Source organism: Heptranchias perlo, chromosome 25 (assembly GCF_035084215.1).
Source record: "Heptranchias perlo isolate sHepPer1 chromosome 25, sHepPer1.hap1, whole genome shotgun sequence".
NCBI classification, from domain to species: domain Eukaryota; kingdom Metazoa; phylum Chordata; class Chondrichthyes; order Hexanchiformes; family Hexanchidae; genus Heptranchias; species Heptranchias perlo.
The window spans coordinates 9,235,461-9,357,356 of NC_090349.1; the positions used below are offsets into that span (position 1 = coordinate 9,235,461).

The 121,896-nt window shown below is 43.9% G+C and overlaps 2 protein-coding genes and 1 long non-coding RNA gene across 5 annotated transcripts in view; 2 read left to right on the forward strand and 1 right to left on the reverse strand.

Moving 5' to 3' along the window:
• Positions 1 to 1,274, forward strand: part of LOC137342345 (immunoglobulin lambda-1 light chain-like) — a 9,046-nt gene extending 7,772 nt beyond the window's left edge. The window contains exon 3 of the mRNA XM_068006282.1: positions 927 to 1,274. Within this exon, the coding sequence (XP_067862383.1) occupies positions 927 to 1,255 (329 nt within the window). The 3' untranslated portion in view covers positions 1,256 to 1,274. The remainder of the gene's footprint in view (positions 1 to 926) is intronic.
• Positions 1,275 to 17,728: 16,454 nt separating this feature from the next.
• On the reverse strand, positions 17,729 to 121,452 carry hira (histone cell cycle regulator a). 3 transcript variants are annotated; one of them, XM_068005537.1, is made up of 25 exons: positions 121,301 to 121,452; positions 106,190 to 106,252; positions 105,438 to 105,548; positions 104,259 to 104,349; positions 103,690 to 103,784; positions 99,720 to 99,815; positions 99,265 to 99,425; positions 98,094 to 98,261; positions 90,083 to 90,196; positions 84,090 to 84,160; positions 82,047 to 82,152; positions 78,756 to 78,968; positions 69,471 to 69,556; positions 57,860 to 58,051; positions 45,832 to 46,002; positions 44,199 to 44,403; positions 40,658 to 40,756; positions 40,007 to 40,155; positions 35,330 to 35,491; positions 34,350 to 34,408; positions 29,265 to 29,370; positions 23,364 to 23,486; positions 22,183 to 22,346; positions 22,012 to 22,100; positions 17,729 to 18,604 (listed from the first exon to the last, which is right to left on the reverse strand). In XM_068005537.1, exons 1-25 carry the CDS (start codon positions 121,335 to 121,337, stop codon positions 18,488 to 18,490), a joined length of 3,048 nt encoding a protein of 1,015 aa, XP_067861638.1. In that variant the 5' UTR covers positions 121,338 to 121,452; the 3' UTR covers positions 17,729 to 18,487. The 3 variants fall into 3 exon arrangements, with proteins under 3 accessions (XP_067861638.1, XP_067861639.1, XP_067861640.1); XM_068005538.1 differs by lacking the exon at positions 57,860 to 58,051 and having other exon boundaries at positions 121,301 to 121,451; XM_068005539.1 differs by lacking the exons at positions 105,438 to 105,548; positions 106,190 to 106,252; positions 121,301 to 121,452 and adding an exon at positions 104,981 to 105,399.
• Positions 64,488 to 67,650, forward strand: LOC137342346 (uncharacterized). Its single transcript, XR_010967230.1, has 2 exons — positions 64,488 to 64,580; positions 67,235 to 67,650. It is a non-coding gene; the product is annotated as an uncharacterized lncRNA (long non-coding RNA).
• Positions 121,453 to 121,896: the final 444 nt, after the last annotated feature.

Below are 121,896 nucleotides of genomic sequence, written 5' to 3' on the forward strand. Positions count from 1 at the left end.
CCCAGTACTGGTGCCAATGCCCCTGGTTAAGATCTACCCCTGAGTCTTCCTGAGTTCCCTAATATATTAAATCCGTAAAATAATAATTAGTGAGGTTGACAAAGGAATGTGTGGGACACAGATAAAAAGGGGCATGAGGTAAAGACATACAGTATTATTAAGAAGATGGAAGATAGCTTGCATTAAGTGTTGGTGCGCCGGGGGGTCAGTGGTTGAATTTGGAACGCAAAATTACCCGGAATTTTGGGAAGATCCGAATAAATGTCAGCGAGTACCACAAACTGTAATATTTCACCGGAAGTTTGATCGTTATCCTTTATTATTTTGACTTCAGGTTGTCTTGTCATTTTATTGAGCTATTTTATAACCTGTGAACAGAGCTGGGAGTGTGCGTGCTGGAATATTTCATTTCCTTACAAACCCAGTAAGATTGTAAGTGAAACGTCGGGAGCGCAACTGCCGCGGGCAACAATGCTGGCAGAAGATGAGCGACACTTTCCCGTAGTGTGTTCTGTCTGTTCTCTTTCTTTGATAGCTTAATGTGTGTGTCCTCTACTTTTTATAGACACTAATTCATGAAATGCAATCAGTGCATCGAAACTGTAGTTTGGCATTTAATATACTTGGAGCGCCATTCTGTAAATATATCAGGGCACACAGAATATGTGACGGCCCTGATCCAAATAACCTCAGTTTTCAATTAGAATTATTATTCGAAATATTTAGCGGCATTAACTATTTTATTTATAAACACTTGGGGAGATTGCATAGAATTTGTGCTATCTTTCAGGGGTTTCCGCCGAAGTTACGGCCGACGAGCGGGAGAACACGCTGGGAAATTCAGCCGCAACTGCTTTGTTCCAGTATTGCAGTAACACCTGGTTTATTTATTTACTTATCTGCCTTTAAACTATTTCCCTTTCCAGCCCGAGAGACGTCCAGCCCTTCGGTATCCCTCCTCCCGCCGGCGTCCGATCAGATCTCTGCTGCAAAGGCGGCGACCCTGGTGTGTTTGGTGAATAATTTTTTCCCGGGTTCGGTGGAAGTATCGTGGAGCGTAGACGGCAAGATCACGGACACTGGTGTCCAGACGACTCAGGCCGTACGGGACACCGATCAGACGTACAGTCTGAGCAGTTATCTGACCCTGTCCGCCACCGACTGGAACTCACACCAAGTGTACACCTGCGGGGTTACACATGAGTCTCTCGGGTCTCAACTCAAGCAAAGTATCGAGAGATCAGCCTGCCAGTGAAAGAGAAAACCCGCCGTATTCGGTATAAAGTCTGTTATCGAACATGGAGCAGGGACTGTTAAAACGATTTCATTTTTTCCTTTGCTTGTAATCTTATATCCGATTTCTTAACTGTATCAGGAATGGATCCTGTATTATCGATTTAAAATATCGTTTATTACAATCATATTTCATTCGCAGAGGTGGTGAATCTGTCAGTGTCTTTTTTATCCAAAAAGTGGACAGTAATTTCTCTGAAACCAATGCCAGTGAATATTTTAGTTAAGCACTACTCATTTTTTGACATCAATTGGAAAAAGATAGCCATCACCCAGAACTTAAATTATTATTTAATTCAACCCAGAATCATTTTCCAGACCTACGTTTCAAATTAATTTATGAATTGTAAACATATAGGAGACATATATAACAGATATTCTTCGGTTTACATTAGTTAGGATAGAAATTCCGCGGGGTTCTCCCGATCTCACGCCTCAACTTTGACGGAAGATCGATGGAAACCGCAGTGAAACGGCTGCTTTGACGCCGCTTCTCCGAAGTTTCACCGATCTTCCATCGGAGAGCCCCCCCACCACCCCCGAAATTCCAAGCGGTTAATTACAAAATCCGCTCCATAACTAAACCAAATAAAGTGCGGAGGTGACTTCATGTTGATGCGGCTACATTTCACTAGTAATTTCACCTAACCATCTACAGAAGAAATTAGCGTTGAGGTTATCAATAATTCCGCCAATGTCAGACATTCATTCCTGTATCACCTTACCCCCAATATCTCAGCTCTTTTCAAACTCTCTAGTTATCTGTCACTGGTAGCCCGGAGCTCTTCCAATGCCTTCTTTCGTTTTTTACTCTATTACCCATTTCTTTCTTTACGTTTTCACTTTAAATACACCCGGCTCATTGAGTAGCTTATGTTGCTTTATGGTGCTACATGTATCAAGAGTGAACTGTTTCTAAGGCATCGATATTTAGAACAATTTGAAACCCATTTTCCGTGTTATATACTCGTCAGTAGTTGGGATATTCCATTCATCCCTGCAATGTTCAAACAGCTATATTAAAAATATATATCTTGAGAGTTTTTAAAGAAACAGAGAGGCTGTGTGTGTGTGTGCGCGCATATGTTTATATATGTGTGTGTGTGTGTGACCAGGCGAGGACAGGAATGTTGCAGAGCTGCTGACTGCACTAGGCCGCTGAAACAAGTAGAACCAAGCAAGGGCAGTCCTGTGGATGTGGACCATGGAGGAGAGATGGTGATGAAGGATTAAATGGTTGAACATGTGACGCACGGGGAGAGGTCCAGAAGAATAAGGGATAATGCCTCACAGTCGCGTCACAAGGATTTCATCGGTGACTTTGACCAGAAATTCCGCGGGGTTCTCCCGATCTCACGCCTCAAGCAAGACCATAGGGTTAAAACAGAGAATTATGGGCGATACTGATTGCAGAAAAAAAAAAGATATAAAAGGGTTACTGTATCCAGTCCTTTAAAATAGTCCCTTTAAACCCCGTTATGTAATTCACTAATATAAATAGATAATTGGAGAAACTGCACACTTGCATCTGGAAGTTCCTTCGGTATGAATAGATTTTAAACCGATCTCTTTTAGTCTGACTCCTGAGGTAAATTGTGTAATAAGAAACAGCGACTCTAAAAATGTTCCTTTCACCTCTCCCGAGCAACGAAACATCTCAGCAAAATAAGAACGAGAAAGCCATTTTGTTTCTTTACCCATTTCTGTTACTGTTTTAAGGCTTTCAGTGATTTACCAACTGTACCCGGGCGTGGATCTTTGTCCCTATGATCCAGAGGTTGTAACTCCTCTATACCTTCTCCTCGAAATGTGGTGAAGAGTTCACAACTACCTCACTTGCATTAATTAATATGAAGTAAAAATCAGCAGATACTAAAAGTACAACAAATATACCTTGTAAATTCAATAAGAAAGCGCCAAATGGGTCATTTAGCCTTAGAAAGAACCCCTCTGATTCAACCGAAGAGTCTCTGGGAATTGAACAAGATATTCTTATTGCTCAGGAAAACTCGAGGGGTAGAATTTCTGCGGTGAGTGCTCACTATCGTCCGCCTTAGCTTCGGCGGAAGATCGCGCAAACCCCAGGGAAATGACCGTTTAGACCGTTTCTGTAGGGTTTCCATAGAATTTACGGCGGGAGATCGGCGAATCCCCCGGAAATTCTATACCCTTAAGTTGTTCCGAAGTTCTCGCTTTTAACCTCTTATGTGGGAATACAACAAATATAGATGTATGCACGAAAAAGGAGGATACACGTGGGCGTGTCAAAAATAGTGCAAGTACGGTTAGATAATAAGGATTTTCACGAATAAGGACTTTATGCACAGATGAGATATTTATCTTTACCGCAGTTCAATCCACAGATTCTCCCCCTCCCTTGGCAAATACTTAAACTGCAAAAAAAACTTACTGGATACAATGGGGGTTAAATTGGTTAACCCCAGAAACTGGGCGCGATCCGCTATTAATCCGCACCTGGTGCAGGCAGGACAAAGCATTAGTCCTGCCTGAACACTTACCTCAGCCAAGCGTTAAAAACCTGCCTTGACACAAGGATTAAAGGACATCCGAACTCTCCACCAGCAGGGGGAGCTCGAATCTTTAAAGGCGGGCTGTCTCTCACACAGATTTCCCCCCTCCCCTGATAAATATATAAACCAGAAAAAAATAACTTACTAGATACATTAACTGCAAACTGGGAATGTTCATTAGTCAGTGGAAAGGGAGCTGAACGGTAGGAAGCCAGTGGCAGCATCAGAGAATGGAGAGATCTCGGCTCAAACCCAGCAAAGATAATACAGCTTAAAAAACAATCTTAGCAAAAGTCTAACGGACTTCCCTCAGCCAAGCCAATGTTTAGTCTTCCTGTTAAGATTAACTTTCTGCCGGGGTTCTCCCGATCGTGCGCCGAAACTTCAGCGTAAGAACGCCGGAAACCCCGGACAAACGCCCTAAACGACGGAAGATCAGGGAACCTCTGCGGAAATTGTTTTTCAACACTGATAGTACACTTGAGAAGCATACATTGCCTTCCTGCCCGGGGGCATGGAGCAGACTGGAACTATTGGTTGGCAAACGGTACATCGGGACAACATTGTATTGGATTGAGAGAGAAAGGAAACACGTGAAAAGGGGAAACGTGCAGTCATTTAGCCAGCTGCCGAAAGGGAGAGAAAAGCTAATGGATGGGATCAATCATCAGAAAAGAAACACAGCTACAGGAAAAAGGAAACGAGGCCCAGGAAGAAATAACATAAAATTAAAGAAGTTATATAATCTCAGTTAACGGCTCAGAATGCAAACTGGCACTTTATCACACCGACCAGTCAGGGCCAAAGCGAGATCCCTGCTGGGCTAAGGATTACTCAGGGACAATAACAGAAAACGCTGGAAACACTCGGACGGTTAGGCAGCATCTGTGGAGAGAGCATAAGTCGACGTTTCGGGTATAAACCCTTTCTCAGAACTAATGTAGGATGGGTATGCTGGGATTTATGGGGGTGGGGCAAACAGTAAGTTGGTGCTTGGGTGAGATCCCCTGTTTTAAGTGCTGTTCATCTGTAACATCTTCCGGTGCTGAGGAACTGGAAGATATAGGAATAGAACAAAGGGAAAGGGGGGGAAATGTGGCAACACACAGAGGAAAAGATATAGATTGACCTGCAATCGTACGTAGAGAACCAGAGATAGTTAAATGGTAGAAGTGATTTTCGCATGAAACAAGGGACATAATGAGAGAAATAAAATACACGACATATGGGAGACACAGAGAATGTGCGAGTAGCTAAAGGGGGATATACAGCTGAAAAGGGAAGCATGAAAAACTGGTAAAGTGAAGAAGGCTCCAATGGCCCAGGAGTCTGGAGAAAGGAAAAAGCACATCAACATCAAGAATGCAGATCAACCTGCCAGGGATCCCACCTATGCACCAAAAGCTGTTTCGCTCCGTCCCCAGAAATCCCAGCACACCCATCTTACATCAATTCTGAGATAGGATTTATACTCAAAATATTGACTTTTATTATCTCCACAGATAATAAAAGAAATTCCTGCCGAATATTTCCAGCCTTTTCTGCTTTTATTTCAGATTTCTAGCATGGGCTGTATTTTGCTTTTTTGTTCTCATTGGATGGAATTTCTGGTTGATGGTTGTCCAGTGACCCCTGCTGGAATGTGCATGTGAGTGCACCTCTGCCTTTCTGATTCAGTGACTCGGATAGAACTACAGCAGTTTACAGCATAGAAGGAAGACATTTGGCCCATTGTGTCTGTGGCAACTCTTCGCTAGAGAAATCCAAACCTAATCCCACATTACTGCTCTCTCCTTAAAGCCCTGTATTTTCCTCTGCTTCAAATATTTATCTACTCCTCCTCTAAAGAATAATGGTACCTGCCTCAGTCACTCCTGCAACAAAGCATTACATTCTCTAAGAAGTTGTGCCTAAAGAAATTGATAGATTTTTGTTAGGCAAGAGTATTAAGGGACATGGAACCAAGGTGGGCAAATAGAGTTAAGATACAGATTTACCATGATCAAATTGAATGGTAGAATAGGCTCGAGAGGCTGAATGGCCTACTCCCATTCCTATATTCCTATGTTCCTTCTAAACTCCCTCCTCATTGTCTTATTGACAATTTTAATTGATAGCCCCTCATCACTGACCCAAGAGGAAAAGGTCTTTCCCTAATCACTGTATCGAAACTCTTCATAAATTAAATAATAATCCTATTGCATCTCCTCTAATCCCAGTATGGCGCGCTTCTCTTAATAATTAACAGATAGACTTTAATGTAGCTACACATCGGATCATGGATTGAATACCAAATGAAGACACGTCCATAGGTGAAGGTGAAAAAGGATTTGGATGTGATTACTCCCCATTACAGAAACTAACTAATGTGAAATTGTTGCTAACCAGACTAATCACATACAGAAGCATTTGACTATAAATCAAAACAAGTTTTCATAATTTTGAAATCTTCCATTAGGTCACCTGGAAGTATCTTTTCCAATTTCCTGAATCTCTCAAAGTCAGTAATATTCTGTAATTCGATAATCATTGATGCTGCCTCATTTGGGATATTGTGTGCATGTTTGGGCACCCAGCGTCAAATGGTCTTTGAGATATAGGAGAGGGTCCATTGAAGAGCAACAAGGATGATACTAGAGTTTAGAGCTCTAATTTATGAAAAAAGACTCACAAAATTCAACTGAGGTAATTTAATGGAGTGTGAGAAATGGTGGTTCCTAAGCTGCAGAGGCCATAGGAATTTTACACCAAATATGGCACCCAAGAATAATGTGCCAGGTTGAAAATGTAAGGTGACGGGTATTTTGTAGTCTTACTTGATTTACTGTTATGGGGTAGGGAGATTAAATGGGTTGAGTAGCAGATTGCAGGGGATGTGTGGAAGGAACGAGCACAACGAGCTGAATATCCTTTTTTCTTTACATTGTTTCTTGTGCTTTTATGCATGTGAACAGCAGGTAAAGGAGGATTGGGCTCAGCTGCCATGGTCCTCACTGTTGAACGACTTCACATACATTGTCCAAATTTGCTGCCACCAGATGACCTTTAACCCTGTAGAAAGGAATGGAAGGGGCGGGGAGGAAAATTATTGAGAGGGAATAGCAAGTCATAAATATTTTAGTCTGAAAAAAAATCTGTATGCACATAAGTAAGAACATGAGGTACAGAAACAATTTAATTGTATCCGTACTTTTTCCTTGATGGGTTTACCCCAATGTGCGAATAAGTAAATATACAGGTGAAACAGAACAAATCTATAGGAAACACATGATGTACAGGATGAACTTGCTCTTGATATGAGTATTACAAATGTAGAGAAAGAACAAATTTGCATTGTTCACTTAACCTCCTTAAGTTAAATAGCTCTTCAGCACCAACTGTTCAGGCTCACATGGGTCAGGTATAAAGTTTCAAGTCTGTTTGAGGCTCTCAGCTCAGAGCCTACGATGTGCTTGTTACAAATTTTGAGTCTGCACGAGAGATTTTCCAAGTTCTGCATCAACAAACTCTTTCATAAGCAGATTCCTATGTCGCTCTTGATCAGGAGTTTATCAGAGTGGTGTGGGAAGGAGGGGTTCCATTTCATGGGACACTAGCACCAGGAAGGAGCTGTAATGATGGGACAGACTCCATCTGAACCAGAATGGGACCACACTCCTACCGGAAAGGATAAATAGGGCTGCGGATTAGACTTTAAACTAGAAAGACCTGGTGGAAATAACATAAACCTGAAGGTAAAAGAAATAGAAGATGAGAGTAAAGGTCAGACCAATATAAGGAATAAGGGTAACATAAATGGTCAGGGAACAGATTCAGTTATAGAACATAATAATAAAATGACTGTTAAAAACAAAGTGAGAGAACGATTAATAAAAACAAATTAAACTGCCTGTACAGCAATGTGCACAACATCCAAAACAAAGTGGGGGAACTGGAGGCAATAATTGATAGTGAGGAACCAGATGTATCGGGATAGCTGAAACATGACTACATAAAGAACAGGACTGACTGTTAAATATTGCAAGTTATAACATATTTAGAAAGGATAGAGAAGGAAGAAGGGTGTGGGGTAGCTGTACTAGTTAGAGATAACATAGTGGCAGCAAAAAAAAGGGACATAACTAACATTAACATAGATACAGAATCTACATCGATTGCGACAAAGGATAAGAAGGGATTTGTCACGCTAATATGGGTATTCCATAGACCACCTAATAGTGGAAGAGAAGTGGAGGAAGAAATATGTAAACAAATTTCTGAAATAAGTAAAAGACATAGAATAATAATCACGGGAGATTTCAACTACCCCCAAATAAACTGCCAAGAAGAGGTGGGGAAAGGGGAAAAGGGAATGGAGCTTTTACAGTGTGTACATGACCCCTTTCTTACCCAGTACATAAGAAGCCCAACAAGAGAGCAATCGCTGCTGGATCCAATAATGGGAAATGAACCAAAGCAGATAAGAGAAGTAAGTGTAGAGGAACATCTAGGCAATAGCGATCACAGCATAATAAGAATTAAGATAATGACTGAGAAAGACATAAGTAAGACAAACACCAAAGCAATAGATTGGAAAAATGCTCATTTGGAGGGGATAGGAATGGAACTAGGGAAGATAAACTGGAAGAAAATATTGACAAAGAAAGAGATGGAACAACAGTGGGAAATAGTTAAAAAGGTGATCGAGGGAGTGCAGGGGAAATCTATTCCACTAAAAAGCGTGAATAAACTAAGCAATAATGAAACACCATGGATGAGTAAAGAGATATGGGCAGATTCAAACTAAAGATAAAGGCATACACTAAGTACCTGGATAATAAAGGAGAGAATGACAAAAGGGAAGATGAAGAGGTTAAGAAAGGAGTCCAAAAAACAATTAGAAAGGCAAAGAAGAACTATGAAATTAAACATCAAGGAATATAAAAAGAAATAATAAAATATTCTACAGTCACATAAGTAACAAATAGAAAATCAGGATAAGGATAGAGCCATTAAGAGATGCACAAGATAAACTCACAGGTAATGACAGCGAAATGGCAGAAGTACTGAATAATTATTCTGCCTCAGTATTTACCAGGGAGACTAATAGGGTGGACGTGACATTAGAAGAAGAGATCAAAAAAGATACGAAGACATTTAAGATAGAAAGGGGGGAGATAATTGATAAGCTAGTCAAATGTAGAGAGGCTAAGACCCCTGGTCCGGATAGATTGCATCTGCGCATACCAAAAGAAGCAAGGGAAGAGATAGCAGAGGTACTATTATATATTTATAAAAATTCATTAGAAAAGGGAATCGTGCCAGAGGACTGACAGACAGCTAATGTTATTACACATTTAAAAATGGAGATAGAACAAGCCTAGGGAACTATAGACCAATTAGCTTAACATTGGTGATGGGAAAGACAATGGAATCTTTTCTCAAAGATGTAATAGAAAAACATCTAGAAACCGAAAATATGATAAGGAATAATCAGCACACATTTCAAAATGGAAGGTCATGCTTGACCAACTTTATTGAATTCTTTGAAGAAGTAACAGAAAGAATAGACGAGGTTAATGTAATAGATGTAATACATTTGAATTTTCAAAAGGCCTTCAATAAGGTATCGCATAGTAGACTCATGACAAAGGTCAGAGCATGTGGAGTCAGGGGACAAGTTTCAGAATTGATAGCAAGCTGGCTATCAACAGTAAACAGAGAGTAGGGTTAAAGGTATTTGCTCAGACTGACGGAAGGTGGGAAATGGTGTTCCACAGGGATTGGTGCTGGGACCACTGTTGTTCACCATTTACATAAACAATTTGGACTCAAGATTTTCAAAATTTGCAGATGACACCAAATTGGGAGGTATAGTTAATACTGTGGAACACTGCGACAAGAAGACGTTAATAAACTTGCAGAATGGGCATGTAATTGGCAAATGAATCTTAGTATAGATAGTTGTGAAGTGGTGCATTTAGGTAGGAGAAATAAGGAAGCCACGTAATCCTTGGAAAATAAGAGTCCAAATTAGGTAGAGGAGCAAAGAGATCTAGGGGTAAAGATACATAAATCATTAAATGTAGCAACACAGATTAACAAGTCCATGAAAAATGCAAACAAAGCACTTTGGTTAGTTTCTAGGGGGATAGAATTGAAAAGCAGAGAAGTTATGTTAAATTTGTATAGATTCTTGGTTAGACCGCACTTAGAGTACTGTGCACAGTTCTGGTCTCCATATTACAAAAAGGATATAAGGATTTAAGGATATACTGGAGAAGGTGCAAAAAAGATTTACAAGGATGATACCAGAACTGAGAGGTTATAATTATCAGGAAAGACTGAACGGGCTGGGCTCTTATTTCTAGAAAAGAGAAGGCTGAGGTGTAACCTAATGGAGGTCTTTAAAATTATGATGAGGTTTGACAGAGTAGGCGTAGAGAAAATATTTCTGCTTGGGGGGGGGGGCATCCAAAACTAGGGGTCATAAATATAAGATAGACACTAATAAATCCAATAAGTAATTCAGGAGAAGCTTCTTTACCCAGATAGTGGTTAGAATGTGGAACTTGCTACCACATGGAGTAGTTGAGGCAAAAAGCATAGGTTCATTTAAGGAGAAGCCAGGTAAGTACACGGAGAAAGGAATAGAAGGTTATGCTTACAGGTTGGGAGGAAGTAGTTGGGAGGAGGCTTGTATGGAGCATAAACACCAGTATAGACCAGTTGGGCCAAATGGCCTGTTTCTGTGCTGTAAATTCAATGTAATTCTATGTAATTTTAAGGCCCAATTTCTGGACCCACAATAACATGACCTGGGGGTGTAACAATCATACCACTTGTTACATGAATTGGATGCTGTAATCTCATGTGCCTCCTTCATTTTCCAATCTTCTGAATGCAGATCTGATGATCACTTTGCTAAAATGAGGCTGTTTATAAATCAACAAGTGGATTTATTTTATGAACAGGGATCATAATAGTTTAGGAGGCAGGAACAATGATAGGGAATAGAGACAGGACAATGATATTGATATATATTCTATAGTAAATCTTACCTCATTTCAACTTATTTTCATAACCCTCCTCGTAACATAGAAAATAACAAGTGGCCACACTGTCCTCGTTAGCAGGCTAAGTGCATTCTTCTGACCAAAGACTCTCCAAAACTGATCTGTCCTGAGCTTAAGGACAGCGTTTCTCTCTTTAGGTCTGGTTTCCTTGCCAGATTTTGCAGACTACCCTTGGCAATGTGTTTCTTCTTTTCTTAGTGGGACAGAGAAGCCAAAGGCTTGACCTCTGACCCTTTCTCAGGTCTCAGTGTCTGCAGATTGGTCACCTGTGCCACCAAACTGACTAAGCTACCAATCTCATAGGTGAAGGTTCCATGGTGCTATCCTCTGCTACCCTCAAATGAATGGACCTTCCTAACATATTTATTGGAATATTTTTAATGAACTTCCATAGCCTCAAACAATAGAGATAGATGCTATGTCTGAATTTGAACCTACACTTCCCAGAAGATGCATATTGTGGATTTAGCCTCTTGTGAGCTGATTTTAAACTTAGTATAATTTTAATATGAATGACACCAAAATCCTTTGGTGGACACATAGAAGTCCCAAATGTTGACAGTGCGCAACATAAAACTGGTTATAATTCAAGAAAACATTGGTATCAAATTGATAACTTCATCTAGAAATGTCACATGTACATTTCGTTAGCACTCCTTATGCACTGAGATATGTCATAAAGCAAATTACTGGATAAAGAATGAGGAGTGGAGGAACAAGGGGAAACAAAGGTTGGGAGAAAACACATGGTTGAACAGATGGATTTTTAGGAGACTTCTAAAAACAGGGATGGAGGTGGCAAAGTAGAGTCATTTAGGGAGGGAGCCTCGGAGGGCAGAGGCATGGTCGTTGAAACAGTAGCTGCAGATGTTGCTCCAGAAGGAGAAGGCAATGAGGATAAAATGCAGATTTGGAGAAGCAGAGGTTGCATATGGGGACATTCAGCTGGATGAGATCGCTAGGGTAGGATGGGTTTATGACTTGAATCAGCACACTTCAGTGCTGTGTACAGGGCAGAAGCCAGATTGGAGCATCCAGAAAACAGGATTCATCCCTAGAGACTGATGCTTGATGGCTTGGAAAGGCTTGTGTGCTTCTATGACCCTGGGAGCTATGCTGATTGAGGTATAACTCCTGGTAGGTCCATCCAAACCAGATCAAAAGGTGGGAGCCAGACTAAAGGTAATCCACCAGTCCTCCTGGTAGGGGGTTGTGATTTAGGCTAATGACCTGTCTATGTAAAATGGCCTTTTGTTATGGAAACAACCCAGAGATAAGACAAGATAGGCCTGGAAATATAAACATTGACTGTGGAGAACCACAATCTACTGGATATGAGGCAAGGTGATACTCCAATGGCAGTGTGTACTATCTAGAAGATGCGCTACAGCAACTCGCCAAGGCTTTTTCGACAGCACTTCCCAAATCCACGCCCTCTACCACCTAGAAGGACTAGGGCAGCAGGCGCATGGGAACACCACCACCTGCACGTTCCCCTCCAAGTCACACACCATCCTGACTTGGAAATATATCGTTGCTCCTTCATCGTCACTGGGTCAAAATCCTGGAACTCCCTAACAGCACTGTGGGAGTACCTTCACCACACGGACTGCAGTGGTTCAAGAAGGCGGCTCACCACCCACGTCTCAAGGGCAATTAGGGATGGGCAATAAATGCTGGCCTTGCCAGCAACACCCACATCCCATGAATGAATTAAAAAATTAGCCAATTATCTTGCTTTGGACAAACAGCAGTGGAAGAAATGGGTTGCCTCAAGTGCCATTAGGCACTGGAGATAAACTAACTAACAAAAAGTAGTGCTAGAGCTGGGGGTGAAGTTATGAGATAACAATGGAATTCAAGATTTGAGATGAGAAGGTTGGAAATAGAATGGTAGTTCAAGAGAATGGATTTTTTTTAAATGAAGGGACGATCCTAATTTAAGAGGTAGGAACAATGACAAGGAATAGAAACAGATCGATAATATTGATGAGCAGGGTTGAAGATGGATGTTGAGTTCAGGCTTTTTCCTAACACCTTTTTCCTCAGGTTTGCAGCCACATCACAGTTTCCATAAGCAGACTGAATCTCTCATGACCAAAATCTTTTGTTATTCATCAGTGTGTGTAGGTTAGTGTGTCCACGTTTAACAGTCAACCATGAATCAATAATTTTCTGGAGAATATATTTGATGCTCACCATGTTCTCCTGTCACCCCAGATGGTGAAAGATAATGTCATAAACCAATAAGATAGACCAATGTACAGGCTAAAGTTATTTGGTCAAGTTTATTCACAAGTAAAATAATTAGGGATCAAGTCCGTTTTTTTAAACCAATTTCTATCATAAATTCTCATTATTTTTGAGATCCGTGGCAAAAAATGATTCTCTTCTGATTTGGACCTTTAAAAACATGGATTATCCCCAGTCTCCACACTGAAATTCACACTAAAAATCGGGTGGCGAGACCCTTAGTGTTACATTAGTGACAATATCAAGCATGTCGCTTGATGTAGACATTCTATGCAACATGCACAATAACATCACTAATACAATGTACATGCATCTCAGGATCCAATTTTCAATGCCAAATTCTTTCAAAGGAGTCCCAGAGATTGAAGACTTAAGGTGAGTTCAGCAGTGAGAGTAGCCTATGTGGTTGGCAATAAGTTAAAAAGTGGTCAATATCATTAGCACAGTTGAATTTTCTAGTCTGCAACAGTGCAATTCTATAAGAGTTCAGCAGATTAGATATTAGCAAAATAGAAGCTCACATAGGGGATTATATCGGGGCTGGGAATACACAGACTACCTAATGCTGGAAAAAAATGTTCCCAACATTACTTTATTACTTCAAAGTCTGACTGTCCTTTTTTTCATTCCACAAAAATGCCCTTCATTTTTAAACTAGAAATCAATCCCATACTTGCCTGATTCTCTTCCTGCCCACCCTGCCATGTGAAGTTTTAAAGGTGGAGAAACATGGGAACTGTGCACTGAAAGTGAATCAAGAAACTAAGAAGAAATAGTGTACTTCCATTTTATCGATGTTGCAGATGATACCCCTTCTTTAAAAAAAACTGATTTCCTTTGAATTTACAGGTACCTGGGTTTTTGGGGTAGAATTATCTTTGTCTGATTTTCTTGAGTTTTTGATAAAAATAGAACCTAAATACAGTCTATAAACCTGGGTTTTTAAAAATGGACAATAAAGAATTAATTATTCTTATAAATAACATACAGAAGTAAAAAGGCAGTGAAATAGTAATGCAGCACAATATATTAATCGCAATATATTTAAAAGCAAGGATAGAAAGGGATCAAAAATCCTTACAGTTTCTGCTGGTAAATTACATGGGAAACAAATCCCTGCAGAACTCCTACTGGCAGGCACTAGCAGTGTAATGAGAGAACCAAAGACCCTGAGAAAGTCTGAGAGTTATAAGGCATTTTTTCCATTGAAGATTAAGTGTTGTCTTCTCAATAGTCAGGCAAACGGTTAACCATTCAGAACTTCGGTGGACAAGATAGAAGTGGTGAAAACTGCACCTTCTGGGTGACCTATAATCTGCTTGACCCTTAACAATGACTAAAAAACATAATTCCATTTGTCACACCACCAACATTTCAACAACTTGTATTTATATAGCACCTTTAACGTAGTAAAAACGTCCCAAGGCACTTCACAGGAGCGTTATCAAACAAAAATTGACACCAAGCCACATTAGTTGATATTAAGGCAGGTGATCAAAAACTTGGTCAAAGAGGTAGGTTTTAAATTTCAAATAAACATCCCAACTATCAATGAAACTAGTGAATCTCTCCATGGCACCAGCCCATTTCCTACCAACTGATCCATTACTTTCCATCTTGAATCTTATTGAGACAATCTCCAGTCTAATGCCAGTTATTTTAAAACCATTTAAAAATGATTCTGTTTCCATTGCAAGATGAAGTTGGAGGCGCGACTACAGGGGATCGAGGCTTCATAGATAAGGTGAGTGGGAGCTGGCACGGGTTAAGGGGGAAACGGTTTTGGAAACTTCGAAGTTTGGGAACTTGGTCAGCAAGAGAGTGGGGAAGGAAAGTTGTCAGAGGAGTAGGGATGTTGGAAGGTTGGGATAATTTGGGAGGGAGCTTTATTCTGCATTTAACCTGGCAGTATTTGATGAGGCTTTGTAGAGGAATCTATTCCCTTTTATACACGGAGAAACTGAATTCCTTCCCCAAGATGATTATTAGATACACACGGTTTCAAAAAAAGAGAAAAATTAGCACCATCTACTGGGAAAAAGTAAATTTGGAGATGCTGTGCATCTATCTAGTCAGCAGCTTGTATTTTACAGTACTTGAAACTACATATGCTATTGCCTTGACAGGATGAGGAACTGAAAGCCACATCTACTGACACACCAGATGGCCAAGCCAAGTAATGATAGCTTGGCTGTTGCTGCCCTCTGGTGGATGGGATGCCAGGATCCTGCACTCGCATCATTCAGTTCCAGTTTCAGTCTTATGCAATGAAGGTCAAAATAACACCCAGTATAAAATTTCAAATTAAACACTTCCTAAATGAGAAATATCTGAGAGTTTTTTTGGATTACTTAGGTCAGTTGGTGTACATAGTTTTGTAAATCAGCTATGGCGTTGTCGCTGCAATGTTGGAAATGTGAAGCCAGGAGTAAGAAATGGCCAATCCCCAGGGTGTTCAAGTGACAGGAATAGGAGTAGACCATTCAGCCTCTTGAGCCTGTTGTACCAAACCCTTTGGTAACTACAGTTTCAGACTGGCTGGTGATATTTCTTTCCATGTTGTAAAGGAAGGCCCTTTAAGAATTCCTTAATATTTCTGCAAGGATCATCAATACTATTGCCATCACAATCTATAACTTATTCAATATAAGTTCCCCAGCCAATTTCACTTCCTATTTATCGCAATCAACTCCACACTGTGCATACAAAGGGATGTGAACTGGAATATCTGACTGGTGTAAATATTATAATCTGAGGGAACCTTATTCTGGTCAAAGGAAATAGAAGGCAATGTATTTCACAGATAATTCACCTGCGTATAATCAGAGATCATCCAGAATAAAACAAACTGTTATGAAAGAAATTCAAAATGGATGATAGTTATATGAAGTCACACATAGGAGTCAAATTGTCACGTCATTAGTTTCGGATACAGGCACAGAATCTAGGCTCTCACTGACAATACTGAGGGAGTGCTCCACTGTCGGGAGGTGCCATCTTTCGGATGAGACGTTAAATCGACCAGATGGCATAAAAGATCCCATGGCACAATTTCGAAGAGCAGGAAGTTCTCCCGGTGTTATGGACATTATTTACCCCTCAACCAACATCATAAAACAGATTATCTAGTCATTATCACATTGTTGTGCGTGGGACCTTGCTGTGCACAAATTGGCTGCCGCATTTCCAATATTGCGAAGTGACTACACTTCAAAAAATACTTCATTGGCTGCAAAGCGCTTTGGGCCAACCTGAGGTATGAAAGGCACTATAGAAATACAAATTGTACTTTTTTTCCCTCTCCCTAAACCGCATGCACTGTCTCGTGCTGGAGTACGGTTCCACAGGTGCCAACAACTCTCCAGGGTGTCAACTCAGGTGCTTATTCCTCAAATCCATGAGCTTTTCCACTGTGGGTAGCATCACAGCTATGCCCAATTTTGTCCTGAAACATCAGCCATACACTAGAATGTTGCAGTGGTCACTGAAGAGCTATCAGAAGGAGGCACCCAGACGTTTCCCCTCCCCAATCCAGGGCAGCTGAGGCCAACTGCAACACACTCTGATCTGTGCTGGTTCAGGTCAGCATTCAAGTTTCAGATTTGGGACCTGCTTGTTCCATGTGGACCTGTATGCCTCAGTGTCACACCACGTGATGCATTTATCCACTGAGCCACCAGGGCAGTCCAAAACACTTTACTTTCAATCAGAACAATTTAAGAGTTTCTGCCTGCTTTATTTGGGTGTCTCTCTCCCCTGACTTTAATCCTCAGGAGGATTAGTTCCCTGCAGCACCAAGGTATCTGGATATGCATCTTATTCAGACAACATTTCAGCCCTAGAGAGAGAGAGGACTCTGACCTTTGGATTGCAACTCAGCTCTGAACCCTGCGCACAAGATAGCGAAGGAACCATGGCGACGCACTTACACTGCACTGCAAACAAAGCAAATCACTAGGGTTCATTCTGGTTAGGGAAGCCCGATTTACACCAGCTCTTCCAAGCCTGTTTCGGTTCCTCACCATGGTGCTTAATCAACAAATTTCATCTGCTTAAGAGTGAGCGTGGAGCCAAGCAGCTCAAGACTGCGTTTACGCTGTAGTAAGTGGTCTGCAGTTCAGATTTGAAACCACTGGCTCCTGAGGGTCTCGCTTTTGACTTCCCAGTGTGACAGGGGGGTCAGATGGCTACACTGCATCATCGAGGTCACAATCCCTGACTTGACTATGTTCAGGACACTGGGAAATCAAAAGTGAAACCTTCAGGCGCTAGTGGTTTCAAACCTGAGCTGCCGACCACTTACCACAGTGTAAATGCAGTCTTGAGCAGCTTGCGCTCCAAGCGAAGTGCAAATTGCTTCACTGTGGTTGTAAAGTTGGTGTGTAAACACATTCCTAATCACTATGCAATCCAGTTGCTGCAGTCTGCACCGTTGCCTAAACGCAGGACTCAGTGACACACAATCAGGCTTACGCTTGCTTCTATGTGGGAGGTACCTTCTCAGTGCCTTGCATGGGATGCTGCATTTCTGCTGGTAATGGCACATTTTACCTGCAAATCAGAGAGACTTGAATTCCAACAAGCAAAAAGCAGAGATGCAATATTCTATCTTTATTTTATTAAAAAAACCCGAAAAATTTGCCTGTATAAACAGTTAAAAGGGCGGATTAGGCTTCTGTACATCTCCACCATGTCCATGGTTGCTCATTAGAATTTCTTCTTTCCCATTCACACTTTTAACAATGACAGACAGTAAACAATGTGTAATTTAGTACATCAGGCAAACAGAAAACTACACCATGAAAAGTCTGAACTCAGTAGTTCATCCTCTAACCGAGAAGACTCGAAGCCTGTCAGCTTTCACATCTGTGTCGTCCCTCCCTCTCCGAGGGGAGGAACAGCCAGTAAACTGCTGTGTCGTACAGCATTGGACTTGGTAGCTTATAGTGGGCAAGGGATGCAAAGTCACTCTATCTGGCAAGTAAAGGGGCCAGTGTCCGTTACACGTTGGATAGAGTCGTTAATCTTGGTCGCTTGCAACCATTCTCTGGATGGAGCATTGCCCCCCGGTCACTGATGTCCTGCAGTACGGCCGAAAACCTTCTTTCGCGCGCACTGCACGGCCGCTTGTTGTCAAGCGTTGCATTCAGACTAGCGCGATCAGTGCCGCGGTTTCCATGAGCATGTCGTTGACTGGAGCGGTCCAGCTTGGTGTAACAGAAGTTACTCTTCTCCCAGGTTAAACCCCAAATCCTCAAAAGTCCGTTTCGCTCGAGCGGGGTCACCGGCTGGCCACAGCAAATCTCCCAGAGAACTATTACGGTCAGATCCTCATCAAAAACTGCTGGGGTAACGCTACTTGTCTCTCAGGAGATCCAGCTGGTCCTGATACTCTGTGAAGAGTCTCTGGAATCGAAGGTTCTGTCCAATCACAGGAAGCATCTCCTTTAGCAGCTCTCTCTTCTGCAGGCCCTGCATAAGGAACAGAAAGAACTTTCAGACAAAGGCTTAATAACTATAGCTGCATTGATTTTTGCATTGCAAGAGTGAAGGGGGGAGAAAATGAAAGCATATTCGGTGGCCAAACCAGTGCCACTACTCATGTAGAAGGCAGCAATCTGCATCCTTACCTTCACCAAGGTCTGCACTCTCATAACCACTGTCCCCTTCATCAAAATAACTTCACGATTCCCTTCCTCACTCAAATCCCTACATATCCTTTCTAATCTTAGCAATCTTTGGCCTTACCTGCCCACATACACCCTCCACTCCTCCGACACAGACAGGTTACTCCTCCCTCTCTCCACCTCACCATTAGAGGCCACATTTTCAGACACTACATCCCTCTCTTTCAGAACATTTGGTCTAGTTCCTTCTGCCTCCCCCACCTTTCAAAAATTCCTCCTGCAGCACCCAGTCCCTCACTCACAGTAACACTGCAAGCTGCAGCACCCAGTCCCTCACTCACAGTAACACTGCAAGCTGCAGCACCCAGTCCATCACTCACAGTAACAGTGCAGGCCGCAGCACCCAGTCCCTCACTCACAGTAACACTGCAAGCTGCAGCACCCAGTCCCTCACTCACAGTAACACTGCAAGCTGCAGCACCCAGTCCCTCACTCACAGTAACACTGCAAGCTGCAGCACCCAGTCCCTCACTCACAGTAACACTGCAAGCTGCAGCACCCAGTCCCTCACTCACAGTAACACTGCAAGCTGCAGCACCCAGTCCCTCACTCACAGTAACACTGCAAGCTGCAGCAACCAGTCCCTCACTCACAGTAACACTGCAAGCTGCAGCACCCAGTCCCTCACTCACAGTAACACTGCAAGCTGCAGCACTCAGTCCGTCACTCACAGTAACACTGCAAGCTGCAGCACCCAGTCCCTCGCTCACAGTAACGCTGCAAGCTGCAGCACCCAGTCCCTCACTCACAGTAACACTGCAAGCTGCAGCACCCAGTCCCTCACTCACAGTAACACTGCAAGCTGCAGCACCCAGTCCCTCACTCACAGTAACACTGCAAGCTGCAGCAACCAGTCCCTCACTCACAGTAACACTGCAAGCTGCAGCACCCAGTCCCTCACTCACAGTAACACTGCAAGCTGCAGCACTCAGTCCGTCACTCACAGTAACACTGCAAGCTGCAGCACCCAGTCCCTCACTCACAGTAACGCTGCAAGCTGCAGCACCCAGTCCCTCACTCACAGTAACATTGCAAGCTGCAGCACCCAGTCTGTCACTCACAGTAACAGTGCAGGCCGCAGCACCCAGTCCCTCACTCACAGTAACACTGCAAGCTGCAGCAACCAGTCCCTCACTCACAGTAACACTGCAAGCTGCAGCACCCAGTCCCTCACTCACAGTAACACTGCAAGCTGCAGCACCCAGTCCCTCACTCACAGTAACACTGCAAGCTGCAGCACTCAGTCCGTCACTCACAGTAACACTGCAAGCTGCAGCACCCAGTCCCTCACTCACAGTAACGCTGCAAGCTGCAGCACCCAGTCCCTCACTCACAGTAACATTGCAAGCTGCAGCACCCAGTCTGTCACTCACAGTAACAGTGCAGGCCGCAGCACCCAGTCCCTCACTCACAGTAACACTGCAAGCTGCAGCACCCAGTCCCTCACTCACAGTAACACTGCAAGCTGCAGCAACCAGTCCCTCACTCACAGTAACACTGCAAGCTGCAGCACCCAGTCCCTCACTCACAGTAACACTGCAAGCTGCAGCACTCAGTCCGTCACTCACAGTAACACTGCAAGCTGCAGCACCCAGTCCCTCACTCACAGTAACGCTGCAAGCTGCAGCACCCAGTCCCTCACTCACAGTAACACTGCAAGCTGCAGCACCCAGTCCCTCACTCACAGTAACACTGCAAGCTGCAGCACCCAGTCCCTCACTCACAGTAACACTGCAAGCTGCAGCACCCAGTCCCTCACTCACAGTAACACTGCAAGCTGCAGCACCCAGTCCCTCACTCACAGTAACACTGCAAGCTGCAGCACTCAGTCCGTCACTCACAGTAACACTGCAAGCTGCAGCACCCAGTCCCTCACTCACAGTAACGCTGCAAGCTGCAGCACCCAGTCCCTCACTCACAGTAACATTGCAAGCTGCAGCACCCAGTCTGTCACTCACAGTAACAGTGCAGGCCGCAGCACCCAGTCCCTCACTCACAGTAACACTGCAAGCTGCAGCACCCAGTCCCTCACTCACAGTAACATTGCAAGCTGCAGCACCCAGTCCATCACTCACAGTAACAGTGCAGGCCGCAGCACCCAGTCCCTCACTCACAGTAACACTGCAAGCTGCAGCACCCAGTCCCTCACTCACAGTAACAGTGCAGGCCGCAGCACCCAGTCCCTCACTCAGTGGTGCAGCAGAGCTGGTCGGCCAATCCTTCAGAAAGGATTAAGCCCTTCACCTACCTCTTCCCTTTTATTCAGTCACTAGGTAGCCCGTAGACAGCAAATATTGCTAAAATGAATGAGGATAAATGGAACAAATGAATTAATGGGCCAATGTTATGGAGAAACTGTTCCCTGGACGCCCTTGAAAGAGGATGAACTATGGTTTTGCTATGGTTAGAAACACACATTCCAACTGATGGCGGCTGTGCCAGTGTACAGCCGTGCCCTATTCAGAAAGGCACACATTAATAAACCCAGGCTTCCAGGTGAAAAGGCTCAGACAGGAACCTGTCCTTTTTTCTTTTCCCTCTCCCCGACTCGAAATTTTCTCCTCTACTAAAGACATCAACACATACTGGAGCATGGTCCCACGGACATCAGCAGGACTCCCAAGAGGCAATTCTTCACGTCTGAGTTTAGGCAGGGAGTTTCAACCATGGGGGTATCACAGACAAGCCCAATCTTGAGCTCATTGTTCTCAAATTTGAGCTCAATGCCCACACATTTTTCCAGCAGGGTTAATGGATAACCTGGAGGAGTAGGAAGCTCAAATGATTTTTCTCCTTCTTAGCCCAAAGTAATGGAGGTGACTCATATCCCCCAACACTACTCCGCTGAGATCAGCTAACTCCGTACAGATTAAGCATTGTGCATGGAAGTTTCCTGGTGTGTACAGTTCAGTATTACACTATGGTGCAGTTGCTCACTGAACAAGGCAAGATATAACCCACGATAGTGCACACCAGCATTCCTGAAAATATGCAGAATTATATAGAAATAATTGTACAGCTTGGAAGATACTGGTCACATTCTGGTTACGTATGGAGATAAACTGCAGCCATACTCCAGTGTTTTAATGCTGTTGTCGCGCACTGAAGATTTGTGTCTGAAGTGTTAACTTTTCTTTCTCTAAGCTAAGTTTGTTTTTACCCAGAGTTTCAGGTTTGTTTTGAAGCACTTACCAAGACAGTCGACTCCCACTGGCTACTGGAAGAGTTGTGCACAGGGCCCAGCAAATCTTTGCACAGCTCCCTTAACCGAGGCTCAAATCCTGCAATCAAAAGCAACAATCAAAGGGGTATCTGCGCATGAATCAAATCACTGATTCAAGGCGACATGAGTAACTCTCCTACCTTCGTTTACTAAATAGCGAGTGTAAATGAGAAGCCAGTGACGGTATTCCTGACTGGATTTTAGCGTCATTGCAGCCGCAACCTGATTCTCCAGATAAGCCAACGTCGTCCCTCGCTGTAAGAAGTGGGGCATTGAGGAGAGTCTGGCAGCCTGGCGTCCAGCACTAGAAAATGCAGAGAGATTAACTTTACATTACGTCAGCAGTGAAAGAACAGCCTAGGCACAAAGTGAGCTGCAGGCGTAGTAGTGACATCCTTTTACATAGAATTACATGGACTTTGCAGCACAGAAACAGGCCATTCGGCTCAATTGATCTATGCCGGTGTTTATGCTCCACATGAGCCTCCTCCCTCCCTACTTCATCTAACCTTATATTCCTTTCTCCCTCATGTACTTATTTAGCTTCCCCTTAAATCCCCTTAACTGGGGGCAGGAGGGGGGGCGGTGTGTCCGCTGTGCAGGGCAGGAAATGCACCAGACACTGCAACCATAACCAGTGAGAACAGGCCAAACACACTCACATGGCAAATACATGAGCTATAATATTTTGACTTGGAGTGGAAGAAAATAAAAGTACAGCACAACCTATGCAATATCCTTTTGTATCCAAGTGCACAGCTTGCTGAGCCACAAGGTCCCTTCAGGAAGCTGCTGTTAACGTTATAGTTTCAGGAATTGTATGCATGTGAGTACAATATAGAACAAACTGTGAACCGTTGCAATCTCAATGGAGTGAGCGATGGGGAATAAAAGTAATCACTCTTGCGGAAATATATCGAAATAACGTTTCTAAATCAACAACTTCTGAAAGAACGATCCCAACAAAGAGCAATGTGATAATGACCAAGTAATCTGTTTTTAATGATGTTGGTTGAGGGATAAATATTGGCCAGGACACCGGGGATAACTCCCCAGCTCTTCTTCAAAACTGTGCAGCGGGATCTTTTACACCCACCTAAGCGGGCAGACGGGGCCTCGGTTTAACGTCTCATCTGAAAGACGGCACCTCCAACAATGCAGCACTCCCTCAGTACTGCATAGAAGTCAGCCTATATTTTGTGCTCAAGTCTCTGGACTGGGACTTGAACTCATGACCTTCTGACTCAGGCGAGTGCTACCAACTGAGCCTCAGCTGCCATTTTATCCTACTCATGGATGGATCAGCAATGCTGGCACTTACTTTATCCCACCGCCCTGCACTGTAGCCAGGGGACCTGAGCACAACATGGCCTCCTGAGAAGTTAAGCAACTGCGGTAATCCGCACACTGAACCAGCGAATCCTGCTTATCCGAGATCAAATTCCTGAAAAACAAAGCAATCCACATGAGACAAAAGGCCTGGAGGATGGTGATCCAGGTGTGAGTTTACTGGACTGCCCGTATCATCTCTCATTTAATGTTGGATCATTAGAAGATCAATTCCCAAAGGATGTGGAAAGTAGCTCATAAGGGTCAGCAGCTTTCTTGGATGTTTCAGTCACACCAATAGGTCACTGGATAGGAGACTGCACTCCATCTGTATACTGTGGTCATATTCTTTTTCCAGTAATGGATAACTAGGCAGTAATGTTAACTTTGTCATCTCACTGGTACTTATTTTGGGTTGCAGTATATCAGAGTTCTACACTGGGTTGCACCATTACAGTGTACTTTCTGTGAACTTATCATAGAATACTTACTGCCATGGAGTAGAGTGTGACTGTTGCGAACTGAGTGTGGCTGCAATAGAGGAATTTTAATAATAATAATTTGTGACCTAAGCACTGTGCCCCGGTCTCCTCTTTTACGCTTTTTAAGCGTGGTAGTGACGTGCATCAGGGGTGGCACACACACACACACACACACACACACACACACACGGGCACCCCGATGGCTCTCGGCTGCTTTCAATGAGGTACCTGTTGCTGCCAGGAATATTTCTTACCATTGCGTCATTTGGACTATTACCATATAATGTATGTTCATCACAAACTGGAAACACCCACTAGTACACTTAGTTCTGTTCCGGGAATGCCTAACCCTAATCCCACCACATACACAGCCCCCCAACCCTCCCCAACCACCCCACACCCCCTACCCCCCACCCCCCACAAACCCCCATGCCCCCACCCCACGCGCCTTCCTCCCCAACCCGCACGCACCCACCCCCCCCAACCACACACACACACACACACTCACTCATGTGCAAGGCTAACGTGAAATGAACACCCAATTACATGAAAAGTAATCTGCTCCCTCAGCCCACACTGATCAGATCCGTCGGCAGGTCCCACTTCCAACTGGAATGATACGCGATTTCAAACCAGCAAACATTTTACAGCAGCAACAGATGCCTTCACTACTGGGTTGTTTTAACAGACACTCCCAGTCCTGTACTTTAACAAGCTGCAACAAACTTTGGAAAATCCCACTAGGGTTTCCTATTGTTGACACAGGTCACAGTAAGAAACCCAGCCAGTGCTGCCCCTTTAAATGTTATTAATTCTTTTCAGCTATCTGAAATAAAAAGGAGTATTTAATGGCAAACACACACTGTACAGAAGACAGACACAGTGTGCTCGTTCAGCCCTGACACAGTCAACTTTTTTGCTTATGATTATCCAATAGTGCTCAGGGCTCGACACCTTTGGAAGGGGTAATGGCGTGGATTTGCGTCTGTACACTATTGCATGTATGCCGGCGCACGGTATGCTGGTCTTTCCTGTGAGAGTATCCAGAGCGGGACGGCTACGCAGGAAGGACGGTTTGTTATCTTTACAAACAGCACCAGTACGCTGCCCGCAAAATAGTTTGTTTATACCAAGGGGAAGTCCCCAGTGCACAAAATATCCAAATCTGATTAAATAAACACTCCAATGCGCTATTTATGAACTGTCTGACTGCTAGGTATGGTCTATTCGAAAGTACAGGCAGTTTGGTTACACTCCCCCAGTTAGTCAAATCTGTTAATTGGTTTCAGTCAGATATTTTCAGATTTGCTTAGGTTCATTCATCATGAGATTCAAGGGGTGCAGATTAAAAAGATGTAAAAATAAAATCTCCTTAAAAAGCCTAAAGAGGACTTGTTCCAACCATTCTGACACCACTCGGGAAATGGGGTTGCGCCCTCGAGGCAGTGACACAATGGCCTTGTACACTGAGATCTGCAGCACAAACATTGAGCAAAGATGTATGGGCGGAAGGCAGCCCGTAGCCCGGGGAGGGGGAATTTCTTTCTTATGAGATGGTCGTGTGTATGAGTCACCGGACTGTCCATCATTCAAAATCCCATGTGCGCTCAGAGGAGCCACGTTGCACCGAATCTCTGAATCCAAATCAACGATCAAAAGGGAATTGGATATATACTTGGAAAGGAGAAGAAATTCCAGGGCCATGGAGAAAAAGCAGGGAAGTGGGACTAATTGAGCAGCTCTTCCAAAGAGCCGGCGCAAGCACGATGGGCCGAATGGCCTCCTTCTGTGCTCTAAGATTCAATGACATAAATTAGAAATCATACTGATCCCAACACCAAATCCCTGGGACGTCCCACTACACCCCTACCCCCTAAGTAACTCCTCTAACAAGTTATAATGCCACCCTCTCTGTTCACTAATTCATATCAATGGTTGCTGCATTCAGTATCCCACATTATAACATTACAGTCATCATTAAGCATACACAATGCAGTACTTTATAAACAAAGGAAGAATGATGGGATTCAGTTTACCAAAAATAAATTGCCAGTGCAGTGCGTTGAATGGCAGCCTTTTAAACTGTCCTCCCTAGTTACTAATCCCATGATCATTGAAATTACAGCAAGAAAGGAGGCCATTCAGCACATTTTGCCTGTACCAGTGGCAGCTGTCCCCAAAGCATGGTGGTAGCTAATCCCATTTCCTGCTCTTTCCCTCTACTCTAATATTTTTTGCTCCGAGTGTTATGTAATTCCCTCTTAAGTGCCAGGATTGATTTGGTTTCAATAGCTGCTTGTGATCATGATTCCATCTTCTAATCACCCTGTGTGTGAAAAACATTCTTCTAACCTCACCCTTCATGTTTTAGTAATGATCCTCAATTCATGCCTCTTTGCCACCAATTCATCATCATCCAGTGGAAATAATCTTTCACCATTTACCCTCTCAAACCATTTGAACCCTCATTATCCTTTTCTTCTCTGGTAAATACAGTCCTAACTTTTCAACTACCTTTGCTTAACTACATTCCCTCTAATCCCTGCTTTCTAGTAAATCCAAAACTGCATCTTCTTTCTAGAATGGGAGCACCCAATACTGGGTGAGACTTGGCAGTGGAGTCAGATTTATGCAATTCACTCAGCCTGATTGCCACAGTGTGTCTGGCACCACTTGTTGTTTCATTTTTGGCAAACTACTGAGCCCAGTAGTAAATGTTCCATTTGAAACTGCAGAACATGCTCGTATTTGTTGTGATATTGATTCATCCCTCACTATATTAATTTGTTACTGTGTTAAAACAGCTAATAGCTCTTTTACAGTGCATTAAGAAAGATGAGAGAGAGAAATCAGGAAATTATAGATCTGTTAATCTAACATCCGTTGTGAGTAAGTTAATGGAATCCATAATTAAGGACGGAGTGACTGAGAACATAGAGAAATTTGAGCTGATTAGAGAGAGCCAGCATGGATTTGTAAAGGGTCGGGCATGTCTAACGAACCTAATTTAATTTTTTGAGGAAGTAACTAAAGTAGTAGACAGGGGAATATCTATGAATGCAGTTTATATGGACTGCCAGAAGGTATTCAATAAGGTTCCACATAAGAGACTGTTAGTTAAAATTAAAGCTCATGGAATTGAGGGCAAATTATTGACCTGGTTAAGAGATTGGTTAGGCTGTAGAGACAGAGAGTAGGGATAATGGGTATGTACTCGAATTGGAAGGAAGTGACCAGTGGTGTCCCACAAGGATCCGTGCTGGGGCCTCGACTATTCACTATATTTATAAATGACTTAGATAACACAATATAGAGCCATATATCAAAGTTTGTCAATGACACAAAGATTAATGGCATAGTAAGTAGTGTAGAGGGGAGCCTAAAATTACAAAGAGACATTGATCGATTAAGTCAGTGGGCAAAACTGTAGCAGATGGATTGCAACACAGGTAAATGTGAGGTAATACATTTTGGACCAAAAAGGATAGATCAGAGTATTTTTTAAATGGTGAAAAGCTAGAAACAGTGGAGGTCCAAAGAGATTTAAAGATCCATGTACACAGATCACTAAAATGTAGTAGTCACGTAGAAAAAATGATCAAAAAGGCTAAAGGAATGTTAGCCTTTATAACTAGAGGGCTGGAATATAAAGGGGAGGGAGTTTTGCTACATCTATACAAAGCCCTGGTTAGACCATATCTGAAGTAATGTGTACAGTTCTGGGTACTGCACCTTAGAAAGGATATATTGGCCTTGGAAATAATGCAGTGCAGATTCACCAGAATGTTACCAGAGGTCCAAGGGTTATATTATGAGGAGAGATTACATAAACTAGGCTTGTATTCCCTTGAATATAGAAGGTTGATTGAGGCTTATAGGATTTTGAAAGGAATTGATAGGGTAGATAGAGAGAATCTTTTTCCGCTGGTGGGAGAGTCTAGGACAAGGGGACATAACCTTAAAATCGGAGCCAGGCCATTCAGGAGAGAAGTTAGGATACACTTCTTCACACAAAGGGTGGTAGCAATGTGGAAGTTTCTCCCACAAAAAGCAGTAGAGTCTAGCTCAATTATTGATTTTAAATCTGAGATCGATAGATTTTTGTTAGGCAAGGGTATTAAGGGATACAGAGCCAAGATGGGTGGATGGAGTTAGGATACAGATCAGCCATGATCTCATTGAATGGCAGAACAGGCTCAAGGGGCTGAATGGCCTACTCCTGTTCCTATTTAACGTAATAGGACATCCCAAAATGCTTCGCGGAGGTGACAACTGGATACTGTGCAGCGATGTGAGATAACTGAAGGCATGGTCAAAGAAGAGGCTTTGAAGGAGGGGAGAGACATAGCAAAGTGGAAGAGCATAGGTAGAGCTTTCCAGAGTGTGGAGCCGAGGCAACTGAAGGTACTGACGCCAAACATGAAATGGAGGGGGGCATGCAAAGAATGCTAGTGTCGGAAGAGTGGAGGGCACATGCTGACACATCAGAGTGGAGGAGCTTGCAAGGCGGGGTGTGGAAGGCTGTGGAGGGAATTGCAAATGACAACAAGGATTTCAAATTTGATGCGTTGGACTGGGTGCAAGTGGCAGGATTTTGGATGACTTGCTGTTTATGAAGGAGGAAAACTCAGGAATTCAGCGAGGACAGGAGTGAAGTAATAGAGCTTAGAGGTGACAACGGCACTAGTAAGGGTTTTGCGGGGGGTGGAAGGGAGGTAAGGGTGAAGGCAGGCGATGTTGTGAAAGTGTGAACAGGCCATTTGGATGGTGGACTGAATGTGGGTTCGTAGCTCAGCTCTCAAGGTCAAGCAGACATGGGGGTAGATGAACCATCAGGCTCAACTAAAGGTAGCAGGTAGGGAAGAGGGCTAGAATCGGGTCTAGGGCGAAAAATATTTGGTGGGATCCAAACAGGATGGCTTCGGTCTCCCGGACTTTCAGTTGTAGAAAGCTCTTCTCACCCACAATATGACGATGGATATAAGTCCGACAACCACAGTGATGGATGTGTAGTCAAGGACGGTGGCGGCAAGGTACAGCATTGTGAAAACTGGACCCAGTCCCACGAATGATGCTACAAATGGGCAGGATGAACAAACTTGGACACATCCACAGATTGTAGGAAGAGAAGTCATTGCAGGAGCTGTGCTGGCTACACTGGGACAGGTGACTGATGGTAAACGGCAAGAGTGACAACTACAACACAGCAGCACTGTATCTAACCCTCTCTTCCTTCCCTTCACTGACCCACAACAACCCTCATGCCACCCCATTCCAACTCGTGCCATGCACAATCCCCCTTAAACCAGGGGCACCTATTTGTTCCTCCAGTTTTTTTTAAATATGTAAACGTTGCCCATTAGCAAAGTGTCAGGCGAGGTTCACCCTTTGACCAAACTGCAATTCCTTACCATGTGCAGAGGGAGGTGTTGAAGCAGTATGACTTGCCATTGGACAGAGTGACAACAGGGACGCCGTGGTGTGTAAGCAGCGATTGCGTTATAGTGGTATCGTTACCTGTGAACAAAACGTAAGAGTATATCAAAGCTCAGCCACTGATTGCATCATATTACACAGCTTCCAAGGCCAGGGACCACACCACATTCTGTAATACAGCACCCAGGACCAGGAATTACACTGCAATCATCCTACAGCATCCAGGGCCGGGGATTACACTGCAATCATCCTACAGCACCCAAGGCTGGGGATTATATTACTTTCTGTAATACAGCACCCGTTTCCAGGGATTACAGTAAATTCTGTAATACAACAACCTTGGTCAGGGATGACATTGCATTCTGTAATATAGCACCATGTGCCAAGGATTACACAGCATCTAATAATATAGCATCCTGACAATGACGGGATCACATACCAATTCTAAATGGTATCTGGTATCTTTAGCCAGTGCACCACACTGTGTACAAAGGTTCAAATCCCCATACTACTGCCTTATGCCAGCTCCCCGCCGCAGCATATAGCAAGTGACTGTAATAAAGCTTCACTTTTACAGCTAGTGCTCAACTTGGAAGTGATCCCCATACCAGCTAAAGAAAGGGGTCACAGCAAGAACACTAAAACTAAATCAAAATCAAATCAAATGGATGGTTTTGTTTTGTGAAGATGACTGACAATTAAAAATAATTTGGAGTTGAAACAATTTGTATCTGGCAAAACACTGTGGCATTCAACTAGCTACTGGGCATTATCATAGAATCTTACAGCACAGAAAGAGGCCATTCAGCCCACCGTGCCTGTGCCGGCTCTTTGAAAGAGCTATCCAATTAATCCCATTCCCTACCCTTTCCCCATAGCCCTGTAAATTTCTTCTTTTCAAGTATTTATCCAATTCCCTTTTGAAAGTTACTATTGAAACTGTTTTCACCACTCTTTCAGGCAGTGCATTCCAGATCATCATAACTCACTGCGTAAAACATTTTCTCATCATCTCTCTGGTTCTTTTACCAATTATCTTAAATCTGTGTCCTCTGGTTACCAACCCTCTTGCCTGTGTAAATAGTTTCTCCTTATTTACTCTATCAAAACCCCTCATAACACCTTAACCTTCTCTGCTCTAAGGAGAACAATCCTGGCTTCTCTAGTCTCTCCACATAACAGAAGTCCCTCATCCCTGGTATCTTTCTGGTAAATCTCTACCCTCCCCAAGGCCTAGATATCCTTCCTAAAGTGTGGTACCCCAAATTGGACACTCTGTACCCAACAGCAGAGATTAACCCTTCCCATCTATAGTAACATACTGAGTAATCTGTACCCAGGGACAGATTAACCTTTTCACTGAAAATGTCAAGAGGTGGATGTATCAGTGGGCAACTTATCGCTTTCAAACAGAAAATAATTTCTAAAGTAACTAAAGTCGATTCTTGTCCCAAGACATAAATACAACACACAGACCCTCGAATTTATGGAAAGTTTCAGGGTCCAAGATTTTGCTCTCAAGACTACTGCACATACTAAAAACCAAAGTGGCTGTTGGGAAAGAGTGACCAGGGGTCTTCAGATGTGTGCCTGTGGCATTGTGTAGGGCATAAGGGTGCTAGACAAGAATGTTTGTGGAACTGCCCCTCTCCTATGAACATACAAGCTTTGTATTTCTCAGTAAACAAGAGTCAATAACTATTCCAAAATGAGCATTTCTTTTGTTAAGACAGTTAAAGAAAGAAATACTTGCATTTATATAGCACCTTTCACAACCTCAGGACGTCCCAATTAAGTACTTTAGAAGTGTAGTCACTGTTATAATGTAGGAAAAGCGGCAGCCAATTTGCACATAGCAATATCCCAAAAGCAACAATGAGATATATGACCAGATAACCTGTTATAGTGATGTTGGTTGAGGGATAAATATTGGCCAGGACACCAGGGAGAACTTTCCTGTTTTGTTGGATTTGTCCCACTATTGGAGTGTTCCAGCTCTCATTAGTTAGGGCTTGGGGTGTTGGGAGCCTCACTCAGACCCACCTCGTAGAAATGCCAGCTAACAATCTTTGGAAACACTAAGCGATACAGGGTGGAGGTGAAGCAGACGGCTTGGGCTGAAAACGTCAGAAATTCACAGGCCTGTTGATTAATCGTGACGCGGGGGGAAAAATGTTTGCTTTTTTCAAACTTAATTTGACTGCTCGGAAACAGATGCACAGGAAAAGACAATAAGGAACCAAGACTGCAGCGACAGAAAAAGGCACAATCATTTTATTTTTAAGTTGTCAAAGCCCCCAGCCGAGTTTCACCAGGTGCAACTGACAAACAGCCTAGGGACGGTTCGATAGTCCCATGATTGCATTTTATTAATTGTGTTAGAAATTTACAGGAAATCAAACAGTTTAAAAAATAACAAAAAGTAGATTTATGGTAAAAGCTGTATTTAGGCTATCTGTAGGTAAGGGACAAGGGACTGGAGATTTACTCAGGAGGTGACACACACTGTCCAATTCATCCTGATCATCGAGCACTCTGCCTTCACATCCTTTTGTTAGTCTGAACAGATATCCTCAAGGCAAGAGAGGAGATGACACAAAACTTGGAAGGATAGTAAGCAGTGAGGAGGATAGTGATAGACTTTAAGAGGGTATAGACAGGCTGGTGGCATGGGCAGACACGTAGCAGATGAAATTTAATGCAGAAAAATGCAAAGTGATATATTTCGGTAGGAAGAACGAGGAGAGGCAATATAAACTAGAGGGCACAACTCTAAAAGGGGAACAGGAACAGAGATCTGGGGGTATATGGGCACAAATCGTTGAAGGTGGCAGAGCAGGTTGAGAAAGCGGTTAAAAAAGCATACGGGATCCTGGGCTTTATAAATAGAGGCATAGAGTACAAAAGTAAGGAAGTCATGATGAACCTTTATAAAACACTGGTTCGGCCACAACTGGAGTATTGTGTCCAGTTCTGGGCACCGCACTTTAGGAAAGATGTGAAGGCCTTAGAGAGGGTGCAGAAAAGATTTACTAGAATGATTCCAGAGATGAAGGACTTCAGTTACGTGGATAGACTGGAGAAGCTGGGGTTGTTCTCCTCGGAACAGAGATGGTTGCGAGGACATTTGATAGAGGTATATTCAAAGTCATGAAGGGTCTTGAGTAGATAGAGAGAAACTGTTCCCATTGGCGGAAGAGTCAAGAACCAGAGGACATAGATTTAAGGTGATTGGCAAAAGAACCAAAGGCAACATGAGGAAAAACTTTTTTTTTTAACGCAGCGAGTGGTTAGGATCTGGAATGCACTGCCCGAGGTGGTGTTGCAGGCAGAATCAAACATGGCCTTCAAAAAGGGAACTGGATAAGTACTTGAAAGGAAAAAAATTGCAGGGCTACAGGGATAGGACGAGGGAGTGGAACTAGCTGGATTGCTCTGGAATAGAGCCGGCGCGGACTCGATGGGCCGAATGGCCTCCTTTCGTGCTGTAACCTATATGTGATTCTATGATCATCGATGCATATTCTATGTTTTGGACAATTCAATGCTGTACACTACTATCAACAGTATGACAAGTAGATAGTTTCTAGATATTCTCATAACAAGTGCCGTTCTCTACACAGGAGATCCAGTCCAGCAAAAGGGCAAATTATTCCTGACTGCTACTGTACAACTCATTTTCAGCACTGTGTCAACTCCCCTACATGTATAATACAGGAGTAAAAGGGAACAATTCACTTCTGTCTAATACTGTGAAGCTCACATGTGTCATAGCATTTGCTCCTGAACACAGAGTTACACCAGGGCAAAATTTGTTCCCTTCTGGTACTATGGGGCGCCATTATCTTAGTAATAGCTTCTGAACACACGTGCTATCACTGGTAGTTATGCTGTAGGAGATAAATTATTACTTGAAGAGCGGAACAAACTTTTTCTGCTGAATATTGCTATAGATTAACAGGGCTATAATTACACAGCTGATGATAAATGGGGGTGCCGCTTCCTGGTTTGGGTTACGGGTTGCAGTGTATGCACACTTCCTATGGCTGTACTGCATTTACTGCACCGTTGATATGGCCAGGACAGAAATGGTTGTGTCAAGGATTGTTTCAGCTCCATGAGGAGTTCAGGAGCAGATCCCTACAAACAACCACAAGAGTGATTTCACCCTGAACCCATTTCTCTGACTCTGATCTTTTAAGCAACTCCCCACTCTTTCTTCGCTCCACTGCTTTCAGCTGCCTGGGTCCTACACTCTAGAATTCTCTCACCCCTCCTCCTTTAAAGCCTCATCAAAACTCATCTCTTCAACCTTGTTTTTGGTTACCCCTCTTAAGTGCTCCCTTCCTGGCTCAGTGTCCAATTTCTTTATTGAGAAGTACAGTAGGAAATTCTTTACATTAAAGGATTAATAAAAATACATGTTTTTGTTGTTGCTGTTCTTGATAACTAGGTTTGCTTGTTGCCAATGAAGACGACAGCAAGTGTTGAAAATAGCCCAAACTGTAAGGGTACTAAAAGATGTAGAGACACATTCAGGGAACTGGGATTAAAAAGATAAACAGCAATGGCTAACAAAATAGCAGAGCTGGCTTGATGGACCAAATGGTCTATCCCTGTTCCTAAATAAAGCTGCAATTTTACAACATTAGTTAGAAGGGCTGTAAAATGAATATGGAACACACTAACATGACCGTCCAGCAGTCTCAGCTGGGTGCTGGAACCCTTTTGTCGAACTCTGCGCTACGCTGGACATGTGCTGCACCAGAACTAGGAACTCTTAATGATGTCCATTTGTTTGAATTGCATCAAGTGAACGAGATTCCCAGTCAGAGGCTGAATATTAAAATGAAACAAAACGGTTGCGAAAATGTGGAATACAGTGAATCAGATCTGATCAGATTACAAACTAAAAGCTTCAAGAGATTCTGTCACTCAAGAGGATCAGTTCACGGTGGGGGAAGAAACATGGGAGGAGTTTCCACTAAAACGTGACTATTTGTCTCATACCCCTGCCTTTACAGTTAGTGCACGAGTAAATAGAAATCAAAGCTCAGTACCTGATAATATAGTGATTAGAGACTCATCCTTGACCAACACAGTCTGCTTCTTTGCATCCCTGGAGAAACAAGAAAACATGAAATACATTTGAAGAAGTTCTCCTGTTTGAGCATGAAAATCTTGGCCCATTCAACATCAGCACAGTACAGCTTCAGTGAGTGTCAGTGACTCCCATCACCGAGCTTCAGGCCTACACCAGTCATGTGACATTGCTCCTTCATCAGCACAATTAGCTGGGAAGCCATGTTACCTGAAACATGATCTGATTCTCGCCTCTATACAGTAAAGTTCCACATATCACAATTGCTTAGTACAACAAATTCAACAAATGCAGGCCTCAATCTCAATTTATTCTCAAATGAGGTCTATTTAGATTCATGTCGAAGATTATTTTCCCTGGTCAAGAAGCACAGTTGAGTCCCTAGCAGAGAAGTCACCATCCAGTGCAGTACTAAGCTGTACAGGCCAGAAGGTCCCAGCTTCAATTTCTGATCTGTGCTAAGTTAGCTGATTTTAGCCAGAACAATGATCAGAGGGCCAATATTGGCCTCAGAGCAAAGTAACTGATTTTCTTTTTACAATCCCATGCCGGCAGATTATTCCAGACATTTATCACATTTTAAAATTCTATGGCAGTAGAATTAAATTTACTTTTATCACTTTACAGTAATGACCTCTAGTCCAATCATCCCGTCTTATTTTAAAGTAAATAATCTGGATACTTAATATTTCAACAAAATTTCCCGTCGATAGTGATTGAGTTTTTTTCTAAATAAATGTTTCCTCATAATTCATCCCCTTTACTCCTGGAAATATTTGAGTTGTTCTTCGCAGAGAGAGAGAGAGAGAGAGAGAGAGGAGAGGAGAGAGAGAGAGAATTAATACGATACACGTTCCTGGACCATGCTCCATCGCAATCCTGAATTCTACCTGTAATCTGTTTAGATAGCTGTTATTTTCCCTGATTGTAAGCACTTACCAGACAGAGAGTGTGGCAGTAGCCATCAGAGCCATCACAAAATGACTTGCACAATGCAGTGTGGAGATGGGCGACTGGAGGAGGATGGCAGGTAGCAGCCGTCGCCCGCTTGCCGAAAACACGGATACCGTCCGTTCCTCACAAGCAACACTGACAAGGTCACTGCAAAAAGAACATGGTTTGGATGAGTCCTGCTGAAACTTTGCATCGTTTAGTGACAACGGCTAGGTCAACACATCATGGTACCATAGGGAGAAACGCAGACCAGGTACCGAGGTGAGAAGAATAGTATGGTACAGAGAGGAGTTCCTCCCTTCAGATATAGGTGACACACAGCAAGAGATGTTCTACAACATTGCACAAGCTGATACAGCATTTTCTGATTATGGTCCTGTGAAAGATTGCCTCTGCTCCCGTCACTATCTAATATTGGGTTAGGGGGCCAGCTGTTTTCTGTTTCTAACAGATCACTGTCTCAAATCACAAGGCCAGAATTGAGACGCCATTTTGCCTTTGCTTCTGCCTGCAGGAGGTCATGTTGCTCCTTTTTACATGCCAGAGAGACTTGCATGCCAGTCAATACTCCCACAGAGAAGGTAGAACCCAATAAAATCAACATCACTTTGCCATTTCTTCTTTGTTGTATATTTGGTAGGTGGGTGGGCAGAATAAAGTGCATTGATTTGTGACAAAGATAATTCAGAGGGCATCAGAATTCCCAGCCACAACACTGACTTTGGTAAAACACCCACGCTGCCCCTAGATCAGCATTTCTGTAGGGGACCCAGTGCTTAGTGATGTTAAGGTATTTTAACATACAGCTGGAGGGGACTGGATGGCTGAATCAAAATACAATCCCTTCATCTCTGGACTATGGCTTCAAGTCCATCTTAGACACGGAATCTGAGACACCTCTCACAGCAATGAGACATATGACCAGGCAGCCTCCTCTTTCTGCCAACTACAAAGGTTCAAAGTAAAAATTAGTTTTTCCAAAGTCTCCACCCACTTCCAAAGTTGCCTCACATCTGCTGCCCAGAATTCACAATAATTCCTACCCTCAGTCAGAGAGACAACAACGGTTGGTGTGGGGAATGGCGGGGTAAAGGGCAGAGGGCAGAATAGAAGATTTACCCAACTTGTATAGTACATGTAAGGTGCAGAGTAAATCTCTTCCTACTCTGCCCTATCAACACCCCACGCCAATCAGTTTTAGAGTTGAGCTCTCTCTGCTGACACCGGATTGCAAAAGTGAAGGAGCGTCACACTGGACATCTCTCACTTTCATAAGCACAGAAAAAAGCAGAACATTTAATTTTATGAAGTACAGCTAGAAGGCTTCATTTTAATTGCGTGGTTTTTTTTAAAAACCCCTAAATTTCTCCCTGATTTTCTCCTCCTTAAGCTCAATTCCCTTAACGTGCCACCTCATGCTGGAGTACAGTTCCATGCACATCAGTAGTCTGCCAGTACCTAACCTAAATGCTCACTCTTCAGGGCAGTGTCAGTCGGGCTGGATTGTGGAAGTCACCACAGTCAAGGTGAAAAGTATTCTTGTGCACATATGAACGCATATACCCAGTCCCCCATGCTTGCTTGCAGGAACCCTTGTTGATTTTCATAGTACCTAGCACAGGGATGCTTAAGTCAGATGTTATGTCCTCAAGCTTTCCAGTCAGATGAGAGTTACACTCAGTAAAAGGAAGGAACTTGCATTTATATAGGGCCTTTCCTGACCTCAGGTCGTCCCAAAGCACTTTACAGCCAACTAAGTATTTTTGAAGTGCAGTCACTGCTGTAATGTAGGAAAACACGGCAACCAATTTGCGTACAGCAAGGTCCCACAAACAACAAGAGACATGACCAGATAACCTGTTTTTAGTGGTGGTGGTTGAGGGATAAATATTGGCCAGGACACCTAGGAGAACTCCCCTGCTCTTCCCCTGCCATGGGATCTTTAAAGTCCACCTGAGAGGGCAGACGGGGCCTCAATTTAACCACTACCAGATCGAGTGCATGGAAAAGAAAACTGTGACTGTTCACATTGTGGAGTTTTGCATCTTCATGCTCATTATTAATTTGAAGAAGTATTGTTTTCAGCAGCTAACATGATCACTGCATCTTAGCCTGCTATATTATAACAAATATGTAAAGCAAGGCTTTAACAAAGCACACACAGCATCAGGAATTTCAGTACACATACTATACTGTGCACGCATCCCTACCTCAATCACAATTTTTCTGTGTGGTATTGTGTTTATTTCTGCAATGGATACTTTTGTTTACTTTTAGTATGATGAGTTAAAAAAAATGAACACAAAAAAGGATTAAATTATCAGACAATTAAGCAACTCTAAATTCAGGGGTGTCTGTAGCTCTGAATACTGGAGTCACCTTCACAGAACCACATTGGTTATCAGTACGGCAAGTTGTTTATTATCACTCAAATGCACTCAGAAACTGGTATTTTTCACTGGCTTCAGGATTTTTCATGTAAAATTGTGACTCGGGCAGTAAATTGTGCTCCACTTGGCAAATGTAGAAAATCCCACGGTTTTCTGTGGGATGTTGCACGTCAACAAATTAGTTGTTCTAGTTATCAGTGTGGGTGAAGTGTGCTGTCCGTGACTCAGTCTCTTACTGTGCTGACGTGCACCGGGGGATAAGATTTACACCAACATCCTATTTTACCACTTGTAGAGTGTGTGTGTTCACCTCATTTGGATTTGCTGAACTTGGTTTACCAAATGCCTGTTTACATCTATCATTCAGGTCAGAGTTTTAGAAGGTTCTGTTGCCCCCCTCCCCCCACCCCAAAAATATTAAGTTTGGGCAGATTAATACAATGGAATGTTCATATACAATTCATCAAATGTGCACATATGATGCCATCAGAAAAACTACCCTGCAGTTTCTCAAAGAAAAGGACTGGGTTGGGTGCGGGGAGATTCACATTAACATTACCCCTTATATAACTTACACTGATTAAATAATCAGTAACTGGTGCATTTTTCAGCCCAGTGTAGAACACCAAGGTTGAAAGAAGACCAGGAAGTTGTGATTCAATATAATACACCTTTTGTATATATAGACTGCCACAGGAATGAAACGCCTGTTTAGCCTGTAGATTCCAAAACAATGATCGAGAGTGCAGCATTCCACATCAAAAATATTTACCCATGGATTTTCTGAAACATTCGAGCTGCTGAACAAGGTTTTCTTATTGGACCCCCCGAGAAACTCCATTCAGTGGATCAAGTTTTCTCTGAAATTCAACCTTGTGCAGCTCCAGGGCCAGTGTGAACCAGCAACATGTAAAGTGATCTCACATGTGCACCAATACATTTAGATTGCACCAATTTAACCATTTATCATAGAATCTTATAGCACAGAAGGAGACCATTCGGCCCATCCTGCCTGTGCCGGGTCAGTGTCTGGCAAAGGGGTCAGTTTGGGGACATTAAATTTTCTCTTTACTCCAAAGAAACCCCCCGCATCTTCCCTCCTTAAATGAGCCCTTTCCACCTCACAGAAAGTACTTCTAGCTGATTGATTTACACCTAGCACAGTAATAACTTATAGCTAGAGTTTTCAGCTTGTGCTGCAATCCGAAAGCTGCTGGTTTCAACTCCTCCTCGCCCCAGCTCCTGATCTGACACACAACTCTATTCAAATGATGTGTCTCATTCCGTGACTCGTGCTAAATATAGTCAGGGGTAAATGAGAAACAAAACCAGCTGCGTGTGATAATAAAATAGCTGTTCCAAATAAATGACTTTTTGTGACAGGATTGGTGCTTAAAGTTTTCTCTCGTTGCAGTTTTGTTTTCTCTCTTTCCCAGAGTCCCCCCATGTGTCGCAAAGCTTTCTCATCTAGTAGCAAGGTCAGGAGACCTTCACCACTCTACAGGGAAGCATTGCCTCAACTCAATGAAACCAGGAACTTGCCTTGTGGGAAATCATGGTCGCAAGACATCAGTCTACAACACACAGGACCCTCGGCTGCACTACATTCTGACTCTCAATGCTAATATTCATCAAAAGAGAGAATCAACCACTCTTTCTCTCTCTCAATATCCTCAAGGGGATCACGTGCTCTCCCGAAACACATTATTAAGTCCCAGCACCAGTCACACTGTACCTTTTAAAAACCTTCATAAAATTAAATTAGGAACAAGCTGTCAGTCACACTAATATAATACTAGTCATCCACATTCTTAAAATTTTAATCACCATATACTTGAACCAACATTGCATTATATTGTCAGCTTACATGAAAGTAACCCACAGAATGACCGTGAGAGAGGAAAGAGAGACACCTACATACATTGTTAGATCACTGAACCAAATCAATAATGATTGATAGCTTTGTGTATACAAACTTCACACAGACATACATGTAGTGTCCACTGGAGCCTATTACACTGCAAGTCATAACAGCATGGGTACAGATTGGATGTGCATCTATAACAAAACTAAGCACTCAACTATTTTAAGCAGAACCATTAATACACAACCGTTTCCCCTCCCAAGCGCCATAAAGAAGTATAATGATGAATGAACTAGATGGATGGCAGGATCAGTTGTACACTGTCAGCCTCTCCAAGAGCCAATACCCACCAGTTTCATAAACCAACCCTCACAATTATCATCAGTCTCTTTCAGAGCCCGTACTCACCAGCTTCCTGCAGCAGTGAGGATTCGACTGGTTAGTAGTGTGTCCCACTCTTTCCCTTCTCTCATGCACTTTAACCGGCTCAGTTTCCACCCTGTGACTGTAGGAACTTCATTTTCCACCTCTATGTACATAGCTGGCTCAGTGCTCACCTGAAATTGAGCAGGGAAATGAGACGAATTACAAACTCCACAAACAATCTCTCTCAGATCATTCACTTATACATCTTTAATCACTATTTCAACTTAACATCTCATCACCCATCTGACTTTTGTAATTACAGCGCACCTCGAGAACTATATATGGAGGAGTGTGTTACATGGAGTGTTATATTGTTTGTAGTGATATAAAGCACTTTTTATTACTTTAAGGCTTTACGCAATTTTCTTATAAATAAAAATGAGCCGACAACAAAGCAATGAAATAGATGCTGCCCTTCCACCTCTGGGTCTTGGGCCTGAGCCCAATCCAGGTAATGAGCAGAAAGTCGAGTCTCTCTGCCGGCAGCAGAGCTCCCAAAAGTAAGGTGAGTTTGGGCAGTATAATATTAGCTCCCAAGCCATGACATGCACAACATTCCCTGTAATTCAGCCCCAATTGTGCAATCTCATTCAGACCTCTCAATGTGGATTCACAGCCAATGCCGTCTCTTACCTGTATGTTAAATGCTTTCTTTGGTGTCGGCGTTGGGAGTTTAAATACTATCAGGGGAGCAGAGACACGCGACACCTCCTTTTCCGTTGATGGAGCAGCCTGAAAGGGAAGCAAAGTGTGATCCGTGCAAATCAACAATCTCCACGTCCTGGTTCATATCAGGAACATAAGTGAATTTTTGCGCCCATCGAGGAGAGGACGTCAGTGCTCGGGGACTGGAGCATTTTCGATTTTTGGCACCGATCATTCGCGGGTCAGCTACGAGTCTGCCAGATGCAGTGTATACCTCCCTTTACACTGCGCCAAACACGCCTTCGCATGAACTGCAGAACATTACACCCGTTGCGTACACCAGCCTCCCATGTGGTGCAAGTGAAAGTACCAATTCCGCACCAATATGTGCCGGATTGTACTATCGGTCCGCACTCACCAGGAACTGGGCTGGCACTGCACAAAACATTTCACAGGGCACTCATGTCTGAACAGCAGGCACTTTTATCCCATTAGTCTGAGCTGGAGTGAAATCCAAATTGCAGAGGTGAAAGATTTGTATGCCACCCTCCCTTCACCATCCAACCCCTGCTGCACATGAGAGATATATGGGATTCGATATCCATCACTTCACAAGGGTTTTTACTGATAAACTCCTTCAGGATTTACAGCAGCAGGGTTGCATTGCAGCAAACAGTTTAACATTTTTCAGGTTATTAGGTAACTCCAGAGACGGTCTATGGTTTACAGCATTCCTCTACTTCAGCTGCACTTCATTCAGTATCTGACATTCTCACCATATCCAGTGTGTAAATGGACACAGACCAAACCAGTTGAAAGATAACAACTGCATTGGCCTTACAATACCAGATGTGGATAATGTCTCAAAAGTCAGCTGTGGCATGTGAACAGTACATAAAGTATAAAAAAAATATAATACTTGGTGCTATATGACTTTGTTAATGTAGGGGCTGTTTCTCAACAGGGTCCTGGGCTTTATAAATAGAGGTATAGAGTGCAAAAGTATGGAAGTCACGATGAACCTTGATAAAACACTGGGTCTGCCACAACTAGAGTATTGTGTCCAGTTCTGGGCACTGCACTTTAGGAAAGATGTGAAGGCCTTAAAGAGGGTGCAGAAGAGATTTATTAGAATGATTCCAGGGATGAGGGGCTTTAGTTACGTGGTTAGACTAGAGAAGCTGGGGTTGTTCTCCTTGGAACAGAGAAGGTTGCGAGGAGATTTGATAGCGGTAAAACCATGAGGGGACTAGACAGAATAGATAGAGAGAAACTGTTCCCGTTGACGGAAGGGTCAAGACCCAGAGAACATAGATTTAAGGTGATGGCAAAAGAACCTAAGGTGACATGAGGAAAAACTTTTTTTAAAAAACACAGCAAGTGGTTAGGATCTGGAAAGCACTGCCTGAAGGGGTGGTGGAGGCAGATTCAATCATGGCCTTCAAAAGGGAACTGGATAAGTACATAAAAGGAAAAAAATTGCAGGGTTAAAGGGATGGGGTGGGGGAGGGGGACTAACTGGATTGCTCTTGCATAGAGCCAACGCGTACTCGATGGGCCGAATGGTTACAGCATGGAAAAAGGCCATTCTATGGTTCTATGTCTGCTCCTATATACGTACACTGTGAATTTAGCAAGCTGTTTGCACAGCATAGCTGAGGAGCTGATATCAGACCAGGACAAGCTGTGCTGAACTCAGGGGCATTTATCTGTCTAACATCTCAAGATGCTGTAAAGTCCCACAAAGTGAGATGTGGCACCACTGTGGAGGATACACAGACCAATGTCCGTTTTTATATCGTGTGTACCTCCCTTTCCTCTCCAAAGTTCTTGAATGTGTCGTCGCCTCCCAAATCCGTGCCCATCTTTCGCGCAACTCCATGTTTCAAGCCCTCCAATCAGGTTTTCGCCCCTGCCACAGTACTGAAACTGCCCTTATCAAAGCCACAAATGACATCCCATGTGACTATGGCCATGGTAAACTATCCCTCCTCATTCTTCTCTTTGACATGCTTGACCACACCATCCTCCTCCAACACCTTTTCCCCCATCGTCCAGATGGGGGACTGCGCTCGCCTGGTTCCATTCTTATCTATCCAGTCATAGCCAGAGAATCACCTGCAATGGCTTCTCTTCCCACTCCCGCACCGTTACCTCTGAAGTCCCCCAAGGATCTATCCTTGGCCCCCTCCTATTTCTCATCTACATGCTGCCCCTCAGCGACATCAGAAAACACGTCAGATTCCACACGTACGCTGACAACACCCAGCTCTCTCGTCCCCTCCACTGTCTCTCATTTGTCAGACTGCTTGTCCGACATGAGCAAAAACTTCCTCCAACTAAATATTGGGAAGACCGAAGACATTGTCTTTGGTCCCCGCCACAAACTCCATTCTCTAGCCACCGATTCCATCTCTCTTCCTGGCCACTGTCTCTAAGGCTGAACCAGACCGTTCGCAAACTTTGACCCCGAGATGAGCTTCCAACCACATATCCGCTCCATCACCAAGACCGCCTACTTCTACCTCTAACATCGACCATCTCTGCCCCAGCCTCAGCTCATCTGCTGCTGAAACCCTCATCTATGCCTTTGTTCCCTCTAGACTCAACTATTCCAATGCTCTTCTGGTCGACCTCCCATCTTCCACCCTCCGTAAACTTGAACTCATCCAAAACTCTGCTGCCCGTATCGTAACTCGCACCAAGTCCCGTTCACCCATCACCCCTGTACTTGCTGACCTACATTGGCGCCAGGTCCGGGAAAGCCGCGATTTTAAAATTCTCATCCTTGTTTTCAAATCCCTCCACGGCCTCGCCCTTCCCTATCTTTATAACATCCTCCAGTCCTACAACCCTCTTGCGCTCCTCTAATTCTGGCCTCTTGCGCATCCCCAATTTTAAATCGCTCCACTATTGGCGGCCGTGCCTTCAGCTGCCTAGGCCCTAAGCTCTGGAATTCCCTTCCTAAACCTCTCTACCTTTCTCTCCTCCTTTAAGACGCTCCTTAAAACCTACCTCTTTGACCAAGCTTTTAGTCACCTGTCCTAATATCTCATGTGGCGGGGTGTCAAATCTTGTTTGAAAATCGTTCCTGTGAAGCGCCTTGGGACATTTTACTACACTAAAGGCACTGTATAAATGCAAGTTGTTGGTGCACTGCATGTGCATTTAGAAAAGCACAGCGGATGTACATCACTAAAATTATCAATTACTCAGTCACTGCAACTTATCATCGGACGTGATACTCAAATTCTGAAGTGGAGAACCAGTACCAGCTCTAACCGCTTTCACAACAAATGTGGAACAGGGAAACTCCAATACAAAAAGAAGTGAAAGATCAGAGGATCTGAGATTCCAGGACATTCTCACACCTAACTGACAAGTACAGGGCATCACTGGCAGAGGCACACGAGCGGATTACTGGGGCTAGAGAGTGAGTGGTGTTGACACGCAGGCGCGCGCACACACACCACTTACCCACAGAGGGGAGCTATACTCAGTCTTCTGCAAGAGATTATCAGACCCATACCTGAGTTGCTACAGCTACAGGCGTTTGCTTTGTGTCTTTCCTTGGTCGACCTTTCTTTTTCTTTTCCACAACTTCTCCCTCGGTGTCGTTCTTGCGTTTGGACAGTGCCGAGATTTTAGAAGCTGGAATCTTCTCCTCACTGTCACTGCTGCTCTCCTGAACCTCTCTAGGCTTCAAGTCTTTGGAAAGTCCCTGCTCTTTACTCCTGGAACGAGAGAATCACAGCGAGTCTACCTCATCATTATTTCACAAACGGCAAACAACCCCCGAGAGCAAGATTTACTGTGATACAAACAGCGGAGTAATGGCAACTTCGCAGAAAAATCCATCACCCCCACCATGCCCGATATCAGCTACAACTCAGGCCAAAACAGCCAGCATTATACTAACCTGGTGCTGCACACATGAAGAGACAAATGTGAATGGAGCCATCAATCGGAGTATCTTCATTCCACTGGAATGCACAACGATTAATTGTATAGAAAGGACACACAATATCCTTTTAAAAAAGGACAGTCCACATGGCAGGGGCGGGGTGGAGAGAATTGATTGGAATATTTCTCCACTTCTTGCAATCAGCATCAAGTCCTCCCTCATTTAGATGCAGAGTAAAGGCAACAAGCACCCGTTTCCTACAACTCCTCTAATATTCACGGTCCTTGCTCCGAAACCACCTCACTCACTAACTTTTCCCCCCTCCTGAATTAGGGACTTAATTCTGTGGGAACTACATGCCTTGACCCTGTCTGCCAACTTAGCACCACCTACAGAGCTACTTCAGCTTTTACACGTTAGAATTACTGCAACAAACTCCAATACACTCCATCCACCAACACACCCCATTCACCCACCCGCCCCGTTCTTCATCAAGAATTTATTCTCGGTTTGTTTTGTTTCCGTGTTTTCTCACATTGCTTGCAGTGTTAGAATGCTTGCCGACCCATAGTGGTGGCCTGGGGACCCAAGAATATGTATACTCTCATTAACAAAGGGAGGGATCTTTTGCATTTCTATCCTACCCAACTTCTGCAGCCCTGAGTATGCACTTTCTGAACAATGTGCTTATGAAGAGCAAAGAGGAATTTGGGTGCTGCTCAGCGAGTAGAAATGGGTGAAAACAACCCTTAGCATTTTAAAATCCAGCCAGTGATCTCCATCCAAACCAATACAAATCTGAAGACAATAATTGGGGTGGGGGGGGGGGGGGGGGGGGGAGGAGAGAAGAGAAGCCTCCATCTTCAACTCTGCAGAACTGTAAAGGAATGTAAGTGTAGGTTATATCCAATTACCAGCGTGTCTCAGTCACCTTGCGTTAACACATATTAAGCCTCACCCTGACAAAACGCTCTCTGGATCTCCCTTGTGTGACATCACAAATGACCACTCATGACATCACAAGAGGGAAGAGTTCAACATAAAATGTCTGCTTCCTGGGGGAGCCTCCAACTGGCAATTCTTGAGAAATAATACATTTAGAGATATCTTCCCTTATAATAAAGATGTGATAAGTCAATATAACAGCCCACTTGAACCAATTTTTCATTAATTGGTACACTCTCCTCATTCCTCCCTAAGCCAATCAAAGCAGACCCAGCCAATGCCCACCTATGTTGCCCTGCCCTCCCATCCGTACCTGTCCAAGTCACTTTGCCTGGCAGCAGATGAGATGGGAGCGGTTCCTGGAGTTGATTTGGATCTTTCAGTGAACCTCGAGTCGAGAGCTTTCATTGGCTCAATCCGTGAAGGGGAGGTCAACAGTTGAGTGCTTGTGGGTACGACGGCAGATGTACTAGTGACGACAGACCTGAAAAACAAAGACAAGACTGTACTGTACATGTGCCTATCCCACCTACATTACACCCTATAATTACAGATACCTCTGACCATCTACACCACTCTCTACTACGTACAGGCACCTCTCCCCACCTACAGAGTAACATTAAGTATAAGCTAACAAGTATAATCAGCTCCAGCTGTATTAAGTGCTCAAAGTGGATACTCAGAGTGTAAAAGCCTTAGAGGGTACAAAATTCTTAACGTGCATCCAGGAGAGCTTTTTGAGCCAGCATGTAGAAAGTCCTACAAGAGAGGGGGCGGTACTGGACCTAATTCTAGGGAATGTGGCCGGCCAAGTGGAAGAAGTGCTAGTAGGTGAGCACTTTGGTGACAGTGACCATAATTTGGTGAGATTTAAGGTGGTCATGGAAAAGGACAGGGAGGGGCCGGAAATAAAGGTTCTAAATTGGGGGAAGGCCGATTTTAATAGGATAAGGCAGGATCTGGCCAAAATGGACTGGGATCAGCTGCTTGTAGGAAAATCCGCATCGGAGCAATGGGAGTCTTTCAGAAGGGAGATTGAGACCATACAATGGCAACATGTTCCCGTAAAGGTCAAGGGTGGTTCCAAGAACTCCAGGGAACCTTGGATGTCAGGGGATATACGAGAATGGATTAGGAAAAAAAGGAGGGCTTTTGGCAGATACAAAAGGCTAAAGACGGAGGAAGCCCTAGAGGAGTACAAAAAGTGCAGGGGGATACTTAAAAAAGAAATTAGGAGATCAAGGAGGGGCCATGAAATAACACTGGCGAGCAAAATAAAGGAAAATCCTAAGATGTTTTATAAGTATATTAAGGGTAAGAGGATGACTAGGGAAAAAATAGAGCCCATTAGGGACAAAAATGGCAATCTGTGTGTGGAGCCGGCAGATGTAGGAGGGGTTCTAAATAAATTTTTTGCATCTGTTTTCACTATGGAGAAGGACGATGTAGACATAGAAATACGGCAGGGGGACTGTGATATACTCGAACATATTAACATTGAGCGGGAGGAGGTATTGGCGGTTTTAGCAGGCCTAAAAATGGATAAATCCCCAGGCCCGGACGAAATGTATCCCAGGCGACTGTGTGAGGCAAAGGAGGAGATTGCGGGGGCTCTGACACATATATTCAGAACCTCTCTGGCCACAGGGGATGTGCCAGAGGACTGGAGAACCGCTAATGTAATACCATTATTCAAGAAGGGGAGTAGGGAAAAACCGGGGAACTACAGGCCAGTGAGCCTAACATCAGTGGTAGGATAATTATTGGAAAAAATTCTGAAGGACAAAATTAGTCTCCACTTGGAGAAGCAAGGATTAATCAGGGATAGTCAACATGGCTTTGTCAAGGGAAGATCATGTCTGACTAATTTGATTGAATTTTTTGAGGGGGTGACTAGGCGTGTGGATGAGGGTAACGCAGTGGATGTGGTATACATGGATTTCAGTAAGGCCTTCGATAAAGTCCCGCACAGGAGACTGGTCAAGAAGGTACGAGCCCATGGAATCCAGGGTGCCTTGGCACTTTGGATACAAAACTGGCTTAGTGCCAGAAGGCAGAGGGTGATGGTCGAAGGTTGTTTTTGTGACTGGAAGCCTGTGGCCAGTGGGGTACCACAGGGATCGGTGCTGGGTCCCTTGCTGTTTGTGGTCTACATTAATGACTTGGATATGAATGTAAAAGGTATGATCAGTAAGTTCGCTGATGATACAAAAATTGGTAGGGTGGTAAATAGCGAGGAGGATAGCCTCAGTCTGCAGGACGATATAGATGGGTTGGTCAGATGGGCGGAACAGTGGCAAATGGAATTTAACCCGGAAAAGTGCGAGGTGATGCACTTTGGAGGGACTAACAAGGCAAGGGAATACACAATGAATGGGAGGACCCTAGGCAAGACAGAGGGTCAGAGGGATCTTGGTGTGCAAGTTCACAGATCCCTGAAGGCGGCGGAACAGGTAGATAAGGTGGTAAAGAAGGCATATGGGATACTTGCCTTTATTAGCCGAGGCATAGAATATAAGAGCAAGGAGGTTATGATGGAGCTGTATAAAACACTGGTTAGGCCACAGCTGGAGTACTGTGTGCAGTTCTGGTCGCCACACTACAGGAAGGATGTGATCGCTTTGGAGAGGGTGCAGAGGAGATTCACCAGGATGTTACCAGGGCTGGAGCGCTTCAGCTATGAAGAGAGACTGGGAAGATTGGGTTTGTTTTCCTTGGAGCAGAGGAGGCTGAGGGGGGACATGATTGAGGTGTACAAAATTATGAGGGGCACAGATAGGATGGATACTAAGGAGCTTTTTCCCTTCGTTGAGGGTACTATAACAAGGGGACATAGATTCAAGGTAAAAGGCGGGAGGTTTAGAGGGGATTTGAGAAAGAACTTTTTCACCCAGTGGTTGGTTGGAGTCTGGAACTCACTGCCTGAAAGGGTTGTGGAGGCAGGAACCCTCACAACATTCAAGAAGCATTTGGATGAGCACTTGAAATGCCATAGCATACAAGGCTACGGACCAAATGCTGGAATATGGGATTAGAGTAGACAGGGCTGATGGCCGGCGCGGACACGATGGGCCGAAGGGCCTCTATCCGTGCTGTATAACTCTATGACTCTATGACTCTAATTACTGTGTTAAGTGTTTACAGTGTGGCGTGGTAAACACTCTTCACGTGAGAGTCCAGACAGCGAGTGCTAGCAAGTTGTTCAAACACGGAGGGCTGGGGAATCACCCAAGAGCTTAATCCTGTTCTCGCCCAGCATGCATACACAGGAGGGGGTCACTATATCGATCCAGAGCTGGCTCCAGGCCTGATCTTTCCATTCCCAGCCCAGGAATACGGAGGACAATTCATAACACTGAAGCAGATGAGCAAAGACATTCAGCTCATCCATCCACAAAAGACCCTATAGATCCCATTACATTTTTTTTTTAAATGATGCAGGGTTTCTGCCTCTATTATCACCCTTGTGCGACAAACCTCTGATATTCGCCCAAAATTTGCTGTTCCCTAGTTTGAACCTATGTCTCTTTGTTATTGTTTAATTTGAAGTAGTGTTTTAGATTTACCTTTTCGAGACCATTTAATCTCTTATATACTGTTAACAAAGTCACCTGGGTAACCTTTAATGCTCAAATACCCAGGTTTCTCCAGTCTCTCTTCTGATACTAGAGAACACAGTGCTAGGAACCCTTCTGTTCCCCGGCTGACGACAGTTAAGTCACAATGTGCACAATTCTGGGGCCTTCCAGTACTAAATCAGGTGGGGAACGTGCAAGTGGCCATGGTAGCACTCTAGCCTCTGAGTCAGAAGGTCATGGGTTCACTTCACAGACTTGAGCACATTATCCATGCTGACACTTCGGTGCGGTGCTGAGGGAGTGCTGCACTGTTGGAGGTGCCGTCTTTTGGACAAGACATTGAACCATCTGCCCTCTCAGGTGGATGTATAGGATCCTATGGCACTATTCAAAGAAAAGCAGGGGAGTTCTCTCTGCTGCCCTGGCCAATATTTATCCCTCAACCAACATCACTAAAAAACAGATTATCTGGTCATGTATCTCATTGCTGGTTGCCACATTTCCCTATATTACAACAGTGACTGCATGTCAAGAGTACTTCATTGACTTCATTGGGACATCCTGAAGTTGTAAAAAGCGTTATAAAAAAAAATTTGCATTTCTATATTTTGCAGAGGTTTTTAAACCATCATCTGATCACCTTTGTTCCTCAACGTACCTGATGCAGAGATATTAACAGGGCTTGGAGCCAAGATTCTGTTGATCCATTCAGAGTGGATATTAGAGGAGAAATTTAATGGGTTTGTGCTTCCAGCGCAGAATTTTACCATAAATTAAGATGGGAAATTGTGGATGGAGTCGGGGCATGACCTGATGTTCGCTCCCCGATGGGAAAGACTGCCCGGGCATAGCAAACTCATCAAATTATCCCTTAAATATTCAGAGATGAATGAAAATGAAGCTTTTCACAGCTCTTCTTATTGGCAAATGACAAAGATTCAGGGTACCATCTAAATGATTTCAGTTGCAAACCCACCTCAAAATACAGAGCCTTGGAATTGTTATGTACCTACAAGCACTACCGAATATGCAGAGAGAGATTTTCCTGGTCCCGTGATCCCCTCACCCAGGCACAGCACATCGACAGGGAGGGAGACCCCATTCCCACCTCAGGCATAGAGAGAGGAAGACCACCATTGCTACAGGGGAGCCCCCATCCACTCCAGGCACAGCATACATCATTCTCCTTACACGATTGTAATCAGAACAAGTGATGAGACACTTGACTGATACCCAGAAACCTGGGATCTGAGTGCACCATACGGGTACCCTGCACAAGGTAGATGCAGGACAAGTGGCTGGGCCACAGACATACCTAGGAATAACAAGTAGGTCTGCTAGCTGACATCTTTAGTCTAAAAGGAAAACTCAATCACATTTAACATGAATAATGGCAATGATTCCTGCTGTGCATTTCCAACACTTAGTTTATTTATGATTTCCAACAATCAGTTTTTTTTACTCCCAAATATACTGGAATTAGTGTTTACATTTTCAAAACATTTAAATCAGCTGTTTTACTGGAAAGATGTCAGTAAAAGAAAAGCTTTTGGGATAAAGGTCATGTTTACAGCACAGAAAGAGCCATTCAGCCCGTCAGGTCTGTGCCAGCTTTTGTTGAAGCTACATAAAACTCATCCCATGGCTCTCTCTTCTTCAGCTTCAAATTATTTCTCTACTCTTCCCTTAAAAGATACAATGGACTCTGCCTCAACTATTTCCAGTGGCAAAGCCCTAACTCTGCATAAATAAATTTCTCCTAACCTCTCTCTTCAGTGATCATTTTAAATTGATATCCCTCATCACTGAATTCCCAACCGGAGGAAATAGTCTTTCCCTCTTCACTATCAAAATCCATCATAATTTTAAGAACCTCTCGTCTATCTCCTCTTAGCCTTCTGTGCTCCACTAGAAATAGTCCCTGTATTGCAAGTCCCTGCTGATTAACTATAGTTTCCCATTCCAGATATCATCCTGGTTAACCTGTAAATTTAAGAACAGGAAGCAACAAATTGGATAATGAATAGGAAACCAAGCATAGTGATTAACAGTGAGATTTTCTGCCTATTTTCTCCCAGCCTTCCTCTTCTCAAGGCACCGACTCCTTGCTGGCGTTGTCTCCTGTTACCTCACTCAAGTGCTTCGCGCATGAACCTTAACATCGAGTGTTGGCAGGCTAGTAGCCCATGGAAGGCAAAATTCTGATTCTGCCTTCACCTGGGCTGCACAAACACGCACTTCCAGCAGGGGCCGCTCAGGAGCAATCAGAATGAGCTACCGATTTTCATCTCCCCAACGGAGGGCGCTGTCGGCCAATTCTACAATTCCATTAAGGGTTGAACCTTGTTTATGGCTGAGTTACTCACCATTGCAATCAGCTCAGGGAATTCAATGGTGATATTTCTAAATCAAACAGCTGTGGGGAACAGAGTAGCTCAGGTCCGAGGACCCCGCTATTGCCAACTTGTAGAAATAACCTTGACAGAACCATTAAGCAGGTAATACCAAGTTGTGTGGCAAAGCAGGGCGTTCAGAGAAACGGGATTAGAAATTCAAAGAAATGTACAGGGACACAGAAAATGGACTGATGAACCACATCAGGAACACTGGTTTACAGTGATTAAATTAGTCAAATTCAGGTTTTTTTTTTATTCGTTCACGGGATGTGGGCGTCACTGGCGAGGCCAGCATTTATTGCCCATCCCTAATTGCCCTCGAGAAGGTGGTGGTGAGCCGCCTTCTTGAACCGCTGCAGTCCGTGTGGTGACGGTTCTCCCACAGTGCTGTTAGGAAGGGAGTTCCAGGATTTTGACCCAGCGACAATGAAGGAACGGCGATATATTTCCAAGTTGGGATGGTGTGTGACTTGGAGGGGAACGTGCAGGTGGTGTTGTTCCCATGCGCCTGCTGCTCTTGTCCTTCTAGGTGGTAGAGGTCGCGGGCTTGGGAGGTGCTGTCGAAGAAGCCTTGGCGAGTTGCTGCAGTGCATCCTGTGGATGGTACACACTGCAGCCACAGTGCGCCGGTGGTGAAGGGAGTGAATGTTTAGGGTGGTGGATGGGGTGCCAATCAAGCGGGCTGCTTTATCTTGGATGGTGTTGAGCTTCTTGAGTGTTGTTGGAGCTGCACTCATCCAGGCAAGTGGAGAGTATTCCATCACACTCCTGACTTGTGCCTTGTAGATGGTGGAAAGGCTTTGGGGAGTCAGGAGGTGAGTCATTCGCCGCAGAATACCCAGCCTTGACCTGCTCTCGTAGCCACAGTATTTATTTGGCTGGTCCAGTTCAGTTTCTGGTCAATGGTGACCCCCAGGATGTTGATGGTGGGGGATTCGGCGATGGTAATGCCGTTGAATGTCAAGGGGAGGTGGTTAGACTCTCTCTTGTTGGAGATGGTCATTGCCTGGCACTTATCTGGCGCGAATGTTACTTGCCACTTATGAGCCCAAGCCTGGATGTTGTCCAGGTCTTGCTGCATGCGGGCTCGGACTAATTACATAGAATCCGGGATTTTTAACGCTGTTTTCAAAATCATGTCCGCAATTCACTAATTCCCACCGGCAGGACAGACCGACCAGAGGTGGCGGTACAGTGACATACAGTCAGGAGGGAGTGGCCCCAGAGTCCTCAACATTGACACTGGACCCCATGAAATCAAATGGCATCAGGTCAAACATGGGCAAGGAAACTCCTGCTGATTACCACCTATCGCCCTCCCTCAGCTGATGAATCAGTCCTCCTCCATGTTGAACACCACTTGGAGGAAGCACTGAGGGTAGCAAGGGCACAGAATGTACTCTGGGTGGGGAACTTCAATGTCCATCACCAAGAGCGACTCGGTAGCACCACTACTGACCAAGCTGGCCGAGTCCTGAAGGACATAGCTGCCAGACTGGGCCTGCGGCAGGTGGTGAGCAAACCAACATAAGGGAAAAACTTACTTGACTTCGTCCTCACCAATCTACCTGTCGCAAATGCATCTGTCCATGACAGTATTGGTAGGAGTGACCACCGCACAGTGCTCGTGGAGACTAAGTCCTGTCTTCGCACTGAGGACACCATCCAACGTGTTGTGTGGCACTACCACCGTGCTAAATGGGATAGATTCAGAACAGATCTCGCAGCTCAAAACTGGGCATCCATGAGATGCTGTGGGCCATCAGCAGCAGCAGAATTGTATTCCAGCACAATCTGTAACCTCATGGCCCGGCATATTCCTCACTCTACCATTACCAACAAGCCAGGGGATCAACCCTGGTTCAATGAGGAGTGTAGAAGAGCATGCCAGGAGCAGCACCAGGTGTACCGAAAAATGAGGTGCCAACCTGGTGAAGCTACAACTCAGGACTACATGCATGCTAAACAGCGAGGCAACATGCTATAGACAGAACTAAGCGATTCCACAACCAACGGATCAGATCAAAGCTCTGCAGTCCTGCCACATCCAGTCGTGAACAATTAAACAACTAACGGGAGGAGGGGGCTCTGCAAACATCCCCATCCTCAATGATGGCGGAATCCAGCGCGTGAGTGCAAAAGACAAGGCTGAAGCATTTGCAACCATCTTCAGCCAGAAGTGCCGAGTGGATGATCCATCTCAGCCTCCTCCCGATATCCCCACCATCACAGAAGCCAGTCTTCAGCCAATTCGATTCACTCCATGTGATATCAAGAAACGGCTGAGTGCACTTGATACAGCAAAGGCTATGGGCCCGACAACATCCCGGCTGTAGTGCTGAAGACTTGTGCTCCAGAACTAGCCGCGCCTCCAGCCAAGCTGTTCCAGTACAGCTACAACACTGGCATCGACACGACAATGTGGAAAATTGCACAGGTATGTCCTGTCTACAAAAAGCAGGACAAATCCAATCCGGCCAATTACCGCCCCATCTCAATCATCAGCAAAGTGATGGAAGGTGTCGTCGACAGTGCTATCAAGCGGCACTTACTCACCAATAACATGCTCACCGATGCTCAGTTTGGGTTCCGCCAGGACCACTCAGCTCCAGGCCTCATTACAGCCTTGGTCCAAACATGGACAAAAGAGCTGAATTCCAGAGGTGAGGTGAGAGTGACTGCCCTTGACATCAAGGCAGTAATTGACAGAGTGTGGCACCAAGGAGCCTTAGTAAAATTGAAGTCAATGGGAATCAGGGGATAAACTCTCCAGTGGCTGGAGTCATACCTAGCACAAAGGAAGACGGTAGCGGTTGTTGGAGGCCAATCATCTCAGCCCCAGGGCATTGCTGCAGGAGTTCCTCAGGGCAGTGTCTTCGGCCTAACCATCTTCAGCTGCTTCATCAATGACCTTCCCTCCATCATAAGGTCAGAATTGCACAGTGTTCAGTTCCATTCGCAACCCCTCAAATAATGAAGCAGTCCGAACCCGCATGCAGCAAGACCTGGACAACATCCAGGCTTGGGCTCATAAGTGGCAAGTAACATTCGCGCCAGACAAGTGCCAGGCAATGACCATCTCCAACAAGAGAGAGTCTAACCACTTCCCCTTGACATTCAACAGCATTACCATCGCCGAATCCCCAACCATCAACATCCTGGGGGTCACCATTGACCAGAAACTGAACTGGACCAGCCAAATAAATACTGTGGCTACAAGAGGCTGGGTATTCTGCAGCGAGTGACTCACCTCCTGACTCCCCAAAGCCTTTCCACCATCTACAAGGCACAAGTCAGGAGTGCGATGGAATACTCTCCACTTGCCTGGATGAGTGTAGCTCCAACAACATTCAAGAAGCTCAACACCATCCAGGACAAAGCAGCCCGCTTGATTGGCACCCCATCCACCATCCTAAACATTCACTCCCTTCACCACCGGCGCACTGTGGCTGCAGTGTGTACCATCCACAGGATGCACTGCAGCAACTCGCCAAGGCTTCTTCGACAGCATCTCCCAAACCCACGACCTCTACCACCTAGAAGGACAAGAGCAGCAAGCACATGGGAACACCACCACCTGCACGTTCCCCTCCAAGTCACACACCATCCCTACTTGGAAATATATCGCCGTTCCTTCATCGTCGCTGAGTCAAAATCCTGGAACTCCCTTCCTCGCAGCATTGTAGGAGAACCTTCACCACACGGACTGCAGCAGTTCAAGGCGGCGGCTCACCACCACCTTCTCAAGGGCAATTAGGGATGGGCAATAAATGCCGGCCTCGCCAGCGATGCCCACATCCCATGAATGAATAAAAAAAACTGCCCATTTTCCCATGAAAATCTCAAATTAGTATCCCTGACCATAATTGGTGCTTAATATTGAAGAACGCAGAGAATATATGTTGGTACAGTGAATAAATTTGAGCACAAAACGAAAGGTGTTCTGTTAAGTAGGAGAGTCAAGATAAACGTCTCGGTGTAATAGTTGATGAAACATTGAAAATTTCATTAGTGTGCGGCAGCAATCCCAAAGGTGCATAACTGGATACATGGGATACAAGGGTTACAAATACAAGTATTATGTACACTCTATAAAAGCAATAGGGAGACCAGATGTGGAGCAGTCCATCCAGCTGTGGTCACCTTACTATGAATAAATATCAAGCTCATGGGGAGGATACAGAAAAGGAAACAAAGATTTCACACCATCTGATCGATGAAGAGGTTTAGGAAACAAAAGCTATTCTCATTGAAAAAAATGAAAATTAAGCAGAGACATGACCCAAGTGTTTTTTTTAAATAATGAAGGGAAGAAATAACAGATGTAAAAAAATATGTTGTGTAAAACTAATGAAAATAAACTGAATAATAGGGCATGGGATTAAAAGCGGAATTAAAAAATGTCTTTATATTTAGAATAGTAATAATGAACTAGACTGCCACCTAGTGGAATATCAATTCATTTAAAAGTATTTGATTTGAATTTGATTCGGCAGAGCTGAGCGGTATGGTTTTGGGCTAGAAAAACATATCAGAAACATTCAGGTTGGGTCTTGGATGGCAGTTTCATATCAAGCAAATATCAGCACCATTGTCATTTGCTGAGAAAATTACAGCTTGAAAATGGATAGAGTAGTGAACAGAACAGGCAGACGACGAGCATCATCATTGTTTAACATACAAAATAAGAACCAGAGATGTCTCAGAGATCCCAAGGTTAGATCGACCAATCGCTAAGCATTTTGCTAAATATCAGAAAACCAGTATTGGTGTGCACAGTGCAGCTGACGTAATGGTTGCCTGCTTAGCTTATCGACCCCTCTCATTATCCCAGTAATGTTTCAATGGAAAATACCAAGAACACTAATCTACAACAGATCCACGACCGCATGACACACGGGGGGGTAGAGTTCCCGCTTTGGGCGCAATCATGAAATTGTGCCCAAAATGTGCTCGAAATTGCTCTTCAAATTACACTTCAAGTTTCCGCTAAAATTCATTTGCTTAATCACAAGCGTAAAATCTTCCATGAACCAACGTAATCGGTAGAATCTCGCAATTTTGACCTGGGGTGTGACCAGTTTTGTGGGTGGGGCCTGATTCGGTCGAATTGAACCTTGAACCAGGGTAAAAGTTCAAGGAAAACACGAGCGCAAGTGGTATTGGGCTTAACTCACTTAGGTTTAAAATTTTGTGCCGATTCGGCTGATTCTGCCTGGATTGCGCTAACATAACTCGACTCCAGGAATTCAACCATGTGCTGCAGCTTATTAAAGGCACCACATAGACACAGGAGAGCATGTCATAGACACAGGAGAGCATGTCATTTCTTAAGTACCTAAATAAATACTAAAATAAAGTTTCACCATAAGATTTAGGTCAGAGTAAGGTTACACTTCAGAAACAAAGCACTAGAATCCATTCCCGTTATTTTGTATGGAACACCATAGCTTGTGGGCTGAAGGTTAGCACAGCAGCAACAAAGTGAACAAGACTCAGTAACTCCTCGATTTCAGGACTTCAAAATACAGCTTCCTTTCCCATTACTACTTCTTCCTTTTGTTAATTTTTGTACTTATATTATTACTGGCCATTTCAGGGGCTCAGTGACAGCCCCAAGGACTCCCAGGTCAGGTATAGCATGGCCAGCCGAAGAGTGAAGATCCTTCTACACTGCTCCAACCTCGGAAAAGCGCCCCCTACCGCACCGGTGTGACACATCCAGTTGTCACCTTGAGGTTCAACAGAGACTGGCAATATTAGTAACAAAGTAGAGGTAGTTATTGCACTGTGATCCACTTATGATGGGGCCTGAACCCTTAAAGCCAGCACAGGGTGTTTTCCATTCCATCAGTCTGAACTGAATTCAAGCCTAGGTCCTAAACAGTGGCACCAAATGCACTTTCTCCTCCTCTTCAAGGCAAATGAACTAATCTTGTTTTGTTCAGTTCCAAACACTTTGCTGCTGCAGTACTGATTTCCTGCCAAAAGATGGCATTGTTGCTCTATTACAACCACCACAGTCCAACTGCACCTGCTGGGGAGCACGCTCCGTCCTTTTGAGTGGGGGAGGGGAAGAGTCATCTTTTGCTCCTCTATACTTTCTGCAGCACGTTCCATCTTCCAACAACTCTAGACAAGTTACCTTTTTGTTAAGCGCTAATCCAATAGCCAGGTTGGGATTAACTGGACGCCTCACTCTCTAAGATACAGCTCGCTACTTCTATTGGGTTTTTTATTGCATTTGAGCATATAGGGTAATTAAACAGAGCATTGTGCCCAATGACTAATATGAGTTGGGTTTGTATGCCCATGTATCTGTGTACCACTGTTCAAACCCAGTTGTACTCAGTATTGTGCACCTTACCCGTCTTTGTTGGGGGTGTCCTCAGCTGGCTTTGCAGTGGCTGGTGCAGGGTCCTGAGTTAGTTTAGCAGAGACGGACTTGGCAGCATTAGAGTCTGAGGAGGGCTGCGGCTGGCTGATCTGTGAAGGCAGCACTGACCCTGGAAGTGCCCCTGTGATGGGTACACTATTAAAAAAAGCGGTCGAAAAATCCCTAATAATAAAAAAAAACAAAAGGCAGTTCATGAGAGAAGCCATTTCATGGCATCGATATTTACTTACATGATGGTTTTTGGGTGATTAAATACTGCATTAAAATAACTCAAATGAAAACAATAATTTAGTTGAGTTCAATAATCCAAACCATCACTTCTATCATAGCTCAGAGTCTGGCACTGAACCATGCTTCATTTACAGATGCCAAATGCTGGAGCCTCCATTTGCTTCACCTTGAATTCAGCCGTTGTAGGGATGCGGCCTGCCCTTCGCTACAACACAGCTCTACAGAGCTGGACGCGTAGCGCATGACCGTGAGGCTGCAAGGACACTGGGGGTCCCACGTAGCCCCCGAACAGAAGTAGTGTACAGGAGGCTTCCGGCCTGGGGAGTTTTTAAAATCTCTCGGCACAAGGGTGACAAAGGCAGGAGCCAAATCGAAAGGGTCAAGTGGAAATTGCGAGATGAGAGTGTTGAAAAATTTCATAATGTATATTTATTTATTTCATACACAGACTATTTAACAGCAGTTGGCAGGGTTGAACAGGCTGCTGCTCCTGTTCTGTTTTCAGCTAATCCCTGGCTTTTCTGTGAGGCTCATCACCATTGGCATTTGTAACAAGGTAAAACCATCATCTGGATCCCTTTTCACCACTCTTCCCACCCCCGTCACCCCCCACCCACCCACTCGCAAGGAAGGGAGTCTCACAAACATTGCCAGCAGATGCCACTAGTAAGGTGAGTACGCGAGCGGCTTAATTGGCATCAGGAACCACTTGGGAGGGCTTTGAATCAAAGGCAGCACTGATGACAGTGGGGGCGGGGGGCCCAATTCCCTTACATTAACTTTTTGAACACTTCTGCAGAACCTTCAGCTCGGCAATGAAGTTGATCAGTTACATGTCACAAGCAGGATGTCCGACCTTTGGGATGAGTGGGCCAGATCCAGACATCACTACTATGGAATAGCCACACAGAGGCATAATTCCACTGGACCCAGCTTCAAGTCACTTTCTCAAGTATCAAAGCAAATGCTGTATGGGGCTGTAGTTAGGAGGGCATGAATTCCTGCACAAATTCAGTATGTGTGTAATCACAAATGCTGCAACCACAAAATTACCAACATGTTTCAATTTTTGTCATATTTATAAAATCAAGTCATTATTTTTCATTTTGAAACTTACAAACACAAAAAAAGTTATCTCTGCCGTACCTAGACATTTATACGGTCAATTATCTATGATACATTCTATGTTTTAATGTCCCCAAGATGAGTTTAAAATTGTATACACCATGTGTGTCTGGTACAGACAGACATTGAGCTGCAGCGAGATCACTGCCGCCACGGTCCAGATGCAGGCTGAGCTGCTCCAGTGTGAGCCACTCCTCAGGGACAGTCCCTTCCTAACAGACCTCAAAGATTATGAAAAAGATTGATGAGGCTGGTCCAGGCAAATTGTTCAACCTGGTGAAGGGTTTGAATACTGAGGGGCACAACTGGGAAGATAAGAGTAAAAAGGGAAGTCAGGGAGAATATTATTTTAATCACCAAGAGTAACAGACTCGTGGAACAAGTTACCAGGGATGAGGACAACACCAGTGGATTCAAGAGGCAACTGATTATATTTCTGGAGAGAGACTGAATTGAAGAATATGAGAATGCCTGTACTCGAGGCGAAGATCCATCAAAAAATAATTTAAAGTAATGTCATTCTCCTAGAAGTTTTTAGGAATGTTAATCCTTCGCCTGGGCTGGGAGTGATTGCCGCTGAGACCTTCAACCACCTAGGCCCCACGCTCTGGAATTACCTCCCTAAACTCCTCCGCCTCTCAACCTCGCTCTCCTATTTCAAGACCCTCCCTAAAAACCGCATCTTTGACTAAGCTTTTGGTTATCCCTCCTAATAACTCCTTTGGTTCGGCATCCATCTTTGTCCCATTATAGCTCTGAAGCCCCTTGGAATGTTTTTCTACCTTAAAGGCGCTGTATAAATGCAAGTTGTTGTGGTCGAGACTGGGTGCCCAAAATGGAAAAGTGTCCCATTTCCCAGCATTACATCCCTCAATACACTGATTAGCACAAAACTTTATGGCATAAATTTAAAAAACAAGTGAAAATGAATGAAAAGTATCCAGTAGTGCAACTGCCATCAACATAATCAGCAATTAGTACACCTCAAATAGATACTTTAATTTATGTAGCACTTCACCATGTTGAAACGTCTCAAAGCATTGCACAATGAATCAGTCTGAAGGGCTGCGACCATCATTTGGGTAAAGGCACAACAGCCATTCCACGCCAGTAACACGCCACAAACAGCAGTTAGACGGAATGACTCTATCTATTTTTCAACACTAGTGCCCCAAACGAATATTGGACAAATCTGCAGGACTCTCTGCTCTTCTTTAAGTAGTAACATGGGATCTTTAACATCCACCGAAAGAGGTGTAGAAAGGGCCTTTTTTTAACATCTCATCCAGAGGAGGGGTTACCTCTGACAGTGCAGCACTTCTTCGGTATTCCACTGGACTGTGTGCTCAAGTCTTAGTGTGGGCTTGGACCCACAACCTTCTGACCCAGAGATGAGAGTGCTTATCAGCCTAGCCAAACGGAGAAAAAACCTTTGTAACCAAAGAGTTAGCTTTAAATCTCATCTCACTACACGAATTTCAAAACATATGTATTTGAAGCCAGAAGCCGGGTGGGGGGGCGGGGGGGGGGCGGCAAAACTGTGGAGGAGCTCCAATGGAGAACAGAAACCACTTAGTGCCCCATCCTACAATGCAGTCACAGGCCCTGGACAATAGATTCTGAAGCAGAGGGGGCTACTCCTTCCCATTTCAACCCTTGCTCCCATTCCACACATCCTGCCCATTATCAACTATTCTTCTTGCACCAATAAACCCATGCCATGTTAATTCCCCACCACTCTCAAATCAATGGCTTTCCCCATTCCAGCAGGCAATGCTTCCCTTCTTGCATAGTGAACCCTCGGCAATCCATCATTTCCACAGTCATCTCATTTATCCTGCATCAACAGCTCACTAAACTTCAATCAAAATAGGGGCATTATTGCTCCACAAAGAACTGAGAGAAGTGCTATAGTGGAACTCAAATCTAAACAGCAGTTAAAGTGGGCACGCTGGTGTGGACTGGAGTCGGAAGCACAGAGCACATTGCAAGTCCAATTAACAGAGAGCAGTTTCTGAACAGTTCTGGAGAATTCAGAAGCAGCCTATTCACTAGCCACTCAAAAGAACGTCAACCTGCCTTCTAAATCTTAAAATTAGAGCTCGGCCTTTCAGGGAAAAAGGAACAGAAGTAGGCCATTCAGTTCCTCGAGCCTGTTCCGTCATTCAATGGGATCATGGCTGATCTGTATCCAAACTTCATCCACCCGCCTTGGCTCCATATCCCTTAATACCTTTGCCTAATAAAAATCTATCGATCTCAGATTTAAAATTATTAATTGAGCTAGAATCTACTGCTTTTTGTGGGAGAGAGTTCCACACTTCTACCACCCTTTGCTCGAAGAAGTGTTTCCTAACTTCTCTTCAGAATGGCCTGGCTCTGATTTTAAGGATATGGCCCCTTGTCCTAGACTCCCCCACCAGTGGAAAAAAGTTTCTCTCTATCTACCCTACAATTCCTTTCAAAATCCTAAAAATCTCAGTCAAATCACCCCTTAACCTTCTATATTCCAGAGAATACTAGACTAGTTTGTGTAAACTCGCCTCATAATCTAACCCTTGGAACCCTGTTAACATTCTGGTGAATCTGCACTGCAGTCCTTCCAAGGCCAATATATCCTTTCTAAGGTGTGGTGCCCAGAACTGTACACATTACTCCAGATGTGGTCTAACCAGGGCTTTGTATAGCTGTAACAAAACTTCCTCCCCTTTATATTCTAGCCCTCTAGTTTTTAAGGCTATAGTTATAAAGGGGCAATGTTAGGAAGCACTTCACACAAAGGGTAGTGGAAATCTGGAACTCTCTCCCTGAAAAAGCTGTTGAGGCTAGGAGTCAATTGAAAATTTCAAAACCAAGATTGATAAATTTTTGTTCGGCAAGGGTATTAAGGGTTATGGAACCAAGGCAGGTAAATTGAGTTAAGATACAGATCAGCCATGATCTAATTGAATGGCAGAACAGGATCGACGGGCTGAACGGCCTACTCCTGTTCCTAAATGGATCTCAAAAATTGTGACGCCCCACAAGTCAGTCCCAGCTAGTGTTGCTGAGGCAATTTACACCAGCACTACTTCATCACAACAACGCCCTCTATTTAAATATCAACTGGTTAGAAATGAGAATGGCACATTACACTAGAGCACTAACACAGAACAGATGGGAAGGTGATATTGTCTTCACTCTTTTGAGTTACCAATCTCAGGGGGAAAAGGGGAGTAGCTTTTCGCAGGCCCCTGTCACACCAGGTAGGTGAGCAGATCCCTGCTCTCAGAGGTATGGTTGGGTCCTGCGATTTGCCACGGCAACGTCCCCCTTCAGTTTCTCCCGCTGCTGAACACTGGAACTTTAGAACGTTCTGCCGATTAATATTAGAGAGGCAGCAAGAAAAGAAACAGATCCAAACCTGCAGGGAAATCATCCCCCGAAACTACCTGTGATATTAGTCATTTTCCTGGCAGCTGCCGAGTGACTTTTGGCAACTTTTGCCACAAAATCACGTGCCCCATGCAAGAGGTAAGTCAGGCAGGAGACCGAAAGGAGAGAAAGGAGGGTTAAAAAACTTTGAATGGCAAATCGCCGTGAACAAAAAGATGGTCCCATTGGGAATTACATATCCAGGGAGTAGCAGTGGACAGATAGAGGAGTGTCTACTTAGCACTAGCCATTTTGCCCTGGAGGAAACTTTAATCAGGCCCAGGTTTCAATGCTGTGGACATCCACATCAACAATACAGGACTCAAAAGGTTGTTTTTGCCAACATGTTTATAAAAAGGGAGTCGCATCAGAACCCCTTATAAAAATAAAGTTCCAATTCTGATTGATTTCAAGAGGGCCTGAAAGTTCCCGGTGGGGGGGGGGGGGGGGGGGGGGAGTTTCCCAATCTCCGACTGTAACTTCGATGCAACATTATGTAACCTGCAGCGACACAGCGCAAACAGCCGTTTCTTTAGGGTACCACCGGTCACCCACCAAAGTTACCGTGGTAACTGGTAGCAGCCCCGTGTAATTTGAGGACCAAGGGTTTTTAAAACAGTGAGTACTGATTACATCAATGGCAGATCTGGCTAGGAGGAATTATAAGGGGCATTGCATCTGGAAAGTGGGATTATCAGTGGAGATACCATCAGTAATAAGAAGTGCAGTTACTGAGCCTGACCATGCAACACAACTGGGTTATCAGTGGAGACGCAGTCATTCACAAAGGGTTCCGGTTGGGAGGAGTTATTGAGCGCTGTGAAGGAGCTCGATCAACACCAGTCCAGATGGTCAATAATCCCCTGGGTGCTTCTGCGGCACATCCAGTTGATCTGATGCTGTTAATACAATTACTCTCAATCTCTCACTCATTTTCATCTTTAATGGTGCCATCAACACCCGTAGACATTTCTTAAAAAGCTCCAACAGACTGAGACAATTAAAGTTAATCAGAATCCTTTCTACCCATCTGAGGGTGAAATCCCCTTTTCACACATGTGCTGAATGTAGCCCAGTGCTTTGCTGTTAGGACAGCAGTGTGTAAAATAATTTTCTTTTTTCTTAAAAAAAAGCCTGCTTCTGTGGCAGTTAGGAGATCAGTCATAAGTTAAATCACAAGAACGCATCGATGATTTAATGGGCCAGAAATTGCTCCCGAAATAACGGAGGAGCTCAACAGCACTCGGTTTTTAAAGGTGAATTGAAGGAGCAAGTTCCCACGTTTGCACATGCGCACTAAAATGCGGAAATCGTGAACTTGCTCCCATTGGTTCGCCGCCAATTTTACAGCTTCGAATTAAAAGGGACATCGCATGCTGCAATCAGAAAAATCATTGAAAAATCGCCAACTTGTTTATCTGCCCAGTTGGATAGTAACTAATTACGCCGCCAAACAGGTAGGCTTAAAAATACCAGGTCTAAACTAAGTTTTAAAAACACGGTTAGTCTTAATGACTGCCAAACAATTAAAAATTAAATTAAAAAAATGCGGCGTCTCCTATTACTCTTTATACTATTGGTTTTTGATTTTTTTTTTAATTAAAAATTTTTTTTTTTTCCTTCTGTCTCTTTAATTTAATTCAACTATTTCTTTGGCTTTTCATAAAAACAAAATTTGAAATTTTTATTTACAATGACATCCAGAATACTAACTTTAAATGAATGAAGTCTGCTCGCCTGCTTGAGCAGTGCAGCCTGAATCTGTGGGCGGGACTTCTCTTCCTGACAGATTTTGTGGGCGTGTCTTCTATTCTTTCAGACTGTTCCATACGCGTCAACTCATGCTGCTCAGAGGCTGAGTTGATAGCGCACAATGTTTTTAAAGATCAAAATCAAGCAATTCGACGCCGCAGAGCCCGCAGTAAGTATTTTTGTTAATTTAATTTGCAGGAGCTGCGGTGAGCGTTGCCTCGCCGCTCTGCACGATTTCTGGCCCAATACCTATTTAAGAGACTGTCACTTGAAACGTATGTCACTGTACGTTTAGAGTAACTGGGTTGAGGCAAAATCCTCATTCTGTAGGTGCGGCTAGAAACTGCATTATATGGAAAATCAGGTCCTCAGCTACATACGACTGCCATGACACTAGTTGAACTTTTAATTGCAAAACCATTGGCACTGACTCATCAGAAGCACTTCTTGATAAACACAGTAAGAGGAGCAGGCCATTCAGCCCATCGAGCCTGTTCCACCATTCAATTAGATCATGGCAGATCCATACCTCAACTCCATTTATCCACCTTAACTACGCAGACAGTCAGCACTCTATTGAATCTGGCTAATTGTCAGCTTGTTAACTTGGAGTCAGGTTATGGGAAACCAGCCCAATGCCTTTGAACCTACATTGAGGGACAACTGCATGTGTTTGTCTAGAACACATTTTTGCTTTTCTTTCTCTCAGTCCAGTGGAGAAAGGTGATGAAGGTCTCAAGACAAGTTTCTGAGGGAGGGGGATCTATTGCTTTTGAGTCCATTTGACAAGATAACTTGGCATTCAGAATTTACCGATTGTGAAGGATCAGTGGGATAGCCTTCCCCAGCTCAAGCCCCTGTACTTCCTGTAGTGTTGGTCTGCAGCTTGTGTGGAGATGGCACCGAGACTGATGGGCAAAACGCCACGTATAAGTTTTGTGTCGCATACGCTGGCTCGGGTTTTGTACTAAGGGTTGGCAAAGTCTTATGTTATTTGTTATTTTTACATTCAAGGAGGAGGAAGTTAAGAATTCAGTATCTCAGTGAAATCTGCTGTACTGACTCTATGCTACTGTTTAACCTTTATGTTTAACAAACTCAATTCATTTACAGTCCTTTCTACTTATGAAGAACTCATTTATGTCGACATATCAACACAAAAGGTGAGATCCCAGTACCTTCTCTGCACATCAATACCAAATACCTGCCAAATGTATCCATGCCGACATAAACTCTGGCACGCTTAATTTGGCAATTTAAGTCCCTAACAGTATAATTTGGATAAGGTACAAGCACTAATCTGAAAAGAACAAGTGTTGCGAATGAAAGAGTCTATTTTGACCATTTCTAAAACAAGAAAAATACATGTAAATAAATGGTACAGAAATTTATATACTATAATAATTATTTATGTAAGAGATAAAAAATGTTTTAATTTACAAAATGTCCAAACGTCGAACTTATATGTCTCTGTATGTCAATATTTAAAAGGTCTCCAACAGGTCGACATAAGTGAGTAGGACTGTATTATAGTTCTGATAGTGTGATTATTTTTCCACTACCCAAAGGCTGGGGAGATAGAAAAGGGCACGTGACAAATCAAAAGGACATAACGGTAACAACAGCTTCTGTTTGACCCCTGGGCAATGCTACATTACCAGAAATTGTGCATATACATCACATACTGGTTCGTAGGGAGCTTGCTTACAGCAACGTTCCTTAGTGCTGAGTGTGAAAGAAATATCTGAGCAAAACCTAAAACAAAACAGTGGTCTTATCTGAAATAATTTTAAACAAGTTAGAATTTTTGACCCGTGGATTTTGAGCAACATTATCTGTTGTCACTTCACATATCACTGTCCAGCCTCTCACTAAACCTGCGTTAATCAGACAAGCTGACAATCAATTCAAATACAGTAAGAATCTGTACACACCCACTCCAATATGTGGAACTACAGATAATTATACAAAGCTTGGAAATGGTGGTCCATGATTTTGTAAGACAGAATCTGACCCAAGCATAAAGCCTCATGTTTCTAAAAGCCTTTCTGTCTTACCATTTATTAAATGTAGAGTCCTGGTAATTGGAAAGAATCAGATTCTAGTTGTCACAACAGCACACGGACAAGGTTTTCAAATATCCATTGCCTATTACTAGGCACAAGAAACCATGGTATCCGCATACACTACAAAGCACTAAGGCTATTCACAGGATTGCTAGCTTATACAGGTGGTGCGGGTGTGACTCGCATCTTCAGTTTAGAGGTGGCTTTACACAATCACAGAAAGAAGGCAGGACCAGAGTCTCAGAACCAAGTGGCTCACTTACAAAATACTAACAGGGCTGCAGTGTTGCCACTCGCGTATATAGTTTTAAAAATGTTCTATTCAGTAGGACACAAGGCATTTGTCACTGCTTAGCCCAGAATATAAATGGGTGCGGGCAACTCGGAACAGCATCACTGGTACAGTGACACTGAGCACGCCCAGTGGGACCCCTGTCGTCACAAAATGGGGTGGGTAAGCTGCCCACCTTCTCCACACAATTCAACAGATATATCTACAACTACTGTTAGTGGATACAAAATACAGCCCGAAATCACACCACAATTAGCAAACTTTGTGGTGACACTGCAATCCCTTTTTCCACAAAACCACCTCAGGTGGTTTCTTGTACACCACAGCTGCTCTCTTTTATAGATACCCTTCATTGAATATTGCTGTCTATTCTGTTGTTTGTTTTCAATTAACTGCTTTTTAATGCACTGTTTTTCTGTTTTTTGTTCCTGTGTCTGAGACATTATTCGCCTCCTGTTCCTACAGGTAAGGGTAACAAGGGATCTGGAACAACGGAGTGTGAATGGAATTGAGGTACAGATCAGCCTTGATCTAACTGAATGGCGGAACAGCCTCGAGGGCCTGAATGGCCTCCTCCTGTTCAGATATATGCTCCCCGTGCAGTGGCTTCCAGCTGTTATCCTGCCGAACATGAGAAAGCAAATTACACGAGTGAGGTGCTGGCTTCTCGTCTAAAACACCAGTTTGACCCGTCTAGACATCAATGCCCTTGCTCCAGCACCAGTTCATCATCTCCGCTGCTGCAGCAATAAATCAATCAGTGAGACTTCCTGTCTGTGCTGCTGCAAGAATCTGCCAGCCTGGTAATTTGTGGAATTCATTCCTCTTGTTCTTTAAATGTGCTAATAAAAGGAAGTGGGGTTTACTTATTTTAACACCAACTGTACCATTATATTGTCTTTCTCATTGAGTCTGGTCCATTCGATCATGTAAAATACCACAAAAACAAGTCTCATTCCCCATCACTTTGCTCTCCTGCTGCATCACTCTTCAGGGGCTCTATCTTAGAGTGAGTGAAAGTGCTCTTCAACATTCAGCTTCATTGCAAAGTAAAGTTTTAATATAATTATTATCCATGGGTTTAGGTTAGAAATTAAATTAACCTGGAGTATCACCAGCACCGCACAAGACAGAGCCAAGGCCCCTATCCCCATCCGAGCATGTTGGCCCCAGCAACCTCCATTACACAGACCCCTCCCGTAGCCCCATTAACCCAGTTGTTATGCGATGTGACAGTTCTATCGCAGGCTTGTGTCCTTCACTAGGTATAAAGCTGACTGTTTGAGGATGGGAAGTATAGTGGCAGGACAGAATCAGAGGCCACGGTTTAACTCCCAATCTAAGCCCCAAAACAACAGAGAGGTGCATGGGGTGGCCACGCAATCTTCCTGGAAAGGTTGAGGGGAATGGTGCAGGCCTGGTCACCGTGCATTGCCCATCAGCCAACCAAAGAAGACATTGGCGGAGCAGGTCACTTTCTCTGCAGCAGAAACATGGCCCCTTGAGGTAGAACAAGGAGAAAACTTATGAATGTGCCCTTTATTGGGGAGTAAAACAGAACAAAAATTAAATATAGCTTCTTCAGTGGGCTGTTAAATAAAAGTCCATTTCATAATAAAAAGTAGGTGGTGGGGGGGTGGGGGGGGAGTTTCTCAAACTGCAAAATGTCCAAAAGTTCAGAGGGCAAACATAAGTCCTTCAGAAATATTGCAGTGACTGAAACAGTACCTCTGACACAGATTTTCTGTTCCTTCTGATATCCATAGTTCTTAAGGCTGGAGTTCACTCACTTATAAACCCCCAGCATGGAGTTCAGAACATTGCAGCCTGACTGTGAATCTAACCAGGTCACTGCCAGCGGCAAACACCTCACGTTCCCTCTCTTTGTCTAATCAGAAGCAGCTTCTCCAGCAATCAGAAGAACCTACTCAGCCATAACTGGCCTCTCAATGTGGCCCTGCAACCTCTCGTGGCCATGAGCCGCACTGCTGCCGCCACCTTACACTCCCCTCCCTGCAGTTGTGCAATCACTGGAGAATCAAATCAGTTCAAGCGGAGTCACAGGTTGAATGCTTTCTGTCATCAGTGTTCAATGACACGGTACCACAGCTCAGAAACATCCAGATAGAACAACTGCCAAATACTCTGACCTCCTCAGATAGAACATTAGTGCTTGTACATTCAGCGTAACAAAGCTGGTGCTAAGCAAGGCTCCCTCCATATCACAGCAATCTCAACACAATGGCCTGCTGACTTCCGCAGCCCAAACAACCTGCTGGGTTTTCAGCCTTCCAGTTTGCACAAGTGAAAGGAGGTTAATAAAACTACCCTGAGCTGGCCATAATACACATTAAAATGACAGCAAAGTAGATAGCTAGAGAGTTACAAATCTGTAATTCAATGACACCAAGCCCTTAGAATGCAGTTCCGTGAAAATCGTCTGAACAAAACAGACTTAAGTTACTGCCTTTCACTCACTCCCAGTTTTGTATTTAGTATGAAACACACATGAATGATATTTTCTTGATGCTGGCTGGCAGGGGATTGAGTGCCGAGCCAGCAATTTGCAAAGTTGACGCAGCGCGATGTAGGACTGAGGGCACACAATAGGATCTGTAGCTCACATTTGTTTCTTCACGGATTCCTAAGTGTGCAGCACACATTGCAAGGCTTTTCAAAGGGGATTGAAATGACCTCTTACCCCGTGTCTAACTGAGCAATGCAAAAGGGAGTGATTCTTCTCCGCCCGTCAGCTGTCCTAGTTTCAATCTGCTTCTTTAATAAATTCTATAAAGGGAGGAAAAAAAGAAAGAAATTTCAGACGCTATTATCCAGCACACCATTTGCTTCCCACTGAAGCTCCCAGTAACGTGGCCAAGGCTCTTAATTGGTTTTCTTAAGCCCCTCAGTTTATTCAGACTGCTCTTTTAATCTCACAGCCCACAGAAAACACAGCACTTTAGAGGAGTCTTCATTCAAAAGTAGACGAACCCTTCGAAACTAAATACCAAACGTGACAGGAGTAAAATACCTTTCAGAACGCTGCACTGGCTGCTACTAATGCCATGCGTGTAATTCTGGTGATGGCCGATCTTGCCATCTTTCAGGAGATGGTTGAAACACAACACCCCCTGGAAACAAGCTGCATCATATTACACAGGACAGCTTTACAGCAGTGGCCTGTACAACACAAACGCTGCGCTGCAGGGTGGCAAGTCACTCATCTAATAAGTGACAGTCAATCCATTAGGAAGATTCTTATTAAACTCCACAACCTGTTAATGATAGTACTTCATGTAATACTCTGATCCATTGTGCTGTACAATGGTGTGAGGTACCCTACCCATGTACAACACAGTTCAAAACAAAGCATCCTCTCACATCCCAGGCTAATTTCGTTAGTTACTGATGGCTGGTAATGAGAGCAGTTATATTCCATATTGGATGCAACCATACACAGAACATAGCAGGAGTCTGTTTGGGAACAGATAGGACCCCGTTGCTGTAAAGACCATTCAGAAACAACCCATCCACATCACTTCTGGAGAGTAATATCCATTTAGTAATATATATTTTGAGTGAGAGAGCGAGATCAGAGTATCACATGAGGTAATGTAACCAACAGTTTTTGTTTGTTCTTCGTATCTTGGAGGATAGTATTAAGTAGTGAAAGAATTTGCAGTCCTGATTAACACTCCTTCCATGGCCATAACCATCTTTATACTAGTTGATAGGGCGGTTAGCCCTATACGGCAGAGGGGTTTATGGGCTTGCACAACCCACACAATTGTGGGGGGGGGGGGGGGGGGGGGGGGGGCGCACCCATACCAACTAGATGCGAGGATACCACCGGATGTCAATCCAGAACAACTTCACAGACAGGCAGCTGCAAGTCACTCCAATGACTGACGTGATTGTCATCCTGAGGAGAGATGGGGCAATCAGATTTGGAACATCACCATCTGGGGCAACTAATCTGCAGCACAGGCGAAGACTTGTCTACCTGAAGTAAAGGAGTTCAAGTAATAGCCTTAGGGTGACAAATTCATCTTTATGTTTGAGACTCGGGTACTGGTTGAACTATAAAGTGAAAGCAATTACAGGATCAGCAGCCTAATAGAGAAAGGGAGACCACCTATCTTAGGAAAAGAATTTGAATTTACCTTGTGCCTTATCACATGCTCTGGGTGTTTCAAATCACTTCACAACCAATTAATGACCATTCAAATATAATGAATGACTGTTGCCAAAACTTAGATTACATTAGCCCAAATCATCAGTTAAGTTACAGGGCAAGGGAGTCAAAGAGAAGAGGGAACATGGCTTCAAGTTGGACAGTTTCTTGGCTGGGGCAGAGATCACATCATATAGAAGGTAAGTGGATTAACAGATAACATACTTATGGTCAATGTGATCTCCTGGACTGGGTTCAATCGTCTGAGGGGGACGGAGGGGAATTTTCCAGAATTTTTCCCCCCGTATTGACTCTGGATTTTTGTTCTTTTTTTTTACTTCTCCAAGATCATCACATGGCTACAGGTAGGGGGAGAGGTAGGATGTGTTTGGTCATGATGCTCCAGCCATCATAAGCGTGGGGCAGGTTTGATGGATCAGCCGGTCTTTTCCTGCCCGTCATTTTCATATGTTCGGAAAAGAACAGGCACTAATTGTCATTAAGATATTGTGCATGTAAACAGAGTCTCTCCAAGGTTATGTGGTTACAAACCATTGCAGCTGGCAACGGAAGATTGGAACTAAGTTAATCCTCAGTAATCAGACACCTGAGCTGCACATGTCCTCAGTACTCCAGAGAGGTACTGACTGCCATCCTGACACATTGATGGGACCTGGAGAGGGAGACTGGTTCTGGGAGGCTAGGATTCTTCCAACTCAATCCCAGATGACCCTGCAAGCCAATGCCTTAACAGGTAATGTGGTCCTAGCTGGACAAGCAACAGGAAGCCTACTGCTACAGTTTAACCAGCTCTGTGCTGGTTAAACTGCAGCAGTAGCCCCATGCAGACTTGTGGGTCCCTAAGCCTTGGCTCTTGGCACTCTGAGCTTAAGTCCTCTAGGCTGAAGTAAGTGGCATGTGTCCCTATAAGGAGAGAATTTACACTCTGTATAGGGAAAACAGAAACTTTCCCAAGTGCATTTCGCAGCAGCTTGGTTTGGAGATACTGGACATTGGTGATGGGCTTCTGCACAGTTAACCAAAACAAACTGTGCATATGAGACTTTCAACCCCCCACGGCTTTACCACTTCAGTTCTTATTCACCGTAAGGAGGAATGTAGACTATTTTCAGAAGCACCAGTTCCTACAAACATCACATGAAGTGGAGAGAATCTGGTGGGACCTTAAAGAATGAAATGCACAGACTTGGTAATCTGGGATCTATAATGCAAGCTCGTAGTTCATTTAGTCTTTTTAGAGACATTAGGTCTACTAATTGGGCTGTTTTTCCAATTGGAAAAAAAAACATATTTCAGAAGCAAAATTCGAACACAAGCTTATATAAGACATGATATAAATCCCATGGTAGGAATCTCCATAATCACTTTATAAAGGTGGAACTTAAATACCTTCTCTAATAGGTTTCCCTCTGATGGAATATGAAAAATATTGATCGGAGAGTACTGCTGAGAGTAGGTTTGGTGCCCCATTATGAGGTATTGGTGGTACTCCAGGGAATAACGAACATGACATCCGAGGACTGTATTAGGTTAGACATTGGCCTTTCACCTCCATGACCTGGGTCATATCCAGCCTAGACTGATGGGATGAAAGTGTCCTTAATCTGCTTACTGTAAAATGAGCTTGGGTTGTTTCAAATTTGTTCCAAGTGGACAGGGGCACACGGCACAAAGCTGATCACAATTTGGCATGAATTGGAAATCTCGCTCAGAGAGGCTATAGGATGGCTGGTTTGGGGTTACTCTTCGGTGGTTGTGAGTGGGGCTGATGTGCATTATTGAGCCGTAGAAGAAGATTTACTCTGTTATCTATATCTGTTCAAGAGTTAATGCTGACACCAAGTGCCTGAAATGTGAAATGTTCCATTCCCCAGCACAAGATTCACCAAATTTTCTTTAAGAACATGTGCAGTAAGGTGTGGGCTGATTCCAAGATGTGCTACTAAGCTTTCTTGATGGAGGGTTTCCTTGCTGTCATCATTGGGTCCATTATCGACAGACTATAAGGTGTGACAAAAATGAAGACTTTTTAATCTTTTACGGATCATTTAGTGGATTCTTTCTTCCTGGTCTCAGCAAATATAGGGTTAAAATGGGTTACAGCTAGCTGCTTCTGCCAGCTCGAGAGAATAAAAATCTGGTACGCCGAAGGCCTTTATACATGTGAACTGATTGCTACTGGGTGAGGATCCGTCTCAAATTATTCGAAGTATTTGGAATTGATCAATGGATCAACCCATTCCATTCAGTTACAAGCATCCTGTGGGGCGGTTTACAGCACTTGCTTGGTTGGCAGCTCTATTTGTGTGGGGAAATACCACTGTGTCAACGACGTGACCATCTGACCACCTAAATGTAGCTATGAGAAACAGAGTTTTAATGTTCTGGGACATATTCAAAGGAATTTGTAGCTCTAAGCGAGCAGTGCTGCACAAAGATCACAGTTAGTCTGAGGCCATCAGTGATTCGCTGGTAGCAGACAGCCACGTAAAAAGTGAAGAAAAAGTGTTTCAAGGGCTATTGCAGCAGCAGTAGTTTTGTTGTTCTGACATTGAAGAGATCGGTAAAATTGTAATTACTGTAAAGATGCTGTTTGTACTCATTAACCTAGTGTTCAATAAATTTGTCCACTGTTTTATAGCCAGATAAGAATATAAATAATTCTTCTACCGACCCAAGGCAAGATCATGTAATGACATGTGACATTCTCGTAAGCTGAATACAGTGATAGGGATCCTCCATTCAACCACTGGTCCTCAATACATTTAACTAGATAATTACCAGGTGAAGATTACCAATAGACTCAAGGCCTAATGATTATAGTTGCTCCCTCTCACCAGCCATTGCGTCACGGTAGGACTTGAGGAAGGATGGATATTTGATTGCATAGTTGGGAAAGATCACCTTCCTTTGGAGGACATCTCTGCAGTACTTTCGAAAGAGAAATATATCCTTCCATGAAATTATTCAGGCCTTGGGATCTTGATTGTTTCTAACAGGTTGTATCATAACTTCCACTTTTAAGAAGTAATTAATTGAATATGAAACCTCTAATATCACCTATGCTATTTTCTTACAGTTGATGTAAAACTGCTTATCTTTGAGAATCAATGGCTGCCAGCCAATCTCCCTCAGTATGGGGCTTTATGATTATCACGGCTTTATCTTTTTTGAGGAATAAAGTGTGTTGCCTAACTGTTCATCACCTACTCCAGTTAGAGAGCTCAGATCTTCCCTTGGTCCTGTAGCTGTTGAAGAGTTTCACTTTACGCTGCTTTGTGTTACAGTGAGCTTGAATTATTTGCTCATACAAACCGTGCCTTGGGTGACAAACTGCAGTCTTGTCCACACTCTCATCAATTATAATGGGGAAATAATCCCAATTATCACTTGCATTAGTATGTCATGGATCCCACCTGCAAATTCAGGAAGGGACAAGCAACAAGCATGTCAGGATTTCATTTAAACCTCCTGGAGCTATGCTCTATACAAATCAACTAGCAGGAGGCATGACATAGCTTAAGGTTCAAAGTGCCATCATCAAATAATGCCTCCAGCAAGCTGCCTCTCTCTTAGACCCTATTTGGCCCAAGACAAATAGCAGATTATGGCAAATCGAACAGGAAAACTTTGCATCACAGGGTTTGAATTAATTTTGTGCCACAAATTAAATAAAATTTAAAAAAAAATGTAGCAAAAGATCAGACTTTGAATGTGCAAATAGAACAGGCTATTAACACAAAGTGCTTTATAAGAGATTCTAAACATTCCACATATTCACAAGCATTCACTGCATTATGTTCAGGGAAGAGCGCCATATTAGTTAGGTTTAATTTTCCCAATGTATTTAAAGATAATGTTGCACCAAGATAGCCAGATTTTCCTAGCTAACTGAAGTTAACTATTGTGGCACTTAGACTAGCTTGCTGCCAAAGTCTTGCCATGTTCTGGAAGTACTATAGCAAAGATTCAAAATATGTCTCTCTCTCTACCCCCAACGTCTATCTCTGGGGACGCCAAGGATAAAAAATACTCAACTCACATTTATAACCTAAGAATGATTCGAACAGTTTTGCATTTGCACTCAAATATTAAAATGGCAGTATCGTGATTTCACACAATTTTGATGTCAAGTTGGGTTGGCGGAAAGCGGGGTGTCACCGAGCAGAGCTCAAACAAGATGTTTACTTAAAAAACACTTCCTAGGCACAGTCATTGTACGTATCAGCATGCACCTAAGGAGGCCCAAGTGAGCACCAGTTGCACTCATGTGAAATACTGGGAATATTTTGGCGAACCCCAAACAGTCGTTAATAAAAGGGTACGGTAGCATAGTGGTTATGTTACTGGGCTAGTAATCCAGAGGCCTGGACTAAAATCCAGAGTCAGGAGTTCAAATTCCGCCACGGCAGCTGGCAAATTTAAATTCAATTAATTAATTAAATAAAAATCTGGAATTAAAATACTAGTATCAGTAATGATGGCCATGAAACTACCGGATTGTCGTAAAAACCCATCTGGTTCACTAATGTCCTTTAGGGAAGGAAGCCTGCCGCCCTTACCCGGTCTGGCCTATATGTGACTCCAGACCCACAGCAATGTGGTTGATTCTTAATTGCCCTCTGAAATGGCCGAGCAAGCCACTCAGTTGTAAAATCTCGCTACGAAAAGTCATAATAAGAATAAAACCGGACGGACCACCCGGCATTGGACCACTAGGCACCGGACACGACAACGGCAAAACACCAAGCCCAGTCGACCCTGCAAGGTCCTCCTTACTAACATCTGGGGACTTGTGCCAAAATTGGGAGAGCTGTCCCACAGACTAGTCAAGCAACAGCCTGACATAGCCATACTCACAGAATCATATCTTTCAGCCAACGTCCCAGACTCTTCCATCAACATCCCTGGGTATGTCCTGTCCCACCGGCAGGACAGACCCACCAGAGGTGGCGGTACAGTGATATACAGTCAGGAGGGAGTGGCCCTGGGAGTCCTCAACATTGACTCTGGACCCCATGAAATCTCATGGCAACAGGTCAAACATGGGCAAGGAAACCTCCTGCTGATTACCACCTACCGTCCTCCCTCAGCTGATGAATCAGTCCTCCTCCATGTTGAACACCACTTGGAGGAAGCACTGAGGGTAGCAAGGGCACAGAATGTACTCTGGGTGGGGGACTTCAATGTCCATCACCAAGAGTGGCTCGGTAGCACCACTACTGACCGAGCTGGCCGAGTCCTGAAGGACATAGCTGCTAGACTGGGCCTGCGGCAGGTGGTGAGCGAACCAACACGAGGGAAAAACTTACTTGACCTCGTCCTCACCAATCTACCTGTCGCAAATGCATCTGTCCATGACAGTATTGGTAGGAGTGACCACCGCACAGTCCTCGTGGAGATGAAATCCCGTCTTCGCACTGAGGACACCATCCAACGTGTTGTGTGGCACTACCACCGTGCTAAATGGGATAGATTCAGAACAGATCTAGCAGCTCAAAACTGGGCATCCATGAGGCACTGTGGGGCAGCAGCAGAATTGTATTCCAGCACAATCTGTAACCTCATGGCCCGGCATATTCCTCACTCTACCATTACCAACAAGCCAGGGGATCAACCCTGGTTCAATGAGGAGTGTAGAAGAGCATGCCAGGAGCAGCACCAGGCGTACCTAAAAATGAGGTGCCAACCTGGTGAAGCTACAACTCAGGACTACATGCATGCTAAACAGCGGAAGCAACATGCTATAGACAGAGCTAAGCGATTCCACAACCAACGGATCAGATCAAAGCTCTGCAGTCCTGCCACATCCAGTCGTGAATGGTGGTGGACAATTAAACAACTAACGGGAGGAGGAGGCTCTGCAAACATCCCCATTCTCAATGATGGCGGAGTCCAGCACGTGAGTGCAAAAGACAAGGCTGAAGCGTTTGCAACCATCTTCAGCCAGAAGTGCCGAGTGGATAATCCATCTCAGCCTCCTCCCGATATCCCCACCATCACGGAAGCCAGTCTTCGGCCAATTCGATTCACTCCACGTGATATCAAGAAACAGCTGAGTGCACTGGATACAGCAAAGGCTATGGGCCCCGACAACATCCCAGCTGTTGTGCTGAAGACTTGTGCTCCAGAACTAGCTGCGCCTCCAGCCAAGCTTTTCCAGTACAGCTACAACACTGGCATCCACCCGACAATGTGGAAAATTGCCCAGGCATGTCCTGTCCACAAAAAGGAGGACAAATCCAATCCGGCCAATTACCGCCCCATCAGTCTACTCTCAATCATCAGCAAAGTGATGGAAGGTGTCGTCGACAGTGCTATCAAGCGGCACTTACTCACCAATAACCTGCTCACCGATGCTCAGTTTGGGTTCCGCCAGGACCACTCGGCTCCAGACCTCATTACAGCCTTGGTCCAAACATGGACAAAAGAGCTGAATTCCAGAGGTGAGGTGAGAGTGACTGCCCTTGACATCAAGGCAGCATTTGACCGAGTGTGGCACCAAGGAGCCCTAGTAAAATTGAAGTCAATGGGAATCAGGGGGAAAACTCTCCAGTGGCTGGAGTCATACCTAGCACAAGGGAAGATGGTAGTGGTTGTTGGAGGCCAAGCATCTCAGCCCCAGGGCATTGCTGCAGGAGTTCCTCAGGGCAGTGTCCTAGGCCCAACCATCTTCAGCTGCTTCATCAATGACCTTCCCTCCATCATAAGGTCAGAAATGGGGATGTTCGCTGATGACTGCACAGTGTTCAGTTCCATTCGCAACCCCTCAGATAATGAAGCAGTCCGAGCCCGCATGCAGCAAGACCTGGACAACATCCAGGCTTGGGCTGATAAGTGGCAAGTAACATTCGCGCCAGATAAGTGCCAGGCAATGACCATCTCCAACAAGAGAGAGTCTAACCACCTCCCCTTGACATTCAACGGCATTACCATCGCCGAATCCCCCACCATCAACATCCTGGGGGTCACCATTGACCAGAAACTTAACTGGACCAGCCATATAAATACTGTGGCTACGAGAGCAGGTCAGAGGCTGGGTATTCTGCGGCGAGTGACTCACCTCCTGACTCCCCAAAGCCTTTCCACCATCTACAAGGCACAAGTCAGGAGTGTGATGGAATACTCTCCACTTGCCTGGATGAGTGCAGCTCCAACAACACTCAAGAAGCTCGACACCATCCAAGATAAAGCAGCCCGCTTGATTGGCACCCCATCCACCATCCTAAACATTCACTCCCTTCACCACCGGCACACTGTGGCTGCAGTGTGCACCATCCACAGGATGCACTGCAGCAACTCGGCAAGGCTTCTTCGACAGCACCTCCCAAACCCGCGACCTCTACCACCTAGAAGGACAAGGGCAGCAGGCGCATGGGAACAACACCACCTGCACGTTCCCCTCCAAGTCACACACTATCCCGACTTGGAAATATATCGCCGTTCCTTCATTGTCGCTGGGTCAAAATCCTGGAACTCCCTTCCTAACAGCACTGTGGGAGAACCGTCACCACACGGACTGCAGCGGTTCAAGAAGGCGGCTCACCACCACCTTCTCAAGGGCAATTAGGGATGGGCAATAAATGCTGGCCTTGCCAGCGACGCCCACATCCCGTGAACGAATAAAAAAAAACACGCTGCTTGTAATGCGGGTCCTGTAACCCAAGAAGACTGACACACTCTCTGGTGTAGTTTCTGTAAACCAGCATTGCAACATTCAAACCTCCGACCCAACAGCATCAATTGTTTTTTTAAAATTGAATCCTCAAGTGGTAGCTTCTCATCCTTTACCTTTCGAATGTCTTCCAGGCTCTCTCCATTCACCATATTTGCCACTTTGGGCGCCATTAGCTCCCTGGAACCCAAAGCATTCTTCTGTTCCTGCAATGCTTTCTGCTGCTGTTGATACTTCAGCATTTCTGGATTCTCGATGATGGTGGTGGACAGTTGCTGTTCCGTCGTAATCGCCAGGCTTTTGCCGTAGGTTTTCTGATGAATCATGTTCTGCAAGACAGGTGAGAAATAACAGGAGATTTGTGTCACCAGCTAATAATTAAGACACAGCACAGTGAGGCTGGATGAAAAGTCATACTTTGCCTTTAAGGAGAATGTTTAATGTTCTAATAACCAGATTTGCCTCTGCTCCCAGTAAGTATGCTTTCTCTACAACATGTCGCAATCTCAATAAGGGTAGTGCATCGTCTGCATACATCAAGAGGAAATTTCTACATTTTATACAGAGTGTTTGGAGACTCTTGCAGCAAGAATGTCAAAGTACAAGCTAAATTTGTACTCCGACCCTTGAGTTGAAACAGATCAAATCCAAACAAATCTTGAAAGCCACACATTAAACCTTGATTCCCCCTGTCCAGGCTGAACTTAAGACTCAAGTACAGACTTACTGAGGTGAAAGGGCAGAATAACAAGACCGTGCTCTAAACAAGAATGAGACTGGGTTTGTTCACACCCTGTAGGAACTAAATAAACATGCAATTAACAAATTAACCAGTGCAATTTAGGCCAACAGTAGAGGACAGAAAAATTATACATCGTTAACATCAAATGAAAATTTTCAATTAAAAATGCCCACAGCACCTGTGGCAGTGACAACCAATATGTATATTTAACAACTACAGTAAAAAATGTGTTATGCCCACACCAAATAAAGTACAGGAGCACTGGGAGTGCAAGAGGCAGCTAACTTGGATCGAATACACAATGTAGCACAGAATGCACACATTATGTGTTTTAATGCTAAAATTGAACTTAAGTGGTTTGGATTAGTGATCACTACTACACAAATATCTAATTTGTATAAAAGCCTGTGAAACAGATTGACTGTGTTCCTGTACATGTTTATTTCCTTCCTCTCCTTGTTGAGCAAGACAGTGAAGGCTGTAGAATTTTTCTGGACTGCTGTTAATCGCTCTGAAATACTCTGGTGGAAAATGGTGTTGTTCTGCCCTCTGAGGATGGACTGCTTCACCAGCATGATTCCCGCACCTGGAGCCCCACCACTCAGTCACCAACCCAGCCTACTCCCTCTGGACTTCCAGTGAGCCACCATCATAAGAACATAAGAAATAGGAGTAGGCCATACGGCCCCTCGAGCCTGCTGCACCCATTCAATAAGGTCATGGCTGATCTTCCACCTCAACTCCACTTTCCCGCACAATCCCAATATTCCTCGATTCCCCTAGACCCCAAAAAACTATCTATCTCAGCCTTGATTATACACAACTCAGCATCCACAGCCCTTTGGGGTAGAGAATTTCAAAGATTCACAACCCTCTGAGTGAAGAAATTCCTCATCTCAGTCATAAGACACTTCACCGTGTCAGGGTACGAGCAACCAAGTGCAAGTTGTACACAGCCCGCCATCAACATCCTGGGGGTCACCACTGACCAGAAACTTAAATACTGTGACTACAAGAGCGGCCACATAAATACTGTGGGATTCATATCTTTTTCTTGTTCCGCGTTTCACTTTAAGGGTACGTCACCTCACAGCCCAACTGAAAAACCCCTTAAGCTTGTGGGATTTAAGTCACAGTTAGCCCTAGGACACAGATGCCACATTACCCACTTGGTAAAGAATATCATTTCTCTGTGCAATGTTACCAGACCAATCTACAAGCAACCTATGGATATGCATGCAATGAGCAATACAAAGCTCATAGTTGTAGTGTGCTCGCTGCTTCTGTAATTATTACATAGAGTTAACAGAACAGAAACAGGCCATTCAGCCCGATTGGTCTATGCCAGTGTTTTTTTTAAATTCATTCATGGGATGTGGGCATCGCTGGCAAGGCCAGCATTTATTGCCCATCCCTAATTGCCCTCGAGAAGGTGGTGGTGAGCCGCCTTCTTGAACCGCTGCCATCCATGTGGTGAAGGTACTCCCACAATGCTGGTAGGTAGGGAGTTCCAGGATTTTGACCCAGCAACGATGAAGGAATGGCGATATATTTCCAAGTCAGGATGGTGTGTGACTTGGAGGGGAATGTGCAGGTGGTGGTGTTGCCATGAGCTTGTCCTTCTAGGTGGTGGAGATCGCGGTTTTGGGAGGTGCTGTCGAAGAAGCCTTGGTGAGTAGCTGCAGTGCATCTTGTAGATGGTACACACTGCAGCCACTGTGCGCCAGTGAAGGGAGTAAATGTTTTAGGTGGTGGATGGGGTGCCAATCAAGTGGGCTGCTTTGTCCTGGATGGTGTTAAGCTTCTTGAGTGCTGTTGGAGCTGCACTCATCCAGGCAAGTGGAGAGTATGCCATCACACTCCTGACTTGTGCCTTGTAGATGGTGGAAAGGCTTTGGGGAGTCAGGAGGTGAATCACTCGTCACAGAATACCCAGCTGCTGACCTGCTCTTGTAGTCACAGTATTTATGTGGCTGGTCCAGTTAAGTTTCTGGTCAATGGTGAACCCCAGGATGTTGACGGTGGGGGTTTCGGCAATGGTAATGCCGTTGAATGTCAAGGGGTGGTGGTTAGACTCTCGCTTGTTGGAGATGATCAAGATGCCTGGCACTTGTCTGGCACGAATGTTACTTGCCGCTTATCAGCCCAAGCCTGGTTTTTGTCCAGGTCTTGCTGTATGCAGGCACGGACTGCTTCATTATCTAAGAGGTTACGAATGGAACTGAACACTGCAATCATCAGCGAACATCCCCGCTTCTGACCTTATGATGGAGGGAAGGTCATTGATGAAGCAGCTGAAGATAGCTGAGCCTAGGACACTGACCTGAGGAATTCCTGCAGCGATGTCTCCAGTTTATGCTCCATGCCAGCCTTCTCGCACCTTACTTCATCTAACCCTATCAACATATCCTTCTATTCCTTTCTCCCTTATGTACTTACCTAGCTTGCCCTTAAATGCATCCATGCTATTCGCCTCAACCACTCCATGTGGTAGCAAGTTCCACCTTCTAACCACTCTCTGGGTAAAGAAGTTTCTCCTGAATTCCTTATTGGATTTATCAGTGACTATCTTATATTTATGAACCCTAGTTTTGGACTCCAAAATTATAGGTACATCTTTCAATGCAACTGGAGAACCACCACACCAGCCACAATTCTGCATTACCTTCTCCTCCTCAGTTAGTAGATCACCCAGCTCTTCCTGTGAGAAATCCAGAAACGCCACCGTCCCATCCATGGAACACACCAGCAATCCCAACCCTGTCAATGTCCTGGTGCAGAGACCACAAAAACAAATATACATTTAACATCGCCATAGTCCACACTGCCACTCAACGTATTAACTGTCAGGTAGTGACCTCAATCAATATAAAATATCCCAACATAGATACCCTTCCAAATCATCCAGCTTCAAATTTAGGAAAGTTTAATTAATATTTTCAAAGGAGGATGTACGTCCCAATTTCAGTTATTGAGTACAATTACCATGAAGTACAATTTGGGATGCGTACAGAAGCAGTGCTGGGGCAAGAGGAGTTGGTGAGGGAGAGTATGTATTTCAGCACAGAATGGGGTTAGTTGAAGATGGTACATGTCACAGCACAGAAAAAGAGTGGATCTGGAGCTGTCAAGAAGAGCACTCATTCCAGAGATTGACAGGTATGTGGTCTCCAAGGAGAGAGGGAGGGACAGGATCAACTAGGAAAAGTACCTTGTCCAGAGAAAAGGGGCAAAAAAAGAGCAGGTGATGAAGGGACTGTGTCACAATAGAGAGTAACAAGAAAGTGGTCAGGAAGAACATGCATTCTCTGGACAAAGGCATCATTGGCAAGGCATTTATTGCCCATCCCCAGTTGCCCTGAGAAGGTGGTGGTGGGCCTCTTGAACTGCTAGCAGTTTGACACGTCCAAGTGCAGTTAAGAGTCAACCACATTGGTGTGAGACTGGAGTCACATATAGGCCAGACCAGGTAAGGACAGCAGGTTTCCTTCCCTAAAGGACATCAGTGAACCATTTGGGTTTTTATGACAATCCGACAGCTTCATCATCACTTTTACAGATACAGGCTTTTTATTTCCAGATATTTTAATTCAAATTCTCAAACTACAGTGGTGGGATTTGAACTCATTCTCTGGATTGTTAGTCCAGGCCTCTGGATTACTAGCACCTTCAGCACTGAGAGGGTGGAATGGAATGTGTCAGGCAGAAAGGGGTCAGCCATCAATTGGGGGAAGCACCTGGGCCAGCAAAAAAAAGGGGAAAAAGAGCTGGGTGAGGGAGAGTATACAACACAACACAGAGAGAGTGGCAAGTTGTTCATGGAGTGCCTCCAAACAGTCTGGACACTCTGCATCAGACATGTACCCAAGTTTCTACTGTGCCACTCCACATCAAAAAAACTAACTAGCTCGCCTCACTCTCTCATCAAACAAATACTCTTCCTTCCTCAGGAAGGACATTTTTGAAAATGATGCCATTTTCTTCCCCACCCTCACCATCCCCTACCAGCTAGGAAAGAGCAGGGCACTCCATTTGGTCCCTGGCATATGGATAATTAAAGTAGTGCAGTTGAAAGATGGAGCTTAGTGCGGTGGGTGGGTTAAAATTGCATCACATACGAGATCCCTTCTGAAAGGGTTTATATTTTTAAAAATGGAAGTCACAACAAATTCGCAATCTATCAAATTAAACCTTCTACACCAAGCTAGTCTCATATCATTGAGAAGACATGGGCTCAGAACCAGTTTCTAATTTATGCCACATTGATCCTGTAACATGCTGGCCACTGCTCTTCATACATCCCATTCGAACACGAAACAGCAATTAAATCTGCTTTGCATAACAAAAACACAAGTGATCTGTTCTACAATATAACTTCTAAATCTTGCAGCATGGCTTTTCACATAACTCTCGACATCATTTCAATTGGATTGAATCTCCACTGTAATTACAATATTACGTAGAATTATGCAGAATTTACAGCACATAAACAGGCCATTCGGCTCAACTAGTCTGTACGGTGTCAATGCTCCACATGAGCCTCCTCCCACCCCACTTCATCTAACCCTATCGGCATGACCTTCTATTCCTTTCTCCCTCATGTACTTATCTAGCTTCCCCTTAAATGCATTCAATTATCTCTTTCACTCTGATATAGCAAATACTGTGTGTAATGAAACATTACAGAGCAATCCAGCAAAGCCCTTACCAGGAGATGTCCATGATTGATTTGTCAAATAATTCATGAATCACCACTAGTGGGCGCTTCAGGCACGTCAGCTGTGGAAACAGAAAGCTACGATGAAATCGAACAGTATAAAGCCTCAAGCTTCTGGCTGACTGCCAGGAGATGCTTCTTTGAATTACATAAACCATTTAAGATTATAGGATAGCACAGCAAAGCCAAACCAATTGAGCTGTTGCCCAACCACAAATGCTTGAGCTTTTATGTCAAAAAAGCAACAATTTCCATTGTTAGGAGCTCCATAAAAGAGGCATGGCCAGTTGGGGGATAGCAAGCTTTTTTAAAAAAAAGTTAAATGGGGGGCAATTAGACAAAATTAGCTACAATCGCTAATGGGAAAACATTCAAGAGGATTCAAAGGGACACTATTACTGAGCACTGTGGCAATAAAGGGTAGCAAGCAGGATCATATTTTATATATACACATGTGCAGCAAGTTATCCACTGGAATTCTTTGAAGAGATAATTAAATTAGATTACTGCTATCCAGTAATCTAATTTACTTAGATTTTTCAGAAGGCATTTGATAAAGTCCCATACATGAGGCTTTTAAGAACATAAGAAATAGGAGCAGGCGCAGGCCATCTGGCCCCTTGAGCCTGCTCCGCCATTCAACAAGATCATAGCTGATCTACTACCTCAACGCCATTTTCCTGCACCATCTCCACATCCCTTGATGCCTTTAATATCTAGAAATCTATTATCTCTTTTGAATGTACTCAATGGCTGAGCATCCTCTGGGATAGAGAATTCCAAAGATTCACCACCCTCTGAGTGAAGAAATTTCTCCTCATCTCAGTCCTAAATGGTCTACCCCTTATTCTGAGACTGTGACCCCTGGTTCTAGACTCCCCAGCCAGGGGAAACATCCTCCTTGCATCCACCCTGTCGAGCCCTGTAAGAATTTTGTATGTTTCAATGAGATCACCTCTCATTCTTCTAACTCTAGAGAATACAGGCCTAGTCGACTCAATCTCTCCTCATACGACAATCCCGCCATCCCAAGGCTCAGTCTAGTGAACCTTCATTGTACTCCCTCTATGGCAAGTATATCTTTTCTTATGTAAGACGACCAAAATTGTACACAATACTCCAGGTGCGGTCTTACCAAGGCCCTATATAATTGCAGTAAGACATCTTCACTACTGTACTCAAATCCTCTTGAAATAAATATACCATTTGCTTTCCTAATTGCTTGCTGCACCTGCATGTTAGCTTTCAGTGACTCATGTACAAGGACACCAAGGTCCCTTCGAACATCAACATTTCCCAATCTCTCACCATTTTAAAAAATACTCTATTTCTGTTTTTCCTACCAAAGTGGATAACTTCACATTTTTCCACATTATATTCCATCTGCCATGTTCTAGCCCACTCACTTAGCCTGTCTATATCCTCTTGAAGCCTTTTTGTATCCTCCTCACAACTCACATTCCCACCCAGTTTTGTGTCATCAGCAAACTTGGAAATATTACATTTGATCCCCTCAACCAAATCATGGATACAGATTGTGAATAGCTGGGGCCCAAGCACCAATCCCAGCAGTACCCCACTAGTCACAGTCTGCCAACCTGAAAAAGACCCATTTATTCCTAGTCTCTGTTTTCTGTCTGTTAAGCAATTCTCAATCCATGCCAGTATATTACCCCCAATTCCACGTGCTCTAACTTTGTTCAACAACCACCTTTGTGGGACCTGATCGAAAGCCTTCTGAAAATCCAAATCCACCACATCCACTGGTTCTCGCTATCTATTCTACTAGTTACATCCTCAAAGAACTACATTAGGTTTGTCAAACATGATTTCCCTTTCATAAATCCATGTTTACTCTGCCAAATCCTATTATTATTTTCTAAGTGTCCTGTTATCACATCCTTTATAATGGATTCTAGCATTTTCCCTACAACTGATGTCAGGCTAACAGGTCTGTAGTTCCCTGTTTTCTCTCTCCCTCCTTTCTTAAATAGTGGGGTTACATTTGCTACCAATCCAGTCTGCAGGAACCGTGGCAGAATCTATAGAATTTTGGAAGATGACAACCAATGCATCCACTATCTCTATAGTCACCTCTTTCAAAACCCTGGGATGTAGATCATCAGGTCCTTGGGATTTATCGACTTTTAGTCCCATTAATTTCTCTAGTACTATATTTTTTTACTAATACTAATTTCCTTCAGTTCCTCATTCTCACCAGAACCTTGGTTCTCTAGTATTTGAGAGGTTTTTTTGTGTCTAATTCCGTGATGACAGACACAAACTATTTGTTTAATTTCTCTGCCATTTCCTTATTCCCCATTATAAATTCTCCCGTCTCTGTCTGTAAGGGACCCACATTTGCCTTCGCCAGTCTTTTCCTTTTTACATACCTATAGAAGCTTTTACAGTCCGTTTTTATGTTTCTTGCTAGTTTACTCTCATATTCTATTTTCCCTTTATCAATTTCTTGGTCCTCCTTTGATGAATTCTAAAATGCTCAGGCTTACTGCTTTTTCTGGCAACTTTATATGCCTCTTTGATTTAACACTATCTTTAATTTCTCATTAGTCATGGTTGGACCACTTTTCCTGTTGGGTTTTTGTGCCTTAAAGTAATACATATTTGTTGCAAATTATGTATTAATTCTTTAAATGCTAGCCATTGCCTGTCTACCGTCATACCTTTTAATGTAGTTCTCCATTCAACCACAGCCAACTTGCACCTCATAACTGCGTAGTTTCCTTTGTTTAGATTTAAGACCCTAGCTTCAGATTGAACTACATCACTTTCAAACTTAACGAACAATTCTATCATATTATGGTCACTCTTCCCTAAGGGCTCCTTTACAACAAGATTATTAATTAACCTTTTCGCATTGCACAATACTAGATCTAAAATAGCCTGTTCCCTAGTTGGTTCCTCAACATACTGATCTAGAAAACCATCTCGTATACATTCCAGGAATTTGTCGTCCACAGTATTAGTGCCAATTTGGTTTGCCCAATCTACGTGTAGATTAAAGTCTCCCATGATTACTGTATTACCCTCGTTACATGCACTTCTAATTGCCTGCTTTATACCGTGCCCTACATTACCACTGCTGTTTGGTGGCTTATAAGCAACAATGTTTTCTGCCCCCTACCGTTCCTTAGCTCCACCCAAACTGATACGACATCTTGATCTTCTGAGCCAAGATCCTTTCTCACTATTGTACTGATCTCATCCTTTATTAACAGCGCCACCCCACCTCCTTTTCCTTTTTGCCTGTCCTTCCTAATTGTCGAATATCCTTGAATATTCAGTTCCAGCCTTGGTCACCCTGCAGCCACATCTCTGTAATGGCTATTAGATCATACCCATTTACTTCTATTTGTGCCGTCAATTCATCTACCTTGTTGCAAATGCTGCGTGCGTTCAGATAAGGTGCCTTTAATTTTGCCTTTTTAACATTTTTTCCTATTTTGACCTTATTTGCTGCTGGCCTTTGTTTCCGCTGTCTTCCAATTTCACTTACTACTTTTCTACCTTCCACTTCCAGCTTTGTTACTCTCCCTTCTGAATCTCCTCTCAGGTTCCCATCCCCTGCCAAGTTAGTTTAAACCCTCCCTAACAGCATTGGCAAACCTCCACGCAAGGATATTGGTCCCGGCCCTGTTGAGGTGCAACCCGTCCAGCTTGTACAGGTCCCACCTCCCCCAGAACCGGTCCCAATGCACCAGGAATCTAAAGCCCTCCCTCCTGCACCATCTCTCCAGCCACGCATTCATCTGCTCTATCCTCCTATCTCTAGGCTCACTAGCACGAGGCACTGGGAGTAATCCGGAGATTACTACCCTTGAGATCCTGCTTGATAATCTCTTTCTTAACGCCTTAAATTCTGCCTGCAGGAACTCATCCCTCTTTCTACCTATGTCGTTGGTACCGATATGGACCACGACCTCTGGCTGTTCACCCTCCCCCCTCAGAATGTTATGCAGCTGCTCAGTGACATCTATGACCCTGGCACCAGTGAGGCAACAGACCATCCTGGAATCACGTCTGCGGCCATAAGATCATTTAGGTTCATATGACTAATGGCAAATTAGCTTGCTGGATTAAAAAAAATCTGATTTGGCAATGGAAAGCCAAAGGGATATTAAAGTGGAAACAGTTGTCTCAGGGGAAGGTGACTAGTGGAGATCTACAGGATCTTGTTATGGACAAACAAACTTGTATTATAAAATAGTATACGGTAGATTTATAGCTCACATTGAAAATTATTTCTACAACATGCAGTTTATTTGAATAACATAAACTAAAATTTGTCTGATTGCACTCCTGTGAAGAGCCTAGTGTTAAAGGTGCTATATTAATGCAAGTAGTTGTTGTAATGCAAGTAGTTGTTGTAATGCGATTCTTGTATGTTGGAGATTCTATCTAAACAAACTTCAATCCAAGTTCAATAATCAATGCTGTCTCTCTATACAGTACTTGAAACTGAAGTTCACTTTGTGTGTTACTTTTCTCAGGGAACTCTTAAATTTTCTGATATTGGCAATCCTGGCAGTTGCTAGCCCATTTAGTTCCCTGTGAAGGGTTCCATGATTCAGAAGAACAGAAAATATCAGAAAGTGTTGGAATTAAACCAGACAACATTTATATAGCAACATTAACATAGAAAAACATCCCAAGGCACTTCAGAGGGGTGTAATCAGACAAAAACTGACAGAGGCAAAGAAGGAAGTATTAGGAGGGGTGAGTAAAAGCTTGATCAAAGATTTAGGATTTTTTTTTATATTCATGCAGGGAAGGTGGGCATCGCTGGCAAGGCCAGCGTTTACTGCCCATCCCTAATTACCCTAGAGAAGGTGGTGGTAAGCCACCTTCTTGAACAGAGTGGCTTGCTCGGCCATTTCAGAGGGCAGTTAAGAATCAACCAGATTGCTGTGGGTTTAGAGTCACATAGGCCAGACCAGGTAAAGACAGCAGGTTTCCTTCCCTAAAGGATATTAGTGAACCAGATGGGTCTTTAATGACAATCCGATAGTTTCATGGTCACCGTTACTGATACTAACACTAACTTTTTATTCCAGGTTTTAAGGAGGGTCTTAAAGTGGGAGAAAGAGCTGAAGAGCCAGAGAGGTTTAAGGAGGGAATTCCAGAGTTTAGGGCGTAGACAGCTGAAAGCACAGGAGCCAAAGGTGGGGCGAAGGAAATGGGGGAGGCCAGAGTTGGAGGAACACAGAGTTCTTGGAACGTTGTAGGGCTGGAGAAGGTTACAGAGATAGGGAGGATCGAGGCCATGAAGAGACTCGAACACTGAGGCATTGGGGGACCAGGATTCAATGTAAGTCAGCGAGCACAAAGGTAATGAGTGAGCTAGACTTGATGCAGGTTAGGAAATCGGCAGCAGAGTTTTGGATGAGCTGAAGTTTATGGAGGGTGGAGAATGAGACGCCGGCCAGGAGGGCATTGGAATAGTCGAGTCTGGAGGTGACAAAGGCATTGATGAGGGTTTTGGCAGCAGATGAGCTGAGGTCGGGGCTGTGACGGGCGATGTTATGGAGGAAATAGGCAGTCTTTGTGATGGAGAGGATATGGGGCCGGACACTCAGCTCAGGGTCAAATAGGACGCCAAGGCTGCGAACAATCTGGTTCAGCCTGAGACAGTTGTCAGCAAGGGTATGGAGTTTGTGGTGGGGACCGAAGACTAAGTTTAACTGGAGGAAATTTCAGCTCATCCAGGGCTGGATGTTGGATGAGCAGGCTGACAACATAGAGACAGTGGAGGGGTCTAAAGAGGTGGTGGAAGGTAGAAGCTGGATTTCATCAGCAGATGGATCTTGGATTGTCTAAGCTCCAGCTGCACCATTTTCACAACTGGTCTATGAAGTCACTACCAGAGTGAGGAAAAGTGCACACAGTCGCAATGCAAAACGAATATATTTCATCATTCTTGAAACATCATTCCAGAAAGCAGGCATCCAGGACTCAGAACTTACCCAAACGGAGAGGGACCGGTCCTTACTCCCCACCGCGCAACAACAATAAGGACAGCTCGGCTTATTGGAGCTTCCATTCCGTGGCTTCTTCTTGAAGATTTTGGGGTTAAATTTCTGCAGATGGGAATAGAAGAGGAAAGCTATCAGTATCAGATCAACAAGAGGCAGCTGCACATCCAAAGGATTAGGAAGCTGCTAATTCCTCACATGATCTTCAGAGATCAGGTGACAATATTTCTGATCAGCACCGTCCCCAGACACACAACAGCCTTTGGGGCACACCTCAGCTGCCAGTGCACTTCACTGCTGTGGTAACTATGTGAAAGGATTACCAGCAGTGTTTATAATTCATGCAGTGGTACAATTACAAACAAGCAGGGAACCTTGAGCAGTGAGGAGAGTCTCTACAGCTTAATGATCTTTCACCAGTTATTCATGTTCAAGAATATATTATGCTTGACAACACATGAAACTATAACTGACCACAAATGTTTATTAAAATGTTACCATAACTGCAATAACCAAATTGTAATAAATAAGAGTTGGACAGGCTGAGTTTACTCCCAGATGACCCTCTTCCCATTTACAGTTAGAGGCAGCCTGTCTGTCCAGTAGTTAACAAAGAATTATTCCCTGCACTCATCTCATTGTTTGTAGTGAACAGCCAAATCCCAGCTTGTCATTTGTGGTGAGTCACTGAAGAACCAGTTCCCAGCGACTCTGCCATCAGGACCCACCTTGCACATCTGCAAGAATGGCTGAGGCAGGAATCTCTCCGCACAGAGCTAATTAAAATTAATACCTTTTTTTTATTCATTCATGGGATGTGGGTGTCGCTGGCAAGGCCAGCAATTATTGCCCATCCTTAATCGCCCTCGAGAAGGTGGTGGTGAGCCACCTTCTTGAACCGCTGCAGTCCGTTTGGTGAAGGTTCTCCCACAGTGCTACAAGGGAATGCACTCCTAACAACAATTAGATAAATACTCCATCATTCCAATGAGGGCAATGTTAATCCTTCACCTGAATGCAATATGAGCAAGAAGGAAAACAGTGTGCAGAACATTATTGCAGCACCACTGAAAGAAACCAAAACTATGCGGTGTGCAGCATTGGAAAACAATTACATCGTCTCTCAGCACACTACTACCATCTCTTCATTATGCCCTTCTGCATTCTTCTTGCCTGAACGTAAAGACGTCGTGATATATAAGACAGACTTCTCCCTATCCCTCCCCCACAGTGCCCAGAGCCAAGTCACATTGCTTTTCAATTCAGTTATGTGGAGTTCAATAGTCAAGCTAACACTATTTAATTGAAACGGCCAGGGAAAGTAACATCGTTACCTGGTATTTGAATGGCAATGGGGCAGTTCCAACAACTGAACCTTGGATATCAAATCAGAGACTTTGGTAAAAATGGTGCGCAATTGTGCAACCACACGACACCCCTACCTTCCTTCTTTCACACAAATATTTAATTAAATGGACTTCGATCATTGTTTTTTTTTTAATCATTCGTTCATGGGATGTGGGTGTCACTGGCAAGGCCAGCATTTATTGCCCATCCCTAATTGCCCTTGAGAAGGTGGTGGTGAGCCGCCTTCTTGAACCGCTGCAGTCCGTGTGGTGAAGGTTCTCCCACAGTGCTGCTGGGAAGGGAGTTCCAGGATTTTGACCCAGCCACGATGAAGGAACGGCAATATATTTCCAAGTCGGGATGGTGTGAGACTTGGAGGGGAACATGCGGGTGGTGTTGTTCCCATGTGCCTGCTGCCCTTGTTCTTCTAGGTGGTAGAGGTCGTGGGTTTGGGAGGTGCTGTCGAAGAAACCTTGGCGAGTTGCTGCAGTGCATCCTGTAGCTGGTACACTCTGCAGCCACGTTACGCCAGTGGTGAAGGGAGTGAATGTTTAGGGTGGTGGATGGGGTGCCAATCAAGCGGGCTGCTTTGTCCTGGATGGTGTCGAGCTTCTTGAGTGTTGTTGGAGCTGCACTCATCCAGGCAACTGGAGAGTATTCCATCACACTCCTGACTTGTGCCTTGTCGATGGTGGAAAGGCTTTGGGGAGTCAGGAGGTGAGTCACTCGCCGCAGAATACCCAGCCTCTGACCTGCTCTTGTAGCCACAGTATTTATGTGGCTGGTCCAGTTTAGTTTCTGGTCAATGGTGGGGGATTCAGCGATGGTAATGCTGTTGAATGTCAAGGGGTGGTGGTCATTGCCTTGCACTTGTCTGGCGCGTATGTTACTTGCCACTTATCAGCCCAAGCCTGTCTGCTGGAGAAAATGGTTTATTACAACTGCTGGAAACAGGTTGTTTAGGGACCAACTATAAATAAGGCATAAATGGAATGGTTAATCAAGGTATAGGTGGAATGGTTAAACACGGTATAGATGGAGTTAGGTCACAGATCAGCCATGAACTCATTGAATGGCAGAATAGGCGTGAGCAGCTAAATGGCCTACAACTGTTCCTATGTTCCTAGATGGAATGGTTAAACAAGGTGTAAATGGAATAGATAAACAATCTCTTTTGGGGACAGATTGTTTGTCCAGTGACCAAGTGGGAGAGAGTGACAAAGTTAATAAACTGGAAAACATGCCATCTTATAGCACCCTGTAAATAAGAGGAGTCACACAAAAGGGACAATCAAATTCAGAATTAGTCAGTCTCGGCTAACAGTAATGATACAGGGCTCTATTCACCGGCCCAACTTCAGCACCATTTAAAAACATCCCAGATAAAATGGAGGGCTCTTACTGTTGATCTCACTGCTATTATAACCGCCTGGCATTCATGAACACAAAGTCAGGGCCATATTTACCCTGGAAGAGATGGCAGCTGGAAAGTATGGTGAATGCCCTCTAAAATAAAACATATCTCAACAATACAGTCTCTGAATCTTCTTTACAGGTTAAGGAGATGTTATTAAATTATTACATGATCTGCTCAGCTAAGAGAGAATCCACCAGCAAGTCAGAGCTTCCGAACCTCTGCACCAATCACTCGTTAATGATTACTTTAGTCGTTGTGTAGTACTCAGTCCTGTAACAGGAATGTGTTGGAGAATAACTCGAGAGTTCCCAGCACATTGTGCTGTTAAGACCAAGCAGGATGCATTGGAAAACAAAGTGTAAAATTAAATCAATCCAAAGGTTTGTATCAATCAGAGCTATTGAAAGTTATGTAAATTGGCTGGGGGGGGCGGCAGGGGTAGAATACTGGAGATGTTGGTTTGGACTCAGGGTCTGCTCTCGTCCAGAGAGGATTACAATAACTGTATAGGAAATGAATTCGGACAGATTCCATCTTGCCTTGAGAATGCCAACAGACTACCGTTGTTCAAATGGCCTCGTCCCTCCCTAGCTCTCCTCCAGCCCTAGAACCCTCAGAGATTTCTGTGTTCCTCCACTTCCTTCGTCTCACCAATGGCGGTCATGCTTTCAGCTTTCTTGACCCTGAACTCTGGAATTCCCTCCATAAACCTCTCCTCCTTTAAGATGCTCCTTCAAACCTACCTCCACGACCAAGCTTTTGGTCTTTCTAATGTCTCCTTCTTTGGTCCAGTGTCAATATTTGTCTAATTCTGCTCCCATAAAGCACCAGGGGATATTTTACTATGTTAAAGGCATTATATAAATGCATGTTGTTGTTGTAGTTATTGATGTGTCGAAGTCAGACCAATTTGCCCCAACCATCAGTGAGTAAATGCATCACAGGATGTGGCACTGAGCCATACACATCAGGAAGGTACCAAGTTCACTCCCTGGCCTGCGCTGATAGCTGATCTCAGCTAAGGCTGACACCGGGGTCAATTGAATGCTGGGGGTGGGATGAAGAAATTCTGCTACAATGGAAGGCCAAAGGCTCAACAGTTGGGAGTTTGATGGCAATATGGGGTATGTGGGTAGTGAGGGATACAAGGCAGTGCTCAGAGATGGCCATGTCCATGATTGAGACAATGGGAGTAAAGAGGCCATGTGAGATGGCATGGTCGAGGAGGTGGCCGTGAATAAGGGAGGGAGGGAGAGGTCGAGGAAAGACAGTGAAATCAGAAGAGAAAGCGCAAGATGATTTGAGGTGGAGATTGACATTACCGAAGATGAGGGGTTGCTCAGTGCAGAGGTTGAGGGAGGAAGCAAGAGAGGATATCTCAATGAGAAACTAGGAGTAGAGCTTGGGGATCAATAGAAAATGAAGATTTTAAAAGAGAGGTAGAATAAGATGAGATGCTTGAAGGAGAAGATACCAGAGAAGTAGGGGGCTGGGGTGGGGGGGGGGGGGTGGGAGGTGGAGTGGAGAGACGAAGGTGTAATTTGGTGATAAGGGCCACACCACCACCGAGGTGGTTTGGGCACCGCAGATGGTGGAAAGTGTAGCCCGGGGGGAGGGTGGGGGGCAGAGACTTCAGTGAGGGGCAAGGCATCGCCACCCCCACCCATAAGCAGTCAAAAGCATGATGACAATGCAATCATCCACAATAGGGTCATGGATGGCAAAGGGCCAATTATAGCCTACTAATATTCACTGGTCCAGGCTAACACCTGAAGAGTACCACCAGGCGAACTTCACCCACAAAACCATAAACAAGCACAGAGGTTTACAAACCGGGGTCCCAGAACCCAGAGATCTTTGAGGGCATCGGATTTTTCATTTTTGTTGTTCTCGAGGGCAATTAGGGATGGGCAATAAATGCTGGCCTTGCCAGCGACACCCACATCCCGTGAACGAATTAAAAAAAAAAAAAAATTATTGATTTGCTGATTATTTCCAATCACTGTATCCAAATAATACATATATTCTGCAATGACAGCACTGTTATCCTTTGGGTATCCTCCATAGATATGGGGGTGGTACCAGAGGACTGGAGAATTGCAAATGTTACAACCTTGTTCAAAAAAGGGTGCAAGGATAAACCTGGCAACGACAGGCCAGTCAGTTTAACCTCAGTAGTGGGGAAGCTTTTAGGAACAATAATTCAGGACAAAATTAAAAGTCACTTGGACAAGTGTGGAATAATAAAGGAAAGCCAGCATGGATTTGTTAAAGGCAAATCGTGATTAACTAACTTGATTGAGTTTTTTGATGAGGTAACAGAGAGGACTGCTGAGGGCAATGCAGTTGATGTGTATATGGACTTTGAAAAGGTGTTTGATAAAGTGCCGCATAATAGGCTTGTCAGCAAAATTGAAGCCCATGGAATAAAAGGGGTACTGGCAGCATGGATACGAAATTGGCTAAGGATAGGAGCAGAGAGTATTGGTGAACTGTTGTTTTTCAGACTGGAGGAAGATATACAGTGAGGTCGGTACTAGGACCACTGCTTTTTTTGGATATTATTGATGACGTGGACTTGGGTGTACAGGCACAATTACAAAATTTGCAGATGACAAAATTTGGAAGTGTAATCAACAGTGAGGAGGATAGTAATAGACTTCAAGAGGATATAGGCAGGATAGTGGAATGGGCAGACACATGGCAGATGAAATTTAACCCAGGGAAGTACAAAGTGATATATTTTGGAAGGAAGAATGAGGAGAGGCAATATAAACTAAATGGTACAATTCTAAAGGGGGTGCAGGAACAGAGAGACCTGGAGGAATATGTGCAAAATCTTTGAAGGTGGCAGGACAGGTTGAAAAAGCGATTAAAAAAGCACACGGGATCCTGGGCTTTATAAATAGAGGTATAGAGTACAAAAGCAAAGAAGTTATGTTGAACCTTTATAAAACACTGGTTTGGCCACAACTGGAGTATTGTGTCCAATTCTGGGCACCGCACTTTGTGAAGGATATGAACTCCTTAAAGAGGGTGCAGAAAAGATTGACTGGAATGGTTCCAGAGATGAGGGACTTCAGTTACGTGGATAGACTGGAGAAGCTAGTGTTGTTCTCCTTAGAGCAGAAAAGGTTAAGAAGAGATTTGATAGAAGTGTTCAAAATCACAAAGGGTTTAGATAAAGTAAATAAAGAGAAACTGTTACCATTGGCGGATGCGTCGAGAACCAGAGTACACAGATTTAAGGTGATTGGCAGAAGAACCAAAGGCAACACGAGGAAAAACTTTTTTATGCAGCGAGTAGTTTTGACCTGGAATGCACTGCCTGAAAGGGTGGTGGAAGCAAATTCAATTGTGGCTTTCAAAAAGGAATTGGATAAATACTTGAAGGGAAAAAATTTGTAGGGCTTCAGGGAAAGAGCAGGGGAATGGGACGAACTGGATTGCTCTTACAAAAGCCTGCATGGGCTCGATGGGCCGAATGGCCTCCTTCTGTGCTGTAAGCATCTGAGATTCTGTGTAGTTGACACTGTCTTTTAGAAGGTAGGACAGGGATCTCCAGGAATGTGTCAATATTTGCAATGTCCATAATGGCAAGTTTGAAAACCATTGCCCTAGCATGAGCGAGCAATTCCAGGGAGCGAGGACTCGGCTTAATAAATCAGAGGAAGATTTACAGGAGCCAAAAAGTAAGTCATAACTCCTGAATCCAGTTTTTGATAGATACACAAAGAGGAGCACAAAACTACACTCATACAAAACAAAAACATAAGAAATAGGAGCGGGAGTAGGCAATACGGCCCCTCGAGCCTGCTCCGCCATTCAATAAGATCATGGCTGATTTACTACCTCAACTCCACTTTCCCGCCCTATCCCCATATCCCTTGATTCTCAGTGTCCAAAAATCCGTCGATCTCAGTCTTGAATATACTCAACGATTGAGCATCACAGTCCTCTGGGTCGAAAATTCCAAAGATTCACAACCCTCTAAGTGAAGAAATTTCTCATCTCAGTCCTAAATGGCCGACCCTGTATTTTGAGACTATGACCCCTGGTTCTGGACTCTCCAACCAGGGGAAAACTGCCTCTCAGCATCTACCCTGTCAAGCCCTCGAAGAATCTTTTACATTTCAATGAGATCACCTCTTATTCTTCTAAACTCGAGAATATAGGCCCATTCTACACAATCTCTCCTCATAGGACAACCCTCTCATCCCAGGAATCAATCTGGTGAACCTTTGTTGCAGCCCCTCTAAGGCAAGTATATCCTTCATTAGGTAAGGAGACCAAAACTGTACACAGGTGTGGTCTCACCAGAGCCCTACAAAATTGCAGCAAGACTTCCTTACTCTTGTACTCCAACCCCCTTGCAATAAAGGCTAGCATAACATTTGCCACCTTAATTGCTTGCTGTACCTGCATGTTGTAAACAATTTTACAACACCAAGTTATAGTCCAGCAATTTTATTTTAAATTCACAAGCTTTCGGAGATTTCCTCCTTCCTCAGGCAAATGTTTAGGTTATCTCCACATCATACCTGCATGTTAACTTTCTGTGATTTGTGTCCAAGGATACCCAAATCCCTCTAAACAACATCTTAGTCTCTCACCTTTTAAAAAATATTCTGCTTTTCTATTCTTCCTACCAAAGTGGATAATTTGACATTTCCCCACATTTTACTCCATCTGCCACCTTCTTTCCCACTCACTTAACCTGTCTAGATTCCTTTGCAGCTTCTTTACGTCCTCCTCACAGCTTACTTTCCCACCTAGCATTGTATGGTCAGCAAACTTGGATACATTACACTCTGTCCCCTCGTCTAAGTCTTTGGTATATATTGTAAACAGCTGAGGCCCAAGCACTGATCCCTGTGGCACCCCACTAATTACAACCTGCCAACCCAAATATGACCCGTTTATTCCTACTCTGTTTTCTGTCCATTAACCAATCCTAAATCCATGCTAATATATTACCCCCAATCCCATGAGCCCTAATCTTGTGTAACAACCTTTTGTGTGGCACCTTATCGAATGCCTTTTGAAAATGCATCTTTCATGCTGTTTTCTCCCTACCAGCTGAAAAATATATTTATATGTATCCTACAATTTCATTCTTCCTCCCATTCTTTTCTCTCCCCTCCCCAAAACAGAATGCATATTTATATACAGTGCACACTTATAAATTACACTCTTCCAAACTGTTTCCTGCAGGGTTCAAAAGGTCAGAACTCTTACCACCACAGTCACTGCTTTCCGATGGCCAACGAAATCCATGTTTGTTTTCCAGCCATCCCGCTCAATGATCTGCGCTGTGGGGCCCGAGTTGTTCATTGCGTGAGCAGATACAAGGTAATGGCCATCCGGGGACCAGCTTAACCGCAGCACGTGCGTCGTGCCTGCACACTGCAGAGAGATGAAACAGTCACATGGACCGTGACCCTGCGTAGCCACAAAAACCATGCTAACACGAGCCAATCTGCACCAATTACCATGGCAATAATGGAACAATCACAAGTCTCGTCATCAACCTAACTCCACTGAAATACTAACACATCAGGTTATCTTGTAATTCCTTCAAGAGAGCATTAACTGGTTTGGTATTTGACCAACACATTTCCAAATATGAATTGACTTCTAATGGCAACCTGAAAGAAGTCTTTGCTAATAATTCATTCAAAAATTCCTGAAGAATAACAGGGGGCAATTTTCGGGTGACCAATTCCATCAGGCGCCTCAGCCAACCACCCACCCGATGGGATCAGTCCAAGGCTCAAACAATGCTGATAGTCAGGTATCATTTCCATACCACTGCAAGCTGTTTGCGCAATTTGAGCAGCTCGCTGATCAGAGAGGGATAAAATCCAGGGCTCGAATATGCAGCCCAGCTGGTGCAGGTAGGCGAAGTGGGAGGCGATCACAAGGGAGGGCCACAAAGGGCCGATTTTTGAAGGACTACAAGGAGCAGTGATCTACGCCTGACTCAAAAAAATCACTTTTAAAACCTGAAACATGTTTGATTTTGAGCGGCCTGCCGTGATCCCTTTAAGGACCACTGGTTCAGCTGCTCAATGCCATTGTACCAATGGGCAGAGCATGTGTTAGGCTAATACTGAAATAAGATTCCAGCCTGTTTCTGGTGTGGGGGCCCTGGCCATCTATTTTAAGGCCTAATCGAAAATAGAGTCTCGGGACACCAATTGGCAAGCAAATTTTTTTTTTAAATTTCATCTGCTGACCGCCCCGATGTTCAGCATGAATGGGACGATAGGGGGAGGGAAAGAGGGCAGAAGAGATGCTGGTGGCATGATGGCTGCCCATAGTTTGCTACTTCTAACAAGTGACAAAAAGCAACAAAGAACTGCACAGCCCCAGGACAATGATTCAGACATTTGTTGAAAACACGTACTTCATCGAAGGGTTTAGTGATGTTGGTCTCCAGCTGCCAATCCATGGTTCTCCACACTTTTAAGCTCCGGTCATCAGCTTGTGATGCAATGTATTTCCCAACAGGATCCCAGGTGAGGCCCTTCACCAGGCCAGAGTGACCCCGTAACGTTGCAATGATCTCTGCAAGGAAGGGAGTTGTTTAGTCGTCTTTGAAGCTTACAACTTTCCAAATGAATGAGATCCTGTGCTGTATGCGTAACCTATGTGACCAACAGTAAATTTTATACATAACGTTCAATCATGACTGCGATGGATTCACAGGAAACAAGTCCTGCATGGGTTTGAGACAAAGAATGTCTTTGCTGAAACTAATTGTTCAATGCTGCTTCATGAGGGAGTTCTGTTCACTCTAGTTCCAGTCCTGCTGCCCTTAATGAACCTGTTCGTCAATTCAAAGCCAACTTCCAAACTTACCTGGGAACTTCAGAGCATTCCAGATAACAACGGTGTTATCTATACTGCAGGAGGAGAGCCAGGCGTCGTGGGGTGACCAGGCCAGGTCCATCACATCTAGAACATAGACACAATCCTCAGTCAGTGTGCTGTACATCAGGACTGCTATGTGTGACATACAAGGTGCAGCCAAGAAAGGGATCCTCAGTCAATAAAATGTGCTATTACCATTTTAAAGCAATATATACACATTAGTGAATTTTTATGCTCATCAAGCTGAAGGATGCCAACACTGGGGAACGAAGGTTTTTGTACTCTGTGCATCCAAGATCACCTTGAAGCGCTCCCAAATCAAATGACCAAGATGCACAGCGTGAAGCTCCCTATAATTTTCCATGTTACAAGAGGTAGCCATGCTGCAGCTAGAGAGGAACCGTGAGGCAGAGGAGGCGACATAGGTGTATATCCTTTGTGGGGGGGATGCGCGAAGTGGAGGACTCCGGTAGAGGCCAGAGGCCTTGCGGGAAACTGCTGGGTATTTGACGTGCTCCAATAGGCACACAGTGCTGGATACCTTGTTACAGACAAAAATGGCCACAAAAAGGTGGGAAATCAAAGGAGACACCACAACATGAAGCAGCAAATGGTTACCTGCTGAGAATGGGAGGTGGAAAAGAAATGAGCTCCAAGTGTAGTTGTATATCTTTATATATCAATCATTAGAGGAACACATAGCTTTTTGTCCCAAATTGCAGGTCAAAGTGGAAGTGGTGGAGATGATTTTGGAAAGAGTGAGTGGCCTGAGGTCATGCTTTTCATTGGAACCAATGACATAGGGAAGAACAGTGGTGGAGGTGCTGCAAAAGGAGTTTGAATTAGGTATTAGTTTAAAAAGCAGGACCTCCAGGGTATTGATCTCAGGATTTATCCCAATGTCAGGCACTAGGGCAAGACAATGCTTGTCTTGATAGATGGTTATAGAGGGAGGGTTTCAGATGTTTAGGGCATGGAGGCGAGTTATGGGCCGGGGACAACTCAACAGGTGGGATGGGATTCATCCAAACCGAAACAGCACCAATGTCCTCACACAGAGGGAATTTACTATTTAGCAGGGTAGGGCAAATCTTAAGAGCATATGCTTGACCACTTCCCATAAGTATAGTGAAAGGGCAAAGCAGTCTAAAACTGTACGCTCAGGTGGGGTATAGCGTGAAGTACCGAGGGAAGTTAGGAGAGAGGTTAAGGAGAAGGAAAGAAGAAAAAAAAGTTATTGAGGGCTACAAGTGTGTCAGCATGGCAATACTTTATTTCTATTGCTTTGCACATTCGAATAGAAGAGCGGGAAACGAGAGGCACTAGAATGGGTATGATGCTGTAGCCTGGACAGAACTTGGCTTCAAACAGGGTAAGAGTGGGATGTACCTGGTTACGGAAATTTTGGGAGAGATAAAAGGAGGGGGAAAAAAAAGATATGGGGTGGTCTTGATAATTAAAGGCAAGGGGTGGATGGGGAGAATTTCCACTGTGGTTCTCCCATTGTAACTTTGCCTGAAAATCGGCAGAAACCCTGGAGAAGCAGCATTAACGGGAATTTTTGGCCATTTGCACCGTTTTACCGGGGGTTCTGCCGATCACCCAACAGAGGACAACTGTGGAAATTCCAGGCAACGATTTCAGCAATGGACAGGAAAGTGCTAAATTGATGAGGGTAATAAGACAGAGGCTGCCTATCGTGAGTTAAGAACTAAACAACCTGTTATTAGACTGGGAGTGCATTAAAGACTGAATAACTGAGGAAAAGATTTGTTGGCAATTGAGAGAGGTTTGCAGTAGTAACTGTTGTGATGGTGGGATAAGCAGGGCAAGAAAGGGATCCGAAGATAGAGCAGCACTTGGGAAATAGCGACCATAGCTAGTTAGGTTGACATTGAAAACACGCGAAGAGTCTAAGATAAAAGGTGCTGGACTAGAAATGAGCTAATTTCAGTGCGATGAAAGGGAACATAGCACAGATTAATTGGTTGGAAAAATTAGCAAATCGAACACAAAGACCAACAATGGGAGCAATTTAAATACGATAGATCAGGTACAAATTAAATATATTCCAACTAGGATAAAGGAAGTACATCAAAGGGAGGGATTCCATGGATAGAGAGATTATATTAGAAAACAATATTTTTTTTTAAAAAGGCACAATATAGATGATATAACACAGAATAAAACAATGAGAATTGTAATAGGTATGGAAAGAAAGCAAAAGGAAATTAGGAAGGCTAAGAAAAGTATGAAAGGAAACTGACAGTCAATATAAAAGGAAAATGTAAAGAGCTTTTAAAAGCACATAAGAAGTAAAAAGATAGTCAAAGAAGGAATGGGATCACTTACAGACATAGGGAGCCAACTTGTATTTGAGGGTGACTTGGAAATGCTTACTAAATATGTTGGATCAGTTTTTAGAGGAAGGTGAAAGTGAGATTGTAGAAGAATGAGTAGGATGTGAAAGAGTCATGAATGAAGATAAATATTCAAAAGGACATTGTATTAAAAAAGTTAACAGGACTAAAAATAGAAAAGTCACAAGGCCCATTTGGAAAACGGGTTAAAGGGGATGCAAAGGCCATCAAAATTACTAAAAGCTTTGAAATGGTAAATAATGATGAGATTGCCTCCATTAGTTGGCAAATTGATAACAAGGGGGCATAGATTAAGGATCACTGAAACAAAAAGGGGAAGTTGGAAGAATTTTTTTCATACCCAGGCCTATTAGAATATAGAACACTTTACCACAAATTGCTCATTAGGCAGAGACTATAACAGCGTTTAAAAGGAAATTAGATAAGTATTTGAAAAGAATATAAAGGAGATACAGGAAAAGGGCATGGAAATGTGATTAGAGTAGATAGCTCCAGTCGAAGAGCAAACACCAGCATAAGTACAATGGGCCGAAGGATCATTTTTTGTCCAATGTAAATCCTATAATTCGACTTTGCCCATTATTGTGCCTTATCCCCGAACTTTTAAAAAAACTCAACAATGTAATTTTTTCCATATCTCACACCAACCAAGTGACTGTGCTGTAATGTTTGCAGTTTCTTTTTGCGGGGCCTGAACTCGCTAGGAGTCAGACAGCTCAAAGTCTTGCAGCTCCCAGTCACTGTTCAGGTCATTTGCATGCTCTTCTTACAGCTGCCTCTGGCTAAGTGTCACACCAGTTAATAAGACTGACAAATTTTATTAAAGGTAAGTCTCAGAGAGTCTATAATCTCACCAGTCTGGACCAGATGCAAATAAAGTATACTGCACGCAATACTGTTCTGCAACAGTTGGCTTCTAAAAGATAAGCAAGAGTAAACAATGATGTCCTGCTTTCTGATTCCCTCTGTGGAGAAATGCCTGTTTTTGTTCAACATCTCCCCTGACAGCAGAGCGACAGCAGGTAAAGCCGGGAACAAACTCTTACCTCACCCCATGTCAAATTTATTTTTCTCTTCACTCACCAATTTTCTCCACTGACTTATTGCTGGGACAGAGTTGGACAGGCACGGGTTGTTTTCCAGTACCTTGCCCAAGTGGTCATTATTTAAGAGTCTAGACAGTGAGTATCAATGGACCACTTAATCACAGTGAGCTGCCACCTTCAAGCCCGAACCTGGCCTCAGCCAATATCCACACACATGCACCTCCAGCGGGGGTCTCTGGATTGAGATCAGGTATGCAAACGCTGGATGATTATCCCTCCCATAACCAAGGAGGCCAAAGCCAAATGTCCTGCCTGTACCACCAAGTTAGATCAGCTAACTTGGCACAGATTGAGGATCGATGCTGGGAACCTTTCCAGTTTACATAATTCAGGTACTCACTAAATAAATTCACTGAAGATCGAGGAAACCAGTCGCATTTCATTTCATTATGCAAAAACTGTTCCAAAAATAAACTGCCTTTCACTGCCCCATCTCATGAAAACAAATAGAACATGACCTTCAACTCATACCTCCTGTATGACTTCTGAGGATAGAAACGCATCTCCACTGTTCCACATTAGCTAGCTTGCTACTGGAGCCAAAAACATTGCTCGGTCCAATATACCTATAAAAAGCAATCACACAGTTACCACACATCACGTCACCTTGAAATTCTGTACGCCCTCAATTTTAGGATCTTAAAACAAGCATGGACATATCAGTTTATTGCATATGCTCCAGACTGACAGTTGCCCACCCGTATCTCACAGTACGAGTATGTCTTGGCAGCTTCGAATGGTTTATATGTTGCCTATATTGATTTAGCTATTGACTGCTTACAAAGCATAACAGTATAATGTGGATGTACTGGAGATACCCATTATATAAAGCATTATACCATAATGTGAATCCATTAGATCTCCCTGCATGTACAGCACGACAATGTAATTTGGATCCACTGGTTACCTGTATAAACCAGCACTCACCTTCACATCATTCCTGGACACAGTTACGTTTTTAAAACTCAACCAAGGAAAGCCATTGATTGGGTGTACATGCTCGCGAAGCTTGCAGTCATCCGGCCGTCAGAGATACTTACGCAACTCTCTTCCACAGCATGATCAGCTTGTCATCTCCACCCGACGCCAGGTACAATCCGTTATTAGACCAGCGCACACAATTCACACAGGCTGCAAGGAAACAGAGACAAACATTAGCAATTATCTGTTTATCTGCAAGAATACAGAGGATCTAAAACAAAGTTTAATTAAATAAAAAACATAAGGAGATCTCCCTCTAACGGCTCAGCAGGTTTGCCCAGTGAGTGGCTCAGCCAAGTAGGCTAAGAAACTCCCAAGTTTGATCTCAAGTCTGTGCTAAGTTGTACATGGCAGAAGAGGCCCTCCAGTTGAGCCTCTGCGCCCAAGTTAGGAAGAGAAAAATGGGCAAGGGCAACCATTTCCAGTCACTATACAGGGACCCAGGCTGGAAGCGTGCAGGTGCGAGCATCAGGCAAGGACATGATACAGCTTGGCCGTGACGTCCTACCCCCACAGTCAAATAGCCTGCTGACACAGATAAATAACGTGTCATTTGGGCGAGGTACCAGAGGCTGGCCAGCACTTAGGGAACCATACTCCAGTACCAAATCAGTGCTCTTTGGAGAGGGTGGGAGAAAATTGGTGCAAAAGTGAGAGATTGTGAAATAAAATCTAAAAAGGCTTTCACTATCAATGAATGACATTAAAGGTGTTAATTCATCTGAATTAATACATAAACCTGATATTATAAACAGGAGATGTCATAGTATGTATTTCTTACCTATGGTCTTGGTAGATGAAACTAAATGGTTGTGGAAATAGCAGTCTCAGAGAAAAGGCGGTCATACTTTTTTTTTAAAAAAGGGTGGGGGGAAGAGGGTTAATAACATTTCTAATAACTTTGCTTTGCTAAAAAGATACCAACATTGAAAGAAGATGAATGGAAATGGTGGGTGATGCACCTAATTAGTAACTCTGGCTGTATGGGATGACTATTCTCCTCCCCTTAAAAAGGCAGTGATAGAGGATAAATAGGGGGACTTTTGCACTCAATAGCTCACAAAGATAGCCTTTACACAGAGACAGAACAAACCAGAACTTTACAGAACCCTCCTAATGGAATACAGTTTCTAAGGACTGTATCAGTAAATAGTGAGAGTGAAAGATCACTGAAATATTGGGCAATAAGCTCTTGAGTGACACATAAAAGGTGCTTTCTGTGTATATTTCGCATGTACCCAGGTGGTTATCCATTTGGCAAAGCATTTTGGGGATAGTCTCGTTCTTCTCGTCCTCCTCTCGTACAACTGGTGGCATGTTCCATATGACAACCTTTCCTGAATCCTCCCCTGTAGGCGGAAATTAAACAGTAAGCCTTTTTTATTTGTTTTTAAAAATATACAATTTTAAAAAAGCAACTCTAGTAACAGTTTGTAGATCGGTTCTGTTCAGGGATGGCCTGGGTATGAGTGGGTGGAGGAAATCTCTGGCCAGCACATCTCCAAGGCAAAACGTTCACACTGAATTAATCCCCTTGAAGGGCAGCCAAGGAAACTGAGCCCTGAGCTACTCAGTGGGCAACACAGCAAGGATGCAGCAGGAATTGATCTCTCTGGACAGGGCAGAGGTGGCACAGTGAGAACCAACTTCGCATTGAAGGCTGGCTGTTCAAACCCCCAGAGCAAGTGGGCACTTTAGTAAGTCTCTGACGTAACTCTATGTATACGACAAAGGCTATTATTTCCACAGCAGGGCAGCATACAGCTGGCACAGTAATGCAGAGGACCAGTGAATCCATAGCATGCAATCCTTCATATAAAAGATCTGAATACGACAAACTATCCTGCTGTCCAGGTTAACAGGTGCACAAGCCAAAAATCACACTGCAAGGCAGATTATGAAAGGGGACAGCAGCCTTCAGGACAATTGAGATTTCTGGACGTTACCATCTCTAAGCTAAATGGTAGGCGGCCTGCAGCCTGGATCTTACCTTGTCCACCTGTTGCAAACTTGGTTCCATCGGGATGAATGTCCACAGAAAATATTGGCTTACCTGGAAAGAAGTGATTAGATTTATTGAACAGAAGCAATGCACGTTCGGACTCAAAAGCCAATCCTGCTTCACAATGAAGTGAAAGACAATATTTGGCCCCGGAAATACGTCATTTGGACTTTCTTCATTAGAAGCCCTGATGATTCCCATTTCACCAGGTAAAATCTTCCAAAAAATGTTTAGAGAAAAAGAATTTCTGATTCCCCAACAGCCCTTGTTTATTTTGCCAATTTTCACCAAGAAACGTGCACTTTTTTAAATCCGTTTCATGTGTTTTTCAATCTCTGCTTTTCTGTTTTTTTCTAAAAAAGTCTTCCAGCATCTACTTAGATCTTGGTTTTAATAGTAACCTTCCATTTCAACATAATTTGCACTCTCTTTTACAACTTTAAAAGAATTCCATTTCCAATTCATGGTTTATTTCCCATTATTTTTTCCTTTTCCGTTTTGATGGCTTAAAACCAGCTGCCCTGAAGTTTGATGCATTCAATACGTTGTCTTTCACCGAACCGTGTCCCAGCTTCATTATGGTCTATATTGCACAGTCTCATGGTCACTGGTAATACTGAGTTAAGTACAGCGCTAATAATGCTATCAAGCGGCACTTATTCACCAATAACCTGCTCACCGATGCTTAGTTTGGGTTCCATCAGGACCACTCAGCTCCAGGCCTCATTACAGCCTTGGTCCAAATATGGACAAAAGAGCTGAACTCCAGAGGTGAGATGAGAGTGACTGCCCTTGTCATCAAGGCAGCATTTGACCGAGTGTGGCATCAAGGAGCCCTAGTAAAATTAAAGTCAATGGGAATCAGGGGGAAAACTCTCCATTGGCCGGAGTCATACCTAGCACAAAGGAAGATGGCAGTGGTTGTTGGAGGCCAATCATCTCAGCCCCAGGATATCACTGCAAGAGTTCCTCAGGGCAGAGTCCTAAGCCCAACCATCTTCAGCTGCTTCATCAATGACCTTCCCGCCATCATAAGGTCAGAAGTGGGAATATTTGCTAATGATAGCACAGTGTTCAGCTCCATTTGCAACCCCTCAGATAATGAAGCAGTCCATGCCTGCATGCAGCAAGACCTGGACAACATTTAGGCTAATTAAGTGGCAAATAACATTCACACCACACAAGTGCCAGGCAATGAGCATCTCCAACAAGAGATAGTCTAACCACCTCCCAGTGACATTCAACGGCATTACCATCGCCGAATCCCCCATCAACAACATCCTAGAGGTCAACACTGACCAGAAACGTAACTGGACCAGCCATATAAATACTACAGCTAAAAGAGCAGGTCAGCAGCTGGGTATTCTGCGGCCAGTGACTCACCTCCTGACTCCCCAAAACCTTTTCACCATCTACAAGGCACAAGTCAGGAGTGTGATGGAATACTCTCCACTTGCCTGGATAAGTGCAACTCCAACAACACTTAAAAAGCTCGACACCATCCAGGACAAAGCAGCCCGCTTGACTGGCACCCCATCCACCACCTTAAACATTCGCTCCCTCCACCACCGGCGCACCGTGGCTGCAGTGTGTACCATCTACAAGATGCATTGCAGCAACTCGCGAAGGCTTCTTTGGCAGCACCACCCAAACCCACGACCTCCACCACCTAGAAGGACAACGGCAGCGGGCGCATGGGAACACCACCACCTGCAGGTTCCCCTCCAAGTCACACATCATCCCGACTTGGAAATATATCGCCTTTCCTTCATCGTCGCTGAGTCAAAATCCTGGAACTTCCTACCCAACAGCACTGTGGGAGAACTATCACTACATGGGCTGCAGCAGTTCAAAAGCGCAGCTCACCACACCTTCTCAAGGGCAATCAGGGATGGACAATCAATGCTCACCTTACCAGCAATGTCAACATCCCATGAATGAATTAAAAAAAACAGCCTCTTTCCCAGCCCTGTTTAATATCCAGGGTGAAAAACCAGAGTTGCACAAGTTCTATGAGCTGAAGATAATTTCCCAGATCTTATTTGAATTCAGGGTAATTAAAATTCTCCAGATTGATCACTCTGCCTTTCTCTAATGCATTATCGATCTGTTCAAATGATTCCCCATCAATTCACTGCTCTTGCCCGGTATAGTATGTTTAACCAAAAGACTTCACCACACACAGTATTAAGAGATTTTCAAAAAGCTGTGAATGCTGGAAATCTGAAATAAAAACAGAAAATGCTGGAAACACACAGCGGGCTAATTAGGTTACTGATTCAGGTGGACAGCTTACATCCAAACAAGTGAAGGGTCCCTGCCAAAAATATTAAATTGTCTCTCCCTTTTCACATGCTGACCTTCATTTATTAGTGAATGACAGGTTCTGGCCAAAAAAAAGTCCTGTCACTGCAAATACATTCAAGACAGTGACCCAAGCCAGTTTAAAACCTTACAACACTAGGATTTCAGTAAAGTGCCATCTTGGGTGTGTCAAATGTTTATACAACATACACTTAAAATGTGAAAACACCCAACAGTACAATTATACTCTTTCTTCTTCCAAACCTGTGATACAACTAGTGAGAGCATTTTTAATGGTATGGCACTCGGGTGAAGTACTGGTAGAATCATAGAAAGATTACAGCACGGAAAGAGGCAATTCCACCCATCGAGTCCGTGCCGGCTCTATGCAAGAGCAATCCAGCTAGTCCCACTCCCCCGCCCTATCCACGTAGCACTGCAAATTTTTTCCTTTCAAGTACTTATCCAGTTCCCTTTTGAAGGCCATGATTGAATCTGCCTCCACCACCCCCTCTGGCAGTGCATTCCAGATCTTAACCACTCGCTGAGTAAAGAAGTTTTTCCTTATGTCACCTTTGATTCTTTTGCCAATCACCTTATATCTATGTCCTCTAGTTCTTGACCCTTCTGCCAATGGGAACACTTTCTCTCTATCTACTCTATCTAGACCCTTCATGATTTTGAATACCCCGATCAAATCTCCTGTCTTGGTAGTTACAGGTCTGTCACTAGTGTAGGTAGTAATGAGTACTGGGGTGACAAAAAGAGCATCTCACAAGAAGGAAATCAAACATTGAAGCGTGTTGGCATAAGTGTAAATTTTTAATATAGTTTTTTGGTGTTAACACACTGAATAAGTGACCACAGCTTGATCTTTCTCCTTCTCAAACTTAACGTCAAACTCTATCACATAATGGTCACTATTGCAAGATACTCACTCACTGTCAGATTATTAATTCATTCTGGCTCGTTACTCATTACTAGTATGGCCTGTTCCTTTGTCAGTTCTAAAACATATTGCTTCAGAAAACTGTCCTCAATACACTATAAATTCATTGACTTTATGACTTCGAGGCAAGAGCAAGCTCAGAGTACAAAAAGAGTCATAAAAGAAAAATGAAAAAAAATCAAAGTTCAGATAATATAGGAATTAATATACATGAAATAAATAAAGCAAAAGTGTTGAAAAATAACAAAAAGTGTGATAACTTAGGAACTGTGAGAGGAACATCATCGGCACGTATGGGCAGAGTGGGGACTATTGACCAAATCAGAGTTCTCTACACAAATGCACGCAGCATAAGGAATGAAACAAACAAATTAGAAGTTCAAAGGGTACAATGTAATAACCATTGCAGAGACCTGGCTACAAGCTGGGCAAGAATGGGAGCTTAATGTTCTTTAGAAAAGACTGGGAAATAGGGAAAGGAGGAGGAGTAACAATATTGCTAAAAGACAATATTTCAGCAGTTGAAGGAAAGATGATCAGTAAGGGTGAGCAGACAGTGGAAACACTCTGGGTAGAATTAAGAAACAGCAATGGATACAAGACTCTGGTGGAAATTGTCTACAGATCTCCTGACAGCAGTGACGCAGTAGTGGGATACATAAATATGGAGATCAGAGAAGTATGTAGCAAAGGCAAAGTGGCTATAATGGGAGATTTTAACTTTCACATAGATTGGGAGTATTCAAATAAGTAGGCGCAGAAATTACAAAAGTGTTAGTTATAATCTTTCAATTCAGGAATTGTGCTGTTAGACTGGAAAATTGCTAATGTCACTCCATTATTTAAGAAAGGTGGGAGAGAGGAACCAGGTAACTACAGGCCTGTTAGTTCAACATCAGTTGTGGGGAAACTACTAGAATCTGTCAGAGTGACTGAGCACTTCAACAAATATGAGCTGATCAGAGAGAGCCAGCATGGCTTTGTTAAAGGTAAGTCACGACTGACTAATCTTTTGAGAAGGTCACTAATAAGTAGACAAGGGAGTGTCCATGGATGTTATCTCTCTGGACTTCCTGAAGGCATTCAATATAGTTCCACACAAAAGATTACTAGCAAAAATGAGAGCACACAGAATAGGAGGTAACCTTTTGACTTGTATTGGAAATTGGTTGGGAGGTAAGAGACAGTGAGTGGGGATAAAGGATATGTACTCAGATTGGCAGGATGTGACAAGTGGTGTTCCCCAGGGATCTGTCCTGGAGCCTCAACTTTTCTTTCTTCATCCAAGTCATTAATAGAGAGTTGTATATCCAAGTTTGCAGATGACACTAAATCAGGAGCAACAGTAATTAATGCAGATGGGAGCAGGAAGTCGCAAAGGGGCAAGGACAGATTAAGTGAGCGGGCAAAACTATGGCAGATGGAATTCAATGTGGGCAAACGTGAGGTCATCCACTTTGGATCTAAAGAAGATAAATCGGTGTATTTTCTAAATGGTGAGAAACTAGGAACTGCAGAGGAGCAAAGAGATTTGGGAGTCCAAGCACAAAATCATTTAAAGCTAGCAGACAGATAGAAAAAGCAATCAAAGACTAATAGAACGTTGGCCTTTATCTCAAGGGGGTTGGAATACAAAAGGAAGAAAGTAATGCATCAGTTGTACAGAGCCATGGTCAGGCCCCATCTGGAGTATCCGTTCAGATTTGGGCACCATACCTCAGGAAAGATATATTGGAGGGGGTACAGCACAGATTCACCAGAATGATACCGGGGCTTAGAGGGTTAAATTGTGAGGACGGGTTGCATGAACTTGCTTGTATTCCCTTGAGTTTAGGAGATTGAGAGGTCGTCTGAGGTGTTTAAAACGTTAAACAGATTCCTCTGGTGGGGGAAATCAAGAATCTTAAAATTAGAGCTAGACCATTTAGGAAGGAAATCAGGAAGCACTTTTTCAAACAAAGGGTAGTAGAAATCTAGAATTCTGTCAGCACAGTGTTGTCTTTGAGCCACGTGGCCATTAGCCACATTTAAACCAGTATGCAGCACTGGCTAAAGAGCTGGAGGAAGTGATGCTAAATTGACATTCGATTTGATCATTCCTAATATTCGTGTCTGAACTCTGCCCTTTCCTATCTGTATTTAGGGATGCATTTTTGTTTGCTCATCGGGAAGAGGGATGTTGGCACAGAGGAATGGGACTTTTTCCCCTAATTTGAGGCAGCCAAAGGGGTAGCAATTTCAAGCAGTACGCACTTTTGCATGATCAGTACTGCTCCTCCCGATCCTTTTCTTCCAGAATACATTTGCAGCCACCCTACAATAAACTGTTCCAGCACACCTGTTATGCTCCATCTGTACTTTCCCCGACAGCTATAGAATATTTAAACCACAATGCAAATCCACGGCTTTAGAATGTTAACAAATATTAAAAGTATCATTGCCTTAAAGGGGAGGTGGTGTTAATGGGGACACTGCTCCATACGGAGCCTTTCTTCCTGGGTGCTGCAGTGAATTTACTAAATAACACAAACGGATTCCCAAGAATGGATTCGATATTCTGGAATAAATCTAGAAATTGCTAGAAACACATAGCAGGTCAGCGACTCTAAGGAGAAAAGACAGGTTATGATATTTCGGGTGTGTAACCTTCATCAGAACAGGCTTTTCGCCTTATGGATACTGACAGACCTGCTGTGTATTTCCGGCATTTTCTGTTTTTAGTTTCAAATCTCCGGCATTTGCAACTGAGAATGATACAGCACAGGAGGCCATTCAGCCCATCGTGCCTGTGCCGGCTCTTTGAAAGAGTTATCCAATTAGTCCCACACCCCTGCTCTTTCCCCATTGCCCTGCAAATTTTTCCTTTTTTTTTTGAGGTACACATCCAATTCCGTTTTGAAAGTTACTATTGAATCTGCTTCCACCACCCTGTCAGGAAGTGAATTCCAGATCATAACTCGCTGCGTAAAAAAACTGTCTAATCATCTCCATCCCTTCCCTTTTTATTTTAGGGATTCTGGATCTTTCTAACAGCAGGTATAATCAAACTGCACAGCATGTGAGCCTGGCAGCTCTGAAGCAGCCCCAACATGAACACAAAAACATAACATAAGAAATAAGAGCAGGAGTAGGCCATACAGCCCCTCAAGTCTGCTCCGCCATTCAAGACCATGGTTGATCTTCTACCTCAACTCCACTTTCCCGGCCTATCCCCATAATCCCTGGATTCCCTTATTGTCCAAAAATCTATCGATCTCAGTCTTGAATATTCTGAACAACAGCTTCCACAGCTCTCGGTTAAAGAATTCCAAAGATTTACAACCCTCAGTGAAGACATTTTTCCTCGGTCCTAAACAGCCGATCCCATATCTTGAGACTATGACCCGTAGTTCTAGACTCTCTAGCCAGGGGAAACAGCCTCTCAGTACCTATCCTGTCAAGTCCTCTAAGAATCTTATATGTTTCAATGATTCTCATTCTAAACTCCTGAGAACGTAGGCCATTCTTCTCAATCTCTCCTCATAGAACAATCCCTTCATTCCAGTAATCAATCTAGTGAACCTTCATCGTACCCCTTCTAAGACACGTATATCCTTCCTTGGATAAGGAGACCAAAACTGTACACAGTACTCCAGGTGTGGTCTCACCAGAGCCTGTATAATTGCAGCAAGATCGCCTTACTGTAATACTCCAACCCCGTTGCAATAAAGGCTATCATACCATTTGCTTTGCTAATTGCTTGCTGTACCTGTATGTTAACTTTTTGTAATTTGTGTACAAGGACACCCAAATCCCTCTGAATACCAACATTTCTTGGCCTCTCACCTTTTAAAAAATATTCTGCTTTTCTTCCTACCAAAAAGTGGGTAATTTCATATTTCCCCACATTATACTCCATCTGCCACCTTCTCGCCCACTCACTTAACCTGTCTATAACCCTTTGCAGCCTCTTTACATCCTCCTCACAGCTTACTTTCCCACCTAGCTTTGTATCAAGTTTGTAGCAAACTTGGAAACATTACACTTGGTCCCCTCATTGAAGTCATTGATGTATATTGTAAATAGCTGAGGCCCAAGCACTGATCCTTGCAGCATCCCACTAGTTACAACGTGCCAATCCAAAAATGATCCGTTTATTCCTACTCTGTTTTCTGTCTGTTCACCAATCCTCAATCCATGCTAATATATTACTCCCAATTCCACTAGCCCTAATCTTGTGTAACAACCTCATGTGGCATCTTATCAAATGCCTTTTGAAAATCCAAATATACTACATCCACTGATTCCCCCTTATTTATCCTGCTAGTTACACCCTCAAAAAATTCTAGCTCTTTACAGCCAATGAAGTACTTTTGAAGTGCAGTCACTGTTGTAATGTAGGAAACGCAACAGCCAATTTGCACACAGCAAGGTCTCACAAGCAGCAATGTGATAATTACTAGATAATCTGTTTTAGTGATTTCGGTTGAGGAATAAATATTGGCCATGATGCCGGGGAGAACTACACTGCTCTTCAAGTAGTGCCATGGGATTTTTTACATCCACCCGAAAGGGCAGACGTAGCCTAGGTTTAAAATCTCATCCAAAAGACAGCTCCATTCAGCAGCACTATCATCCCACCCAAGTTCCTCACCGAGATATCTTCACTGCTTTCCTCCCACAGTCTCTGCATCTAACAACTTCTCATCCTGGGTGATTTCAACCTCCATCTCAACTCATCATGCCAACTCTCCTGAGTTCACTGCCCTCCTATTCTCCCTTAATCTCTCCCTCCATATAAACTCCCCGCCAGCCCTTCTATCTTGCCATCTCACATGACCTCTCTACTCCCATCATGTCAATTACGGATAAGGCCATCTCTGATCACACCCTTGTATCCCCGTCCACCTCCACCTCCAACCCCACTTCCTTCTACGTTTGTCCCTGGAAAAAACTCTTCCTCCAAGTCACTTACAACTGCACTTTCAAATTCCCAACTGTCCAGCCTTTGGCCCTCCATTCACCATGACATTTGTGGAGCTACCAATCTGCTCAATCACATCCTCAACTCCACCTTTGATGCCCTTGTCCCCATTAAAACCGTTACCCTCTCTCACCCTGGTCGTTCCCCCTGGTACGGCCCTCATCTCCGCTCCCTTACATTCAAAGGATGCAGACTTGAACGTTTATGGCAGACAACTGGGTTAGCCATTCATCGCAAGATCGGTCTAGACCACATAAAGCACTATCGGGTCCTGCTCTCCTCTTCCAAAACTGCTCACTATTCCAGGATTCCAGAATATTCCAGGATTATCCTGGAATGCAAAGTTAACCCCCGGCTTCTCTTCTCCACTACAAACCGTCATCTTAAACCCCTCTTCCCTGCCCTCTCCACCCTCACCTTGAACAAGTGCGAGGAGCTCATAGACTACTTTGCCCCTAAGATTGAGACCATCTGTTCAGCTGCCTGCTGCATCCCTCCCTTCCCATGGCTTACCAAGCCAAACTTCCCCTACGGTTCCCCACTGCCCAAGCCCTGAACTTGCATCTTTTTCTAGTTTCTCTCCTATCTCCCCTCATGCCTTCTCTGAGTTCATCATGACTGTGAGACCCAATTCCTGCTCCCTCGACCCTATTCCCACCAAACTGGTGATCACCCAACTTCCCCTCCTAGCCGCCTGTTAGCTGATATTGTTAATGGTTCCCTCTCCTCAGGTACTGTCCCCCTCCCCTTCGAACCTGCCATCATCACACTCTTCCTCAAAAAACCCCTTAACCCATCGGTCCTTGCAAACTACAACCCCATCTCCAACTTCCTGTCCCTCTCCAAAGTCCTTGAATATGTTGTCGCCTTCCAAATCAGTGCCCATCTTTCCCGCAACTCCAGGTTTGAATCCCTCCAGTCAAGTTTCTGCCCCTGCCACAACACTGAAATGGCCCTTATCAAAGTCACAAATGACTGTGACCGTGGTAAACCGTCTCTCCTCATTCTAGAAGAATGAGGAGAGAGAAGAGGAGAGAATGTATTCCCTGGAATTTAGAAGATTATGGAGTGATTTGATTGAAGCTTTCAAGATATTAAGGGGAATTGATAGGGTAGATAGAGAGAAACTATTTCCGCTGGGTTGGGGAGTCTAGGACTAGGAGATATAGCCAAAAAATTAGAGCCAGGACTTCAGGAGTGAAGTTAGGAAACATTTCCACACACAAAGGGTGGTAGAAGTTTGGAACTCTGTTCCGCAAACAGCAATTGATGCTAGCTCAATTAATTTTAAATCTGAGATTGATAGATTTTTGTTAACTAAAAGGTATTAAGGGATATGGGTATATGGCGTCAGCTCATTAAAAGCAGAACAAGCTCGAGGGGCTAAATGGCCTCTTCTTGTCCCTGTGTTCCTATGTTCTCAACCTGTCTGCAGCCTTTGATACGGTTGACCACACCATCCTCCTCCAACACCTCTCCCTCGTCATCCAGCTGGGTGGGACTGCACTCGCCTGGTTCCATTCTTATCTATTCAGTCATGGCCAGGGAATCATCTGCAATGACTTCTCTTCTCGCTCAGTTACCTCGAGTCCCCCGAAGGATCTATCCTTCGCCCCTCCTATTCTAATCTACATGCTGCCCCTCAGCAATATCATCCGAAAACACGTCAGATTCCACATGAATGCTGACGACACCCAGCTCTACCTCACCACCACCTCTCTCGTCCCCTCCACTGTCTCTCATTTGTTACACTGCTTGTCCGACATGAGCAAAAATTTCCTCCAACTAAATATTGGGAAGACCGAAGCCATTGTCTTTGGTCCCTGCCACCGACTCCATCTCTCTCCCTGGCCACTTTCTAAGGCTGAACCAGACCGTTCGCAACCTTTGACCCTGAGATGAGCTTCTGCTCCGTAACTTTTGGAGTCCCCCAAGGATCTATCTTTGGCTCCCTCCTATTTTTCATCTACATGCTGCCCCTCAACAACATTATCAGAAAATACATCAGGTTCCACATGTACACTGACGAGACCCATCTCTACCCCTCCACTGTCGCCCATTTGTCACACTGCTTGTCCGACATCCAAAACTGGATGAGCAAAAATTTTCTCCAACTAAATATTTGGAAGACCGAAGCCATTGTCTTCGATCCCCGCCACAAACTCCATCCCTCTCCCTGGACACTGTCCAAGGCTGAACCAGACCGCTCGCGACCTTGACGTCCTATTTGACCTTGAAATGAGCTCACGACCACATGTCCGCTCCATCACCAAGATCGCCTACTTCCACCTCCGTAACTGCCTCAGCTCATCAGCTGCTGAAACCCTCACCCATGCCTTTGTTACCACTAGACTTGGCTATTCCAATGCTCTCCTGGCTGGCCTCCCATCTTCCACCCTTCATAAACTTGAGCTCATCCAAAACTCTGCTGCCCATATCCTAACTCGCACCAAGTCCTGTTCACCCCTCACCCCAGTGCTTGCTGACCTACATTGGCTCCCGGTCCGGCAGCGCCTCGATTTTAAAATTCTCATCCTTATTTCAAATCCCTCCATGCGCCGCCCCTCCCCATTTCTTAACCTCCTCCAATATGGTCAATGGGCAAAAAGATTGCTGATGTTAACATTAGGCTACCAGGGGGCAAAAAGCCCTGCTGCAGACCTACACTTAAAGAATCCTATATTCAAAACAAAATGCAATCACTGGGCCGATTTAAGGAGTCACACAATCTAAAATTACTGACTTGATAAATACAAGAGTTTTTGGCTACGACAGAACCGACCCACGGCACACTCCGTTTTCATCAATGCAATCGAACACGCAACCCCAAGTACAGCAGCCATGCCTGAACCTCACAGTAAAAACGCTTCCATTGTTTATTCCCAATGTGTGAATTAAAGAATGGCCCAACAATGAACTAACAAAAAATTTTTCAAACAACAGCAAAGCATGGAACATTATTTCAAGATTCATGGTCGAATACACTATCGTGATAAAACATTAAACCCAAGTATAAGTCACAGTAAAAATTATGTTCCAGTTGATTCTTACGGAAGTATAACCACAGTAAGACGCTACAGAGATGTAATTAGAAAGTGTTCAGATGCGTAGGTAGGAAATACTCAACGTTCTACTCCTCCCCTCCTTTTATCCACACCTCATCTGAAGATGCTGGGCTATGTTTCCAAGCATGCCAGCCATCTTCCAGTACCTCACCCAAGTGACCAATCGTTATGTGTGATCCTCGGCAGTGAGCACGGATAGGTATTCGACCAAGGTGGGGGAGGGGAAATCCCAGCCAAGCTTGATCCGAACCCAATATCCACAAACATATATTTTTCAGCAAGAATTACTGGTAGCGATCAGAGATGGGGATCCTAGCTTATTTTTTTCCCTTCTGCACAGCACTTTGATATTTTTAACCGGACAATTTCAAAACTTGTTGATCCCTTTCTGATAATCCCGTATAAAGTTGAATTCTTCAAAGCTTACTCCCTCACAGCTCAATCTCCATGAGCAGGACTTGAACCCACGATCCCCTGCCCCAGAGGCAAGAATGCTACCAAATGAGCCAGCTGACATTAGCTTACAGTGCTAATGTACATTAATTTTGTTACTTCAAATTGCTCCCGTTACTAATGGCATAACTGCAGCCAATACTTCACCCCAGCATTACACATCACAAAATGCTCTCTCCAGACACAACCCAAGTTTTTAAACTGTTTTTATAAGTTCAAATAGACTTGGTACAAAATTTTCACACAAGCACCCTTACACTTGACTGAAATCCGAGTTCAATAATCTTTTGTAAATTTTACAATATGGAGTTTATATACACATGAACATCCATTAACCCCTCCACATGCCACCAATTTGCCCTGTGCTCCCTTAGCTAACCAGATAGTTCCAAGACTCCAGTATTGCAGAAAGCATTCTAAAACCAAATGAGATGTTTAAATTCCTCCAAAGCCTCATGCCTCCCTATCTTTGTAACCTCCTTCTGCCCTACAAGCCTTCGCCACAACCCTGAGCTCCAGCCTCTTGGGCATTCCCCCCTCCTTCATCCCACCATTGGTGGCCATGCCTTCAGCCACCTAAGTCCCATTCTCTGGAACTCCCTCCTTAAACCTCTCCGCCTTCGAGACCATCCATAAAACTGACGTCTTGAACCAAACTTCTAGTCATCTGTCCTAATCTCTCCTTTGACTCGATGTCCATTTTTGTTTTTCTCATGCCTCTGTGAAGGACCTTAGGAAATTTTCCTATGTTAAAGGCATTATGTAATTGCAAGTTTTTGTTGATACAACACAATTAATAATAGGCTGGCATCACATTAAACGTACTGCGCCCAGGATTAATCTTCACATTGGAGTTTGATGCCTACAGTCCATCAGCAAGTTCAAAGTGCAGAAAACATATACAATGGAACCCATTCCCTTCAACCCCTTTCTGAGGCTAACCCATAAGCTATAATCAATATAAAGCCGCACACTGAGCAAAATAAACACAGTGTGGGTGGGAGTGGATTATAAGGCACCAATCCCAACAAGGGCTTCAACTGACTTCATAAATGACAAGACTCAAGCTTGCCGAGTTAGCCACCTGATCCCTCAGATTGAATTATTGCCTGCAATCCTCCACCAACCATCAAGTGTAATCCTATATGGATTTTTGCACTGTTAAGTTATGATGCAAAATGACACAAATAACATGTTCTTTCAGTTGGCAAGTTACATAGGAACTCATCTCCCCTCGTACAGCAAAACATACTTCGGAGTTGTATTAACAACTCAAATTTAACTGCTTGAATTAAATCATTTCCAACAGTTGAGGGGAGAGGAACAACAGTCTACTACAACTAAATTCCCGTTCATCAGCTCAGCAGCGATGATGTGGCCAAATGAATTTACTCCATTGTTGTCGGTTCTGAACTAGCCTGACCGCTTCAGTCATCTGTATCCCTTTCTGTGATAAGTCACTTTTGACATTGTCTATCCAGCACTTCCTTGGTATTCCTCTGCTTCTACAGTCTATTTCTGTTAAACTGAAGTCTTTTGTTTTGCACAAATAAATCAAATTAAGTTGTTCAATTTGAATTATTACCTAATTAAAACACACCTTTTTTTGTACTGAAATCAAAATAGGTAATTCAAATTAGAGCTTTGAATTAAAAGTAGACTGAGTAAATTATTTACATGCAGTATTCAGCTCTTTTTTTAAATCAAAGCTGCACAAACTGTTTCAAGTATCTCAAATGTTTCAGATGCTTTTGCATCAACCAGTTACATAAGCAGCAAAAATATTAAACAATGCAAGAACTTAAAGCAGTAAATATTGGTCTATTTTAGGAACATCCCAGACAGACAGACAACAACTTGCATTTATATAACACCTTTAACATTGGCTCTGTCTAGATCAGTCTGGCAATGGCTCGATTTTAAAATTCTCATCCTTATGTTCAAATCCCTCTATTGCCTCGTCCCTTCCTATCTCCGTAACCTCCTCCAGCCCTACAACTCTCCGAGATCTTTGCGCTCCTCCAATTCTGGCCTCTTGCACATCCCCGATTTTCATCGCTCCACCACTGGTGGCCACGCCTTCAGCTGCCTAGGCCCTAAGCTCTAGAATTCCCTCCCTAAACCTCTCCACCTCTCTCCTCCTTATAACCTACCTCTCTAACCAAGATTATGGTCACCTGTCTTAACATCTCCCTTTGTGGCTCAGTGTCAATATTTTGTTTGCTAATGCTCCTATGAAGCACTTTGGGACATTTTACTACATTAAAAAGGTGCTATATAAATGCAAGTTGTTGTTGTAGCATAGTAAAACTTCACAGGAGCATAGTCAGACAAAAATTAATACCAAGCCAAAGAAGGAGACATTAGGTCAGATGACCAAAAAGCTTGGTTTTAAGGAGCATCTTTGGGGGGAGGGAAGAGAAAGAGAGGTGAAGAGGTTTGGGAAGGAAAGACACACACTAAGTGCACTATTTGAATGACACATTTTATAACTATTTTGCAGCTTTCATGTAAAAGTTCGAAGTATTTAAGTCTGAGTACAAATCTCTCTACCGCAATCCCATTCACCCTCTCCCCCTGTCTGACAGATGTCCCAGATGGTCCAAAGAAAGTGTCTTTGCTAAAAGTTATAAACAAGCACATTTTTCTTTGCAGAGTTAGGAGTCTTGCTGCTAACAGCCCAGTATGACTGCACAGACCAACCAAAATCAAACAAGTCACACAACAGAAATGAAAAATGCAATTCACACCAGTAACAGAAACTTTTAGAAGTCATGGCCAAGCTGTTGGATTTCTTCTAATTTCTAGCCTCAATCCCTTGCCTCTTCTAAGTACTTGTACACACTAGCTCAACTCTCAATCACTGCACTTCCCACCTCCTATTCCATAATAATCTCTCACTGGACTCTTGTAGTCTCAGTTTCTTGTCCCAAGCACATAGGACCAGGGACCCAGGGGGACTGTCACCATGTCCCATTCCATAAGGTCTCCCATATATTGTACATTCCCCACCCCTGATCCCAATCCCTCTGAACCCAGTGAGGTCTCTGTAGACCATTGCTGATCCTTTGGGTGCCTCTGTATCCCAGCGCTCCTCCTCCAGACTTCCAGACCCATTACCCGTTCAGGTCTCCACCGTCCCCTCCCACTCATCTCTATTCCAGCCTCCTCTCTCCGCCACAATCCCACTCACCCTCTCCCCCTGTCTGACAGATGCAGTCACCTCAACTCCTGCAACTCCGAGCCCTTCCCAGCTCCCTCCCTCCGTCCGTCCGTCCGCTGTCCAAGCTCTCCCTGCCCTTACACATCCTCCCATCATTGCAACGCGCCTGCATCTCTCCCAGCCCATCGCCGCACCCGCTCACCATTGTGATGGACCCAAGCAGGTTTGAGCAGCTTCATGCTGGGCCGCGATGCCTGGGACTCAAGCTGTGCCTCACTCGGTCTTGGTGTCACTGTCCCGGGGCAACCCCGGCCTCTCGCTCCGCTCCCGCCGGAAGGGAGCAACACACTCTGCGCTCCCCGGAAAGCCACTCACCGCGAACACAACGCTCCGGTGAAAAATCGATGTCAGGACAAACGTTCCGGGTGCAAAATAGAGCTCCAAAAATGAGTAATTTTGAATTTAGACAATGAGGTTTTAGGCCCTATGACTTTCAAACACATCCGTGGTTATTAATTTAAATATATACTAATCTCATTGCTTAATTTATTTGTATATTTTTATTAAGCAGAATAAATGAAGGGTTTGTGACACCCCAAAGCTTCAGCAAACCTAAATCTCCAGCCTATTTGGCTGCAAATTATGTGTTCAGCATTTGGGAAAATCTTCAACTGGGCAGAATGCTGTCCCAGTCACCAAACGGAAGTGTCCGTCCAGTTATTCCCTGAGAGGATTTCAAGTATAGAAACAAAGAACTTGCATTTATATAATGCCTTTCACGACCTCAGGACATCCCAA

Coding starts and splice junctions, on each gene's coding strand:
- hira (XM_068005537.1), bottom strand. CDS start 121,337: ATGAAGCTGCTCAAACCTGCTTGGGTCCATCACAATG. Junction 58,052..69,470: donor ATTGCTCAGTTAGACACGGG/GTAAGAGGTCAT, acceptor TTTTATTATTAG/GGATTTTTCGACCGCTTTTT. Junction 23,487..29,264: donor AACACCTCCCTCTGCACATG/GTAAGGAATTGC, acceptor TTTGTTTTTCAG/GAATTTGATCTCGGATAAGC.